Source organism: Micromesistius poutassou, assembly GCF_964030765.1.
Source record: "Micromesistius poutassou genome assembly, chromosome: 17".
Lineage (NCBI taxonomy): Eukaryota > Metazoa > Chordata > Actinopteri > Gadiformes > Gadidae > Micromesistius > Micromesistius poutassou.
The window spans coordinates 1693315-1835881 of NC_140287.1; the positions used below are offsets into that span (position 1 = coordinate 1693315).

The following is a 142567-nucleotide window of genomic DNA, read 5'->3' on the forward strand; positions in this document are numbered from 1 at the left end:
CACTTTTTTCATATGTTCAATCTCTTGAATATGTTAGTGTCAATAATAAAATAACTAAAAAATCAGATAATGTGTGAATGCAGTGCGACAGCAGAGCTGTGAAAAACCTTCTGAGCAAGAGAGCCTATCACAGCAGAAACACTACTGCCGCACCACACAAGACGGTGTTTTCACTGGATGAGGTGCTGCGCTATGCAATGCCTTACGGGCGTTCACCATTTAACACCGTCAGTATATTCAGTTGGCAAATGACAAAAAATAAAGTATATTTTATGCAGAAAAATAAACAGAATGTTCCAGTGAGACCTGGAGCGATTCCCCCTCCAACCGAATCAGCGTGGGTTCACACTAACAGAAGAGGGAGCACACGACGTGTGTGTGCTCCCTCTTCTACTTCTGTTAGTGTGACTGGAACCTGATGCAATAGTCCTTTCAAGCTTTGGGTAGATGATTGTGTTTAAATAACATATTGGAGCTGGTAACACTGTGACTCATGAACAGCTCCATGTGAGGCCGTGCGGAGGACGGAGCTGAAGGTTGAGCTGAGGAGTTCCCCCTGATGCGGGCCGACTCAGTAAAGGCAGAGCCAGCGACAACAGGGGGGGCAAACCAGTGTGGACAGCTCTCTCCCTCTGGCCACAGACTGGCTGTTACAAGGCTTATTCACCCCCCCCCCTGCACACACATACGACTGTGTGTATGTGTGAACGTGTGTGTGTGTGCATCTGCGCATGCGTATGTGTGTGTGTGTGTGGGTTGATGTAAACTGCACTGATAACTACAGCCATTGATATTAAGGGTCCCAAGAATAATGGCGGCCATAAAGATGTAAGAAAACCCAACCGTAGCAAAAAGTTATGATACCGTGGATTTGGACCGACTACTTACAGTTTTTCACAATCGTTTAAACCTGTTTTCTGAAACTATAGCTCAATTTCTCAAAACTCTTAACACAAACCTGAGAAGAGTTTTGTCAAAACTACACAAATTCTTCTCAAAACTTTTCACCAAAACGATGAACACAACAGCTATCATATCAATATCTCTTAGAGAGCATCAATGAAACACTGGTGTGATCAATTCAAAACACTTCCATCAAAATACTGTTTACATATGTTTTGGCTTCAAGAGGCCATGTTACATATTCCAATGTATACATTTTTTAGAAATTGCTTTCTTTTTTAAGGTTGCAATTAGGTGGTTCATAAAGTATAAAGACTGTTGCCATATTGTAATACAATACTGTGAATATATCATATAAATATTGACACAATCGTATCAGAATAGGATACAATGCATATTTGTCTATCCAATGATCTGCAAAGGGCTAAACTCACAACCCAGCTTCCCAGAGTCATACTGTAGACTTATAGTTGATACTGCAACATTGTTAGATTTCTGATTTCTGATGAAGACACAAATGTTACCTATTTTTGCAAAACTCACAGTACTGTAATTGCACTGATACAGTTAGTAAAAATGAAAAACACTACAGTAAGAAAATGTTTAGACTGTCTTTCGGGGGATGTAACGATGAAATCAGTGCTCAAATACAAAAAGGTAACAAAGCAAATAATTGACTGTATTTGTTATTGTAATACATAAAGTAAAATGTTCAGCTGAACTGACAGCAAAAAAAAAAGGTTTTCGTAGGCCCACAAAGAATTAAAATAAGAATATACAATTTGTTGAAACGGATCTAAATATAAATCAGACTGCACCCCACCTCCGAGCCTGATCAGGCCAGAGGACCTCATCGACATGCAGTGTTTCCCCCGACCGAGGGAATCCACCCCCGGATCCACCCGGAGTGAGTTTACTATTGAGTGCATCCAGGAAGGTGAGCAGACGGGCGGTGTTGTATGGACCACGTCGGGCATGGTGATGGATGACCCCATCTTGACCAATGGCTGCACACATGGTCACACTTCCCCCCCCTCCCTGACCACCCGCCCTCCCCTATGATGTATGTGTTTGTCATTTGAAAAGAAAATACCATTTAGTGAAGAGTTAACACTGTTTTGAGGGCAAAGTGTGCTTTTGAGATTTGTGTTTAGGGTTTTGAGAAAGTGGGGTAGTCTATCAGGAAATGTGTACAGTTTTTCACAATTGTTTAAACACATTAATTGGAACATCAGACACAATGTGCACAACCTGAAACTCATGTACCAACTGCCAAACCAATTCTGCTGAAACCTCTCTTGGTGTTCACACAGAACACACTGCCAATCACATTTCTAAACTCCAAAGGCTGTTGTGCAATTAGCAATCTGCAATTTGCTATAGAAGGGTCACAGAAGAAATGTATGACACTAAAATACAGACATTGAGTAGTATCACTCTATGAGAATGTTGATAATGGTGATGATGATGAACATTGTTATTCTCATTATGGTTATCATCATTATTTAGGATATTATCCATCTTATGGTGGAAACATACTGGATATAAGTATTGCCCCTTATGGGTATGTGTAGGGGCGTGTATGTATGTATGTATTTATGTAGGTAAGTGTATGTATGACATTTGTTTGTTACTAAAAATGTGAGAAGGGGGGGCTTGATATAAGCTGTAGCTTCTGCCCCTACCCTTTGGTTACGACCAATAAAAATGCATTAATTCATTCATTCAGATGTTTTGTTGTTTTGTTTACAGTATTGCCTATTTTCTGTTATCTCTTTCATTTCATCCCGTTTTCATCCTGTTTGGATTATAGTCAGGAAAGAAAGACATAAGGCTTATCTTACGCTGACCCTTTGTGTCGTCCAGGAATTTGTTGAGTCTGGTAATAGAGGTAATCTGTCTGGTAGGTAATAAATTCTGCTTACCCTTCCGAACAAACTTCCCCAGAACATCCACACTTTCCCCCTCTACAGGCTGCTGCACATTCTCCATGGTAACTTCCTGGTGTTCATTAAAGGTGCCATGACATGCCACCAGGTGTGGTGTGATTAGCCGTTACAAGCCATTTTGGAAATCTGCCCCTTAATAATAATAATAATACATTTTATTTAGAAGGCGCCTTTCTTGGCACTCAAGGACACCGTACAAGAGTACACAAAAGCAATAAAATATACAATAAAAAGGAACACTTAAAATTGGTTAAAATTGGTTGGACAGAGCAGTTGGCATCAGGTGGAATAAGCAGTTTGAAACAGATGTGTTTTGAGTTGTGACTTGAACTTGGGGAATGAATCAATGTTCCTGAGTTGGGGTGGTAGTGAATTCCACAGACGAGGAGCAGAGCGGCTGAATGCTCTGCTCCCCATGGTAGTGAGACGGGCGGAGGGGACAGACAGGTGTATGGAGGAAGAGGATCTGAGGGAGCGGGAGGGAGTGGGGACATGGAGGAGATCAGACAGATAAGGGGGGGCGAGGTTGTGGATGGCCTTGAATGCTACCAGGAGGACTTTGAACTGAATACGGAACTGAACCGGGAGCCAGTGGAGTTGTTGGAGGACAGGAGTGATATGGTGGATGGAGGGGGATCGTGTAATGATGCGGGCAGCTGAGTTCTGTACCAGTTGAAGTTTATGGAGCGATTTGAGGGGGAGGCCGAAGAGGAGAGAGTTACAGTAGTCCAGACGGGAAGTGACAAGACTGTGGACTAGGATGGCGGCAGTGTGGGGGGTAAGGGAGGGGCGGAGGCGGTTGATGGTTCGTAGGTGGAAGTAGGCAGACCGGGTGATGTTATTGATGTGGGATTGAAAGGATAGTGTGCTGTCAAGGATGACACCCAGACTCTTAACCTGGGGGGAGGGTGAAACGGAGGAGTTGTCAATGGTGAGGGAAAAGCTGCTGGTTTTGGATAGGGTGGATTTTGTGCCAATGAGGAGAACCTCTGTTTTGTTGCTGTTTAATTTTAGGAAGTTTAGTGTGAACCAGGTTTTTATTTCAGAGATGCAATCAGTGAGGGAGGTGGGTGGAAGAGAGGACAAAGGTTTAGTGGTGAGGTAGAGCTGGGTGTCATCAGCATAGCAGTGGAATTGAATGTTGAATTTGCGGAAGATATTGCCGAGGGGGAGAAGGTAGATGATGAAGAGGAGGGGCCCCAGGACAGAACCCTGGGGCACGCCTGAGGTGACAGAGGAGGGGATGGATCGAAGGGACTTAAGTTGAATGAACTGAGTGCGGCCAGAGAAGTAGGAAGTGAACCAGTCTAGGGGAGTGTGGGTGATGCCGATGGAAGATAGCCTATTGAGGAGGGTGGTGTGACAGATGGTATCGAAGGCTGCACTCAGGTCAAGGAGGATGAGGATGGTGAGGAGTCCAGAATCAGATGCCATAAGAAGGTCATTGGTGATTTTGATGAGTGCTGTTTCGGTGCTATGGAGTGGGCGGAAACCGGACTGGAACTGTTCATACAGGTTATTGTGGGATAGGTGGGAATGGAGTTGAGCGGCGACTGTTTTTTCTAGGATTTTCGAGATGAAGGGTAAGTTGGAGATGGGACGGAGGTTGTTGAAGTCGGAGGGATCAGCACCAGTTTTTTTCAGGATTGGGGTAATGGCAGCAGTTTTGAGGGATGTAGGGACAGTTCCAGTGGTGAGAGAGGAGTGGATGATGGCAGTAATAAGGGGGACCAGAGAGGGCAGGCAGGATTTAACCAGCTGTGTGGGGAGGGGGTCCAATTGACAAGTGGATGGCTTGGATTTCTGGATGAGTTCTGTGATTTCTGAGAGAGTGGGGAGCTGAAAGGAGGAGAGTGAGTGTGTGGGTGGGGTAAGGTCGGCTGAGATGCTAAGGTGAGGGGTTGGTCCAAGGTTCTGGTGGATGTTCTTGATTTTTTCGGTGAAAAAGGACATAATAGAGTTGCAGAAGGTGGTTGTGTATAAGTGAGGGGGGAGAGAGTCCTGGGGTTTGGTGATATTGTTGAGTAGGGAGAATAGTGACTTGGAATTTCCTTTGTTGGCAGTGATTATACTGGAGTAGTAGTGGGTTTTAGTGCTAATCACACCACACCTGGTGGCATGTCATGGGACCTTTAAAATCTATTTCAGATTAATCTTCAGAAACCGCCCCACTCCTCTCCAAAGAGCACGTTCTAAGCCCAGTTTTCGCCGCCGCCTGCACTAGAAGGACCGGGTGCGTAAGTTTTGCCACGTCCAGGTCCCGATGCTGTTCACTCAGAATCATGAATGTCTGCATCCTGAAGCTCTCCACATGAACACCTTTTTAAAGCCGACTAGGACCGGCCTTATGGGTGCCGTTTGTTTCCCCTATCGGGAGAGGATCCTCTCCAAAATTTAATTTTCAAAGTACGGGGGTACATTGGAGAGAACAACTCTTGGAAGGGGACGATAGAGGCAAAACTTGAACAAATGAGTCCATAATAACAAGCCCTTCCTTGATCAATGTATCCACCCTTGCGGTTTCATATAAGAAAACCACAATGGCTTTATTCAGGGGAGGCAGCTCTGATGTTCTTTCCACCACCAACGACTTCACACATCACCAGTAATACCTCCTCGCCGTCACCGAGGCGCCTGGCCACCCCAGCAGCCTGGGAGTGAGTCGGGGCTTGGTGGAATCACCTGGGAGTGAGTCGGGGCTTGGTGGAATCACCTGGGAGTGAGTCGGGGCTCGGTGGAATCACCTGGGAGTGAGTCGGGGCTCGGTGGAATCACCTGGGAGTGAGTCGGGGCTCGGTGGAATCACCTGGGAGTGAGTCGGGGCTCGGTGGAATCACCTGGGAGTGAGTCGGGGCTCGGTGGAATCACCTGGCGCGGCCATCCTGCCCCACCGCGAATGTTTGTTTGCAGCAAAATTGTCGCTGGCGATGCGCCAAGCCGGTCAAAATCGAGAGAGAGAGAGAGAGAGAGAGAGAGAGAGAGAGAGAGAGAGAGAGAGAGAGAGAGAAGCCATTTTTACACGGCCAAGCTGGTTCGGTGGCGGCTTGGCCCGCCGGCTGTCTGGTTCACTGGAGGAGGCGGGGCTACGCACGGAGACTAGACCTCTTCAGAATCATTAGCATACTACAAATGTATTTTTTTATGATTCATGAGACTCACATGCAAAAATGAGTATACATCTGAGTGTAGGCTACAAACGCCATTAACTATTTCCAAGTGCAAAAACGCCAACCTCTTCTTTATTTTGCTGACCACTTGTAAGGACAGTTCCTCTGCGTCTTTCTCGTAGATCGCACCATCTTTCCCCGTTTTTGTTAAATGCGACTGCACCACCTTCTCTCACTGATCAGCAACTCACAGATTTCACCGTCTCTCCAGTTAGAACTGCTCCTGCGTCTCCCTAGACCTTTCTACTCTGCCAAATATGTCCGTCTAATGCATGCCTTTTTCCCGGCATGGTCTGCGAGTTTGCACTGACCGAGGTAAATTGCCAGCTTGAGCCAGCACCCCAATTTACCCCCCCGGACCCTACACACATTGGCGGTTTCATTTTGATGTAAATGCGATTAGACGCTCCACGGTTCCAGGGGAGGGGGCTCTCTACAACAGAGACAACGCAGCGATATCAACATGAGGAGTTCTAACTGGAGAGACGGTGAAATCCACGAGCTGCTGACCATCACGGGAGAGAAGGTGATGCAGTCGCATTAAACAAAGACGGGGAAAGATGGTGTGAAAATAAAGTCTAATCTAATCTACGAGAAAGACGCAGAGGAACTGTCCTTACGAGGCTTTTGTCTGGAAGAAAAACAAGTGGTCAGCAAAATAAAGAATAGGTTGGCGTTTTTGCACTTGTAAATAGTTAATGGCGTTTGTAGCCTACACTCAGATGTATACTCATTCTTGCATGTGAGTCTCTTGAATCAAAAAAAAACAAAAAAACATTTGTAGTATGAAAATTATTCTAAAGAGGCCTAGTCTCCGTGCGTAGCCCCGCCTTCTCCAGTGAACCAAAAGCCGGCTCTGTGAAGACGGGGGATTCTCCTCCCTCGGTTTCACACAGGCAAGACGGTGAAATTGCTGGGCGTGCCAAACTGCGACCGAACCGGATTGGCCGTGTAAAAATGGCTTCTGTCTAGACAACGCAGCAACACCTCTACCCAAGTCCCGCCCCTGGAACCGCGGAGCGTCTAATTGCATTTACATCAGAATGAAATCGCCAATATAGGGTCTGGGGGGGTCAATTGGGGTGCTGGCTCAAGCCGGCAATTTACCTCGGTCAGTGTAAACGCGCGGACCATGCCGGGAAAAAGGCGTGCATAAGACGGGCATATTTGGCAGAGTAAAAACGTCTAGAGAGTAAGGAAGAAAGAAAGAAAGAAGGAAGAAAAGGAAGAGAGAAATAAAGGAGGAAACCTGGTGGAAGTAGAAACTGCAGTGCAGACATATGTAATATATATATATATATATTACATATGTCTGCACTGCACTGCAATGTATATATATATATATATATATATATATATATATATAAATATAAATATTTATATGAGTCGGTGCGGTTCACATGGGAATCAACTGCTTGTGTTGGACTGCGTCCACTTTTATGTCTGCGCTGCTCTTTCTCAAGACAACAACCCTCTATTGAGTGGACTCACTGGTGTGCTTAACCATTCCTCCTCTGAGCAGGCTCACCTGAACCACGGTGAACGTGTGTTTGCTGATGTAACGGGCGCATGAACTTCTTCATAAGACGACATTTGTTTATCCAAAATAAAGAAGAGTGTGAAGGGTTAAACAGACGGGATGAGCCAGATGCTGGTACAGTTTCCCAGCAGTGCTTAGTGTGTGTATATGTGGAACACCTTCTGGTGACCTTTTCTTGTGTGGTGCTCTTACAGTATATTGATTTAATGTATTTATGTTATGAACAGAAACATTTCGCCTTTAGAACATGACCTTGTTTAACTCAATAAGAATCCATCATTAATATTATCATATAATATAATTATTAATAGACCGACTAGTTACTAAAGATCATAACGACACCCTAAAAAGACACCAGAATACACACGTGTATTTTCTTATAGACAAATCGACCTACGTTTTTGATGTTATTCCAAGTCCCCCAAACGAGTCATCAGTGTTACACACTGCAGAACCTGCAGAACCTGAGCGCAGAGTCAGCGCTCTGCCCCCCCCCCCCCCCCCCCCCCCCCCCCCCCCCCTCACCCCCTCTCTCCGGGCGGATTGGAGGGTCTACCCTGTGCACGGAACATATTGAGATGCATGCATGGTTCAATAGCCACGAATCGCAGCATTTCGTTTCAATTGATAAACAGGCAAACCGATGCCAATACAGGTTTAGGTGAAGTGTAAACGGAGAGCGTGTCAGACGGGTCGTTTTGTAACGCGGTGCTTATTGCGTGGGGCTGTGAACATGAAACCGGTACTCGGCGTGTTTGTGGCCAAGGCTCTGCAGCAATATGTCAAAGGCAGAGCGATGGTTCCCTGGCTGGCGTTGGCTCTTGTAGGACTCTGGTGAGTACACACCGATCCGTGCGATGCTGCAGAATGTGTGAGGAGCTTTTGGTGGGGCTGCTTGGAGCCAGGACAGTCATCTAGTGGGGATGACAATGGAGAACGATTGCAGATGTTTTCCTCGGGTTGCGTTCATATAGCCTCGGATACATGAACGCAATTACATTCGTCAGCAATTAACATATGATATAATTAGGTATACAAAATACAGTTTTTTCAGGCATCATTTGGTGGTTACAGTTTGAGAGACAGTTCATGTTTTGTCAGTAGGCTAAATGGAATAGTGTATGCCTGTGTATGTGCCTGTGTGTGTGTGTGTGTGTGTGTGTGTGTGTGTGTGTGTGTGTGTGTGTGTGTGTGTGTGTGTGTGTGTGTGTGTGTGTGTGTGACCGTCAGCTGCTTTCCAGCGGGCAATGTCACCCAGTACAAATGAATAGCTGCTCAACACATTGAGCATCACCACAACCAAAGTACAGAGGTAGGCTGTTTGGTTCTGAAGGATCTTGCTTGCTTGCATCCAGTCATACTTAAGGACTTTAAGTTAGAGAGGCGTCACATTAGATACATTAGTGTAACAAAATAGATGAACATGACAAACTAGATGAAACTCAACTCTAAATATTCTTTCCCATTGTCATGGGATTTGTATTTCATTGTATTCATCGTGCAGTACACATGTCCAGCACGAAGGCTTAGAGGCATTGTTATTGTGATTCCTCCTCCTATCTTCCCTTGTATCGTCTTGAAGGCCATTCTGATGACACTCCAGTGAACAGTCTGTCAGATACATCTACCAACCAATACACTACAGAAATAATTTAAATGTTTCAGTTTTGACAAATTCACAATCATTTCACGTATTCCCGTATTCATTGACGGGTAGTGAACGTATTCTCACACGTGAGGTTATTGCAGATTGCACTGCTCATGAATAAGGTCTCATATTTGACTGACTGGTTTCTCTTGTAGGAATCGTGTTTGAGGGTTTGAGTTTCATTTAACTAAACTCGTAGATCATTCCCTGATCAGAAAGGTATTGCATCACAAAAATCTGCAATAATCCAAGGTAAATTTTGACCCTCTTAACAAGATATCAGATCTTCATTTACAGAATTATTATATACAGCAGTTGGGCTGTTATATATATATATATATAGCTCAGAACACTGAGGTGTCCTCAGCGTTCAGTGTTTAGTGTTCTTAGTGTTCAGTGTTCAGTGTTCTTAGTGTTCAGTGTTCAGTGTTCAGTGTTCTAAGGTGTTCTTAGTGTTCAGTGTTTAGTGTTCAGTGTTCTAAGGTGTTCTTAGTGTTCAGTGTTCTTAGTGTTCAGTGTTCAGTGTTCTTAGTGTTCAGTGTTCAGTGTTCTAAGGTGTTCTTAGTGTTCAGTGTTCTAAGGTGTTCTTAGTGTTCAGTGTTCTAAGGTGTTCTTAGTGTTCAGTGTTCAGTGTTCTAAGGTGTTCTTAGTGTTCAGTGTTCTAAGGTGTTCTTAGTGTTCAGTGTTCTTAGTGTTCAGTGTTCAGTGTTCTAAGGTGTTCTTAGTGTTCAGTGTTCAGTGTTCTAAGGTGTTCTTAGTGTTCAGTGTTCTTAGTGTTCTTAGTGTTCAGTGTTCAGTGTTCTAAGGTGTTCTCAGGTGTTCTGCTCTGGATCATACTAGTCGTGGCAGAAGCTCCCAGTTTGTGTCCATGGGGCTCTCCCCCAACATGTGATGTATCATGTTTGCATTGTTTGTGTATTTGTCTTTCTCTCCTCTCCATCAACAGCGGTGCTTTTGGACCCAGCAAACAAGACGAGGAGGACTACGAGGACGTGCCCATCAATAAGACCTGGGTGCTGTCGCCCAAGGTCTACGAGAGCGACGTCACCTTGATATTAAATAAACTCCTCCTAGGCTACGACAACAAACTACGACCTGATATTGGAGGTGAGTACAGAACAGGGGACGCTGAAAGGACAGACTGCTTCATTCGTCCTTGGGTGGTTAATTATCCTGACAGGGTGAAATTATTATTGCTAGATAATGAGTTAAGTTTTTAACGATTATTGTGTGATAACGGTTCACAATAGGCCCTAACGTCTCCTCTGATTCATTTGATGGAACAAGAAGTAAGGTGGCCACAGCTCAAATTAAAGTTTGTCGTGCCATTGGCCGTAGGTTCTTTTTGTAATGCAAGTAATGCAAATCCTTAAATTGATTATTAGAATAATAGAACAATATACAAACATTCTTCAAATCTAAAGGTCGGTCTGTGAGAAAATATTGCCAATTCAAAGAATTTAGAATTTAATGATTTACTTTACTACTTATGCGTGGAGTGATTTTTTGAACATTGATTAGATTTCTTGCCCCCAGTTATGGCTCCGCTCCCCCAACCACAAATCAGTCAATGTTCAATATTTTATTTGGGCCAAATGACCAATCACAGGCCTGCAACAGCCACAGACACCAGATCTGTTTCCTCCTCAGCTCAAATCGAGGTGGACGTGCGTTTCTCTTTCTTTTGCATCATGTTCGTTTCTCTCGACCAATCATGTTGCTGGAAGCGGGGATCTGGAAGAGAGTAATTGGCGAACACAAAATCAATACAATTACACACTTTACAATCAAACTGCAATAAACAGTCAAATCAACACCATGCAGCGCAGCCACTGTAGGACTACACACATTAAAACCCCCTCCTTCGGTAGATCATCTCCGTAACGGAACACGAAGCAACTCAACTTGGCCGCTTTGCCCCTTACAGCACGGCCGGACTGCTGCGTCTCAGATGATTTCCCCAGAGCCCTGACACAACATAAGGCCAAAGAGCTTCTCCAACATGAGAGCATTTCCACTGGTCACATGTTCAAGTTCACGATGATATAGAGCGCCTATTACTGCACGTCAGTCTGGAGGACGTGATCCTGGAGAGGAATATTGATTGCTCCATCATTAGCCCGGTCCTATTCTTAGAAAGCAGTCTCTCTGGCCTCCACTGTAGTGATTTAAGCTCAACCATTGAAATGATCATAAAACCTTAGAAGTGAACGTCAGGTTGTATTATTCCTTCATCAAAATTTCTGGAATAAATGCGAATCATCTAATAATAGTGTGTGTGTGTTTCAAGTGTTTAAAAATGGACAAGCGCTGATGAAGCGATGCTTGGATTAAAGAGAGCTTCACGACGTCTGTTTCAGTGCGACCGACGGTGATCGAGACGGCGGTGTACGTCAACAGCATCGGACCGGTGGACCCCATCAACATGGTGAGCAGAATCCTCCACATGCCCCCCGGGCCCACGTTCACACACAGCTTCACCGCACGCCTCCAGGCCCACGTTCACACACACAATTCCTCTCGGACTGACGTGCCTCCCCGCCGTCGCAGGAATACACCATCGACATCTTCTTCGCCCAGACCTGGTACGACAGCCGCCTCAAGTTCAACAGCTCCATGAAGCTGCTCATGCTCAACAGCAACATGGTGGGCAAGATCTGGATCCCGGACACCTTCTTCCGGAACTCCAGGAAATCAGACGCCCACTGGATCACCACGCCCAACCGTCTCCTGAGGCTGTGGAGCAATGGCAGAGTGATGTACACGCTGAGGTGCAGTAGACCCGTGTACAGTGTGTGTTGCATCAGAACACAATGTCCTCCCCAGAGCCGTTTCTTCAGTTTTGTAACGACTGTTAACAGTGTTGCTGTTATTGTTTGTGCTGCTGTATACATAGTTTTTCTGTTTTGTGTGTGTGTGTGTGTGTGTGTGTGTGTGTGTGTGTGTGTGTGTGTGTGTGTGTGTGTGGTTATCTTCTGCGATGTTTTCCATGAACTAGTTATGGCTGCCATTTGAGAACAATACAAAAGGGAGATAAATATGAGTTAGAAGGTAGCATAATCTGTCCATGTATGTATAGAATGTTACAAATGCTGAGGTATAGAGGTGCTTAAGGATAGGTAGACAAATACATTTTTAGGTTTTGCCATTATGCCAAAATGGTACATTTAGATGTATAGAGAATTTGTTATAAAGAGGTAAAGTGTTGAACCAAAATCAATGATATGAGGTGCGTATGCAGGTGGATGGGGCCAGAGGTGGCACAGGGCTGATGTTGATCTCAGAGTATCCTTTACGCTCCAATGACTAAGGAATGATTCTGAGACCTGCTTTCTTTTTGTCACCATTTCTGTTTTTGTCAGGTTGACTATTAATGCGGAGTGCTACCTTAAGCTGCATAACTTTCCCATGGATGAGCACTCCTGCCCACTGGAGTTTTCGAGCTGTAGGTGTCTCACATGCTCCCCTCCCCCCCGCCCCCCCCCCGCCCCCTGTTTTAATCCTTCATCTCAACTTCAGCTTCAAGTAGCTTGCAAGCGGCCACAGTGTGTGGACACGTGTTGACGGCTACAGCCCAAACACCCCCCCCCCCCCGCTCATTACCATGGCAGAGGTTTTGAAGGTGCCCTGTCATGACCTGTCACTGGTAAAGTACCTGGTACCTGATACCTGGTACCTGGGGCCTGTCCATAGAACCCTGCCACCTGTTCTGATTCATCTGTGCCGTCTGTAACTTATCATTTGTCTACATTGTGCTCTGGCTTTCCATGTCTTGCCATGTGCTGTCATTTTCCACATGCGCCGGTCCATGTGGAAAGTCCATCCCATGGCATTGTTGATGGAGATCTCCTCCGTCTGCAATGTCTTTTATTTCCTCCTTTTGCTTTAAAGAGGTGCCATTGACATCTGCCAGTGTGCTGATACCTCTGCGGTTGTATTGCTGTCCTTTGGCTGGAGTACAGGTGGCTCCAGTATGACACCTGGTCTCTGGTGGGCCTTTCTTTGTGTGTGTTTGCGCTGACGTTTCCAGACGGCTACCCAAAGAACGAGATCATGTACCGCTGGCAGAGGAGCTCGGTGGAGGTCGCTGACCAGCGTTACTGGAGACTCTACCAGTTTGCCTTCGTAGGGCTGAGGAACACGACCGAGGTGGCGCACACTCAGTCAGGTGAGACCACAACACGGGTCGGCGCGTGGACATCACAGTGTGATTGGACCAACGGTGTTGATCACCGGTCGGTGCGTGGACATCACAGTGTGATTGGACCAACGGTGTTGATCACCGGTCGGTGCGTGGACATCACAGTGTGATTGGACCAACGGTGTTGATCACCGGTCGGCGCGTGGACATCACAGTGTGATTGGACCAACGGTGTTGATCACCGGTCGGTGCGTGTGCATAAACATCGGAGTGTGATTGGACCAACAGTAGTGGTTGTTTCCACGTTTTCAGGGGAATACGTCATCATGACCATCTTCTTCGACCTGAGTCGCCGGATGGGGTACTTCACTATCCAGACGTACATACCCTGCAGTATGATTGTTGTCTTGTCTTGGGTGTCCTTCTGGATCAACAAAGATGCAGTACCAGCCCGCACATCTCTGGGTTTGTAGTTTTTTTTATTTTATTTCACACATATAACTGAACTCAAAGCTGTAAAGGAGCTTCATTTGATCAAATATGTAATATTTGCATGTTTCCCACAAAGGGATGGAGCTCTGTGGATTCTGTTTATCTGTGTATCCTTATCAGACATATTTAAAATAGTGTTGAAGTCAGTTTTTATAATAATAATATATAATATAATAATAATCATCATGTTTATTATTAATAAATTATTTCATACACATTATGCAATAAAAAAGTTATAAATAATGTATATTTCTTCTTATGATCATAAAATATTATTATTAACAATAATACAAATTGTAATAATGAACATATGAATAATAGTAATTTCATTTATTGATAGGTATTACCACAGTGCTCACCATGACAACCCTCAGCACTATCTCCAGGAAGTCCCTGCCCAAGGTGTCGTACGTCACGGCCATGGACCTGTTTGTCTCCGTCTGCTTCATCTTCACCTTCGCGGCCCTCATGGAGTACGGCACGCTGCACTACTTCACCAGCAACCGCACCAAGAAGACCAAGGTCAGCAACGCACAGGTACTGAAGACCAAGGTCCACAACACACAGGTACTGAAGACCAAGGTCCACAACACACAGGTACGGAAGACCAAGGTCCACAACGCACAGGTACTGTTGGATTAGAAGACCAAGGTCCACAACGCACAGGTACTGAAGACCAAGGTCCACAAAGCACAGGTACTGTTGGATTAGAAGACCAAGGTCCACAACGCACAGGTACTGAAGACCAAGGTCAGCAACGCACAGGTACTGAAGACCAAGGTCCACAACACACAGGTACTGAAGACCAAGGTCCACAACACACAGGTACGGAAGTCCAAGGTCCACAACGCACAGGTACTGTTGGATTAGAAGACCAAGGTCCACAACGCGCAGGTACTGAAGACCAAGGTCCACAAAGCACAGGTACTGTTGGATTAGAAGACCAAGGTCCACAACGCACAGGTACTGAAGACCAAGGTCCACAACGCACAGGTACTGAAGACCAAGGTCCACAACGCACAGGTACTGAAGACCAAGGTCCACAATGCACAGGTACTGCAAACCAAGGTCCACAACACACAGGTACTGAAGACCAAGGTCCACAACGCACAGGTACTGAGAACCAAGGTCCACAACACACAGGTACTGAGGACGAAGGTCCACAACACACAGGTACTGTTGGATTAGAAGACCAAGGTCCACAACGCACAGGTACTGAGGACCAAGGTCCACAACGCACAGGTACTGAGAACCAAGGTCCACAACGCACAGGTACTGAAGACCAAGGTCCACAACGCACAGGTACTGCTGGATTAGAAGACCAAGGTCCACAACGCACAGGTACTGCTGGATTAGAAGACCAAGGTCCACAACGCACAGGTACTGAGAACCAAGGTCCACAACACACAGGTACTGAGGACCAAGGTCCACAACACACAGGTACTGTTGGATTAGAAGACCAAGGTTCACAACGCACAGGTACTGAAGACCAAGGTCCACAACACACAGGTACTGTTGGATTAGAAGACCAAGGTCCACAATGCACAGGTACTGAGGACCAAGGTCCACAATGCACAGGTGCTGCTGGGATGTTGGAATAATCAGGAACAAGCAGCAAAGAAGACAGAGCTTTGGTTGCTTGAACATTTAAAGATGAACTAAACACACATTTTTCAGTAAAGAGACCAAATGTGTTTTTATTTAAATCATTTGTTAAATCAAACTAGTCATTTGTTTTGACGAGTAGCCATCTGAATTGTCTGTGTGGTTACGGAGTAGGTGACTATTTGATCCAGTGATTAATACGTTTGGAGGATATTTATGGTTAATGTGGTAAACCAATAATAATAAGATAAAGCCTGCTCCCACCCCTATACTCTCCAAACCCACCGACCGTCACAAAGTCAGGCTCGCAAAGAACTGAACTTGACAATCTCTACGCTGCTGCAGAAAACCAGAAGGCATTTGAGAGATAATTTTAAACTAAAAAAATTCCATAATCTATCTTTAACAATTTGTTAACTTAAATATCAACTTAATTAAGTTCACATTTACAGTGATCAAGAAGCAGACAATATGTTTGAACCAATTTTCTACCTTGCCAAAGTGTTATCGATTAAACCATGTAGGACAATAATGCCGCTTTTCCACCGACAGTACCAGCTCAACTCGACTCGACTCGCCTCGACTCGACTCGGTTTGGTTCCAGGCATGTTGCGTTTCCATCTAAAAAAGTACCTCTTCAATGTGGGCGGGTCGTAGAAAAGAACCTCTCCAACATGGGCGGGTCGTCATAAGGTTTTAATCACGGGAGACGCGATTCCCGGGAAATCTGAATCTGATCAAGACTATTTCCTGATTCCCAGTAAAGGTTATGATGGGAAATAAAATAAAAATAAAAAGCACAATGACTGCGCGTCTATTGTTGTCATACGGTAACGTTGATGGAGGCGAAACTCGAGCCCTGGGAAAGGAACGACACTAAAACGAAACAGCGAAACGCTGATCCTCGGGAGCGGGTCCGTGGACTCCAGCCACGGCGGACACACACAACCACGCCGGACACACACACAAACCCACACACAACTCTAGCCCCGGGAAAGGAGCGACACACACGGCGAAACGCTGATCAGTGTCCCCCTCAGGAGTGGGTCCGTGGACTCAACCACGCCGGACACAACTTAACTTTGAGCGATTATTCCCATTTACAGCCGCTGGCCAATCAGTTACCAGCAGCCTGTTTACGTCACACACAAAAGTACCTACTCCGCTCGCTTGGAACCTTGACGGAGGTAGTACTAAAAAAAGGTACCCGGTACTAGGTACCAGGTACTTTTTTTGCCAATGGAAATGCAAAAAAAGGCGGGGCGAGTCGAGTCGAGTCGAGCTGGTACTGTGGGTGGAAAAGAGGCATAAGTCAGTCACAAAACTATGTAACAACAATAACCATAACCATTTTGCGCGAGATGTGCACGTGTGAACTGTCGTGGCAATTTCCTTTTACAGATATTGCGTCTAGGACAGATGAGATTTCTCAATGCAAAAAAGCACGCAATACTTGGCAGACAGTTATCCTAGGTTTAATGCATGCATACATTAGACTCCTCTCTAGCAGAGTGAGTCCAGAATACAGTTTGACAGAGTTATTTATACCGTTTCAGATCCTCCCCATATTGCAGATGTCAATAATCAAATCAAGTAATGTTTTCCCAAGACACAGAGGTGCCTATGTTCTTATCAAGCAGAAGAGTGCCTAAGAGGATGTCTTCTCCCTTGTGACCCGTTTACCCAAGTACGAAGGTTACATTATTGGTTGACTCTAAGGAAGGTAGGCCAGGGTATTCACATTAAGATGAGAGTAGACGAGAGAAGAGAGTAGTCTCTTTTACAAATTAGCCCTGGCCAAGAAAGACAGCACCTAGCTAAAAGACACATAAAAACAGAGATACAGAGTTAGATGCCACTGAGGAAGCTGACCACAGCATAAGGGTAAACATTTTGATTGACTCTGAGGAGGAAGGTAGGACAGCTGACCACAGCACATGGGTTAACATTTTGATGACATCGTTCCTTGGGGAGGTGGCTGAACCAAGCACAAAGGTCAATAAACAGACGACTCTGGGGAAAGGCAGGATGGCAAGAAAATACGCAGAGTCAGAAAACAAGGCCTAAGTTATAAAATGAACAACATGTCGATTTTTCCATCACAGAACACATGATGACCTACAACAGATTTGAACTCTCCCCAAGGTCTGATTACGACATGATGGTGAAAAATACAATGAACAGAGATGGCATTTGACGTAAAACAAACTACCTATTGAACAGCAACAACTAATCCCTGTGCTGTCATCGCCTTACACACAAACATTGATGAATGTAACCTTGTGCATGCCAAGGCCCCGGCCAGGTCAAAGAAAAGCCGGCATTTGAAATGACGCCAGCATTATATTCTGTCAGCATTGACATCACAATGCATAAGACTGTCCATGACGCCAAATCGTGTTACCTAGTGGTTCATGCCGAGAAATTTGATCCGTGGTGTAGTAGAGGTGTAAAATACACAAACGGTACCATATATACACTACCAAACACATTAGGTAGCCTTTTACCCTATCAACACATGCTACCTTATGTGTTTGGTTTTGATCAGCAGACCATTGTCCTATCAGACGATGCTCCCACTACAGAATCACCTTATTTTACACCACGACTCACTCCAGGTACAAGAATATGGGGGGCATATTTTGATACTGTATTATAAGGTCTTTATTGGAGGTTTCAGGGGTACAGTATGTGTATTTTACACCACTACTACACCAAGGATCAATAGTGTCGGCATGCGCAGAACCACTAGGTAGCAGGGTTTGATCGACTGACATTTGATGTGCGTCATTGTCCATGACGCCGGCAAGCATTGACATCACACAGCGTCTGTATGTCCCCCTCAGCACCACAAGTCCACCAGCCTGCTGAACATCCGGCCAGGGACGTCGCTGCTGCACATGAACCACATCCTGCCGTACCACGAGGAGGACGACTACATGTACGAGTGTCTGGACGGTAAAGATTGCGCCAGCTTTTTCTGCTGCTTTGACGACTGCCGTACCGGGGCCTGGCGGGAAAACAGAATGCATGTGCGGGTTTCCAAGATCGACTCGTATTCAAGAGTATTTTTCCCCACAGCCTTTGGTCTTTTCAACCTGGTGTACTGGGTAGGATATCTGTATCTGTAAAATAAAAGAACGCAACAAATAGGATAATTGCCATGGACACCCTAATATAAAGTCATAGTTTCTTTACTCTCTGCCAACGTGCTACTTCAAAAGATTCTTAAGAACAGGAAGAGAGATATGAAATGCAGTATCATTGTGGTATGACGGTTGTCAGAAAAAGTTAAAAAGTATAAGTATTTAATATATTTAATATATTAAATATGAATATTTCCTTTTCGTTGTTATATGGGTAATCCCATCCCATTATTGTCTTTTGCATACCAACAAATTGTCTAAAATGTATTGATTACTACATTCAATTACTACTTATTATTATTACTATTATTATTGTCTTCAGCATCCCAGTCAAAAATCTTAAATGTATTGATTAGTATCTTGAATCCTTGAAATGTCTAATCAAGATAGATGCAGAATCTGCATCATAATGGTGTATATATTTGGACAAAAACCCACTAACTGTACATTTTCATCACATAATGTCTTTGCAGAATAGCAGCTGTTTTGATGGTGCAGTGTGTACATTTTTTTATGGAATATAATAATCAGACGGTTGTTTTAATTAGTATATAATCCCTGGAAAATTATAATCATTATTTTTCTTACCTTAGAATTAGCCCTTAACATCTACATGGGGGGGGAAGGTCCTATTCCACAGAGCCACCATGTTTATACAGTATCCCAGAAGGGACAAACAGCCCTTATTTTAATCATAATGGTTACTTGTCAGCTATGACCTATAGTTTTACAGACTAAATAACTCAATACAAATTATAAATTTTTCAAGGAACCTCATCCATTGACACTTGGTTCCTCGATGGTGTGTTAGGGCTCACCCACACTAGGCCGTCTGTACCGTTGCCCGAGTACGTCTGCCCCCTAAAGTCTAGACGGTTTGTCTAGTGTGAGCGCGCCGTCCGTACTCCAGTACAGTTCAGCTCCGTGGCCTCAGTACAGTTCAGAGAGGTGTGCTCAGGCCACGCTACAGACGCTAATGAGCCGACACACACAGATACGCAGCCTATATGTACAAGAGCCAACCGTACTCAGGCCCAGTGGAGATTGCCCAGTGTGAGCACAGGCCAGCGGCACAGTGGGGGGGGGGGGGGGGGGGCAATTGTACTGTACGGTACAGGGCAACTTTGCCTAGTGTGAGTGCGCCCTTAGACAATAAAACCATTTTGAATACCTACTGGTACCTCACAGGCCACCGTAGCTCCTCCTGGGGGATTCAATTGGTTGCACTGCACCACTTAGAACGTCTCGATGCATTCCAGCAGCAATAAGGAAACGCTAAACAAAAAATTTAATACAGCAGCATGAAAGAACTGCACTTTTTGCTTCACATTCATCTGAAATCATATTTCTTTCAAAACTTTAGAGTAGGTATAGTTAAATATAATATAGATGATACAGATATACAGACTGTATACTGCATGAGGTAATAGCAGCTCTACTTACAGGTAGGTGTACATGTACACACTGTTAGCAAATATCCATGTGAAACTCAAGATGTTTTTCCTGTGTGTAAAATGAAAAAATATGAACACGTACTTCTCATGATTTTTCAAATGTAGCTGTAGAAACGTGACCAGCATGATACCTGTAGACCACCAGAACGCGACTGCAGGCCTATCCGCCTACTTTCTCAGATGCCAAAGATACTGAACCATATGTTTATGTCAATATTTGGGATCAGATCTGACTGTGTCAAAGCTAAATGTGCATAAAGCATAGAGAAGTGCTATGAATCCTAATCAAAGTTATGTTAAGAATACATACCCTCCTCCCCCCAGAAAAAAAAAAAAAACAGCCAGTGAAATGTGCAACATTCATAATTATATATAGTGTAACTGTAAGTTGACATGTTATGGGAAAGCCCTGTACACAATATGAGAGCTAACAATGCTGCCTTACTGTAGCAGTCTGCTACAGCCTGTTTTAAACCTACTGTTGTTGAACACCTTTTCATATAGCATTTTAGCACTGCATATTGCTCCCTCTATTTTCTTATTCCATTTAATTTATAACGTTTCAAGGAATTAGCAATTAAAATGAATATGTGTGCTGTATTATAGTATCTTAGCAGTCTAATATATCCTTACAACTTTTTGTGTGTGTTAAGGAAGAAAACATGATTTGTGTGATATGCATGTTTTGATCCTTCTGTGATGTGGTCGCCTCAGCCAATGAGTTCATTCTTGCATTTCATGAATGAGTCCAGCTGTAATCATGTCCCAATTGTTTTGCTACGTACTTTCCCCACACATGTATTTAGTGGGGATGCCAACATGCTTGTTTAATGATGCTTTAATGAAGCTCTACACTAAAAGCTACACATGGCTGCAGCTACGCGGCCCAGGGAGCTGCAGTAGTGGTTCCAGTTATGCATAAAGGTGTTTCCTAAGGGAAGCAACCTTATCGGGGGTCAGAACTGGGGAGTGGGCTACTAGGTTCTTTTCTAGTCCTGTATTGTATGTCTCGTTGTGTATCTTGAACGGGGACGCCATGGAGGCAAAACAAATTTCAGTGTAAGCTGACAATAAAGTTGTATCTTATCTTATCTTATCTTATCTTATCTTAGTGTTGGCTTTTACGTTCAAAGTATTTTTGTAGCTTTTCCTGTGGTGTTCTGCATTATCCTGAATGAAGACAGGCAGTGACTGTCCAAAATCAAACCAGTGTACTTAGTTACCTGCGTTAGAGGTGAGTGGCAGACAAAAGTGAATGTCACGCGACTTGAAGATATTGTAGGCCTACTCATGAGGGCCAGGGAGCCTAAATAGAACAAACAAATATTGATTGTTTTGGGCTGCAAAGATGTGGTGATTGATTGGCGGTGAATCATTGTGTTGTGTTGCCCTTTAAACATGTCAAATTTTGCTGTTTAAAGGGCATGGTTATGTTCGTTTTTTTTTACGAGAAATATGAAATATGTAATTTTGACAAGGAAAGATCTTACTGCATACTTCTGAGAAACCACATGACTGTAGGCAGATGTAGTATGCTTTTTGCTGTAGAAAGTCTAGTCCACAACAATGGGATTACAAAGATATTGGGTAGTGCTTTGCGTAGTCTACTGTCCTTAACTTGGATTGTCTTTAACCCTACACATGGGAGATTATTTAACCCGTATGTTATTTTAAAATGGACAGACATTGTTTATGTCTGGGGTCCAATTGACCACAGCCATATAAATCGGAAAAAGGAAAAGAAAAAGGAATTTTGTATGCAAGCTTAGGACCCAGTTACTTTGCTTCTGTCGTCTGCCCTATCCTCGGGTACTGCCCTAAGCTCCAAAAGTAACATCTGAACAGTCTGGGGTGAGGCATGCAGCTGTATAGTCACATCTGGGTACATCTTTAACAGTCTGGGGTGAGGCATACAGCTGTTTAGTCACATCTGGGTACATCTTTAACAGTCTGGGGTGAGGCATACAGCTGTATAGTCACATCTGGGTACATCTTTAACAGTCTGGGGTGAGGCATACAGCTGTTTAGTCACATCTGGGTACATCTTTAACAGTCTGGGGTGAGGCATACAGCTGTATAGTCACATACATCTGGGTACATATTTTGGTGCACACAGACTTCATAGTTCCAGTTGTCACATGGCTGTACTGCATCGGGAAAGTATAAGGTCATTAAGATAATAATCTTCCACTGTTCAGTGCTGCCTGTCTATATTCAGTGTACTGCGGCCCTATAGATCCATGTGTCACCGTGATATCTTCTGCTACAAAAATGAACTGTGACTTTGAGCGCAAACGTGAGAATGACCATAATGGAAAATAAGGAAAGGTGTGTGTATATATATACACATATATACACACAGGCACACAGTAGCTCCATGTTGCAATGGATTATATTAATGGAACAATAGAAATGTTGTCTGCGCCATACATGATTGCTATTAATGACCCAAACATAACCCTCATGACCCTCTCCATATAATCCATTTAATATATGTGTTTCACTCAAGCCATATTGATTTTGTATACGTCTCAAATAATCTTCTGTCAATGTTCTTATTGCCAACTCAATACACTGTGAGAGAATAAAGCAGTGCCTATAGAGGTCTAAACCGTGTCCTTGTTATGCTTTACTGAAACATGCTTTAGTAATGAGAAAACACAGGGACCAAAGAAAGAATAAATATGAATTATTGTTCTTTTGTCTATTTCATAGAAAATATATGTAAAACGGGTTTGCATGCATGAAGACCCCTCAATTGGAGTATGACTTCATTCTAAATACTGAGCTTATGCAAGATAATATTTAACATTTGGTAGATGGATAGATAGATAGATAGATAGATAGATCTCGCTCCTTTTAAGGGAGAGGGATGGACAAGGTTGAAGCACATTCTTGTCATCTACCTTGGCCGCCACTTGTGTGCCCAGTGCCTCTTCTTCTGCTGGTCAGTCTGCAGTCATGCTGTGAGGGTTTAAAGCGTCTTTGAGTGAAGTGTATGATACATACGAGCAGAAGAGCTGCTTCAATCTTCAACTGTCCAGTGGGCTTGTCAAACGGCTTACAGAGACACTATCTGTAGGAGGACACATCTGAGCTAAGTGTCAGGGACTTCATGTGTCTAAAAAAGAGACGCTTACAGTAGATGCATTGAGTACCAGCCGAGTACCAACCGAGTTCTCACCAATGGTATTAATAATAACATTCATTAACATAACATTCACTTGGCCACGATGAGGGTGTATCATCAGATCTCCGTTCTAAAGAGGAACAAGCCTTGCTAATCAAGTCCTGCCTGTCAGCTTGGGAGAGCTTGAACTTCTCAAGTCAAGGACAGTTATCTACCAGATATAGTTTGGAGATGGATCAAACCATGTTGAACCTTTACTTTCAAGCGAGAAAAGTTCAATTGGACTCACTCAGGCAAGGCAGGCAGGTCTTTAAGCATGCTTGCAAAAAAGATGACAGACTAGGAAAGGTTTACGTGTTTCCATGGCAGCAGACCTACATTTAATGTAGGCCTGCATTCATAACGAATGGCCGCAAAGGAGGAAGAACCTCTGGCCAAGTCACCATGAATAACACTCCACCCTCATGTAGGCATACAGCATACAATGTACTTCAGATTCAAATGAGGCTCATAGTGGACTGCTTATGCCTGGATGGGTGATGAGTTCAAGACTTTCCAGCTTCAGTCTTGAGTCTGTATTATTTTATATTTATTATTTTTATAGTAGTAGTAGTATTAGTAGTAGTAGTAGTAGCAGTAGTAGTAGTAGTAGTAGCAGTAGTAGTAGTAGTAGTAGCAGTAGTAGTAGTAGTAGTAGTAGTAGTAGAAGTAGTATTGGTAATAGTAGTAGTAGCTGTAATAGCAGTAGTAGTGGTACTGGTATTGACTAAATACGCGTATAATTACAACTGTGAAAAGTATCAGAAATGTGTGAAAACAGGAAATGCATGAAAAAAGTGATTATTTCAGGCAAAGTCTAAGATCTGGGGGATGGGAACGTTCAATTCATCTTACATGTCAACATCAGACTGGTATTGATAGAGTAAACACATCATATCAATTGTGAAAGGTATAAGAAAGTTGTGAAAACATGAAATGCATGGGAAAGCGTGATTATTTTAGTCTACGATCTGGCCTGTCCTGGTGACCCCAGAAAGGATGTGAACATTTCAATTCAGCTTATATGTCAGCCTCAGACTGGTATCCATTGAATACACTCATAATTATAAATGCACTCATAATTATAAATACACTCATAATTACAACTGGGAAAGGTAACAGAAATGTGTGAAAACAGGAAATGCATGAAAAAGGGCTGTTAGTTGAGTGTGGTGCCCTAGTGTGTTATGTCATATATATATATATATATATATATATATATATATATATGATACTGTGAGACACATCTAACTGGAGGAAAGAATTGAAGTTTAGTTTAGTATTTTTGTAAGGAATATTGAATAAGAACTTCAGAAAATGTGTTCAGAAGATCACTGCTTGACCACAAATGCCATCAACAAAGAAAACAATATAGGGAAAAAACAAGGGTGCAAGCCACAACACAATATGCACTTCAGCCGCAAATAGGTGACAAACAGATGGACTCCAAATCCGACCAGATGGTCATTGAGGACTTGCATCACAAAATGGCTGAAGAACTTATTCTTGGCTCTGGTAATATCTTGAAATTAATTATCATTTAGAAAGCCCAAACATTTGGGAAGGACCTTGTTTGAGATGATCTTCCTTTGTGTTTGGCTTTGATTTATTTCAGACCCCCTAGCAGACATTTGTCGGATGTGTGGAAGGACTCCAAAGAAAACGAAAAGGGCACATTTATGATACCTTTCACAGTTGTAATTATCATGTATTTAGTCAATACCAGTCTGAGGTTGACATATAAACTGAATTTCAATGTTCACATCCTTTCTAGGGTCAACAGGACAGGCCAGATCTTAGACGTTCAATCGTTTTTTTTCACGGTTCTGATACCTTCACAGTTGTAATTATCAGCGTATTTAGTCAATACCAGTCGAATGTTGATATATAAGCTGAATTGAATTTGAATTTCTGGTGAATGTCTAATTTCAAGCTAAGTTATCTGTGGTGTGTAACCCATTTCAGGAACATCTAGCTATTTCAGGAAGCCATGTAAGACAATAAATTAGTAAAATGTAATGTTCACTTTTATTAAGCCCAACTTACTATGTAGTTGTATTTATCTATTTATATAAAATACATGTGACCACACCCTTCTGTGATCACGTGACCACACCGTTCTGTAATCACGTGACCATACCGCTCTATTATCACGTGATTTTTGTGAAGCGATCACGTGAGTCAGACTTAGTTGATCTGAGACACATTAACAGATACTGGGGTTTCTGCTGATTAACTGTGAATACATAATACAGAAGTATCACTTTATGTCCGTTGCTGCCGTGCACTTCATTCTTTCTTTATTCTTTCACTTTATTCTCCAGTAAGGATAACGTTCCTTGTTGAGAGTTTCGCGTTGTTTGGGGTGTGACCCGTCCTTTATCTGAGGTCTTTATCAACTGCTGTTGACCACCATGCGACTGGTGATCCTGGATGACTACGACCTGGCCAGTGAGTGGGCCGCCAAGTACATCCGGAACAGAATCATCACGTTCAGCCCCACAGCCCAAAGGTACTTCACCCTGGGCCTGCCCACAGGTGAGGGACACACGCACTGCTGCCATGCTATCTATATCTATATGTGTCTGTCTGTCTGTCTGGCACATCACTGATGATGTGTCCAGAGGCATCAGTAGATGTATGTACACTGTGTGTGTGTGTGTGTGTGTGTGTGTGTGTGTGTGTGTGTGTGTGTATATATATATATATATATATATATATATATATATATATATATATATATATATATATATATATATATATATATATATATATATATATATATACATAAACAAACAAGGCTTGGCACAGACCAGGCTGGTTAAAAGCCAACATGGTTATATATATATATATATATATACAAAACTGTATAAAAACATGTTGGTTTTATATAACGGAATTGCTGCCATCTTTCTTCATGAATGATGCAATGAAAGGAGGCATTGAATGACCAGCATGACACTTATAGTCTCTAGGCCTACTGCCTGCACATCATTTGACAAATTATATAAACGTGTCAATCATGTCATGTTTTTTTAATTCTTGCATCTTATTTTAGGAAGTACTCCATATGCCTGTTATAAAAAGTTAATTGAATATCACAAGAGTGGGGATCTTTCTTTTAAATATGTGAAAACCTTCAACATGGATGAATATGTGGGTGAGTAATTGCCTTCTTCTGTGTCATCCACATATAACATAAATATAACATTGCCTAAACATCAACATTTGCTGTTTAATTTCAATGTAACCTGTGTCCAGATGTTCCTTATGAATCAAACTGCAGTAAAATAAATGCATTTGTACTGCCATCTAGTGTGTAGCTGGTTAACATGCAGCCCTCCTCTGCAGGCCTGCCCCGAGCCCACCCTGAGAGCTACCACTCGTACATGTGGAACAACTTCTTCAAGCATGTTGACATTGACCCGGCTAACGCGCACATCTTGGACGGAAACGCACAAGACCTTGAAGCAGAATGTGCCGTCTTTGAGAAAGACATTGCAGACGCCGGAGGAATAGATTTATTTGTAGGAGGTTGGTAGCACGCTTTATTTGGTGGTGGGAGTTTATACGTACACAGCAGAGCTGGTTAAATGACGTTATCAGGTTAGAGATGGTGAAGTGTTGGTATTAGGTAAGAGATGGTCAGAAAATGGTTAAGTTTAGGTATTGGGTTAAAGATGGTTAAGTTAAGGTTTGAGGTGTTAAGGAAGGTTAAGTGAAGGTGTTGGAGATGGTTAAATTAAGTTATTATGCTAGAGATGAAGTATTGGTGTGGGGTAAGAGAATGGTTAAGTGAAGGTATTTGATTAGAGATGGTTAAGTTTAGGCAGAGATAGGTTTAACTTGGTGCTGCCCACCAAACTGTCAGTCATTTCATTTAGTCACACTATATTGTGTTGAACTGTGGTCTGAACTGAGGGTTTCTTAGTCTGTTAAACACTTTAACCATTCATGCATGTATCATGCATGCAATCATGGATATAGCACCTGCAGATTGACGAGTGGTTAGGATTTCCTTATTCTAGAAGTTATTGGATGTGCAATAATGTCTGCTATGAATGGATGTGCTAATGATCCTATTACTGTGTTATTATGCTAATAAAGGCCTTAGGTTTATTTTATGGTAAGAATCCGATTTCCCTCTTTCAGTGTATTCTAGAAATACCTTTTTTGAATACCTGTTATTTTGTCCAGGCATCGGCCCAGACGGCCACATAGCCTTCAATGAGCCGGGGTCAAGCCTTGTGTCGAGGACCAGAGTGAAGACGCTGGCCAAGGACACCATAGTGGCCAACGCTCGCTTCTTCGGGAATGACCTCTCCAAGGTGCCCACCATGGCACTAACCGTCGGGGTTGGGACTGTCATGGATGCCCGAGAGGTCAGTAGAGCTTTATTATTCATCCACCATCGAAATTTATCCAAATACCGAATTTAATCAAAATGCCATCTAAATATGGAGCTTGAATTTTCTATATCAGTTGTACGATGTGATTTTATGACCAGGAAATTAAGATAAGATGGTACATTATAAATCCCAGACGGGGAATTTGGTGTAACATAACGTGTCATTGTCATTTTAAGGTGCGAAGTGGTACTAGATGTCACATATGTACTTCCTTGTTGCTCAGGTGATGATTGTAATCACGGGGGCTCACAAAGCTTTTGCGCTGTACAAAGCCATCGAGGACGGGGTGAACCACATGTGGACGGTCTCAGCCTTCCAGCAGCATCCACGCACCATCTTTGTCTGTGACGAGGACGCCACACTGGAGCTGCGTGTCAAAACCGTCAAGTACTTTAAAGGTGAGACTGAAACATTACATTACCCTCACTACATTACATTACCCTCACTACATTACATTATCCTCACTACATTACATTATCCTCACTACATTACATTATCCTCACTACATTACATTACATTCATTACATTATCCTCACTACATTACATTACATTACATTCATTACATTACCCTCACTACATTACATTACCCGCATTACATTACCCGTGTTACATTATCCTCACTACATTACTTCATTAGATTACATTATCCTCACTACATTACATTATCCTCACTACATTACATTACCTTCATTTCATTACCCTCATTACATTACATTACCCTCACTACATTACATTACCTTCATTTCATTACCCTCACTACATTACATTATCCTCACTACATTACTCATTACATTACCCTCATTACATTACCCTCATTACATGACATTACCCGCATTACATTACCCGCGTTACAATACCCACATTACATTACCCTCATTACATCACATTGGTACAGGATATATTCCAAGTTTTATTTTTCATGTATTTGTAATAGTTTACTTCATACCGCAGCATTGGTGAATAATTGATTAGTCAATAAGGTTCCATGGGAGTGCATTATGTAAGGAGTAAACCACAGGAGGTCTCGTTATTGGACATCATGTACGACAGGGCTTGTGATGAGGCTGCCACAACCAAGCTACATTATATTCCAATAACAGGACACAACAGAGTATTTTATTTAGCTTATACCAACAATGACAACAATACCAGAATACCAACAATATTACTTTAATCTTTATTGTTCTTGTTTTATTTATTTACTTATTCAGCTGAATTAAAAATATTCTTCTGGGGCACTTTGAACATATTGGTTTGTGTTGTCTAGGAAACATCGTGTTAATTTGACCAAGCTGCTGCCATGACCAGCAGAGGATCTAATTGTAACTAGCTTTTGGATGGATGTTTTCACTTTAAATAATGATGAATTAAACTATTGGATCAATTCGTTTTTTGTATTTAGAGAAACATAATTGTACTTTGAGTTATTCATGATGTTTAAGGTTGTATCAGGCACTTTTGGTATGTGTCTGTTTCTGTGAAAGATGTTATTATATTCACCTTGTACATTTTCTCCTTGATTCTTACCAGGTTTAATGCATGTTCATAATAAACTTGTGGACCCAGTGCTTACCATGAAGAACGATTTGAAGTGAAAGTGATGAATGAATACCAACCAAAATGTTGAAAAGGACATTGGGAAGAAGCATATCCAGAAATTCTTCAAACAACCACAACTGTCCCCTTTACCTACAATAATGACTGTTTGGTTTATGCTAGTATCTGGCAATATGCATGAAAAGCATTTTAATGTTTACATAAAATGAAAATTGGTTAAAAAAAAGAAAAATGTGTTTGTACTTGTAAGTTTTAGTATTGCTTATTCAAGTCAAACGGTTTCAACAGTTGTTGATTGTACTTATGTTATTCTTCTATCAAGTACTATATTATTTTGTTTTTCAAAAGTTACAAGGTCCAAGGGCATTTGTCATCAAAACACTCTAGTGAATATTGCATAATAAAGATTTATTTTTTCTTTCTATAAAACATTGCATACAGTGATGATGTACTTGTTAAACAAATGTACTGATGGGGTGGAATCAAACATTATTTTTTGTTTTAATTTCCATATCTGAGCAGAACCAGAATGGCTTATGGCGTGCTTAAAAAATAAAACGTCAGGTTTTGCGTAGTGAGATTAAGATAGGCCTTCAATTATTTTTTGTTGCAAAATTCAAAATGGCTTGTTTTAAATATGGTATAAAAGGTAGGCTATTTTATATACCCGTTTTATAAATATATATATATGGCTAGGACAATGTCTGAAACCGGGATATACAGGTCCAGCATTATTGTCATTTGAATCCGACACTCCCTAACACTAGGAGGCGCTAGGTTCTTTATTTTTTTGTTGTTTGGCTGTGAGGAAACGGAACTGAAGAGATACGACCTCTAGTCGAGTCCGACGCCACACGCAACCCGTCTCTCCGACAGAACCGAACCATGTCTGGACTCATCAGGACCGCCGCGGCCCGTGTGGCCCCTGCCCTGCGGACCGCCACCGTCACCCAGCGGGCCTCCCTCTACACCCGGCCCGCCAAGGAGAAGCTCGGCACCGCCGTAAGTCACGCTGAGGAGCCGCTCCTCACACGGTGGCGTCTCCCAAGGGTCCGATGTTACGTCGGCTAGTGGACTACTTATAGACCTCTGGGTTTTAACCTCATCTATAATGTGTTTTAACCCCATCTATAATGCGTTTAAATCTACTCTATAATATGTTTGAACCATGTATGCAGTGCTCTTCCATGTAAAGTGAGGTAATCTGCTCGGGTTCCACCGCAGTGTCTCTGCTCGATATGACCGCGGAAGCGTTATGACATTCACGCGTTTGTCATCATGCTGTCATATAGTACCTGCAGATGGACTAATGGTTAGGATTGCCTTATTCTAGAAGGTGTTGGATATGCTATCGTTTCTGCTATGAATGTATGTGCTAATGGTCCTATTAGCGTTGTTATTTATACATGGTTAGATATGGATATTAGATATTTGGATATGGTTATTACATATTACCAGATATGGTGTGCATGGAGCTCCTTTATCATTAGGTTGTGGTACTATATAGATATCATATAGAAGATGATACATCACGTATCATCTTCTATATAATATCTTGAAGGTCAGGGATGTTCTTTTGAAATATGTTTTTGTTAAACTATGCAATAAACATACGTAATATGCTATAATTAATAACTTAAATTGCCGTTTCTATTTATTGTTCAGGAAACTGCCATCGGACTGGGCATGTTCGCCTTGGCCATCCTGGGACCATCTGGGTGGATTCTCGCCCACTTGGAGGAGTACAAGAAGAAAGAGTGAGGACATTTGAATGGTGCATACAACTTCTCAAACGCTCCTCAATGAGCCTCCTGGGACCATAAGCAGATACCTGAGGGAGAGGGCGCAGTCTAAACCTTCTCTCTTCTCCTACCTCGACGGCAGTTACATTCTTCTCGTTCCATTTTAATACCGTTGACTTGTTTATTTGACATGTGCCCTTATAAGGGCATTCTAACAATGTTAATAAATCATATTTAAAAACTGAAAATCAACATCTCTCGTCTGGCACGTTTTACATTAAGGTAATGAATAACCTTGAATAACCTTTAAATATGCTCGTCACCTATTGAAGTGTAGATTTTGAAGGCCCAATTTGACCACAATGCAACTTTGTCTCATCATTTACATTTAGGGCATTTAGCAGACGCTTTTATCCAAAGCGACTTACAATAAGTACTTTTGTCATAAGAAGTGAAACAATATATCGCCGTAGGTACAGTAAAGATGTTCATAGAACCAAGTGCAAGTACTAACAATCGCCAGGCCAACCCATTCCCCGTACACAGCAGTGATAGCTAGCTACTGCAGATGCTACACAATTAAGTACATGCTACACAATTAAGAACAATGAATGAATACAACCTGCATTAAGTGCCAGGACGTACGACAAACAATAGTGCAACAGACAAATAAGGGACTGAATGGCTTGTAGAGTCTAGGTGAACTCTGCCATGTCTCATGTGTAGTGATTGATATGCTGCAGTGGAGGCTTCTCCAGTGAGGAGAGGGAGGAAGATCCTCCTTAACATTGTTGAGAATAAAAAGTGTAGATTGCCCAGACTACTGTAATGAATTAATGCCCTTAAATATGACTACTTTAATGCCTTTGTATATGTAATGTTTGTTTCCCTGGGTAAAGGGACATTAGCACCCCCTAGCGCCTATTGGATATTACTTCGGGCAGGACGTTCCTCCCTCGGTCTCCATTGACTTCCATTCATTTCTCGGGCACTACTGGCGGCCGGTGAATAACATGGGGTTGAACGGGAGAGAGGAGGAAATTCCCATAGACATAATAAAGAGTAGAGGCCGCATTGGCTGCTGGGCGCAAGAAATGCGGAAGCCATCTTGGAGCGGTCATACTCCTAGTTGCGTAGCAGCAGAAGACACAAGATGCCAGAGCACTGCAGAATATTCCTGCTCAAATCGGCGGACCATCGCAAACAGGGCCAGGGGCATTGCTTTTCAGGAGGAGACACGGTTTGGCATCGACAACCATCATTCTGACTTGCTGTCATTGGTTGTGTCTGTGTTTCATAACCACATTGCCAAACTCGCCTCTCTTGAACTGCAGAAAGGGAGCACGAGAAAGAAGCTCTGCAAAACAGCCCTCTTTCAGGGGTTTTAGCTCATACAAAGTTGTGAAATTATGTTCTTGTTGTTCTTTTAATTGTTTGTTACTCTGACCGTTCTGTTTAATATTGTGGAAAGGATGTTAGTGAATGATTCAGAGCATGATGCATTTTAAATGCCATCACTTTTGGGCTTGTGTCTTCATTTTTCTTAAAACAATTGTAGCTGAAAATAAACATAGCCAAATTCCAACCAATAGCTTCAGTCATTGAGGGCAAAAATAGGCCCAATGATAGGTCCAGATTTCTTTATTTAGTTTTACAAATCAAGAGTAGGCCTGATTTGACTAATTGGCTTTGCATCCTTTCCTTCTGCCCCTGTAGTCCAAGACATGCTGCCCACCAGCTTTCAAAGTACAATGCTGCCACTGGTGGATTTGTATACATTTTATTCACATAATTATCCCTCCCTGCTTTTTGTAGTTCACCAAAACACCCTGAAACAACTTGAGTCTCACATACTTATGCCACCATACACCACTAACAGTGCAAGCAGGCCAATGGCAACCAAGCGTGCAGTCCTTCACTTTAAAAACCACCAGCCGCCACTGATATGCATGGTAGACTTTACATGACAGAGGCATAAACCAAGAGGAATAACACATAAATGCATACATTGTAATAATCCTGAAATGAAATGACCAGAGGCTCGGGTCCATTTGTTGCTGTGGAGAGGGGTCTTCCAACCAGTCAGAGACAGGCTTTGTTATTATATGGTGGCATTATAGTGGTAGTGGCATGTGCCAAAGAAAGGCAGAAATGTGGGTATGAAAACCTTAGTACTGTTAAGGGCCACAGAGACGGTTGTCAAGCCAAATGAAGAATGGTGGCCAATAAGGTAAAGAAACATGTTGTGAATTAAACTGCCACCCGTTTATTAGCAGGCCTATTGTGTACAACAAGGCTAGTGACGGAATAATGTAAGTGTTTGAGTCACTTCAAAAAGTGCTGTTTTAAATTAAATGGGATGATCACTTCTTCCTAACAGTTGATACTGTATACAGATAACGTGGTGAAAAGGGATTAATATTGATTAAAATCACTTCTACACTGCAGGAGATGTGTGACAAAATTAATTAAGCTGGCCACACACAGGCCGATAGAGGCCTGTGTGTGAGGGCAATATAGACTAATTATTAGCCTACCGTAAATTCACGACATCTCCAGAACTTACAAACGGTAATGTTAAGAAGGCCTTGACTCATTTCATTTGCCAACATATATACTTATTGCCATTATAAGCTATAACTAGTATGTGCATGTGTTTCAGTGTTTTTGGAGTCATTAAGTGGCACATGGCTGCAAGGGGTGGATGTGTCCGAGTGGGGGAGCGGTGGTTATGAATGTTATGCTAATGATATCCAACCTCCTTTATTCTGGATGTGTCCAGGTTAGGCAGCCCAAGTGGAAACTATTTCAACCAAAAATAAAAGTTGGGGCAACGCAAGATGTCTGATTGCAGCATGGTCTCAAGTTCCACGTCCCTAACGTGGCCACGGCTGTGAAGGGTCAAACCAAAACAGGCTGCGATAGATTCTCATCAAGTTGAGAATCTGCTTATTGTTGTCCCCGCTACTCTTTAGAAACTTGGAACACGATGGAGTGCAAACAAGCACACAAAAATACAAATATGTCGGATTTATTCATGAGCGAGTGTTGTATCATGATGTATAGCCTAATGAATGAATGAAAGAAAAACTTTTTTATTAGAAGGTAATGCAGGCCACTACTTAACATATTTGTGAAACCAAGACTCATGTGGGCAACGACCTAATCCCACGTGAGATGTAATCCTCTACTGCTGGAAACAAACAGGCGACTAAGGTTTGGTTATTAAGGGTGAGGGTTCTAATCCCTCACACAGCCCCTCCCAGGCTGAGACCCTCGAGTTCTGAGACAGGTTTTAGGGTGAAGTTGAGGATTTCTTTTTTTTGGTATTTTCTTTTGGTATTATCATTATTATTGAAACTCACAGCTAGCTAAGTGAGTTCCACTGAGTATAGTATTACTGGAAACGTTGTTATTTCATTCAATCGACAACAGCGATTCACCGTGTAGGTCTTTAAAATGGGACTGGATGCTTTGGTTAACGCTTCAGGTGAAGTCTTACCTTACGGGGGGAAGAGTGCTTTCACACAGCTGGAGCATAACATTGTGGCCAGCTACCTCATCACTGCAGGTAATGTTCTTATATTTTGTATTTTTTTTAATTTTTATTAGCCTAAATGGCCTAATACAAATAAATGTAATGGTAAGTAAATGCAATCAGACATTTTTTATTTGAATTCATTGATAATATTTTCCTGCAGGTGATGACTATAGAATCACAATGAACTTCTCAATCACAATAAGCAATCTCTGTTTAGTTTTGTGGGATGGCCTACAACACCACAAATATAGAGAGCTAAATTACTGAAATCAACAATTCACACATTATGGAGAGCTACGACCTGGGTATTGAACACTAGTACTGTTGAAAAGGTATAGTGGACATGGAATTCGTTCATCAATTCTAGTCGTTTATCATTCAGTTACACGGTCATATTGTCCAGGCAACCCGATTCTGCAGTTTATTGTTGTATATTCTCTCAAAACGCTATTCCAAGACCAGCTAAGACCTTTCCTGAGTGCTTAGAAAGCCTCTATTAGCCTTATGTAACGACTCAGGTATCACGGGATAGCTGTTGAGCTAGAAAATATAGGGAATGATTGTAAGAAAGAATAATAATAATATAATGTGTATACTTTGTCGCCATCAGGCATTGTGAGTTTGGCCAGCAACATTGTGGTGCTGCTCATGTTTGTGAAATGTAAGGAGCTGCGTACGGCCACCAACGCCATCATCATTAACCTGGCCTTCACCGATATCGGCGTGGCAGCCATCGGGTACCCTCTGTCGGCTGCCTCCGATCTCCATGGCAGCTGGAAGTTTGGATACGCTGGATGTCAAGTTGGTTGACTTAATTTTCTTTATTTGTTCAAATAATACCAAATCACCAACTTTTGTTAAGAATTATTGAGTCGAATTGAGACCCTGTCATTTCAGAATAGTCTGGTGACCAAAAGTACTTCCACTCCCCAAGTTCAGTGTGCTCTGATAACTTACCCTGTGTTATTAGTTCAGTGTGCTCTGATAACTTACCCTGTGTTACTAGTTCAGTGTGCTCTGATAACTTACCCTGTGTTATTAGTTCAGTGTGCTCTGATAACTTACCCTGTGTTATTAGTTCAGTGTGCTCTGATAACTTACCCTGTGTTATTAGTTCAGTGTGCTCTGATAACTTACCCTGTGTTACTAGTTCAGTGTGCTCTGATAACTTACCCTGTGTTATTAGTTCAGTGTGCTCTGATAACTTACCCTGTGTTACTAGTTCAGTGTGCTCTGATAACTTACCCTGTGTTATTAGTTCAGTGTGCTCTGATAACTTACCCTGTGTTATTAGTTCAGTGTGCTCTGATAACTTACCCTGTGTTATTAGTTCAGTGTGCTCTGATAACTTACCCTGTGTTATTAGTTCAGTGTGCTCTGATAACTTACCCTGTGTTACTAGTTCAGTGTGCTCTGATAACTTACCCTGTGTTACTAGTTCAGTGTGCTCTGATAACTTACCCTGTGTTACTAGTTCAGTGTGCTCTGATAACTTACCCTGTGTTACTAGTTCAGTGTGCTCTGATAACTTACCCTGTGTTATTAGTTCAGTGTGCTCTGATAACTTACCCTGTGTTACTCCTCATTCCAGATCTATGCAGCACTCAACATCTTCTTTGGCATGGCCAGTATTGGCCTGCTGACTGTGGTGGCCATTGACCGATATCTGAGCATATGTAGACCTGACATAGGTAGCACATCCACACCTTCATTCTGTATCCACCTTCTCCACGTGATAGTGCTGTCAATCAATGAAACCACACCACTATACCTGTGTCTTTTTCCCCTTCAAAGGCCAGAAAATGACTATTCGTTCGTACACGCTGTTGATTCTGGCGGCCTGGCTCAACGCGGTGTTCTGGTCGTCCATGCCGGTGGTCGGCTGGTCGGGCTATGCCCCTGACCCCACCGGAGCCACCTGCACCATCAACTGGAGGCAGAACGATGCGTAGGTTCCTAGTCCTATACAGCCGTTAATATAGACCATTCTGTGTGGCCCTATTCTCTATACTGAATCATTTTTGTCTCAGTCATATAGAGGTTCATAAAAAGATCTGTATTGAATGGTGCATTATCTTTATTTTCATCTCATCCGCAGCTCTTTTGTGTCTTACACGATGGCAGTGATAGCTGTAAACTTTGTGGCACCCCTGGGTGTCATGTTCTACTGCTACTACAACGTGTCCATCACTATGAAGAGGTTCAAAGCAAGCAACTGTCTGGAGAACCTAAACATTGACTGGTCGGACCAGATGGACGTCACTAGGGTGAAGGAACCTCTAGCTGAGCACATGTCCACATAGCTAGCTTAATAACACAATTCTTTCAATCAAGATTATTGAGTGTATCAACGTCCACCTTCTGATGAAACGTATCTCATATTTCATTATTGATTGCAGTATATGAGGTTAACAGGCAGGGTGAATTGGTTTGCCTGCTGGAATTTTCTATTTTTTATTTGAATGTTTTAACGAAGCTCCACATTTCTTTCTGTCCCCAGATGTCAGTGGTGATGATTGTCATGTTCCTGGTGGCTTGGTCTCCATACTCCATAGTCTGTCTGTGGGCGTCGTTTTCAGACCCAAAGAACATTCCTGCCGCGATGGCCATCATCGCTCCACTCTTTGCGAAATCATCCACCTTTTACAATCCCTGTATTTACGTTGCTGCCAACAAAAAGTGAGTTTCTCTCTTTCTTTATGTACATGTGATGTGTGTGGGAGCAAGTCTTGTTGTTTACAGTTATACTGTTCCCATTGAAAATGGACAGTGCTAATCTTTTTTTTGTATTGTCTGGGTGTGTGTCTGGGTGTATATAATTATATATATATATATATATATATATATATATAAATATATATATATGAGTTGATTCAATATTTTGGATCAACCCATCAATTGATCTGTTGTAAAATCTTCAATGATTTATATAGCTTTACATCTCAGGTTTTTGTTTAATATATTTGTCTCATTGAGATGGGAAAATATGATAGTAAAATGTATTTACAGTGTAGGCCTAACTCTGCTGTCTAAGGTTATGGCCTTGTGAGACCATCCAGATGTTCAAGATCTTTAAATTAGTCTGAATATCAGTCTGGCTCTGTCAGTGTTTGATTTCCGAACATGTCTTCAGCCTTAGGTTGTTTAAAACCCTCCGTGTACCGTGAGCACTGGCACGCTCATGTTCTGTTCTGTATCTCTTTCTGTCAAACCTAAGTTGTTTAGCCATTGTTAATAATTCCAGTTGATAACATACTTTTATCTAACATAGATAGAAGTTTGACAAGACATACATTCTAATTAAAAGTATATTACTACAGTCCATGTCGGAAATCAGACTTCCTAGTTCAAATGGAACGTACCAGCCCTAACCCTAACGCTTTCACGCTTTCACCTTCAGCCTCACACGCTGCCAAAACAATTCTCACGGCAAAACACTGTGACAGAGGCCAACGTATTATAGTCTAATCTTATTTTTTACCCAAGCAAACAACTTTGCCGAGCTGACTGAAGTAACAAAAAACAAACAAAGGGGTGATCCACACGGTGTCTCCATGGAGCTGTATCTTAAATGACACTCGGATTGGTGCGTGAACAGTATCTCCATGTTGGTTGGAGAGCTTTAAAGCAGGGAGCCAAGAAATCGTTCAAGCAAGATTTTAATATTGGAAGCATCATGTCTTTGACTTTCTTTAGTCGAAACTGTGTGCCCATATTGGGTTGGTGTGTCTAATATTGTGAAATTGTGAGTATTTCCCTGGGTGGAAGTATTCAGGGTATGGGCGTAGTCAGGCGATATCCTTTAATCTTAGACCTAAGCTCTCGCCACATGTGTAAGCTGCATACCTTTTAAAACCCTGATGGTGAATTGAGTCCAAACATGTGCACGTGATTAAATGCGCGTGCACGTACGCGGGATTAAGCCCATGGCATCAAAATGTCTCTTCAGTGATGCACTCCAGCAAGAAACAATACTGAGTGTCTTTGCTGCAACACTCCCAGCAGCACAGAGCCACCGGCGGCCCACAGGGCTCCGGTCCGGTCGGCTCTGGCTGAGGACGCAGCCCACTGGTGCGCCGTCTCTTCCTCTTAGTTCCTACTACCTGTCATTATCTGGGAGGTGTATTAAGTTTACAACATGGACTCGGGGTCAGCCTGCTAATGCTAACGGATACGCAGGGATCACTGAACCAATGTACAACAAAGCTGTCCCACTGCAACTGCACCACGTGTCAATCCCCGGGATCACAGTCCTGAACTGACCCTGTTTCTGACCACAGTGTTCAGCACATGCTCGGTTTGAAGGGCTCCAGTCGAGACTCTGACCGTGTGCACACAAGAGAAATATCTTGTTTATACAACTTTTTAAATCTAGATGAAATAGCCCACCTGTTTTTACCAAGGTCACAACGCCCACCTCCTCATCTCCTAGCAGCGTAGAGTTTGGCGAGTGATGACGAGTGTAAGCTTAGTGCTAGACAACGCTTCAGCAAGAGATTCAAGTAGCGCACACTACCTGTGGAGGTGGATTTGACAACGGTTGTCTACATCTCTCGTGCAACCATGCCTGCCTGTTAACACCAAGAAAACATTGGGTCACAATCTCACAGTTATTTTTTATTGGTGATTTGAAGTGAGATTCAGACGCCTATCTGGTGTCCTTAAACTTGACTGTTCCTGGTCTTTGTTCTGGCCTTATCTTTGGCTAGACTGAAGATAAGTAGATAGATAGAAGATAACCCTAGTGAAGATAAACCTAGTGTGTACATGATTCAGTTGCTAATGTACTCTTGGACTTTTCCTTTAGGTTCAGAAGAGCAATCATAGGAATGCTTCGATGTCAAACCAGGCAGCGAATGACCATCAATACTGAAGTTCCAATGACCTCCTCACAAGTACCATTGACCCAATAGTCGATGTAAAACGACATGGCATAGTTGGGTGTCTTGGTATCATCCGTTGGATATTTTAAACATTCTTTAATTATACACATGTTCTGCTGATTAGAAAAAAAAAAACTCATGTAACTCATGTAAACTCTGCATGTATAAATCATTTAAATGCCATGAATACGAAAAACGTAATGATGGTAGTTTATTTATCTGAGAGAATTAGATTTTTTTGTTTGTTCTGAAGACAGTTATTTTGTATTGTATAAAACATTCAATTAAAAATGGACTGACTGACAATGGCAATTCCCATTGGAATATAGTTTTGTAGTATGCATACAGAAAAACACTATAAAGATGGTATACGTAAACAATGGTGGTTCATGGAATGTTATTTAAAAACTACTGAATAAATCAATTGATCACTTAAGGTTGAAACATACAGATTTGTATAAATTGATTATAAATATGCAAAGTATAAAGAACAACGTATGGATAACAGAGCCCCAGATTTAAATCCTTTACATTTGATATCGGCTACGCAGCCACAAACAACGCATATAAAGTTGTGTAATGTGAGTGTTTGGAATGAGACACATACACTGAATTGAATGGTAGTGTATTGAGATAATGAACCAACAGGAACTCTACTCTGCTACGTTGTGCTCCAACCATGATCCAATGGCTGCCTCGTTCGTCCTGATCCACGCGATGTTGTTCCTCACGGTCTCCAGGGCTTGCTCTCTGGGCATTTCCCCAGCGCCAGCATTGGGTCTGAGCTTGAAAAAGTGCTCCATCTAAAATACAGATATGGCCACATTAAGTATTTCCTTCCCATACTGGTGTCAAGTGTGTTCCAAGTGTGTGTTCTCACCTTCCAGAGCTCAACCTCTGTGTTGTAAGTGGTCGTGATTCGGCTCAACAGGCGGCCCAGGTTTCTGTCATTAATGGTGTATCTGTTGAAAATGTACAGCTTTGATTTTAAAAACATTTCAATGCTCCATCTCCTAAAAATAGCTTGTCTAAAGCAACAACGTTACCAAATTGATGTTGCGCAGAAATTCGTTTAGATAATTTAATTAAAAAAATGTATTGAAATGTATTACTACTGTTGTTATTATTATAGTTATTTGTATTATTATAATTATTATTATCATTATATAGTATTGCTGGTACAGTCAATTTGACAAATTTCAGCGAAAATCCCTGCTTCTCCGTTCCACTTTGGCACTTGGACTGCACGTACCTGTTCACCAGGTAGTCCCAGTTGAGGGTGGTCCAGTCCCAGGCCATGCTCCTGCCCAGTGGATTCAAGGACACGTACCGCACCACCGTGAACAGGTCCTGGCTCCTCATCACACTCTCATCCTTAGTGGTCTCCAGCAGCCTGGGACACATCACACACACACACACACACACAATGTTTCCAAGAAATATACACAAATAGAGAGATAATGTGTTTTTATATTTTTTTATGTTTTAATTTAGTAGATTCTCCATTGTGAACATCCATCAATGAGCATTAATCTGATAGAAAAGTGATCCTTTAATGTTCTTGCCCCCTCTATTTTAAAGTTTTGTACAAAAAAATGGCCTCACTGCTCCAATTTTTACAACCGTTTTGTCATTTAATGGAAAGCTGCCTGAGAGTTCTAGTGATAGTATGTACAACATGGTTGTTTTCTGTGTACATGTGTGTCTGTCGTTGGCCTTGAATGTACACATTAGTCTTTTTTTTTTCCGGGAGATTAGACAATTGTTAATCTCTCTATCACTAAATATACACATACGAGTGTCCATCTTTTATACTTGAGCTTGATAAATAATAATAATAACAATATACAATTTCCATTTGTGCACATAAGAGGAGGAGGCTTTAAGTTACTTGTAGAGAAGATTCACATCCTTCACAGATGCCAGGCCATACAACAGCTTGTCCTTCTCCTGGGCCAAGGAAGAGTCTTTGTATCTCTGGAACATAACGTTCCATTTCTCCACTGTGCCAGAGTTCCTCATCCCATAGCGGTAGACCAGCAGCCTCAGGTTCACCGCTACACGACTAAAGAGGGACAACATGGGATTAGTCTATTTGGAGCGCACATTAATGTCTCTATCAGTGATGTCTTTTAATTGAATGTGTGGTGGCATGACAGTGGTAGGACTCAACAACTGCATTCTGCGCAGATACCTGATATCTCCAGCAATCCACTGATCAAAGATCTCTGATGCCTGAGCTGTTGCAAAAGGATCCTCCATCTGGCAAGCAATGCCTAAAACGGTCTCTCTCAGTAATCTGAGAGAATTTGCCCAAATGAGTTACAGTATAAAAATAATAAATAGACGCTGAAGTTAAATCTACAAGTAGGCCTACATGATTTACTTGTCAACAAATCAAGTGTATTGTTGAGATTAAAAAAATAGATAATTTAAGTGAATGAAGTAAGCAAACAAATGAAACAACTTAAGTTTGTTGTGATGTATTTGCTAATTTAGTTTAAAATAATGAGAAAACCATATCAGAACTGAAGAAAACAATGGGTAGTATAACAGACTTCTTTCATGCCCTACCTTTCTGTCTGTGTCTGTGTGCCTAGATCTTGCCAACCAAGTTGGGTTGATATTGGAAAAACAAGGTCACGAAATAATTTCTGAATCATAAAATAAATATGTTAATAAGTTACATACGTAAAATATAAAAAGGATATGTCAAGCACTGAATTGATCCAGACTTAAATCAATAATTTAGTAATTTAGTAATGCATTCAATCTTTTATTTTATTTTATTTTTTTAACTAGATGGGGAAAAATAAGGTAACTTCACCTGAAATGAAGGGTACAGTGTTGTGTCTGACAACATGTCCCGTACGTAGGCGATGGAGGACGCCAGGCGATCCCACACTATATAATCCCTCTCATTGACCAAGTACTTGGTCAAGTTAAACGCAGTCCCATAATCTACAAGGCCAGCCCTGATGAAGAGAGAGGGGAGAGTAAGGGCACAACATGCAGTGGGAGGGAAAGGCCCAATGTGACATGTTTACAATCAATGTATTATCTACCTGGCCAGTGAGAAGACATCATCAATGTAACCGGTCCGATCCGCTGCATCAAACACCTGTTGAAAAAAGGTTTTTACTCCTCACTTCACTGTCAGACGAATTAACATTGAGTCCTAAAATCTGCTGCCTTTAGGACATGTTTGCATCCATTATCTGTCCTTAATTGCAAGTCAGCTTTTCCACAACCAGTTGCATTCCACACAACCATATTAACATCTAAATGTTTCCAGCCTTAAGTTGTTGTCCCCTATTAATAAATTATGCTCTTGTGCAATTATGATTCACTAAAAGTGAATATGCAGATTTAGGATAGATTACCGAGTGGTAGGTTTGAAATTGTAGACTTATTTGCATCCACATGTCTTGGTCATGGTTGACTCTGTAGAATCCAATGTAATTGTTGTTCACTTTGATAAGTTCCCCTGGGAGAGAATTGGTCTTAATAACATGACCTGAAACATCAGAATATCATCATTTCAGACTGCTGGTCAAACAAACCACATAAATTGCTTCCAACGTTTGAATAATTCAAAAGGCAATAGTACTTGAGCTAGTTTTGTTGAACATTGAAGATATTATTTCATTGCTACTCAAAACCTTTGCTTTCACTGGAAATGTCCACTTGTAGCTGCAATGCAAACAGAAAACACAGGATGTGCTTGTCAACTGCGGTCCATGGATCAGCACATTAATGCTCGTCTATCAGATGAAAATATTTTCTGGCAACAGACGGTACTACAGACATTTTAGTTCGATTTTTATAGCCGGATATTTTGATTAACTTTCAAAGAACTAACTTTAATTAACTTTAAAGTCTCTGTTGGGGAAAACGCTACAGCAGAAGGTATTGTCTTATAAATCAGATAATGCTAGCGGTTTGAATGGACACATCCGTGATCATTAAGGAGTTCAGAAGGAAGAGGTTTCTGAACCCGTTCAGTATATCAGACCCAAGAGATGACGGAGGCTGGCTGGGGTTGGCTTTGGGATCCAGGAGAAAGCGCTTCTGAGTCAAAGTGGCGACGGAGCCTGGAATGGAAAGGTCTACAACGGGGTAGCCCATCTGCTTGGTCCATGTGTCCATCACCTCTGCAACGGGCAGCCCATTCACCTGTGGGAGGAATCCAACCAATACCAGTCTGAATATGTTCGCTAAAACAGTGGCCCAGTCCGGAGATATCTTCTACCAGTAAATTATAATGAATGATGCTGGCATGTAATCGAAAATAGAAGATGACCAAATACAAACATACACTAGCAAGCGATGCCCAGAAGTCCTCAGTCTTGGCATTCTTAAATTGGTTATCCTTCAAGTATTTCTATTGGGAGAAAAATAAAATTACAAACACAACCTCCTTTTTATGTGAGCGAAGTACACAGCAAAATAAAATAGCAACTAGTATTGGAATAAGTTGGAAATATTTGAGAGTTATGGTAATGTAGATATTGTTATATAATAGTTAATTATACTAAACGACTTCGATTTGTGAGCACTTCCAACGACTAAATGTCAAGTGTGTCTATGTCACGTACCCGACAGCCATCTCTGAAGTTGTCTTTTCCCATCCAGTCCTCCAGCATCCGCAGGATAGACGCGCCCTGACACCAAGAACAACTCATCACAACCTCAGAACAGACCCCCCTGACACCAAGAACAACTCAACATCACATGGAGTGTACTGTGGTCTTCACAACATCTGGCTCCATTACATTTTAATTTATAGTTGGTATTCAATCGCCACCAGGTTTAAACGTTTCAAAATCAGGTGCTTTGACTTGAGGTGCTTTCTTTTTACAAGTAGCAGACAGATAGGTGGAAAGACATTCAAGTACCAGATATTATATGAAGACATTTTATATGTATGACACAAACTATGACACAAAAAAAAAGACCAGAAAATCAACATGACCATAGATTGTTAGGTTGTCAAAATGAGGTCGTTCAACACTCAATAGCAGGTAAAGTCTCATGGGCCCAATGACAGATTGTCATGTAAAAAAAAACATGTCAGAAAATTACAAAAGATAATTGTATGTGATGGATTTCAATTAGAAAATAATTCTCCTAAATTGCAGTTTGAATGACTTAAATGTGTCATTTAAGTCAGTTTATCCAATGGGCTTAAGGGCATTGATATGTCACCTTGCTGTATGATATGCCATCGAACACGGAGGTGATCTCTGCAGGTGTGGATACGTCCACAATGATTGGATGAGAGGACAAGAGGGCGTCGTCTACCATGACGGGCAGCACATCACTAATGAGCATGATGTCCCGCTGTTGGAAATGGAAACAACATTTTAGGGTGTTGACAAACTATCTTTCATCTATATTTCATATCTTTCAAAGCACCTTATATGTTTTATCTGTTCACTTGCACCTTATATTTCTACTTTCTACTTTCCACTACAATTATACTGCTTATTTATACATTTTATATTGCTTCGTTTTTATATATATGTCAAGGTTGTTTCTCTTTATTCGTGTTGTTACTGTGTGCAATGATGCTGCTACACTGCAATTTACCAGCTTGGGATCAATAAAGTAAATCTATCTATCTATCTATGTGTAATAAATATGAATGCATCAAATCATACACACCACACCATATTCTCAGGCTGCGATAACGTCTCCAATGACCTTAGTGGATGAGTTCACAACAATAACCAGGGCAGGAAAGCTCACCATCCCCCAGGTAGGTTCAGCCTTCTCCACGCCGATGTACTCAAAGAAACTCGCAAAGCCCTCATTCAGCCACAGGTCATCCCACCAGTCCATGGTCACGATGTTTCCAAACCACTAGGGACCCACATATAGCAGACAGATATAGATGTAGATAGATAGGCAGACCGATATATTTGATGTGCATTAACGCAGTATATCTACTTGCACCTGTGATTAACAGTGTTGAGTTTCTGTTAAAAAACCCATTAGAGAGGTTAAAACTGGAAGAGAAGTTAGCCATCAAACAACAGGACAAGGGGATTTATAGACCACAAGTGTGAGGCCTAAATGTGAAGCCTATATATATATATATATAATAATATATAATACAATATTATATACGTATATAATATGTACATATTTAAAAAAACATGTCAATTGTGGGTGTGGTCATACGCCAGTAGTTTCTGCCCCACTGAAATGTAGGGTCACCGCACTCTACTGATCTGCTCCCACTGTCTTCTCAGTCCAGTCAGTTGTAGTTGTTAGTGACATTTCTCATGACTGCTTGCTGGCAAATGATATGAGATAAAACTATCTATTATCTTATCTTACATGGTGCAATGTTCACTATCACAGAAACCCATCTTTACAGTACCCTGTACAGTATCAGCCTTCAGCTCTTTAACGCAGTCATAACGACGTTCACCTTGTGTGTCATGTGCAGATTTATTTCCTTATTAATTTGATAGAAAATGGAAATAAAGAAGTTGTGGGTCAATGTTTGCTGTTTCCGCGCAATGTAATTCAAATCAAGTTCTTTGATCTAATCTAAATTAGTGAGCTAATTAAGTCAATTATTTGTCCCAATATCTTAATTAATTGTATCAATAAACACTGTCCACTATTCCACGTCACATAAGGTATTATTTAATCTGTCTGGTTTACGAGGCCCAACGCGACCCAGGGCCTCGTAAACCAGTAGCAGGAGGTGACAACTCCCCAACATAAAGGTCATGGTTAACCGTCTCTGGTTAAACATTGCTGCTTGTTATGGCCCTTTCCCCTAGAGGTTAGACATTGGTGCTTTAATATGTTTATTTATTTATTACATTATAAGATGAGTGCTGCATGCAGCGCTCAACTATTGTTCTAAGTTTTATTCTTTCTTTCTTTCTTCTTTATTATTCTCTACAAACGTGGGACCTATCTCCTTCCTCAAATTTAAAATGTTCAGATTAGCTTGAAATTGTGCGCTTCTTTTCAGATTTTTAAAATATTTTATACTTTTTAAGATATTCTACTTTTAAAATACAATTTTTTACAATGGAAGTCAATGGGAGGACATCCCAGAGCCGTCCTCAATACATTTTCTAGTTATTATTATTATTTATACAATTAAAAACATAATAAAATCTTAATCCTAGTAAGAATGGAACTATAGATCATTAAAATGGGGTTTAAAATAAGTTTTGCCCTTCCTGTAATATTTTTGTCTCAATATCAGCGTTTCGTAGACATCCACGCTTACAAGCTAAACTGACGGCAAGACGTACGTTGTTAAGTGCTAAAATGATGAATGGTTCAAAAACACTTAGATCGTGGCTCCAAGCGGTAAGGGTTAGTGCAGAAGTGGAGTGCAGACAGGAGGAGAATATTTCGAGCAGAACGGTAGAAAGCAGTGACAGCGAGCAGAGCGCAGGTGGTATGTGGTTCTTAGAAATGAATCCATGACACCATCGCATCTCAAACATCATTTTACAGCCGAACACGCAGCCTTGTCATTACTCTTATCTCTTGATGATAACGATTAGAGGACGTGACGTCACCTGATGGACCAGCTCGTGGGCGATGACGCTGGCCACCCTCTGCTTGTTGTTGGAGGACGACTCCAGCTCGTCGTACAGCAGGTTGTTCTCGCGGTACGTGATCAGGCCCCAGTTCTCCATGGCACCCGTCCCAAAGTCAGGGATGGCGATCTTATCTGAATCACGACAACAAAGTGTAGACAAAAGAAGAAAGCGCGAGTGATTTGTATCAGGTGTTGAGGTGTTAATGGCTTTTACACCATGAGTCGGCTACGTACGTTTCCCAGGATTTTCTGTCTGGTATTAATAAAGTATTAGGATTGATTCCCTCATAATAGGAAATATCAACCCAACACTCTTGGTTGGCAAGAATTGCAATTGTCCAACTCCAGATATCTAAATGTAGTATTTTAGTGCTCTGTCTACAGTTGCCAAACCAATAGAGGGTAGCTTTCTTGATCGTTTTTTAACCGTTAGGATATATTTGTGTTATGGTCTAAAGTTAGACAGGGAATACAATGCACACAATGAAATGCATTGATTGTTTTTTAATATGGCATCCATTAATTGTACTCATTCTTTATTCAATATATTATTTTCACATTTATTATTTAATTGTAAATAAAAAAACATTCTCTATACATGAGGGAGGAGTGCGTACTTATGCCAATAGCTGGTATGGTAATGAACATTTTTATAATTACCTAGTTTTTTTATGGAGTACGTCATGTTGAAATATTCCTCAAAGTAGTCAAAGATTATTTTGGTCATGTTGGCTGCGTACTCTGCTGTTTTGATCTGGCTCGGCTGGGCATAAATCCTTAGCTGTGGAAAAAAAAGAAACAGGACAAAAATGTGTGTATGTGTGCGTGTGTGTGTGTGTTAATGTGTGTGTGTTAATGTGTGTATGTGTGTGTGTGTGGGTGTAGGCCTTGTCCGATTATTGTCACTAATTACAAAAGGACAAAACTTATTACAAAATAAACATCGTCACCTCCAGTAGTCTTAAAGACCCCCAGACCATCGGCACGGGACCAGGTACTACCCTTAAAGACCCCCAGACCATCAGCACGGGACCAGGTACTACCCTTAAAGACCCCCAGACCATCAGCACGGGACCAGGTACTACCCTTAAAGACCCCCAGACCATCAGCACGGGACCAGGTACTACCCTTAGGCTCCCTCAGGTCAGCCCCTTAACGCCTCCCTCAAGTCTCCTCCAGCCCCTTAAGGCCTCTCTCAAGTCTCCTCCAGCCCTTAAGGCCTCCCTCAAGTCTCCTCCAGACCCTTAAGGTGCTCTGAGGTTTGCTCCAGACCCTTAAGGTGCTCTGAGGTCTGCTCCAGACCCTTAAGGTGCTCTGAGGTCTGCTCCAGACCCTTAAGGTGCTCTGAGGTCTGCTCCAGACCCTTAAGGTTCTCTGAGGTCTGCTCCAGACCCTTAAGGTGCTCTGAGGTCTGCTCCAGACCCTTAAGGTGCTCTGAGGTCTGCTCCAGACCCTTAAGGTGCTCTGAGGTCTGCTCCAGACCCTTAAGGTGCTCTGAGGTCTGCTCCAGGTTCCTACAGATCTTTCAGACCCAGGTGCCCCCTCCCCCCTCCCTTTAGTCATTGCTCCCATACCGTTCTGGGCCCTGGACCCAGCCAACATCACTAGAGGGGTCTCCACCCCCTCGACCGCCCCTCACAGGAACCACAGGTATCGCTCTCTCCTGGGTTCAGCCATGTTTCCCCACCCAGGTTTCTGTCCTCCCTGCCCCGGTCAAACAAGGCATGCCCCAAGGCTCTGTGCTTGGAGCTCTCCTCATAACCAAACACATGCTTCCTCTTGGTGAAATCATCAAATCAGCCGTTGTAACATGTCCTCAGTTACAACTGCTCCACAGATGACTTGGTACAGAACACCACCAGGCCTTCTCAGTTAACATCAACATGCATAATAGGTGAGCTTCTATTAGAGCTGGCTGTAGAAGCGCAAAAGCATTTTTTTTATCACCCTACATGGTGTAAACCTTTTATTATCTGTTCTCTGACACATTTCTTATCTGTTTCACGTCTATTATTGCAGGGTGTATGAAAAAACAAAGACAAACTCACTGGAACGCCATTTGCAGAAATTCTTTCCACGTGGCCAAATTGGTGCACAGCAAAACAAACTAGATAGGTACTCATTGGTACCGACTTCTCAAATGTGGTTTTCATTTTGTTGTGGGGCAGTGCTTCTGGTGTCCCCTGTAATATCAAGGACAAAGGGTTACTGGCAATTTAACATCCAATGAGCTTAATAAAAAGAGACGAACCAGACATTATTCCACCAATGGTGAAACCAATGGTGAGACTTCCTTTCATATGAATGAGCAGCAGACTGACGGATATCTTGGTGACCCAGACCTATTCTGTCTTTTAATGCTACACAACCATACCTCTATTGAGGTTATTAGGTACCAGATAGAAGTTTTTTATTGAAACATGCTGTTTTTATCGTGTAATGCAGGAGTGGATTGCCTTCTCCTGCATTACCCGGTACGTTGGCCCTCTAGGACCATAGGCTGTTTAATGAAACAGAAACAAGAAATGTATCAAATGTTGGTATCAAGAAATCAAACATCCAGGCCTCCAAAGCACACAACGCTGATCCCCTGATTGCATTTTTTCTGTTTTGAATTTTCTTTCAATATTGACATAAAAGTGCCTGAAACACACTGGGTAAGAGCAGACTGACACACTGGGTAAGGTGAGCAGACTGACACACTGGGTAAGGTGAGCAGACTGACACACTGGGTAAGGTGAGCAGACTGACACACTGGGTAAGGTGAGCAGACTGACACACTGGGTAAGGTGAGCAGACTGACAGCAGACTTTGAGGATAAAGGATCTCTTCTTAAAGGTGTGACCTCACAGGTGTACCTTTTGGGGCATGTTGGAGAGCGCTTCATAAGCCTGGTCGTGGGTAATGGAGATCTGATAAGTCGACTTTTTGTTGGGTTCATCGAAGCAAGGGAACGACTTGCGAGCGTCTGTGGGCTCGTGATCCGTCGCTGCAATCTTTCTGATACACAAAAGAAAAAATCCAAACGTCTTACTGGTTAGGCAATAAAATAGGGATCATGCCATTCTGGATAGTCACAAGATTCACAAGATTAACCAACACATCACATACGATAAACACAGCAGCATATGATTAGCACTTTAGTAGAATTGATTCAGTTCACCGCGTGTGTACCTGTTTCATTACCAGGTATGTAAAATAACCATATTTATATGTTTTGGTAGCATTCTCACAATCATATCTGATACTGCTTTGATGAATTACAGCCTATTGTGTTGCGTTGTCAAATGTATATCAATGAACTTACTTGACAATCCCGCCTTCCGTGTAGACGACCCTGTAGAACCCAACCACCGACCCGTTGAGCCAGCCACGAAAGTCCAGGCTGAGGACGTACAGCTGCCCTGGCCCAGTGGCCGCCAGCTCCTCGGTGGCCTCCACCACCACGTACTCCTGGGGCTTGTATTCAAAGCACTCCTTCACCCCCACGCTCTTCGGAGCTCCTCGGGTCACCAGCTGCAGCCTTGGGACCGCTGTGACGAACGTCTCCCGGATGTGGAGCCACAGGTGGCGGGTGGGCCGGCTGACCTCCAGGCTGATGGCCACGCTCCCCTGGTAGACGTCCGCGTCCAGGTCGGGCTGCAGGTGGAGGTCATAGTGCACAGGCTTCACGTAATCAGGGAGCCGGAAATCCCCCCAGCCCCCGCTGGAGTCGTTGGAGGGCGTGCAGGGCCCCCGTTGGACGGGTGGCGGTACGGGGCCGGGGGTGGGCTCCGGAGGCTCTGCGCTGGGGTCCACTACGGAGCACTGGGGCTGGCTGAGCCCCACCCCGAGACCCACGGCCACGGCGGAAGCCACGACAGCGAGGCAGATGAAGGCCACATGCTTACCACGAATACAGTGGCGCTTGGCCGGCCCGTCGCTGTCCATGCTCTCCATCGTTCAGTCTCAAACCGTAGGGGGACTTAGAGCTCTTCTAACAGGTGCATAGGCAGAGCAGATCCGTATGACCTGCACTCAGAAGGGCACTTTTTTTGGAGTGCATCTCATTTATTTATTGTACAAAATGTGCAAAGTTCAATGACGTCTCCTGTCTCCAGAGTACAGCCCCTCCAACACACACACACACACACACACACACACACACACACACACACACTAAAAACGAAACAATTAACATGCAATATGCATCTCTCTCTCACACACACACATACACATACATTCACAGGGACACAAAAGATCAAATATGCCAACCGCACAAGGCTGTTTTGGGCTATTGCCCTGTTTTATCTTTATTGTCGGCCTTGTTTTTTAAAAAGAGATAAGGTCACCTAGATTCCTCACCTAAAGATTCCGGCTCATGTAATAATTGTGGTGTCAAGAACATTGCAAAAATTGGTAACTTATGAAGTGGTACATATAAAAGGAATATAGCTCTATAACAGGGCTATTCATAAAAAGACATTTAATAAGTAATTCAAAGTTAATAATGAATTATAGATATGTGTCCCTCCCACGAAATTCCTTGATAAACAAATAAGGAACTTAACCCTGTCATGCATGGGAGGAGACTTGATGAGAACTACAAAAAATAAAAAGTCAGCTTAAAATGTAACTGTCCTGTTTTAAAAGAGCATGAACTTCCATGCACTACTATCATCCATTTTCCATGAGTAAGCAAGCGAGTAAGTAAATAAGTAAGTTCCTCACTTAACATAAATGAGATCAACCACTCGTACAAAATGAAGAACAAATACCTAAAAACAAAATAACATGAACCCAGAACTTCAATCAGTAACAAGTAAGGCCTTTCACTTTTGATGTGCTTTGTTGGAGCTCGCTTCAATTGTCGATGACAAGAAAAGAAGGAATGTTTCCTACTCACGATTCCCAACCAAACGGAAATCTCAAGAGAGAGGGATGTAGCTCAAGACTGAGATCAAACGGAGAACCGCACTTCAATTGAGTGAAAGATGAAGACTGAGATGTTGCCCAACCACCAGTTGCTGTCCCGAAGTCTGAAGGTTTCTCTCTCTCTCCGTGGTGACTTGCACAAGTAAGTACATAGCCAAGGTTCTTAGAATCATGCTCCACACACAGGAAGTCCTTCCAAACAAGGTCCCTTGGCCCATCACTTGAAATATGAGACAACACAGCTGCAGTCTGGAGTGTTTATAGCTTCACACACCGAGTCCAGGTTTGGCAGTCGAAACCCTCAATTATCAGAAGAGCAGAAGACTGAAGCAGAGACAAATCTCTGCTCATACTGTTGAGCAAGCAACATCTGCTGACAAATTTTCTTCTTTTGGGTTTGTGAGACTCTGTGTGAACTCCAGCTCTGATCTAGAGCTGGAGAATTTACAGTTATTAATACAGTTTCTGGAATCACCCAAACCTTAGTTACCATCTAACTGCAAGGCATTAGGCAAGTTTGGGACAGCAAATGCCAAGGGAGGCACTTCTGTGCCTCCCTTGAATTGGCTTTAGATGATCAAAAGCATTTTCACATCCAAATGGTAAAAGACAAAAACATCTTCATCCTCTTCTTCATTTGTTTTGTCTTTTCCTATCTTTGCTTTTGTTCCCGTTGTCCAGCAGTGAGGCCACCTTGTTATAGCAGCTTCAGTGAGTTATAATTACTGATTGAAATGTGAAATGTCTGTAACTACCACAAAAAAAGGTGGAAAGAGCAAAGACAATGAATGTTTTCAGGCACGACCATGTCTTAACAGCTTAGGTTTTTTTTAAAGCACTTTGAATAACCACTGTGTTTGATACTGTACTATACAAATAAATTTGACTTTGACTTTGACTTTTAGATTTGGTAGAAACGCCGTCTCCTGATACAACCGATACAACTCCTGATACAAAGTACAGCGGTTAGTTGTTGGACCTGCTTTTTGAAGAAAAAATATATAATATATAATATAAATATACAGTCCAGGTTGTTTGATACTGCTACAAAAGCAGTATTAAGTATGTCACACAATCTGGTCATCTAGTGAGGGGGGGGGCTGACCCTCTGGGGGACAGACGCTCTGACTGAGGGACAGACAGACGCTCTGAGGGACAGACGCTCTGACTGAGGGACAGACAGACGCTCTGAGGGACAGACAGACGCTCTGACTGAGGGACAGACAGACGCTCTGAGGGACAGACAGACGCTCTGAGGGACAGACACTCTGAGGGACAGACGCTCTGAGGGACAGACAGACGCTCTGAGGGACAGACGCTCTGAGGGACAGACAGACGCTCTGAGGGACAGACGCTCTGAGGGACAGACAGACGCTCTGAGGGACAGACAGACGCTCTGAGGGACAGACAGACGCTCTGAGGGACAGACGCTCTGAGGGACAGACAGACGCTCTGAGGGACAGACAGACGCTCTGAGGGACAGACAGACGCTCTGAGGGACAGACGCTCTGAGGGACAGACGCTCTGAGGGACAGACAGACGCTCTGAGGGACAGACGCTCTGAGGGACAGACAGACGCTCTGAGGGACAGACGCTCTGACCCGCTGACTGAGGGACACATAAGCTTCAGACTCCCAGGCTGTCTCTGTTAAGTCATCGAGATGCTTTCTAGGGTCTCCCACATCGCATCACGTATTTATTAAAGTGTGTATTTCATGTTTTAATAATGAGTAATTATGTGTTTATTCATTTTACATTTGAATGAATGAATGAAATTCATTAGTAATGTATTCATGATTGAGTGACGAAGGTCTTGATGTGTGGCAACACAAACATCACAGATTAAAGTGTTATTTTTGTTAAGCAATATTTCCATTTTATTGTGTATTCAGGACTGACATTAAATTACATTTATCATCATTTGTTTGCAGTCAAGCCATACGCTAACTGACTGCCAAGAACTGATTAAAACATTTAATATTAGTTGATATATATATTATTATATAAAATATACTTCTATATTATTATTATTATTATTCATATTAGTCATATAAAACAGTATACTTGAACATGCTCTTTCACTTCCAAAATAATATAATATATACACAAACTATAATGCATACTTCCATAAGTAGCCTAGTCCAAAACATACTTGAATTTAGTTCAACTTTAGTTTTTTTTTTTTTTAAATAAAGTCTTCAGTAGTGTGGAGAGTGATTCCGTCTATTTCCTCCATGCTGGTGACGGGTGGTAATGCAGTGTGCTGGTGACGGGTGGTAATGCAGTGTGCTGGTGACGGGTGGTAATGCAGTGTGCTGGTGACGGGTGGTAATGCAGTGTGCTGGTGGCGGGTGGTAATGCAGTGTGCTGGTGGCGGGTGGTAATGCAGTGTGCTGGTGGCGGGTGGTAATGCAGTGTGCTGGTGGCGGGTGGTAATGCAGTGTGCTGGTGGCGGGTGGTAATGCAGTGTGCTGGTGGCGGGTGGTAATGCAGTGTGCTGGTGGCGGGTGGTAATGCAGTGTGCTGGTGACCTTTCTCAAAGGTTAGATTGTATCCGGATGATACAACTTAACGGATGTTTTCCGCCGAGCTTTGACCAACTTAATGGTGGGAGGATGTGCGTCTCCGATCACCCCGACCACCTTCAGCCTGATGTCTGCCTCGGCGACCCCCGCCGCGCTGCGCGCCTGGCAGCGGTAGTCTCCGGCGTCGCTCAGCGACAGCCCGCTCAGACTGATGATGGACCAACGCAGGCCGGCTGCAGGGGACGCCTGCAGAGCTGAACACATTCAGGTCAACATCGGGACCTCTTGGAACGCAGCGAAACAAAAGCAACAAAGAACACAAACTTTATGATTAAGCAATAGATCACGACAGGCTGTGGTATACGCTCATTATACCACAGTTAAGGGGCGTTGTCCGTCCCGACGCGCAGCGGAGGGGCGGCGACCCCCTTCACTGTGGTATAATGACCGTATATCACTGACTGAAGTGATCTATTGCTTTTATAAAACGGTTACGTAAGTATGGCGAAATTAAAGTCATAGACACCCAAAATTTTGAAAAAGCTAGAAAGTCGGAAAAGCATTTTTTTTTAACAAATACAAAAAAGTAGTCCCTCCTGGCTGCCGGCAAAGTGTACGCCGGTTGCCATGCAACAAACTGTAGCGTCCTTCAGAGAGAAGGCTAGAGACGGTAGCTCGGTTCGCCGGCAATTTAGCCTACTATCGAGTTCACTCGAACTCGATAGTAGGCTAAATTGCCGACCGTGTGCCTATTGCTTTACAACATTTCCACCCTCTCCATCAATCAACATGTTTTTAGGCTTCAGTGAACTATGCTATTGCTTTTATATATACATAAACAACAGTTCAAGTTAGGCGCGGGGTGATACTGAACTCTGTAAACTGAACGGGCGTCATAGCTGTGTGTATACGCTCAATATACAACAGTTGGGAACCAATCGGATCGCTTGATTTAAGCCCCCCGTTTTATAAGGTTGTTTTAAGGATGATTGAAGTCTGAATGTAACAACCAACCGGCTGCGGGGGAAGCAGCTCCGTGCAGGCGGAGCTGTCTTCTACTTTTATTTGCATTCTACACTCAAATTTAGATCTCCCTTAGAGTAGCCATGAAAGTCAAGTCAACTTTGTCACTTGAGTGAAATGTTTGTTATTCTGAATATAAATATAAGTTATAAGTTAACTTTGTGGTTAGTGAAATGTACTACAAGATACATTGAGACAAATGGTGAAAGGTGTGGCTCCCCGTAGGCACCCTAGAGGCTTCTTTAGGCTGCTCAAAAACTGATCCAAACTAGCCACTTTAAGTTGCCTTGGGAAAAAAAAGTCAAACAATTGACTGAATTGCTCATAATCGACCGCCACACACACACTAATCCCCTCAGCCATCCAAATAATCAACAAAGCAAAACCTCACAGATAAATGAAATAAATGACTCAAATGTATGTGTCTATCCCCCCCCCCTCCAAATGAATGTATATGTGTTTTTCCATGCTGCATATGTCAAATGTGTTAAATGTCTGATGTCATGTGTGTAAATGTCTAGGTGTTCTGGATTAGGTGTGGCACAAATGTGTGGAATGTTTGTCTGTCAAAAAAAAAAAAAAGCCTGGCGAAAAATGTATGAACTTATGAATGACTGTGAAAAAGAATTTCCCCATGGGGACATAAAACATACTTACAACTCTTTAGATTCTTTGGTAATGGTTCAATCTTTTCAGGGGTGTCTGGTGGACAACATCCTGCAGTACACACATGAGGCACATGCTCTGTTGGTTGATCTGTTACATTATCTCTGCATAGATGACATTGATTTATTACCAGAGTAGGCTGACGTTTTGATCCAGGTCAGAGTTGGTGTGGGGAAGCCAGTGGCATCACAGCGGAGGATGACATTACTGCCTAGAGAGGAAACGACTGTTGTTGCTGCTGGCTTGACTGAGAGCCGTACACAGTGGGACGTCTCCTTGCCGGGTACCTCCACAGTGGGCCCGTCGATAGACCTGCTGCAGGTCAACATCTGGTCAATCAGAACCACAAGGCTTCCCAGAGACACGGAGAAGGACCTGACCATGGAAATCTCACAGTTACACAACCAAGGGTTGTCATGGAGACCTGGGGAGCAGGAGCATGTGAGGTTAGGATCCGATCGAGGTACGATGGACAGTAGGATATTTAAACACATGTTGTACCTAGAATCTTTATTTTCACAAGCCCACCCTCTCGACCCGCTAGTGGGAACCACAGGTTGACCAGCTCAGCGGGCAACATAGTCAATCTAAAGATAAAGAAAAAGAGAGAGGGAAAAGAGACAGCAGGAGGAAAGAGAGCAGAGAATATCCACGTTAGAACCTGATGATATAACAGACCAGAAGCACATTAACCTCAAGTATCTTGAGGTACCTTAACCTCTGTACAGTCCCTATCTTGTGGAAAACATCTACAATTGTACCTGTGCCAAAACTGCCCCACAGACCCACAGAGTCTAATAACTTCCGACCAATAGCGCTGACATCACTGGTCATGAAGTGCTTAGAGCGTCTGGTAAAGAGGTACATTGTATTCCAAACCCACCATCTTATGGACCCCCTGCAATTTGCTTATCAAGCCTCCAGGGGGGTGGATGATGCAATTTTGACATTAATGCACCTTTTGCACACTCATCTTGAGAAACCTAAGACTCATGCTAAGATTCTATTTGTGGACTTTTCATCTGCTTTTAATACCATGCAACCTAAGATTCTTGCAGACATTTTAGCTAGTGAATTTCATCTTAATGCAGGTATTATTTATTGGATCATGGACTTTCTTACTAGTAGAGTCCAGCGTGTCAAAGTGGGCTCATCTCTGTCTGATGCGATGACAACATCCACAGGCTCTCCACAAGGATGTGTTTTATCTCCTTTATTATTTATTTTATACACAAACTCATGCACTAGCACTTTACAAAACAGGCACTTTATCAAATATGCAGACAACACAGCTCTAGTGAGTCTGCTACAGGATGGGGAGGTAGATCATGGGCCAGTTTTAGACTCCTTTTTAGAATGGTGCACTAGGTCACACTTAATTTTAAATTCCAATAAGACCAAGGAAATGCTAATAGATTTTAGAAAGTCACAGCAATCCACTGACACTTTCATCAACGGGGAGGCTATCCAGGTTGTTACAAACTACAAATACCTTGGCATTGTATTAGACAACAAACTCAAATGGGACTCATGGACTGACCTTTTGCACACTAAGGCTCAGCAAAGAATGTACTTTTTAAAGAAACTGCTTGTTTTTAATGTCAATAACAAAATGCTTCAAATGTTTTACACTGCTTTTATTGAAAGTGTTTTAACTTGCTGTATAATTTGCTGGTTTAAAAATGCCACTGAGTCACAAAAAAAGGCCATCAGAAAAACAGTTACAACTGCTAGTAAGCTACTTGGGATGACACTGCCGAGCATTGAGGTCATTGATAAAGACAGACTGGTGAGAACGGCCAATAACATTGTACGTGACTATACACACCCCCTGTCATGTTATTTTAAACTACTCCCATCTAGGCGTCGTTTCTGCCCACCCCTTATGACTAAGAACAGATCCAAATTCTCTTTTGTACCACAAGCTATAAAAGCCTTAAATCAGTAAAATAAGCTATCTTATGTCCAGCTGGCCTGGCCATATCCAAGGGTATGCAGTGTATTGTAGTGTGTGTCGTATGTTCTCCATGTTATGTCTGTTGGTGTCTGATGTATGGACTACTTGCTGTCATATGTTTGTTGTCCTGTCATGAAGTGCCTGGCGACTGTACCGCAAACCCAACTGCCCCCCGGGGATAATAAAGTTATCTACTACTACTACATTGCCTCTGGTTCGGCCTCTCTCTTAACTCGATCACCCGTAGTCACACCTTGACGCCCGTGTTCCTGCTGCCCACTCACCTGTTGCTGGAGAGGTCCAGGTAGGTGACGTTGGGCAGGAAGAGCGCGGCCTGGGCCGGCAGGCTGGACAGACGGTTGTTGTGCAGGCCCAGGGTGCGGAGGCGCGGCGCGTCCCTCAGGCCCTCCCAGGGGAAGGCCGACAGCAGGTTCCCGTCCAGACGCAGCTCGCGGAGGGACCTCAGGTTGAGGAAGCTGCTGGGGTGGACTGACGTGATGCTGTTGTAGGTCAGCCCCAGGAAGCGCAGCTCCGAGAGGTTGTAGAAGGCCGCGCGGGGCACCCGGGAGACCAGGGTGTTCTCCAGGCGCAGACGCACCGTGTCGGCCGGGGCGTTGGCGGGGATGTAGCGCAGCCCGGGGCCTCTGCACTGGACCCATCTAGCAGAGTGGAACAAATAGAAGGTTCCATACACAACATGCATTAGACAGTCATGATCAGCTTGTACTGGTGACCACTACCGTAACCAGACTTTTCAGTTGTTTAAGGCAGTGGTTCTCAACCTTTTTTCAGTGATGTACCCCCTGTGAAATATCTTTTCAGCCAAGTACCCCCTAACCAGTACCCCCTAACCAGTACCCCCTAACCAGTGCCCCCTAACCAGTACCCCCTAACCAGTACCCCCTAACCAGTACCCCCTAACCAGTGCCCCCTAACCAGTACCCCCTAACCAGTACCCCCTAACCAGTACCCTCTAACCAGTGCCCCCTAACCAGTACCCCCTAACCAGTACCCTCTAACCAGTACCCTCTAACCAGTGCCCCCTAACCAGTACCCCCTAACCAGTACCCTCTAACCAGTACCCTCTAACCAGTGCCCCCTAACCAGTACCCCCTAACCAGTACCCCCTAACCAGTACCCCGTAACCAGTGCCCTCTAACCAGTGCCCCCTAACCAGTACCCTCTAACCAGTGCCCCCTAACCAGTACCCCCTAACCAGTACCCTCTAACCAGTGCCCCCTAACCAGTACCCCCTAACCAGTACCCCCTAACCAGTGCCCCCTAACCAGTGCCCCCTAACCAGTACCCTCTAACCAGTGCCCCCTAACCAGTACCCCCTAACCAGTACCCCCTAACCAGTACCCTCTAACCAGTGCCCCCTAACCAGTACCCCCTAACCAGTACCCCCTAACCAGTACCCTCTAACCAGTACCCCCTAACCAGTACCCCCTAACCAGTACCCCCTAACCAGTACCCCCTAACCAGCGCAAAGCTTTTTTGTTTTGGCCTCCTTTGCCACTTGTCCCTTTGTGTTTTCTAAAGAATCTCCTCTACGCTTCAACCACGGCGCCATCGTTGATCCAAGTGATTGACAGGTGATGCCAGGTGGCATGTGACAGGTCGGGTCGAACCATCCCGGTATGGGGGGGGGGAGACTCTGGGTCTTAAGGATAATGAAATTGAATAGCCTACTGAATATACATTTCATTTTATGAACTTATACTTATATTTTCCTGAAATATTTATTAAATAATTATTTTTAAAGGAGTTTTGCATGGATGCTACTTTTTTAAAATATGTATATTTTAAAATCTCCCGTACCCCCTGGAGTGCCTTCACCTACCCCCAGGGGTACGCGTACCCCCATTTGAGAACCACTGGTTTAAGGTATTATATTATTATATTATTATTATAACAGTCATTTTGCAATCAGGAAGGGGGAACAATTTCTAAAAACAATTCAGCTTGTGCAGCAAAGTGCATGGATGGGCATTCATGACAACTAAACGTAGACACTTTAAAAAACGATCGCCTTAACGTGTATTAAACGCTGCAGCAGACTTCTTCCAAGAACAACCATGTTGAATGCAAAACTAAAACAAATATTGACACAAGCCTTACCCAACCTGAGCTCCGGCGTGCCTTTAACTGCATCAGAGCAGGCGCACTTGGAGGGACAAGAACCAACGGCCAGGAGACAACTCTGGAGAACCAATAACATCAGAAACATCCTTCAGCGCGGAGCTCCGACCGGACCCAAGCTCTTCATGGCTTCATGCCCCCGGTCCAGGTCTGCTCACTCGGGGATCTGCTCCACAGCACCTAGTGAAACTAAAGATTAGCAGGGATTAAGCAGGGTGCAACAAATACATTAATCCTGAGTCTTACTGGGAGAGTCCAGAACGTCAGACAGCATTAGAGACATGTTAAATACACAGCGTTAGAATATGCTATTCAAGAGACATGTTTCTTCTATTCTTTCATCTTTCATGGAGGTATATCTGACCCTATAGGATGAGTGACAGGTTGAATCCACCAGGTTCTAGTGACGTCACTCCCACCATGACGATGACGATGGCCCCGCCCCACGTCATACCCCCACGTGGTGCGGAAGAAGTCGGCGGGTCGATCGCTTGTTTTGATATCGTGTTATGCAGACACACAGCGTGTCAATCAATCATGTCCACCGCACAACCGCCAGTAAATGACCATCATGTCAATCGCCACGAGTTTGAAGGACATATGAGTGACAGCAGGTACCACGATCCGTATAGAAGAGTCCCACAGCAGCAGACCTACCAGGTAAACAAGCCATCGAGTGATCTGAGGAGCAGAAGTTAATGATTCTACTTCTTTAAAGAGCTGACAGTGTGTTGCATCGCGTCCCATCGGGTTAACAAGGTCCCGTTAAGATACACTCAAGTTGTGGTACAGTTTGAAAGCATGACGGTGCTCCTCGGATGTGTGTGTGTGTGTGTGTGTGTGTGTGTGTGTGTGTGTGTGTGTGTGTGTGTGTGTGTGTGTGTGTGTGTGTGTGTGTGTGTGTGTGTGTCTGACTGTGTATTACTGCCAACTACTGGCGACCAAGGTGATGCACATTCCTCACTTATGGTCAAGAAAAAAATTAAAGATAATATGTTAGTTATATGCCCCAATTAAAGCCCAGCTTTGATTTCTTACTTTCAGAACTATTGAAAGACACTTTTATACACTTTTATGTCATTGCCAACCCCAATGTCTCCTCGAACATCTGCATCCCACTCAACAAGAGGTGCAGCAAGAGGGGACTGCATCATCCCACTCTAAGTCAGTTTGGTCAATCCACATTCTCACACAAAGCAGCACAAGAACGGAACACCATTCCAGCTCACATTAGGGAATTGGACTCACATCCGTCTTTTAAATTCCACCTGAAAAAATGGTTCCTACACAATCAGATGTGTGACCATTAAAACATTTAGGCTCAGTGATTAAATCACACTTAGTGCGTGACTTCCCTTGTTACCACCTGCTTCCATTTTGCCACCTTGCTGTGTGTGTGTGTGGGGGGGGAGGGAGAGAGAGAGAGAGAGAGTGTGTGAGTGTGTGTTTTAAGTCTTTGGGAGGGTCTCTCTCCTCCCCGTGGGGGTGTGGAGGGCCCCCGGGCTGGTGGGAGGGTCTCTCTCCCCCCTGTGGGGGTGTGGAGGGCCCCCGGGCTGGTGGGAGGGTCTCTCTCCCCCCTGTGGGGGTGTGGCGGGCCCCCGGGCTGGTGGAGGGTCTCTCTCCTCCCCGTGGGGGTGTGGAGGGCCCCCGGGCTGGTGGTGGAACGCGGGTGACCATGTGGAGGGCGGTTGGTACTGCGTTACGTATGTTGTGTTCCAGGTGGTTCTCACTTCTGAGGCGCTGTCAGGCAGTAGGCACACTGGGTTGTGTTATGTGGACTTAAGGGCCCCTAGGCAAACTAAGTGTGTTGTTACTAAGCCTAGTTATCCCTAACCATTCTCCAGAGAACTTCTACTCTGCGACTCTTGCTAATTGACCTCCATATAATTACACCCCACCTACCGCCATACTCCTTGCCCTTCCAAACACCACACATTTTGAATTCGATATAGTTAGATAGTAGTCAGTAATCGTTATACTGCCATATACTGCCACCTACTGCACTGAAGTGTGAGGTCACAAAATATATATTTTTAATTATTTGAATGAAGCACTACCACATTCATAACATTCCTAACTTTGTTTCAATATGTTTTTTCCAGATTGTCCTCTCATCAAACCATTAGTATTTCTAACACCATGCCTAGATGACCATATATAGTTAGCCCTACTCTCAGATCCAGCAGGCCTAGTATACTAGCAGAACTTGTGGAGATGAGAGACGGCACAGGGCCTTGGCCACAGTGTTCCTGTATGGCTGTGGTAATGACCAATCATCAACGACTTGGGCTATCTTTTCATGATCAAGTTCAACATTAACACCGGACCTCTATTCCTGACCTTCTGCATATATTTCAATTGAATCAATCATTAGAATGAATAACGCACAATAACACAACTACACTTGCCTGTGGGCGGGGTACCATGAACTACCTCAATAGGCTTTGACATTCTGTTCCCACCTTCAGCCAGATACCTCTGTCACACTTAAAGGCCATAACCTGGGTATGCCCATTGAATGTCATCTTATTAAAACGCCAAATTTTCAAAAAGCGCTACCACTGTTGTTTTCACCCCACTGGTATTTGCCCAGTCCTTGACACTTTGTTATGGTCTGGTAGGTTTTCTGTCAACCACACCTGTGTTCTGGTTGTATATTAACAGTTAGTATAGTTAGTATGCAAATCTTAACATAACTCCCTTTTTGCTCAATGCCTCTTTGTTAAAAAGAACAAAAATATAGTTATTTGATCTTTGAGTGTACAAATGGACCACACATAAATTACCATCAGCAAGTTGGTTTTTGAGTAGAAATATTTGTAGGGAAGAGATGCTCGGCTCGGTCAGACATAAGCGGGGAGCAGTTAACTTGTTAATGCATTGTCTGCTGGTTTCATTTTTACCTTTCAGAACACCGAACACATGTCAGTATCCCACTTAGTACTGTATTACTTTGAGTGAAGTGTCAATTACAATTAGAACACTTGTACCTTTTTAAGATACGTTTAAGATCAAAAACCAAAGAAGGTTAAAAACAACTCAATCTCTAATAAAATTGTGATTTGGGTGAGATTACCAGTAGGTTTGAGAATGATCGAGCAACGACAATAGTCAATAGTATTGGCGGCATTGAGGCAATAGGGGCATCAAATTCTTAGGGCTCCATAAAGTCTTGGGCCGGCCCTGATCCTGCCTTTTGATGTGCGTCCAAAGCACACTGAATGAATGGTTGAACAAACATTAATACACAGTTCTTCTTTTACAGGACCTTCCAGACAGGTTTGGACCACGCAGCCCATCACAACCCAGGGCCAGGCAGCTATCTTCCTCTAGTTCAACAGCCCAATGGACCCTTCTGGAAGACCCGACGACCAGGCCACAGAAGGACGACTGTGAACGCATGGGGACTTTGTTTGGGATGCTCAACAAGTGCCTTCGTAGGATGGGCTTCAGCCAGATGTACTTTGGTGAGAAGATTGTGGAGCCGGTAGTGATCGTCTTCTTCTGGCTGCTGCTGTGGTTCCTCGGTCTCCAAGCACTAGGACTAGTTGGAACTCTCTGCATTATCATCATCTATATCCAAAAGTAAAGAAAATGTCTTCTCATATCATACATCACAAAGACAGAAATGGACATTGAAACGGCTTCTTAGACTGGATACCATTTTAAAATGATATGAGACAGTGGTTGGGATTGTGGGCAAATAGTACCTCGTAGATTTGGGAATTTAGCTTTTGTCAGTCAGCGATGCCAGTATATCGTTCAACATTGTCACTTTTATATCTGTGGATATCTATTGAAGTGTGCTGCCATGGCCAGTGGGGGCAGAAGCGTTCTGTAGCTCCATCGGAGTAACAAAAGGAAAAGCCATTGCATTACTTGATTGCATGTTAAAGGATCAGTTAAATCAAGGTTCAAAGAGTTCAGGAAGTCCAATATCTTATCTTGTAAACTATTTATCAATTAATTATCAGACTTTGACTTTTGTCTTACAAACCACTGATCAATGTCAAAGTTGTATTAATTGTAATTAGTTGCACAGTATAATAAAACAATCAATAACACATGGGTCAACTGTGTAAAGAAAAAAAAGAGTTCAATAAAGATGAACACCAAATATACTCCATGCCGAATGTCATGTTTTGCATTCCCTTGCTTACCAACAGGATGACAACATTGATAACTTCAGGTGGCCATGAGGGACACACATTTACAGCATGGACAGAATCTGACTGTGAAGACTAGTTGTTCAGAATGTGGAGAAGTTCCCAATGTGTAGAATATGTATTTTCTCATTTAAATTGTATGTATTTAAGTCCCATGATGGGTATGGTCCCATGTACCCCTCTGGGGTAAAAAATAAAAGCTGTCTGTAGAGGTCTTATAATGGTGGAGTGGTATAATGGAGTTTATCACCATTAAGTACAATACTTATATTTCATAAATTTGGCACAATCATGAATCCGAGGGCATGGTTTACAAATGCATTATGACGGAGTTACACATAAAGATCATGTTTCTACCATAGAGACCTAAAGCGTAAGTTAGATATATCTGTGGTGGTAGTTGCTCTCCTGGTTACATTTAGTTACATGGTAAGTAATGTTAGGGTATGAGGGCTGTCATCTAAAGCAGTGTAAGTGCTACATTTTAGTAACAGGGTAGGTACAATATATATTCATTATGATTTGACAGCCCAGACTGAACTGCACTGTATTCACATAAGGCGCTCAAAGGCGCGAGCAGACATTAAACCCCATACCCCAGTGAACCACTGGTTTATGACCACTATACGCTCTGCTCTTGTGTCATGAGCCCAGCTCCCAGGGCCTGAGAGTTCCCAGGTTGTAAACCAAGCAAGGTGAAGCAGCTTTTCCTTTTTATGCACCACAGAGCTGCAATATACTGTAAGGTCGGCCTCAACACTTATTTAAAATCAGGGCTCAATACATTTCTGTTTACCACAGCTTTTAATTCAAAATGTATGTCTACACTACATTTATACCCTTTTAATAAAAATACGTTATTTGTAAAACAGTTTACAGCGACCAATTCCCTTGATCAGGGATTTTTTCCCTTGATCAGGGATTTCTTTCATGGCGTTAATAGTTGCAGAGGGAAATTTAAACAGTGCAGGTTCAACTACACTTTATTAACCTGCTAATGTGCTATGAGATTATTATATTTGTGACTTTTAACAATTTGCAATTCATCAAATACTTAAAGCTCTACCATCTCAGCAGTAAGGCTAACTTTCACTCTAGCATGCACAAGAGAATGATCAATTTATGAACTTATTGATCAACTTAATTTGAGAAAGAGCCACGGTGCAGGTGGAAAAGTTGCAGAAAATTTCTTTCCAGCTTTGAGTTCCGGGAAAAGGACGAAGGGAGCGTCTTGTGAGGGTGGTTGGCGTATTTTCCTTTAGTTTTACCTGAGACTTCGGAACGAAGAGTACATTTCTGTGAGAGGATGTAGGAGGGAGCTAGCCATGCCTGGGGTTAAAGGTGGGTTGAATTATTTTAAATCAATCCAAAAAGAGACCTGTGTTCTGTTAGTATATTAACAGTCAGTTAGTATAGTTATTATACAATTCTTGCCATAACTCCCTTTTTGCTCAATGCCTCTTTGTTAAAAAGAACAACAATACAAGGACCTCCGAAGCCTTTGACCTTCTGTTCCCACCTTCAGCCAGATACCTCTGACACACTTAAAGGCCATAACCTGGGTAAACACACTCCTAGGCCCATTGAATGTAAATTATTAAAACGCCCAATTTTCAAACAGCGGTACCACTGTTGTTTTCACCCCACTGGTATTTGCCCAGTCGAGTTTGACACTTTGTTATGGTCTGATAGGTTTTCTGTCAACCACACCTGTGTTCTGTTAAGCAGGATAAAACAAAAGCATGAATACGTTAAAGGTCACTGGTTAAAATAAAGCTTGTGACTAGCCTGTGAGCCTGTTTCTATTTCAACATTGCGGTCAAAGATGACCCCTAAGGTTCTAGATGGTAGGCCAAAGACGAAAACCTCTGATATGGGTACTTTTTTAACAAAAGACCGTTGTGGAGGGTTGGGTGACTTGGGTCTTCAACCTCTGCTATAGCCAGACTCCTGGGGAGTCTGAACAGCACCTGGGCCAGGACCAGGAAGTGTGAGGGACGGAGTTACGCAGTGATTTCGGTCTTGTTATGGATATATTCTTCCGAAGAAACAAGAATCTGCGAATGTCAGGAAGGAGGTTTCAGAAGATAAGTTTAGTATGCCAGGGTTGGCTTTGTGTTTCTGATGGCCAAGGAGGGATACCGACGATGGGAAGATGATGCTATCATTTCTGTTAGCAGTCCTCTTCCGTCAGGTTCTTCCCAGTAAACCCACTCCATGTAGGAATGATTTGAAGAAACATTTTAAACATTTGAAGAAAAATTTAATGAAACTCCCCATTCACACAGGTTTAAGCTAGTCTGCCACCAGGCTTTAGATGTTAGTCTAAAGTCTGATTTGTGAGACTAGGTATAAAGCCTAACCTCCGGGGACCATCCAGATATTTAAGTTTGTATTTTGCAATGAAAATCAGTCTGGCCTTGGCTGAACAATAATTTATTTACACATTTGGGTACGGCTTACAGTGTTAAAGAAAACAAATCCTTCAGTCTATCTTAGATAAAACTGTTTTGATTGCTCCGTCGACTTCTACACCATCCTTGGGCGATGCCATTGTTGCAAATTCCATGGACAGTGGCAATGTAAATTAGACGTGAATATCAGGATTATGAAAATTAATGTTGAAATTCAACTTTGCGGGGATTACAGAAGCTGATTACAGAAGCCCATTTCACAGCAATTTGCATTTTTAAAAACAACTCAATCTCTAATAAAATTGTGATTTGGGTGAGATTACCAGTAGTTTTGAGAATGATCGAGCAACGACAATAGTCAATAGTATTGGCGGCATTGAGGCAATAGGGGCATCAAATTCTTAGGGCTCCATAAAGTCTTGGGCCGGCCCTGATCCTGCCTTTTGATGTGCGTCCAAAGCACACTGAATGAATGTGGTTGAACAAACATTAATACACAGTACTTCTTTTACAGGACCTTCCAGACAGGTTTGGACCACGCGGCCCATCACAACCCAGGGCCAGGCAGCTATCTTCCTCTAGTTCAACAGCCCAATGGACCCTTCTGGAAGACCCGACGACCAGGCCACAGAAGGACGACTGTGAACGCATGGGGACTTTGTTTGGGATGCTCAACAAGTGCCTTCGTAGGATGGGCTTCAGCCAGATGTACTTTGGTGAGAAGATTGTGGAGCCGGTAGTGATCGTCTTCTTCTGGCTGCTGCTGTGGTTCCTCGGTCTCCAAGCACTAGGACTAGTTGGAACTCTCTGCATTATCATCATCTATATCCAAAAGTAAAGAAAATATCTTCTCATATCATACATCACAAAGACAGAAATGGACATTGAAACGGCTTCTTAGACTGGATACCATTTTAAAATGATATGAGACAGTGGTTGGGATTGTGGGCAAATAGTACCTCGTAGATTTGGGAATTTAGCTTTTGTCAGTCAGCGATGCCAGTATATCGTTCAACATTGTCACTTTTATATCTGTGGATATCTATTGAAGTGTGCTGCCATGGCCAGTGGGGGAGTTGGAAGTGGAAAAGTGGAGTTGGAGTGGAAAAGTTGCAGAAAATTTCTTTCCAGCTTTGAGTTCCGGGAAAAGGACGAAGGGAGCGTCTTGTGAGGGTGGTTGGCGTATTTTCCGTTAGTTTTACCTTAGACTTCGGAACGAAGAGTAAATTTCTGTGAGAGGATGTAGGAGGGAGCTAGCCATGCCTGGGGTTAAAGGTGTGTTGAATTATTTTAAATCAATCCAAAAAGAGACCTGTGTTCTGTTAGTATATTAACAGTCAGTTAGTATAGTTACTATACAATTCTTGCCATAACTCCCTTTTTGCTCAATGCCTCTTTGTTAAAAAGAACAACAATACAAGGACCTCCGAAGCCTTTGACATTCTGTTCCCACCTTCAGCCAGATACCTCTGACACACTTAAAGGCCATAACCTGGGTAAACACACTCCTATACCCATTGAATGTAAATTATTAAAACGCCCAATTTTCAAACAGCGGTACCACTGTTGTTTTCACCCCACTGGTATTTGCCCAGTCGAGTTTGACACTTTGTTATGGTCTGATAGGTTTTCTGTCAACCACACCTGTGTTCTGTTAAGCAGGATAAAACAAAAGCATGAATACGTTAAAGGTCACTGGTTAAAATAAAGCTTGTGACTAGCCTGTGAGCCTGTTTCTATTTCAACATTGCGGTCAAAGATGACCCCTAAGGTTCTAGATGGTAGGCCAAAGAAGAAAACCTCTGATATGGGTACTTTTTTAACAAAAGACCGTTGTGGAGGGTTGGGTGACTTGGGTCTTCAACCTCTGCTATAGCCAGACTCCTGGGGAGTCTGAACAGCACCTGGGCCAGGACCAGGAAGTGTGAGGGACGGAGTTACGCAGTGATTTCGGTCTTGTTATGGATATATTCTTCCGAAGAAACAAGAATCTGCGAATGTCAGGAAGGAGGTTTCAGAAGATAAGTTTAGTATGCCAGGGTTGGCTTTGTGTTTCTGATGGCCAAGGATGGATACCGACAATGGGAAGATGATGCTATCATTTCTGTTAGCAGTCCTCTTCCGTCAGGTTCTTCCCAGTAAACCCACTCCATGTAGGAATGATTTGAAGAAACATTTTAAACATTTGAAGAAAAATTTAATGAAACTCCCCATTCACACAGGTTTAAGCTAGTCTGCCACCAGGCTTTAGATGTTAGTCTAAAGTCTGATTTGTGAGACTAGGTATAAAGCCTAACCTCCGGGGACCATCCAGATATTTAAGTTTGTATTTTGCAGTGAAAATCAGTTTGCAATGAAAGTCAGTAATTTATTTACACATTTGGGTACGGCTTACAGTGTTAAAGAAAACAAATCCTTCAGTCTATCTTAGATAAAACTGTTTTGATTGCTCCGTCGACTTCTACACCACCCTTGGGCGATGCCATTGTTGCAAATTCCATGGACAGTGGCAATGTAAATTAGACGTGAATATCAGGATTATGAAAATTAATGTTGAAATTCAACTTTGCAGGGATTACAGAAGCTGATTACAGAAGCCCATTTCACAGCAATTTGCATTTTAGCAAATTTATAAATTAAGCAAATAATATCGGATTCATATTGTAATTAACTTTTAATTAACTTGTTATTAACTATTAACACCCTAGGGGTATGCCCCACATTTTATCAGCACAGTGTGTTGAAACATTTTCCTGCTGCTATGAAAAAGGGGCATTCCTCCTTCTAGGAATGTTTAGTGCAATGGGGGCCATAATTGACATGCATACATAATGGTATAGAAATAGAAGCAACAGGTGATGATAAAGTCAGATCAAAAAAGACATGCACAAACTCCAAACAAAGTGTTCCAGGGTGCCGAGGCTATTCGGTGCAGATCCACAAAATGCAGGACCAAGGAATAGCCAAGGAGCGCGATCCAAGATGACTCTACAGAGCGTTAAAGACTGAATGCAGAGAAGAGAACACACTAAAACCACTATCCAATGTCCAAAAGAACATAAGGATTATAGACCCATAGCCCTCACTTCAGTGACTATGAAATCACTTGAAAGAATACTGTTACAACATCTTGTTAGTATAACCAAAGACAAAGTCGATTCCTGTCAGTTTGCTTATAAAAAAGTGGTACGGAAGATGCGGTTGTCACACTGGTACACTTAATCACTAAACACCTAGATCTGTCTAATGAAAATTATGCAAGGGTGCTGTTCTTAGACTTTTCTTCAGCTTTCAATACAATTCAGTCTGATATACTGGTGTCAAAGATGGTACAGTTGGAACTGAATCCATATTTAATTCACTGGTATGCTTCTTTTCTTACCAATAGAGTACAGAGGGTGAAAGTGAACAGAACCCTCTCCTCAGCATTAACTACTAATGTTGGGGCTCCTCAGGGTTGTGTTGTATAGAGAATACAGGTTGCTACCTTCAGGAAGAAGATACAGTGTTCCAACACACAATAAGGTTAGACTAAAGAAGTCCTTCGTCCATCAGTCAACCTTAAGGCTGAATCAGGAGCTTAGCCATAGGTAAGCTCAGCGGTGGACATTTGCTCTCATCTGCGTGTGTCTATATATGTATTTGTGTTTTGTTTCCACTGTGTTATGTCATGTGTAATGTGTATATGTGCTCTATGCATACAATGGCTGCTGGGTCGCAAGACAAATTTCAGCCAAGCTGACAATAAAGTTATATATCATATCATATATCATAAAGGGAGGCCTATGGACGAAAAGCACAAGATTAACCATTTTGCAGCAAAATGTCTGCCAAGGCGTCAAAAATCTGTAAGCAGTATTGCAGAAGAGTCAGTTTCAGAAAGTGGATTATACTGTATGTGGACATGGTGAACTCAGATGAAGCAGAGGACTGGGAAATTAAACTGAAGCTGAAAGGACGTAATATGATTAAAGACATATTGTTAATAGTTAACAACTCTCTCCAATCAGGCAATTTCCTAAAAGCCTTAAAAACTGCAGTTATTAAACCCCTTTTTAAAAAGCGGAGCCTAGATGCCTCTATTATTAACAACTACAGACCAATATCAAATCTAACCTTCATAAGTAAAATCATTGAGAAACTTGTCCTCCAGCAACTTAGTGACTTCCTGGCATCAACTAGATCTACTAGACCTCAGTGCTGCATTCGACACTGTAGACCATACAATACTTTTGGACAGATTAGAAAACTGTGTGGGGCTTTCAGGCACAGTCTTAAATTGGTTTTGGTCCTACCTACAAAATAGGAACTACTTTGTTTCCATTGGCGACTTTGTATCAGAATCAGCAAACGTGACATGTGGAGTCCCACAAGGTTCGATCTTAGGACCCTCTCTATTCAACATCTACATGCTCCCACTAGGGCAAATCATGCAAAATAACAATATTGACCATCATTGCTATGCTCCGACCTCTCGGTCGTATGCCGACTCCTCTAGCTGCTCTGCCGGCGGAGGAGTCCCCATACGACCGAGAGGTCGGAACAATGGAGTGTCAGAGAAATTATATGGACCGAAGTTAACTGACAGCTGTCTACTGAAACATCGCTTTCTCCAATGATAAATAACACACTGGCTCACGTGGAAATGAGGTCCAAAATTCCAAACTACCCCTTAAATGCTTTTTTAAACTTTGCCTTAATTTCCATTTTTACCAGAGAGATACATGATCTGATACCAGAGAGACTGTTGTTCTGGATTAGAGTCCTAGAATCCTGGTTGGAGTCCCAGAGAAAGGACCTTTACGTCGGGTTGGAGTCCTGACGTGGGTATCAGAGAGATACATGATCTGATAGAGACTGTTGATCTGATACATGAACTTTGAAGGGTTTGAGACCCGAGTTCTGTCTGGGTTAAGGTCCTAGAATCCGGGTTGGAGTCCCAGAATCCGGGTTGGAGTCCCAGAGAAAGGACCAAGTTCCTTTAGGTCGTTGAAGTCCCAACGTGGGTATACCAGAGAGACTGTTGATCTGATCTTAAATACATTGCACTTTCTAAAATGCTTTTTTAACTTTGCCTTCATTTTCTACTCATTTTGTGTTTATATGTGAAGCACTTTGAGTCTGCCTTGTGTATGAAAAGTGCTATATAAATAAAGTTGCCTTGCCTTGAATTCTTAAATAAAGATTTATTTAACCAGGGCTATTTTTTCCCTCAGAAACATGTTTGCTAACGTTCAAATCCCTCCCACAACATCTGATGCATTAGTATTTAAACTCAAGCCAAGTAGGCCTATCTCATTATCTCCTCCTGTTCTGGAGCAGCAGCAGCCGCTTCACTCTGGTATTCTTCCTGTATCGTCAAAAAAAAACATCTGCTAAAAGTATGACAACTGTAGGAAAGGTAAGTTCAGCACTTTACAGCGACAACAAATTGAGTTTGTGTTTTAAAAAAAAAATGTTATTTATGCAATAAAATATGATTTTCAACCGATGTATTTTCTGTACCACATTTGTAGAAACACTGATAGCCATTTCATTCCTTATTTTTAGAAATGTTTTTATGTGTAAAGTCTTATTTCAGATTGAAAAGATACATTTATTGTAGCCTTGGAAACTTGTGAGACAGACGGTCCACGAGGTTCCATCTCTTGTGTGTGTGGAAAAATAGCTATTTCCGCTTGATATACTATGCCAGTGCTGTCTTGAATGAGTCAGTATTATTTCTTACATATTATTAAACTAATAGTTTCCCAAATATTTAAAGTTAAATCGTTGATCCCAGTGATATCAATTTGGGAGAAAATGCAGTTATAGCTCAAAGCTCCAACTTCACCACACCCTCCAAAGTTCCCCATTCCAATTTATTTTAGAGTTACATGCAGGCTAAAAACTAATTATTTCTCTGTACTTGTAATGCACTGAATAGTCTGAATATATTTTTACAGCCAAACAACAGCCAACAACATGTTAACAGTACACCAACTGGTCCCTCTCTCATTCTGTGTTCCGTTGAGGGTCTGTTTCTGTTTTATGTAATGTTGGCTTATCCAAACACCATGTGGAAAAATGTATTGACATTGGAAGGGTGTGTATTTAATTTGGGCAGAGACGGAGACGATAAACAGAGTAGATAAAGTCTGGAAACAGTTAACTATTAAATTAAGTTAAAGTTTAAAAGCTGCAAAGAGCAGCTTTAACAGCATTCAAAGTCCATAGTATTTTGTAGTTATCAAAAATCCTTCCCTCTGTGAGATGCAGTTTGTTTGTTTGTTTTTAAAATAATGGAACCCCTCCAAATTCTCTTTCCAAAGTATTTGTACTGGCAAAGTCATTGCTATTATCTGAACCTTTACGAGGATACTGAATAACAGATTGAAACTCTCTGAAATAGTAAGTATTCCAGATGTTCCAGGTGAGGCCTCTGGACGGTATAATGTGAAAAACTAAACCATTGGCAACTGTTATGCATGTAACAAATATAGAACAACATTTAAGACACATTTTAATGTCAAAGTGTTTATATTTGTCATATGCACAGTATTACACTGTAAAATCCCTTGTGACCTGGGAAGCAACACAAATGTGGAAGTCATTAGCAAGAAGATACCATAATATTGAATCATTAAGTCCCCAATCCACAGTTCTGTAAATCATTTTCTACAGATTGGTATTCATTTTGATATGCTCTAGATTTTGATCTGTAGTTTAATGAATGTTTGTCTCTTCTAGGTCATTAAGTGTAAGGCTGCTGTGGCCTGGGAGGCTAACAAGCCTCTGGTGATCGAAGAGATAGAAGTCGATGTTCCCCATGCCAATGAAATACGCATCAAGGTAGACCTACCTTCCTTTGAAAGAACAGAATGCGTTCTTCTAAAAAATTCTGTGCTTTCACACACATGCATGAACGCACGCACACACCCATGAACGCACGCACGTGCACACACAGTACAACAGTTCTGATTGTACCTCTTCATAGGAATAATAAAGGAACAGTAGCCTCTGCAGTAGCGTGTGTGCAACTCACAAGTAAAGAAGTATTCAACATATCCCTTAAATGAAAACATAATTACACGGTGGGCTTGGATGCAGATCATTGCCACAGGAGTGTGCCACACGGACCTCTACCACCTCTTTGAGGGGAAACACAAAGACGGCTTTCCTGTAGTCCTTGGACATGAGGGCGCTGGCATTGTGGAGAGCGTTGGACCCGGGGTCACTGAGTTTCAACCAGGTGTGGAAGCTGTAATGGAAGTGTGATGAGTATGGATCAAATTATTCTGGGATGTTGGCATGTATTTAAATTATGTGTACCTTAGAAGTTGTTTGTGTTTAAATGAAAGTCATTTCACCCTTTAATTTGTATTATATACTACATATTACAACAGATCAAGGTCTACACAACAGAGTCCATCTCTGAAACAGATAAATCCCCTCAGGCAATAAGTGGACTAAAGAGCGTTTTAGAGTGCATTGAAGTAAACTAACTGGAAAAATAGGGACTCTGTTTTAATAAACGTAATTATCATCTACATGTTAGGAGACAAGGTGATACCTCTCTTCATATCCCAATGCGGGAAGTGCCGTTTTTGCCAAAGCCCGAAAACCAACGAATGTGAGAAGGGATGGTGAGCATGCTGACAATCTACTCATAGTCTCTCCTTTCCCACTTTATCTGGAGAATGTTGTCAATGTTTATATTCAATTAATCTCCGTTGTTGAAAACTGAATTAGTTCATTGGCTTAGTTTTAACCTCTGCTCTTTGTCAAAAACATTGTAAGTAACAGAAAAACAATGGAAGCATGTTTTTTCTTGTAGTTTACTTGGCCGGCCTGCCTGTACTATGAAATGATTTTGTCAACGACAGTTCTGACTGTAAATAACTTTCCTATTGTAGGGCCAATGGCAGTCATGATGTAATGTCAACTAAAGACACCAGGTTCACCTGTAAAGGTCGAAAGGTTCTGCAGTTCATGGGGACCAGTACCTTCTCCCAGTACACTGTGGTCAACCAGATAGCTGTGGCCAAGATAGACCCTTCAGCACCGCTGGACCCCGTCTGTCTTCTGGGCTGTGGGGTGTGTACTGGGTTTGGAGCCGCCGTCAACACTGCTAAGGTATCCAAACACTTGGGTTATGGGTTCTCTTTTATCCAAAGATAAATAATTGTATTGATACTTTTGTTTAAGGTTTTTTTTTTTTTTAAGTAGCAAATCCTATTTTTTAAACCATAGGGCATTTATTGGGGATATGGAAAGTAAAGACTTGGATGTGGTCGTGACAATCGGTCTTTCAGTTTTTTCTATCTTCACGTGTACATTTGTGCTTATATAAAAACATCAATGTGTGGTCCACAGGTGGAGCCAGGATCCACTTGTGCCGTCTTCGGCCTTGGGGCCGTCGGCCTGGCTGCTGTGATGGGCTGTCACTCTGCTGGGGCCAAGAGGATCATCGCTGTTGACTTGAACCCGGACAAGTTTGAGAAGGCCAAGGTGTTTGGGGCGACCGACTTTGTGAACCCTAATGACCACAGTGAGCCCATCAGCCAAGTGCTGTCAAAGATGACCAATGGAGGCGTGGACTTCTCTCTGGAGTGTGTGGGGAACGTCGGAGTCATGGTGAGATACGTGGACCAACGCGCTTCTGCAAACATTTCGTATTTTGGCATACCTAATGTTTATATAAAAGCTGAATTGAAACACACCATGCTCACGCCCTAATCAAGATCCACACTTCTACACACATATCTCAAATAGTGTGTACAATATTAAGATTAACTGTTGTGACACAATAACTGGTATACACTGTGCATCTTTTGTAATGTCACCTACAGAGGAATGCACTGGAGTCCTGTCTGAAAGGCTGGGGTGTGAGTGTGCTGGTGGGCTGGACAGACCTGCATGACGTCGCTACCAGACCCATCCAGCTCATAGCCGGGCGCACATGGAAGGGCTCCCTGTTCGGAGGTGAGTTGTGTGAAAAGTTCCAATCTGACCTCATATTTAAAGTTTTTATCCAAACATGTATTTGACCCCAAATTCCATTTTCTTCTGTAGAACAAAACCATAGACATGTCGGAAAGGTTTCAGCTTGTAGGGTAATACATGTTGAGAGATGTCAAGGGGCTGTGTGTAGGGTTTGTACTGCTAATAGATGAACATGATTTAAAGGATCACTCATTTAAAGGAACTCCAGGTTTACAACTCGGGGAGATAACAGATTCTTTGAGCTCAAAGGTTCATTACGACTATGTGTGCATTGTTTCCCATGATTAACAACGCTTTTTTTAGGTTAGCCCAAAAGACACAATAGCAATAAAGAAATCACCTAGATCACAAGTGCAAATCAGTTTAGATGCAAAACTAAATTAATCAATGTACATTGATTACAATGATTGTACATTTTTACATAACATAGCTTGAACATTAAGTGTCACACTGTAAAATAAACAAATAATGGTTAACAGTGTGGTGGGAATTTGGACCACGTCAATAATTTCTGTGTAAACAGTTTAAGAATAAATAGTCATCCTAACTTATAACAATTAGGGTAATATACTTAAGTAATAAACATACAATAGCATACAAAAAACATACATACAACATACAATAATCATAAAACAAACAATACAATAAAAATACAATAATCCGAGGCCTCAGATGGGAGTTCTGGGAGAAGTCGCTCTGTAAGGACTCTGACACGCTGAACAGCTCTGCTCCACACATGACGTGTGATGGAAAACCCCATCATGTTGTTTCCCCTTCATCATGTAGGCTCTGTCTCCTATTCCTTGCACTGTCTAGCCACCCTACCTGTTCCTAGTGTTATCTAACGTTAACCTTTGTTCCTGGGGTAAACCGGTCACGAGGGAGCAGAGGTCCCCTTATGCATTCTTCTACTTGACGAGAACACAGGAAACTCTGTCCTTTAAGCAAACATTGTTATTATAATGTGGGGTCTCATAGTGGTGACTACTCAGTTGGACCCTTTGACCCTTGACCACCCTAAGGGTGTCTCAGCAAAAAGGCATAATCAACAGTCATCAGTTAGAGAGACAGAATGTGAAAATATAATTGTTCCCATAACAAACACCTTGCAGAAGTTTACAGGCAATGCATGATTCTGTCAAAATGGATACGCCCCTCATAATATTTTTCTAACTGAATAATTATTTCCTACAGCATCACATGGCATAGATAAGAACAAGGAAAGTGAAAAGGCAGATTAAATTTGAAACTGAATAAATGTGGGGGGAAAAAATCCCATCTGAGGAAACATATTTTGTTTACGCAAAATGGTTGTTTTTCCAATCAGGCTTCAAGAGTAAAGATGGTGTGCCAAAGATGGTAAAGGCCTACCTGGATAAGAAGGTGAAGCTGGATGAGTTCGTAACCCACAGAATGCCCCTGGAGTCGGTCAATGATTCCATTGACCTTATGAAACACGGAAAATGGTAAGTAACTGAACTATTAATTTCTAATTGAACCGGTTGTCTGGGTGGATTGTTAGTTCTAGCACTAAATGTTATTCACTTCTGTTTTTCCATACAGTATCCGCACCATCTTGAGTCTTGAGTGAAATCAAGGACCAAATCAATCGAGGACCTAATTGGAGAAGAACAACTTTTCTATATTGGTTGCCATAAAATACATTTTCAAGAAAATAAAACAATGTGAAATCAATCAAATAAACCATAAAATAAACCAGATATACATTTTTCCACATATTACAAAATGATGAATGATGAATGAAAACAAAGAAATTCTTGCTTAAATTACAAGTTTGCTCAAACATCTGATAAATCAAAAGAATTAATTATTGTCTTAATGAAGATTAAGACGATGAAATGCACATTTCTCGCTAGAATTGTTATCAAAACCATTTAATGCCAAATAAATATCAAACTATAGCATCTCCCAGTGAGAAAATAAATGTCAGCCATCTTAGTTTGTTTTGGCCGACAGAAACTTGACAGTCATGTGACGTGGACGCAGGCCTATAGAAAATAATAGGACAAAAAAAATCGCACAATTTTAGAGCCGTTATTGTGAAACTTCTACCTTTTCCACTGTGGACAAATGTAGCTATACTAAATTTTGGTGTGAGACTGGGTTGCAGTATAACACATGGTCATTCTAAACAGTGGAATTGATTGTGAACGAGAGCTACATATATGAAGAAGACAATGGCAAGAAGATAAAAGACCATCTTGAACAAAAACATTTTGGCAAGGAAATGCATGGAATGATTGTAGGCAACTAGGCAAGCATATACCATTTTCAAACTCAATCATTTCTAATGTGGGGCATTTTACTATGAGCTAAATAACATCACTATTGTCTACATTAAAGGAGGTTACAAATTACACATTATCTTGTACTTTGTTTTCCTTTATTTGACCAGTCCCACTTTGATAAGCCTTCAAATCCCTCCCACTTTTAGTATTTGCTCATCACAACCCCTGGCATAAATACTTATGCCAGGGGTTGTGTGAACAAATACTCAAAGAATCAACTCTCTTCCGCTCCTGTCCTGCAAAACCAGCTGCCCAACACTTTCAACAGTACTATGGTACTGTTGAGTTGATCTTTATAAAAGCTCAACTATGGCAACTGTAGGAAAGGTAAGTTCACCACTTAACATCATCTGTTATATGATGCAATAAAATGTGTGTGTAGTTGATGGCTGGTTTAAGCAGCCTCACCTGGAACTCGGGGCCAGGAGAGGCTGCTTAAACCAGCCATCCACGACACACACAGTCCACAGTGTGCATGAAATGCATTTAGTTTCATGTTTTTCAGAAATATATTCTATGTGTAATAATATAGCTAATTTCAGGTCAAAAAGATACATTCCTGTGTGAGAAATATCTTTAGGGTTTGTATATTGTGATGTAAAATCTTTACAACTGCCCCATTTTCGAAGTATAGGGGCATTGGAACGTTATTAGTAATGCAATTTTGGTCATTGTTGAGTAATTAATCATGAAATATTTGTCATTATGTTGTTTTTGAAAATGCCACAGTTTTTCTCATGCGAGATGTGCAAAACAAACATTTTATTCGCCTAGGTTGGGTATATTTGCATTTATTTAGAATTTTACAGTACTACAGTACTACAACTGTCAAGCCATCACAAAATGAAAGTGTCACTGAACAAACAATACACAAACAAAAAACTATTGCTTTATGAATGTTTGCCTATTCTAGGTCATTAAGTGTAAGGCTGCTGTGGCCTGGGAGGCTGACAAGCCTCTGGTGATCGAAGAGATAGAAGTCGATGTTCCCCATGCCAATGAAATACGCATCAAGGTGGGATCTACAAAATGTGTTCGAACACACACACACACACACACACACACGATCTGCCGCTATGGGGGTTGATTTGTCTCAATATTTCCGTGAACAGAATGACATCTGTGTGAACAGATATTTGTCATCTGTATGCACTCCGTGTCTACTTTAGTTTTTCTGTAAACATTAAATTATTCATCAAGCACTAAAAAAATCACAAAAAGATATTTGGCAAATACAGGAAAAGCATAAGTGTATCTAATTTCTATGCATAACAGTGACATACAAATAGTTCTGAGACAACTCTTCAGTCATTTTTCGGATGCTGACTCTTATTTTCTGTTGTGTTCCTTTTTTTTTTTTTAAATATGTTTTTGTTATTTGATAACAGAGCTAGTTAGGTAGGGCTACTCAAAGTGTGAAGGAAAAAATATGTAATGTTGGACTTTACTGCTTTACTGCTTTCTACTGGTCACCTCTCTGTCGACCAGATGATAAAGTGGTTTATTGCCTCACTGGGTATTTGTAAGATTAAAAGGAGGAGTGGTTGCGATAGCTCCCACAGCATATTCTTGTCCGTCTGCTGAATATAAATTTATATACCTATATATAGGTATATAATATATATTATATTATATTATATATGGTATTTCTGGATTCTGTACAGAGGATTTAAATACCAAAGGATACTAGGTCATACGTCAACTAATAAAGAATGCAGTCATATCGTATTCAACTAAAATTAATGCAAAAACTAAAATAACCTGTAAGCGTAATTTGGATTGCATTATTACAATTTGTTTGTAAAATGCAATCAGTAGGTGTAGCATTTTATCAAATTGAGATCCATACATGCATTCCATTTGTTGTACTTTCTGTTGTACTATTTTTGCGTTTGTGAAAGGGTTTTCTATTTACAGAGAAACCAAAAACTAATTTCCGATACATTCAGCGATTACAAATATGCACACAGACTTATAATAGATGAACAGATTTTCAATCACAAATAATATTGAGACATAAGCCTCTTTCTCTGAAACACACAAACACACACACACACACACACACACACACACACACACACACACACACACACACACACAAACATACAATTATCCACCCCCATAGACTCTAGACTCTGGACCCTAGACTCACTCTGACCAACTTATAAATAGCAGATGGGAATATAATCAGTGTCAATTCATTAACATCCAACCTACTTTGATAGAGACAAGAAATTTGCATCTGTTAAAAATAGAACAACAATGTCTTTCCTTTTTTTAAACAGAAGCAAATTTGGATCCGCTGCAGTGTCCATAATATAAAATAACCTAAATATATACGCATTCAATACAGATGTAAACATGTTCAACAATATGCCATCTAATTAGGAACAATGGAGGAAAAGCAGCCTCTGCAGTAGAGTGTTTGTGCAACACACAAGCATAGAACACAAGTATACCACGACACTGAATGAAAACTTCATTATTATTATTATAATTATTATTGGATGCAGATCATTGCCACAGGAGTGTGCCACACGGACCTCTACCACCTCTTTGAGGGGAAACACAAAGACGGCTTTCCTGTAGTCCTTGGACATGAGGGCGCTGGCATTGTGGAGAGCGTTGGACCCGGGGTCACTGAATTTCAACCAGGTGTGGAAGCTGTAATGGAAGTGTGATGAGTATGGATCTAATTATTCTGGGATGTTGGCATCTGTCTTAAAAATGTGTTCATGTTAAAGTTGTTTGTGTTTTTTATTAAGGTCACTAGAAGAGCAACATTTTACAGTGAATCGCAGTTAACGATAGGGACTGTCGTTAAGGACCTGTTTTTAACAAACTTAAGTCTACATTTTAGGGGACAAGGTGATACCCCTCTTCGTCTCCCAGTGCGGCGAGTGCCGTTTTTGCCTAAGTCTGAAGACCAACCAATGTTTGAAGGGATGGTGAGCATGCTGATTATCTACTCATTCGTCTTCCTTAATCTGGAAATATTTTGTCAATCTGTATTTTCTCAATCTCAAGCATCTATAAAGCAGTTTTTCATCAATGATTTCCATGATTTTTCAGTTGTACTTCACATGGATCCAGGCCTGCCTGCCTGTACTATGAATCATTCTCTCAAAGTAAATTCTGAGATTGTTAGTCCTCCATCTCTTCCCTACTGAAGGTCCAGCGGCGGCCATGAGACGATGTCGCCTCCACAGACCAGGTTTACCTGTAGAGGCCAGAAGGTGCTGCAGTTCACGGGGATCAGCACCTTCTCCCAGTACACTGTGGTCAACCAGATAGCTGTGGCCAAGATAGACCCTTCAGCACCGCTGGACCCCGTCTGTCTTCTGGGCTGTGGGGTGTGTACTGGGTTTGGAGCCGCCGTCAACACTGCTAAGGTATCCACACACTTCATGTTTCAACAGATGATTGCTTGAATACCTTAAATAATATATGTTTATGGGAACCACAGGTTATTTGTACATTTCTTACTTTTGTACAGGCATTATGTGAGAAAAAAAATCCATCTTTAAATTACCAAAGAATAATTGCCTACCTTTTTCTGAATGGAAATAAAATAATACAAACGATATCTACCTCTCTGTATATAGATATGTCTTTGTATACATTTGTGTTTGTATATACTGTATCTCCCTCACTCACTCTCACACACACGCGTCTATATATAAAAACATCAATGTGTGGTCCACAGGTGGAGCCAGGCTCCACTTGTGCCGTCTTCGGCCTTGGGGCCGTCGGCCTGGCTGCTGTGATGGGCTGTCACTCTGCTGGGGCCAAGAGGATCATCGCTGTTGACTTGAACCCGGACAAGTTTGAGAAGGCCAAGGTGTTTGGGGCGACCGACTTTGTGAACCCTAATGACCACAGTGAGCCCATCAGCCAAGTGCTGTCAAAGATGACCAATGGAGGCGTGGACTTCTCTCTGGAGTGTGTGGGGAACGTCGGAGTCATGGTGAGATAAGTTCAAGTGACACTCAAAGTGACACAAAACACATATTGTATTTTGACTGTGTGCTGAATTTAAACACATATTTACAAGAAGATCCAACAAGATTCACTTGACACTTGTACACTTCGTATTGTAAATATTGTGGTCAGCATTAAGATTGCTTCTGACTTTTATTTTAATAATCGTATATATCGCCTATGACAGATTTTTGCTATTGTTGCCCATAGAGGAACGCACTGGAGTCCTCCGTACTGGGCTGGGGGGTGAGCGTTGTGGTCGGCTGGACAGACCTGCATGACGTCGCTACCAGACCCATCCAGCTCATTGGTGGACGCACATGGAAGGGGTCCTACTTTGGAGGTAAGGCCCATATAAGGTGTAATGGTACAATGGACCAACAAAGTTAAAATCTAACCTCATATTTACAAACTTTAATTTGTGGTTGATCCATTACATCCTCCATGGAGGAGCCCAAATGACTTCATTAATACATGTTGGAAAGGTCTCAACCTGTAGGAAAACAGTTGAGAGATGTCAGTGGACCCTTAAAGGTGCACCATGTAAGATTATTAGTTAAATCATAAAGAAGATTAACGACAATTATCCACAGAATGTGACCAAATAAAAGCTTTTTACATACAGGTGGATCTCAATTCATTTTTATGTTGTGGAAAAGTTAATTAATATCAATAATTCAATTAAAAAACATGATACTCATATATTATATAGATTCATTACACCAAAAGTGAAATATTTCAAGCCGTTTTTTCTAATAATCTTGATGATTATGGCCTGCAGCTCATGAAAACCCAAAATTCAGTTTCTCAGAAAATTGTAATATTGTGAAAAAGTTCAATATTGGAGCCTCAAGGTGTCACACTCTAATCAGCTAATTACCTCAAAATACCTGCTAAGGTTTCCTCAGTCTTTTAGTGGTCTCTCAGTCTGGTTCAGTAGGCTTCACAATCATGGAGAAGACTGCTGACTTGACCGTTGTGCGAAAGACATTGACACCCTCCACAAGGAGGCGAAGCACTAAAGGTCACCGCTAATGAAGCTGGCTGTTCAGAGTGCTGTATCCAAGCATATTCATAGAAAGTTGAGTGGAAGGAGGAAGTGTGGTAGAAAAAGGTAAAGCAAAGGCCATTCAAAAATGTGTGGGAGCTTCACAAGGAGTGGACTGAGGCAGTGCATCACGAGCCACCACTCACAGACCTATCCAGGACATGGGCTACCAAAACGGTGGCATTATGGAGATTTTTTACAGCAGGACTTGGCACCTGCCCACACGGCCAAAAGTACCAATACCTGGTTTAATGACCATAGGATTACTGTGCTTGATTGGCCAGACTCACCAGATCTGAACCCCATAGAAAATGTATTGGGTATTATATATATGTATAGGGAAGATGAGAGACACGAGACCCAACAATGCAGACAAGCTTAAGGCCGCCATCGAAGCAACCTGGGCTTCATAAAACCTCAGCAGGGCCACAGGCCGGTCCACTCCGTGACACTCAGCATTGATGCAGTAATTCATGCAAAAGTAGCCCCATCCAAGTACTGAGTGCATATAACAGATCATACTTTTCAGAAGGCTGACATTTCCGCACTAAAAATCTTTTTTTTACTGGTCTTTTGTAAAATTTGAATTTTCTGAGATACTGAATTTTGGGTCATTCAAGATTATGTCTTGCATGAGCTGCAAGCCATAATCATCAAGATGAATACAAATAAAGGCTTGAAATATTTCACTTTTGGTTGAATTAATCTATATAATAATAATATATAATAAAAATATATAATAATATAATAATAATCATAATAATAAACACATAATAATCTATATAAGAGTTTCACTTTTTAAATATAATTATTTAAATTAATTACCTTTTCACACAATATTCTAATTGATTGAGATGCACCTGTATTGTGTTGCAGAGATATTTAGTGAAATTAGCAGCTAGTCCAGCTAGCATCCGCCTGTAGCGTTTCGTATTACCACTTTGAACCTCAAGCTGTTACTGCAGCCCTTAGTCCAACATTAGGATAAGGAAGAAGTGGAGCTAACCCTAACCATGTTGAAAGTAAACAGAAAATTGTAATTCTGGTTTTATTGAGGATCACTAGAAGCAAAAAAACTGCAGATTGACTGTAAATAATAAGCATTGCGCTATATTCAGTGGGGAGATGGATTTGGGAGGGAGGGAGGAGGGACCAAAGACCTTTGGTAGGGACTAGTAATGCACTGGTCGATCGACTTCAAAGACATGTAGTCATAGTCCATCATGTACCTAAAAACCTATTGTGGACAAGAGGCTCCCTCCGCAGCATCTGTCACTGTGACAATTAATGATTGGTTTGCATTTATCGTCATTTCTCTTCATTAAATGGTGTTTTGGGGAATTTTTTTTATCAGGTTTCAAAGGTAAACATGATGTGCCACAAATGGTAAAGGCCTACCTGGATAAGAAGGTGAAGCTGGATGAGTTCGTAACCCACAGAATGCCCCTGGAGTCGGTCAATGATGCCATCGACCTTATGAAGCACGGAAAATGGTAAGTTTAAGCAAGCACTCCGATTGGTCAATTCCAATTCTCGAGCGTGTTTAAATGCCTGGTGAAAGAACAGACAAAAAGAGCGTGCCTAATTACAGAAAGTATCGCTACGCTAACTAGCCGAAACTACTTTCATGAGCCTAGTTTCCATAACAACGTTCAACTGACCAAGAGTCGGCGCTCGTTACTATAGGAACTATTTTCTGATGGAGATGAACTCGGGCAGAAAGCTTGAATTTGAGGGCAAATTAACCCACAATATGAACATATTTTACAATATTGTTGATAATGAAGATGGTTTGTGTTATTGAATCGAAATCTTACACTCGATGGCTTTCTTGAATGTCATTATTGGTACGCGAAGCACAGCCGTAGGAACGAGGCGCTTGCGCCGAGTTCCGAAATCCTGTGCTTCAAGTATGATGATGACATTCAAGAACGCCATCGAGTGTAAGACTGCTTAAATCCACAGCTTGTCTTAACAGATTGCTTGTGCTGACCAGTGTCATTCATTTCTATTTTTCTGAACAGTATCCGAACCATCTTGAGTCTTGAGTGAAATCAAGGACCAAATCGGAGGACATATTGGAACAACTACTGAATGTTGGTTTTCCTGGGGATAAAATCAAATGACTTGAAATCCATAAAATAAACCATAAATATAATAAAACAAATATAAGAATGGTACATACTGTAAACAAATGTGAATGTTGCATTTTTCTCCCAAATAAATAGTTGCCTGAGTTTACATGCTTGTTCAGCAATGTTTTTAAAGGAAAAGCATTGAGCATCTGCTTTTCATCTTAACACTAATCACAAGTCAAAATTATTAAAATAAAGGAAATTCTCACCATTAGAATACATTGTATTTGTTGCATGTAAGTTGCATGTAAGGGATTGTTGCCGGTGCGGACTTCCAGACACCCGCCGGCCCCCGTAGCGAGGCTCCTGCTGGACTCCGGCTCCGGCAGGACTCCGGGAGTCCAGTCCACAAACGGCATCAATCCCTTTGTCCTCCATGTCGCGGTTCAGTCTGGACTCCAGATTGAAGTGGAAGTACCAACACCAGCGTACTCGGTTGCTAAGCGACGTCAACGTCTTTTGAACTATTTCTCTGCTGATCAACACTACGAATGGTAACAAATAAATTGTAAAAAGACACACCGTGTGAAGTTATTTTTTCGTTTTAGCAAGTAGCCGTGTAATAAGCGGGATAATGTATAGAACGTCGTTATCGAATATAAGCCCCTTCAGGGCGAAGCAAGACACCTCCGCTTCACGTCGGTGTCCGGTTCGCCCTGTCGGGGCTTATTTTTGCCGATAATGACCGGCATTCTATACATTATCCCTTACATATTATTAAGATATAGAGCTCCAGGATGCCCGCCGGAGCTCCCGGAGTGTTCTACATTAGAATATTTTATAGAACACGGCCAAAAGCTGTGTGCGCCTCCGGATGATTATGAATCCTAAATGGCCGCGTTGGTTTCTCTGACGTCTCTGGTACTTCCACAACAACTAGAGACTGGCCACGGCTGACAATGAATTAGCAGAACAGAAACATGGCGGTCACAAGGGGAAGCCTCTCTCAAACTCAGGCGAACACGCAGAACAGAATCGCCTGAATTTCCAGCGACTGTGGACACAACTTACGAAGGCCCACATAGCTCTACCCAATCAAAATGAAGCGTAGAATATTAAAAACAAACACAAAGAGCATTTCTGTAAATATTTGTAACATAATGATACGTAACTCTTCCCCTCACTGCAGTACAGACAGTCAGCTCTTCCCCTCACTGCAGTACAGACAGGGAGCTCTACCCCTCACTGCAGTACAGACAGTCAGCTCTTCCCCTCACTGCAGTACAGACAGTCAGCTCTACCCCTCACTGCAGTACAGACAGTCAGCTCTACCCCTCACTGCAATACAGACAGTGAGCTCTTCCCCTCACTGCAGTACAGACAGTCAGCTCTACCACTCACTGCAGTACAGACAGTCAGCTCTACCCCTCACTGCAATACAGACAGTGAGCTCTTCCCCTCACTGCAGTACAGACAGTCAGCTCTTCCCCTCACTGCAGTACAGACAGTCAGCTCTTCCCCTCACTGCAGTACAGACAGTCAGCTCTTCCCCTCACTGCAGTACAGACAGTCAGCTCTACCCCTCACTGCAGTACAGACAGTCAGCTCTTCCCCTCACTGCAGTACAGACAGGGAGCTCTTCCCCTCACTGCAGTACAGACAGTGAGCTCTTCTCCTCACTGCAGTACAGACAGTCAGCTCTTCCCCTCACTGCAGTACAGACAGTCAGCTCTTCCCCTCACTGCAGTACAGACAGTCAGCTCTCTCCTCACTGCAGTACAGACAGTCAGCTCTGGGTCTGTCTTCGGACCTTTAACATGTCTGCTGTTTAGCCGAACACAACGTAAAGCCATTAAGCGTTGCAAATGTTTGTATATTGTATCCATTACAATTCGTTGTTTTAATGTATTAATTGTTTTAATGTATTAATCACTATTCTGTTATGCCATAATAAGTAGTACTAGGTTAACCGCACATACACCATTCAGCTACCCCTGGAGAAAGCTGAGCCTTCTATGTATAAAAATAAAAGAATGGAATAAAATATGATTTCAATAATAATGTGGCGAGCAGCACAGGAATGACCAGACGGGAGCCAGGTAATATGAGTTTGCAACTCTCGTGTAACATACACCTCATGACCCTGAGAGATGCCTTTAGCCTATTTATTTTTTTGCCTTTATCTTCACACACACACACACACACACACACACACACACACACACACACACACACACGCACACGCGCACACACACACACACACACACACACACACACACACACACACACACACACACACACACACAACCACGGCAGCGGTCCGCTTCTGCCAACCCTCCCTCCCTGCGTAAGTGACGATGACCATTGACCGTTGGTGCTTGTTGTGTGATCAAATCAACCATTTGATTGGTTGATTTGTACCATATTATAGCGTGTAGTATTATTACTATATTATTTTTTTTATTATCATGGCCTGACTTAGTAGTGATTTTCACCCCTTTTGACACTTGTCCTCATCTCAAAAAAACCTGCATCATGTTAGAAAGTGAAATCCTGGTTGCTCTGTGGTAAACCAGTTCGACGGTCCATGTTTCCATGGTGACAGCGAGCTCCTCCAATCAACAGCGTCGTGTTACAGTAGCATTATGGGTAGTGTAGTAGCAGGTGGTCTCAAATGACATCGTGAATAAAACGTTTTTTTTTCTTAACACTTACTTTAACTCGTGCCTTTCAAAGGAGAAAATACCATCGTTTCACAATATAGTTACGACATGGTTACTTACGACATTATGGATTTTAATCAAAACCTCTATGCAGAACATGAAGGTGATTCTCACTTCCAGAACCACACTGTTGCGCACGCATGTCGACCGTTTCCTGGGCCGTGGTGGTCAGCTGACATGTGGGTGTGGCGCCACACGACACGACGACTATAAATTGGATCTCACTTCGGATCTTTTACTGGTCCAAGTTTTTGCGTCGTACAAAAATGGCAACTGTCGGGAAGGTAAGAGTTGTTATTTTTTAATAAAACCAGAAAACGTAACAAACAGCGATTGGTCCATAACTTCATGTAGAATGGTTGAGTTTATTTTAATCAAAGCATCTGCTTGACGAGTGATGTGATCCAATAAGTTAGTATTTATAGTTTCTCTGCCGAAAAACTATTAAACGGAACTAACACATAGGTTCAATGCCTTGGATGTGAATGTGGACTGTGAAGGAAACTCTTTTAAGAAGTCCACTGCTGCACATGATCACCAACATGGATACGATGCATCAATAATGAATAGGAAACTCACATAAACATCTCTTTTATGAAGTCAATAATAAGATAAGATGCATAAATAAATGCACATTATCAATGCATAGATAAGATGCATTCATAAATGCCTGCTTTGGGATGTTTGTTTAAATTGCTTCTCATCTGCAGACAGAGCGACGCATCAGATTATCATTTTTATTCTCGTAATGTGAGAACCATATTTTCTAAATGTGATGGTTTAAAATAACACATTTAACGTGGGACATTAAAACGGGCAACTTTTGAATGCATTGGTGAAAGTAAAAACATCTTGTAACATTGCACAACTGCAACTGCAAATCACATCGGCTTGCTTCACTGGGTTTCAACATGCTTACAACTCTGGACGATAAGATCCCAGGATAAGACTATTGGCACCATAATGTCCACCATAATGTCCACCATAATGTCCACCAATCCTTGAAGCTCAAGTTTGAGCTTCTCATAAAATATCCCCCAAAAAGTCTACTTTACATCATCCTATATGTTGTGTTATACAGCCTATATGTTGTGTTATACAGCCTATATGTTGTGTTATACAGCCTATATGTTGTGTTATATCCTATATGTTGTGTGTTATACAGCCTATATGTTGTGTTATATCCTATATGTTGTGTGTTATACAGCCTATATACTTTACATCCTCCGCCCCATGTCGTTTTTTACTAATATTGCAGTATCAATGGCTTCATGAACTGTTAAAACATTGAGCGAGTAAAAAGCTGCAACAAGTGAGGCTAAACTGATTAGATAGAAAGTAATTTAAATTTGAATAGACATTGAAACATTAGTTTATTCATGGTCTTCTTCTAAGGTTTGTGCTCTGCCACCCACAGTTTGTGGCCCAATAATGCAAGGTCAAAAAATAAGTGTATAACTTTTTAAATAACTAGAATTGTGTCTCCTCTACCAGCCTGGAAACCATTGTTTTAATATATGACCATGCCTGTTTTGACCTGCCAAATGATCAAACCTCTCAGCCGTTGCCTGGTGGCAGGTTCTCATTCTGGACCCTGAACACATGAAGAGCACTAGTGTGTGTGTTCAATGTCATCCTCTGTGTGTTCTGAAGACAATACGATGCAGAGCTGCCGTTGCGTGGGAGGCTGGCAAACCTCTCTCCATGGAGGAGGTGGAGGTGGCCCCCCCGCAGGCTGGAGAAGTCCGCGTGAAGGTGAACACATTATTACACGGTGCTACTCTATTCATTTACTAGATTAAAGTTTCGGTATGAAACTAAAGCATGAAGTAGCCATCACAAATAAATCATTGTGTGACTAATACTGACTCACTAATGTACCCATTGTAACATTAGTGAGCCACACCTTGTGTGGCTCACTAATGTTAGTCAGTAGTCAGTGTGTGTGTGAGTGAGTGAGTGAGTGAGTGAGTGAGTGAGTGAGTGAGTGAGTGAGTGAGTGGGTGTGTCACAGAGCCACCTGTAACAGCAGAGGCTACTGTATATCACACCGAGGCACCTCACACACTGCAGAACACAACGGCAAGGAGAGTCAGGGTGCAGGGAATGCCGGGAAAGCTAGCATGCCTGGACTTTGCCGACCACTCTGCTTCACACTCCATGTAAACAAACACTGCTGTTGGGGAGGACATCCTCCCCAAAAGTAAATAAAAGAACACACATGGAGGGAGAGGGGCTGGGGTGAAGGGAAGTGGAAGTGAATAAAGAACAAAAAGCATCCAATAACAGTCTAGAATATTCCACAGCTTGTATCCTTTCACTGTCAAAGCCAGACTGCAGGTCAACCTACCAAATACAATGTGTCATTATGCTACCCTGCACACCACCGTCCACACTGTATAATGCACTCAGTGTGGTTAGATAGTTAGTTAGTTAGTTAATGCACCGTCAACTCCAATCAGTTGCCAATATTGTAGGTGGCTGTACTATGTACAAAGGACTTTATATTGCACGCCATGACCAAATTGTCAATCTTATTGGTAGCAATGTTAAGGAAGTATTTCCAGAAAATGTGATTGTGTACAAACATTCACGTATTGAGTGGTTTAGCAGCTCTATTGATGTGTAACATCCCTAACACCCCTGATGTTGTGTTTATACAGAGACAGAAGGGAAGTGCTGTTACTTGAAATAGGCTGTATGTATGATCTCTACCTGGAAATGGTCTTTAACCATAAAACCATGAAGGACCAGCCCATTCTGGAAAAACTAAGGGACAGAGGCTTTCAATGCAAGCGAGTGGTGTTGATGTTTGTCAGCTGGGGGCATGTCCACAGTCTGGGGTCAGTGGGTTAAGGTTAAGGCAGGTCCACAGTCTGGGGTCAGTGGGTTAAGGTTAAGGCAGGTCCACAGTCTGGGGTCAGTGGGTTAAGGTTAAGGCAGGTCCACAGTCTGGTGTCAGTGGGTTAAGGTTAAGGCAGGTCCACAGTCTGGTGCCAGTGGGTTAAGGTTAAGGCAGGTCCACAGTCTGGTGCCAGTGGGTTAAGGTTAAGGCAGGTCCACAGTCTGGTGCCAGTGGGTTAAGGTTAAGGCAGGTCCACAGTCTGGTGCCAGTGGGTTAAGGTTAAGGCAGGTCCACAGTCTGGTGCCAGTGGGTTAAGGTTAAGGCAGGTCACAGTCTGGTGCCAGTGGGTTAAGGTTAAGGCAGGTCCACAGTCTGGGGTCAGTGGGTTAAGGTTAAGGCAGGTCACCGTCTGGTGCCAGTGGGTTAAGGTTAAGGCAGGTCCACAGTCTGGTGCCAGTGGGTTAAGGTTAAGGCAGGTCCACAGTCTGGGGTCAGTGGGTTAAGGTTAAGGCAGGTCACAGTCTGGGGTCAGTGGGTTAAGGTTAAGGCAGGTCACCGTCTGGTGTCAGTGGGTTAAGGTTAAGGCAGGTCCACAGTCTGGTGCCAGTGGGTTAAGGTTAAGGCAGGTCCACAGTCTGGGGTCAGTGGGTTAAGGTTAAGGCAGGTCCACAGTCTGGGGTCAGTGGGTTAAGGTTAAGGCAGGTCCACAGTCTGGTGCCAGTGGGTTAAGGTTAAGGCAGGTCCACCGTCTGGTGCCAGTGGGTTAAGGTTAAGGCAGGTCCACAGTCTGGTGCCAGTGGGTTAAGGTTAAGGCAGGTCCACCGTCTGGTGCCAGTGGGTTAAGGTTAAGGCAGGTCCACAGTCTGGGGTCAGTGGGTTAAGGTTAAGGCAGGTCCACAGTCTGGTGCCAGTGGGTTAAGGTTAAGGCAGGTCCACAGTCTGGTGCCAGTGGGTTAAGGTTAAGGCAGGTCCACAGTCTGGTGCCAGTGGGTTAAGGTTAAGGCAGGTCCACAGTCTGGGGTCAGTGGGTTAAGGTTAAGGCAGGTCCACAGTCTGGGGTCAGTGGGTTAAGGTTAAGGCAGGTCACCGTCTGGTGTCAGTGGGTTAAGGTTAAGGCAGGTCACAGTCTGGTGCCAGTGGGTTAAGGTTAAGGCAGGTCCACAGTCTGGGGTCAGTGGGTTAAGGCTGGGCTCTCCAGCACAACGTCTAAACCACTAGCAAAGGTCTGCCCCACACCAGCAGTGAGAGGCAGCCTCAGGTGTGGCGCAGGACATGTTGAATCCTGTCTGTAATGTGATTGGTGGATTGAAATGAAGAGTTCAAATGTGTGTGTAGATTGTGGCCACGGGGATCTGCCACACCGACGCCTACACCCTGAGCGGCGCCGACCCCGAGGGCGCGTTCCCCGCCGTGCTGGGACACGAGGGGGCGGGCGTCGTCGAGAGCGTTGGCCAGGGAGTGACCAAGTTCAAAGCAGGTATTCTACCCTCACGTCCAGCCAACAGCACATACAACAACACGAAGGCATTCGTTATTGTAAAAGGACTGAATTGATGTGGGTTTTTTTTAAGATGACATAAGATTAAACTTTTTTTATGCTGTGGGAAAGTCAGGGTGTTAAAGCACTAAAGTAAAGGAATAGAAACAGTGCACGTCAATGCAGAAGAACAATAAGGCACTACATGAATACCGCTGTATACAGCTACTGGGGTACGGAGCAGGTTAAGAATAGAATCAAATAATAGAGGTATATATGTATATAAAATGGATTAGATATCTAGAATGAGCTGTTGCCTGGTGTCATTGATGGTTGATCCACACCTATATGATACATGCAAGGATGGGGAGGATTTAACTACAGATGTATCTTTAAGGTGATTTAACTCCAGATGTATCTTTAAGGTGATTTAACTACAGATGTATCTTTAAGGTGATTTAACTCCAGATGTATCTTTAAGGTGATTTAACTACAGATGTATCTTTAAGGTGATTTAACTCCAGATGTATCTTTAAGGTGGTTTAACTACAGATGTATCTTTAAGGTGATTTAACTACAGATGTATCTTTAAGGTGATTTAACTACAGATGTATCTTTAAGGTGATTTAACTCCAGATGTATCTCTAAGGTGATTTAACTCCAGATGTATCTTTAAGGTGATTTAACTCCAGATGTATCTTTAAGGTGATTTAACTCCAGATGTATCTTTAAGGTGATTTAACTCCAGATGTGTCTTTAAGGTGATTTAACTCCAGATGTATCTTTAAGGTGATTTAACTCCAGATGTATCTTTAAGGTGATTTAACTCCAGATGTATCTTTAAGGTGGTTTAACTCCAGATGTATCTTTAAGGTGGTTTAACTCCAGATGTATCTTTAAGGTGGTTTAACTCCAGATGTATCTTTAAGGTGGTTTAACTCCAGATGTATCTTTAAGGTGGTTTAACTCCAGATGTATCTTTAAGGTGATGCTGGGAGGATTTAACTCCAGATGTATCTTTAAGGTGATTTAACTCCAGATGTGTCTTTAAGGTGATGCTGTGATCCCCCTGTACGTCCCGCAGTGTGGAGAGTGCAAGTTCTGCAAGAATCCCAAAACCAACTTGTGTCAAAAGATCAGGTCTGTGCACTGGTGTAGAAATGTCATAACATTTATTTTGTAATCATGTTCCCCGATAGCTTATAAACTTATCTATCTGCACTGCCAACGTTTATTCTTGGAGGCTGACACAAGGCAAAGGCCTGATGCCGGACGGGACCTCGCGCTTCTCATGCAACGGCCAGAGCCTGTTCCACTTCATGGGCTGCAGCACCTTCTCAGAGTACACGGTCGTGGCTGACATCTCTCTGGCCAAAGTGAACGAGCAGGCCCCTCTGGAGAAGGTCTGCCTGCTGGGCTGTGCCATCTCTACCGGCTACGGAGCCGTTCTCAACACTGCCAAGGTCCGTTTGGAAAGTCTGGGATCTAAAGTATATTTCCATTGTGTACCGTTGTCATTTAAACAAATGGGAACTTTAAAGGAGAATAACATTACCTAGAAATGGTCTGAGCTGTTTTTTTCCCCAAATTCAAGTGAATAATTGTGTATGCAGTTAAATGATAAGCGCTCTTTTCTTTCTTTTCTTCTGGTATTGAGTTGAAGAAAGCCTTTCTTTGCTGCAGAAGAAGTTATTTTGAAAAACAGAAACTTTCAAATCCCCGTCACGGCAACAGGACTGTGCTGGTGGTGGTTCAGGTGGAGGCGGGCTCCACCTGAACCACCACCAACAGGACTGTGCTGGTGGTGGTTCAGGTGGAGGCGGGCTCCACCTGAACCACCACCAACAGGACTGTGCTGGTGGTGGTTCAGGTGGAGGCGGGCTCCAGCTGAACCACCACCAACAGGACTGTGCTGGTGGTGGTTCAGGTGGAGGCGGGCTCCAGCTGTGCAGTGTTCGGGCTGGGCGCGCTGGGCCTGGCCGTCATCATGGGCTGCCGCGCTGCCGGGGCGGCCCGCATCATCGCCATCGATGTCAACCCTGATAAATTTGGAATCGCTAAAGAGTTTGGTGCCACGGAGCTGGTGAACCCCAAGGATCACAGCCAGCCCATCGAGCAGGTCCTGGTGGAGATGACCGACGGAGGGGTGGACTACTCTTTTGAGTGTGTAGGAAACACTACGATCATGGCAAGTACAAGCATTGACGTGTGTAAATCAGACTAAACATGGTATGTTTAGTGTACATGCCTCATACTTGGCCTACATACTTTAGAATTTAGTTTCTTTATAATATGTGTTAATATTAGGTTTTAATTCTTCTGGTTCAATATTTTGTTCTTTTTTATTTGCTGTCTTTTATTTTACTTTCCTCGTATTTTCAAATATACCCGGCAAAGTCTCAATTCTGATATTACAAACCTAAATTCCAAAACGATTGACAGTATAAAATGTAGATAAAATGGAAATGGGCAAATCCTGCATTCAATTGAAATTGAATTCTTTGAACAAATGTCGTTTTTTTACCTATGTTTGAAAAGCGTACCGTCTTGTTTCCATGGTTCTCCAGAGAGCAGCCCTGGAGGCGTGTCATAAAGGCTGGGGCACCAGTGTGATCATCGGGGTGGCGGCGGCAGGGCAGGAGATCTCTACACGGCCCTTCCAGCTGGTCACCGGACGCACATGGAAAGGCACGGCGTTTGGAGGTACCCAGTTGGGAGTAGGGTTGCCAGTACTGTACCTAACTTTGTACGCCAATGTTTGCATTTCAGGAGCAGTGTTTCTTCACGTGGAGGTTGTCTATGATCCGATTGTCTGTATCTGTGGGAATTTGCAGAAATAACATTTCAGAAAATTCCTGAATTTCCAAATATATAGAACGGTGGCTAAATATTCCACCAGTGCACATTGAAATGAATGGGATATATCTCGCTATGGGTCGAGTTGAAAGCACCGTTATAATGAAATGTATGAACACTATTCATCCTGGGAGGGAAATTCAGGACTTCCACTTCAGTGTCCCGTCGATCAACTCATGTCTCTTCTTTTCAAGGGTACAAGAGTGTTGAAAGCGTCCCAAAACTCGTCGATGAATATATGAACAAAAAGTTGAAGGTGGATGAATTTGTGACCCACACTCTGCCCTTTGAGAAGATCCACGAGGGATTTGATCTAATGGGCGCTGGGAAATGGTAAGTTGTTTCTTTAGAAGTGTGAAAACAAACTGCCTTCAATACGTTAAGTTCACCACTCAGCAGCACTTGATACATGACGTTATACACTTCTATTTGAAGACGCAGCGGTCTAACCGTCTGACTGACCCCTTAAGACCACGTATACTTTCTGAGCCACTTGCTCACCCGGTCGAATCTTGTTTTATCTTCCAGTATTCGTGTCGTACTCAACTACTAGACCCACCGAAGGCCTCACCTCCAGATCACCTAATGATGGAAGGAACATATGAAACTCAACTACTAGACCCACCGAAGGCCTCACCTCCAGATCACCTAATGATGGAAGGAACATATGAAACTCAACTACTAGACCCACCGAAGGCCTCACCTCCAGATCACCTAATGATGGAAGGAACATATGAAACTCAACTACTAGACCCACCGAAGGCCTCACCTCCAGATCACCTAATGATGGAAGGAACATATGAAACTCCTGTAGAGGATTTGGAGACAATTAAAATAGGAATTCAAATGGAATGTTATACCGATGGTGGTTACTTGATTTGAACCGTACTCCATGCGTTAATATAAAATTGTATCACCATCATTTCCTATATCTTCATTGTCTTGATTTTACTTTGAAGCAGTCTCCATCAGTGCAACTGGAAAATGAACTCTTTGAAATGGTTACCTGAAGCAGACCAGTAGCTTCAGTCTGGTTACCTGAAGCAGACCAGTAGCTTTAAGCAGACCAGTAGCTTTAGTCTGGTTACCTGAAGCAGACCAGTAGCTTCAGTCTGGTTACCTGAAGCAGACCAGTAGCTTTAGTCTGGTTACCTGAAGCAGACCAGTAGCTTTAGTCTGGTAACCAGTAGCCTAAGTCTAACTGGAAATATTGGATGTTGCATCACATTTTAAGGACTGGACTGAGAAACAAAGTTTTTATCATCCAGCAAATATCTTTTAATGTTAAGGCTTGATTTGCTACACAAGGAATCCGACTCATGAAGCACCAAACGGGCACTACACAAAGAATATTAAAAATCTCAGCACTTGAAAGACTAAATGTTATTCAATTACATTTCTGACATTATTTCAAAAGCCAAAATTTAATCAAGTAAATGGGGGTTTAGGGAAGGTTTGTGGTCAGTATTTCTGAGTTTCAGGAGTCTGCTCGGTGACACTGGCTGCTAGAAACTAAGATTGATCGTTTAATTGTCCAATTGTCACGACAGCCGTAAGAGAACTGGATTTAAAAGTACCACTTTTAGAACACACAAACTCATCACTAAATGTCAGATTTATAGAATAATCCCCAATGGTGAAACAACGGATCCACACTTGGTACTAAAACACATTCAAGAACTTCCATTACATTGGAGTGACCAAGATATCAATTTAAGATTGAGGACAGCCACAGATGAAGGAGCCACTTATTGAGAGGTGTGTATCAACTTCTATCTCTCTGAACTAGAGATGTATCATCCAATCAGAGTCCTTAAGTCTGGCTGATGAAGTGGGCGTCGCCCTTGTCGTCCAATCGGCAGGTCAGGATCTCACAGCCGGTCTCGGTGACCAGCAGGGTGTGTTCAAACTGGGCCGAGCGCTTCCCGTCGCGCGTCACCGCCGTCCAGCCGTCGGGCCACGTCTCGTCCTGCCAGCCGCCTGCAACACACGTACAAGTACAAGTACAGCTCAGTACTAGGACACCAGGTATTAGTACACATTAGGACACCAAGTACAGCTCAGTACTAGGACACCAGGTATCAGTACACATTAGGACACCAGGTATTAGTACACATTAGGACACCAGGTATCAGTACACATTAGGACACCAAGTACAGCTCAGTACTAGGACACCAGGTATTAGTACACATTAGGACACCAGGTATTAGTACACATTAGGACACCAGGTATCAGTACACATTAGGACACCAAGTACAGCTCAGTACTAGGACACCAGGTATTAGTACACATTAGGATACCAAATATAAGTATATAAGGATACCAAGAAGAGCTTAGTATACATTAGTATACCAAGTATTAGTACACATTAGGATACCAAATATAAGTATATATAAGGATACCAAGTATAAGTATATATAAGGATACCACGTAGAGCTTAGTATATATTAGTATACCAAGTATAAGTATATATAAGGATACCAAGTAGAGCTTAGTATATATTAGTATACCAAGTATTAGTACACATTAGTATACCAAGTATAAGTATAAGGATACCAAGTAGAGCTTAGTATATATTAGGGCTGTCACATTTTATTAGGTATTTGAATATGCATTTGAATATGACGTGACATATCCGTATGCTAATATATGTAATACATTTGTGATTGAATCTCTGTTACGGTCTCTTGATTTTTCTCAAAAGTGACAGCCCTAGTATATATTAGTATACCTTCACAGATCATGGGTATATTTAAGCAATAGATCACGACAGGCTGTGGTATACGGTCATTATACCAGTTAAGGGGCGTTGGCCGTCCCGACGCGCAGCGGAGGGGCGGCGACCCCCTTAACTGGTATAATGACCGTATATCACTGACTGAAGTGATCTATTGCTTTTATAAAACGGTTACGTAAGTATGGCGAAATGAAAGTCATAGACACCCTCAATTTTGAAAAAGCTAGAAAGTCGGAAAAGCATTTTTTTTAACGTTGCCTACATATAATATATATAACCTACCTTCACAGATCATGGGTATATATTAGTGTATAAATTTAAGCAATAGATCACGACAGGCTGTGATATACGGTCATTATACCAGTTAAGGGGCGTTGTCCGTCCCGACGCGCAGTGGAGGGGCGGCGACCCCCTTAACTGGTATAATGACCGTATATCACTGACTGAAGTGATCTATTGCTTTTATAAAACGGTTACGTAAGTATGGCGAAATGAAAGTCATAGACACCCTCAATTTTGAAAAAGCTAGAAAGTCGGAAAAGCATTTTTTTTAACAAACACAAAAAAGTAGTCCCTCCTGGCTGCCGGCAAAGTGTACGGCGGTTGCTATGCAACACACTGTAGCGTCCTTCAGAGAGAAGGCTAGAGACGGTAGCTCGGTTCGCCGGCAATTTTGCCTACTATCGAGTTCACTCACTGTGTGCCTATTGCTTTACAATATTTCCACCCTCTCCAGCAATCAACATGTTTTTAGGCTTCAGTGAACTATGCTATTGCTTTTATATATAAATAAACAACAGTTCGGCGCGGAGTGATACTGAACTCTGTAAACTGAACGGGCGTCATAGCTGTGTGTATACGCTCATTATACAACAGTTGGGAACCAATCAGATCGCTTGATTTAAGCCACCCGTTTTATAATAGTGTATAACCTACCTTCACAGATCATGGGTTCGATAGTGAACACGTGTCCAGGCTTCATAACCCCAACCGCTTTGTTTTCTGAAAAGAAGAGAAACTAATCAAGCTTGGTGTACAAATACATGCTTCAAAGGTGTGTGTGTGTGTGTGTGTGTGTGTGTGTGTGTGTGTGTGTGTGTGTGTGTGTGTGTGTGTGTGTGTGTGTGTGTGTGTGTGTGTGTGTGTGTGTGTGTGTGCGCACACACTGTAACGCAAGTATTGTTCACTTCTTTGTTATTTGGATAACCGTTCTGCTGTTGGTGTTATGGCACATAACACACAACACAATAAGGCAAGCTCCCATTTGGTGTAAAGACCAGACTGCGTCGGGTTCTCTGACGTCTCTGGTACTTCCACAACGAGACTCGTAGTGGGAGTTATCTCAGCCATGGTTGAGAAGGAATTGGGGGAAAGGAACTTTGGCTCACTTTGGTGTGTGTGTGTCTCACTGGCGTAGTGTGGTACGTTGGGCGGTGTGTGTGTGTGTGTGTGTGTGTGTGTGTGTGTGTGTGTGTGTGTGTGTGTGTGTGTGTCTCACTGGCGTAGTGTGGTACGTTGGGCGCGGTGTGGAACAGACGGTGGATGCCGTGGCCACAGTAGCTGCGCACCACGGAGAAGCAGTTGGCCTGGGCGTGCTTCTGGATGATGTTCCCCAGCTCTCTGTAGCGAATCCCAGGCTTCACTGTAACGGAAGAGAGAGGTACAATCAGAGATGCTCCAATTGATCGGACGTCGATCGTGATCGGAGAACCCGATTATGATTTATTAATATCGGAACTTGCCAGTGGCAGCATGAGTTCTCCCGTCTACAACACTGTGCTACACTGCCAGGCTTTCATGGGTCACTGTAATGATGGCAAAGGAGGCAGTTTAACGTTCAGTTTAGTTTACTGAGAACTTGCATAACTAGCACGTATGTGGCAGGCACATTTCAGCACCGTATAGGACAGACACATTCTGACGCATTGAGCGACATGTTTCAGTCACAGGGGATCCAAAGAGAAGAAATAAAGAGTCTGTTGGAACAGAAACTGGTGCTTGCCTGCTATCCAGATTATATATAAAAGATATGGAATCTTCCATATATATTTATATATTATAGATATATTATAGATTACCATTCCCCTGACATTCTGTGATCGGCAATCGGCAGATCATGATTTTTGCGATGGGAGAATCTCTAAATACAATCATTTATTAATACTTTATGAAACTGGTGGTGGGGATTTGTTTTCTTATCTTCCCATTTGGCCAATGTCTCCCTTTCCAATTTGTTGCCCGGTAACACTGGAGTCATAGTAACGGCTGGGCTCTGTCCATCACTGCAGGTACCGACGGGATGTCCACCACGCAACAGGCTCAACACTAAGCCCCGCCTTCTGCACTGATACCCTTGTTTAGAACCAACCGGCATGTGGAGCGTATGACGGCTGGACCAGTACCAGCCCACCACTGGGACGTCACCACATGGTGGGCTGCTCGGCCCACCTTCATCTGGACGCACACTAGAGGGCAGGTTCTGAGATGTTGTGGGACTGCTAATCCCGGGTGGTCACTTAAGCAATAGATCACGACGGGCTGTGGAATGTGCTCATTATACCACAGTGAAGGGGGTCGCCGTCCCTCCGCTGCGTGTCGGGACGGACAACGCCCCTTAACTGTGAGCACATTCCACTGACTCAAGTGATCTATTGCTTAATTATAAAACGGTTACGTAAGTATGGAGAAATGAAAGTCATAGACGCCCTCAATTTTGAAGAAGTGAGAAAGTCGGAAAAGCATTTTTTTTTACGAATACAAAAAAGTAGTCCCTCCGGCGGTTGCTATGCAACACACTGTAGCGTCCTTCAGAGAGAAGGCTAGAGACGGTAGCTCGGTTCACCGGCAATTTAGCCTACTATCGAGTTCACTCACCGTGTGCCTATTGCTTTACAACATTTCCACCCTCTCCAGCAATCAACATATTTTTAGGCTTCAGTGAACTATGCTATTGCTTTTATATATAAATAAACAACAGTTCACGTTAGGCGCGGAGTGATACTGAACTCTGTAAACTGAACGGGCGTCATAGCTGTGTGTATACGCTCAATATACAACAGTTGGGAACCAATCAGATCGCTTGATTTAAGCCACCCGTTTTATAATTGCCGTTAGAACCTTACCTGAATCAATAGCTTGCATAAGGCATTCATAGGTGGTTTGAACTAGTTTCCTGGCCCCTTCATCCACCTCCCCGACATAGAAGGTCTCATTAAGGTCGCCATGGAAGCCGTTGTGGTAGACGGTGATGTCCACTGCAGAACAGTCAGGGGATCAGACCAACATATCAACATCACAGCCACCTCCGCTTCGGAATGTTTGATGCAACTGATGCACGTCAATCTTTAAAACTGGATCAAGAAGTCCAAACTTATAGTAGAAATGTATGTCATCTTGTTTTGACATAAGGTCAAGGTCAAGGTCACACACTAAATGCTCCTCCACCACTTGGGACCGACCGTTGAGGATATCACCGTCCTGCAGAGGTCTCCGGTCAGGAATGCCGTGGCAGATCACTTCATTGACCGATGTGCAGCAGGACTTCGGAAAGTTGTAATAGTTTAGAGGGGAAGGATAACATTTCCTTGCTGTGCAAGCCTGGACAGACAGAAATGTACAATTAATACAGTTATGAAAAACAGCTTGTATCTCACCTGAGAAAAGGCAACTTGGAATTGGTAAAAAAAGAGTCATTAGTGACAGGGAATATAAATGGAAACACAAATGGAAGAAGTTAAATGTGCATTACCCCATCTACCCAGATTCAACATGACTTTTTGTTTTAAATCTCTTGATAGTGTAGCTCTGGAACATCTGGATACATTCTAGATGTTAAATAAGTGCAGTTATTGCATTTCATTTGTTCATAATGTTGCCTCCTTCATTTCCATGGTTAACTCAGGTTGCTCTATTTGGTCTTTTAACCCAAAGGACGATCTCATCATTGCTACATAGGATATTTAATGCTTAGCACATTTGGTATGAATAGCACCTTATGATATGGAATGTCTTTGGTGTAGGGCTGTTTGAGATAACTACATACATATACATATATATATATATATATCGGGGGAGGAGAGTGATGTTTGAGTGACATCACAAGCGGAGTGTCCAACTAGATGTATGACGGATAGATCAGCAACTGTTGCTGGTCCACTGGGTGGGCTGGCAGACTGGTCTCTCCAGCACCCCCGATGGCCTGATATCCCCCCGATGGCCTGATATCCCCCCGATGGCCTGATATCCCCCCGATGGCCTGATATCCCCCCGATGGCCTGATATCCCCCCGATGGCCTGATATCCCCCCGATGGCCTGATATCCCCCCGATGGCCTGATATCCCCCCGATGGCCTGATATCCCCCTGATGGCCTGATATCCCCCCGATGGCCTGATATCCCCCCGATGGCCTGATATCCCCCCGATGGCCTGATATCCCCCCGATGGCCTGATATCCCCCCGATGGCCTGATATCCCCCTGATGGCCTGATATCCCCCCGATGGCCTGATATCCCCCTGATGGCCTGATATCCCCCCGATGGCCTGATATCCCCCTGATCCCGTCTGATTCAGGTGGGCGACGGAGCAGAATGCTTCAGTGGACGTGTGTGTCTGAGCAGCTGAAGTGGGGGTCTGTCATAACCCCACGGTGGGTGATGTGTTTCACATACAACATTGCATTAGCTCATACGCAACCACTAAAAAAAGTATCACCAAGCTCTCCTCTTCCACCGCTGCATGGACCCTCTGTATATATTATGTATTTGTGTTGTTGTATTCTTATTTTCATTCTAGGTTGCGGTGGTTGGTACAGCGCCCCCTACTGGTTTTCAGGGGAAGCGCCGCTGTGCAACAGGACAGTGAAGGGTCGCCGGGCGCCCACAAGCGCCTCGCCAGGATAACAGTGGCGGCTGTTTTGTGTATTTGGGGCTTAAGACAGGAAGGACTGGGGAGGGAGGGGGGAGGACCAGAGGACCAGGAGTCGAACCCGGGTCGCTGCGGTCAGGACTGAATGGTACACACTCCGGTCAGCCACGGGGCGCGGCCTTTTACAGGTTAAAGATCCTTTTTTAATTTTTTTATTTCTTTGCTTTCTTTTAATTTTCTTATTTTGAGGTGACGTTAAAGAGAATCACGAGGCATGGGGTGATTTTGGGTAGACATTGTTTTCATAGAATTGACAGAACACATAGTGTATGGGGATGTATCATGATGTACATGGCTACAGAGATATGAACCCTTCAGGGGGTCAATATTACCAGATGCACTGTGTGGTCGATCTCCTCAGTAGTGATGCCAGGTTTAACCATCAGGGCGGCGATGTCCAGGACTTCTCGTGCCAGCTAGAGTCCACATCAAAGAGAACAATGCAGTCACTAATTGAAGAATGAAAGTGAAGAATATACAGTAGATAGTTCATTGACTTAAGGATTATGTTGATGTTTACAAGGGCTGTTATGTTGCCAAAGTAACGGTGAGTGTGGACACTCTGATCAGATCTATAGTATAATATATATTTATTATGTCAGTAACACAACAGTCTGCAGTCTAACACAAGCAAGTCTGGTCGTCGTATAATACCTTGCATACTACTCTCATGCCTTCAATGTCTTCAGGAGGCAATATCTTTATCTGCGATGTCCCCTTTAAAGTCTGTTCAGACTCGGACATACCTGTTAACGACAAACACAAACATGGTGACGAAGAAGCTTTTGTCAATGAGTTGAACGTCGACATTTCCTGGCTGGAGTCTTCAGCACCAATAATCAACCATTTGTTAATGTTGTCATCCTTCATCGTTCATTCAATTAGATAAAATACATTTTTGATTATTTCAAAGATTGCAATTGTTGCTGCATTCATTAGTAACCTGATGGGCTAAGATGGTTATTAGTGGCGGTGGGACCTATGGGCGCCTAGAGACCACCATGATTAAAGGATAAGGCTCAAATACTTTGAGATCGCTACTAAACATCCAACATAGAAATGCTTTTCTCACGTCACGCCTGATCAAGAATAAAGTCTACATGCAATGTGCAGCATATTCATAATCGGTGAAAAAACCTATGGAATCCTGAGCCTAATGGAGACGCTGGTGCTCCGTCCTTCCACCAACAGGTCCTGTGTATTCAGAGTTTGACCTTTTCACCCAGGTGTTAAACTGTGAGAATTAATGCTCAATTTGAGCATTACAATTAAAATATAATATACAATATTAAAAATAATAAAGAATGCAATTGGAAGGGGATTATAGAGGAAGATTGACAGCTCTACTGTGTTCATGATGTGCTATGTTTAAATGCAGTTGATCCAGGTCATCCTCTCCTTGTATTATCACTTGGTGAGGAAACATTATTCTATGTTATATTTCTCATTAGGCGCTAATATAAACGGCAGGGCGCCTGCTGGCCGTCGGACCCATCAAAGCGCTCTGATGTCCCGCGCGCCTTCAGGGGTTTGTAGCTCCAGGCCTGAAGAGTACTTTAGGTGAACCACTGACGAGGATTCACTTACCCGGCTCACACTGATAAGCTGTGATGTCACCAGTGATTTCTCACACAGAATAACCACAATCACAATCAACCATGTTTGAAATTGTTATCTAGCGGCTGTCAACTGTTTCAAAATAAGGTCGGCCTGAGCCCCGCAACGGTTAATGGTGTCACTGTCCTCTGAGTTTACCCTGACTATTAAAATAGGACTTGGCTAATGTTGTGTGGCTATTTATAATTTGGCTAATGCTGCATTTTACGCTGTGGATAATTTAGAGTGACTTAAATGAAAACAATAAACACAATGATGAATGAATGAATGAATCAGAATGATACATTTGGTTTTAAAAGCAGGCAGAGACCTGAAGCTGCTCACCTACTCAAAAGGATTTAACCTTTAACCCTATACTGGCTATGTTTAATCCCCCAATTTAAATAAATGTATTTTTAGCATGTTTTAAACCTTAAAAAACGGAAGCAAAGTCTCTGTGTTCCCATAGGCTGTGGAACAATACAGCCACTGCTGCTCGTTGAATGATGTTAATCAACGTGAGACAAGACGTAGTCATTCACACGGTGGATGCAATTACATATTCCAGTAGAATATACTTATATATTCTAAGCCTCCAATGCTTCAATACGTCTAGCTGGCCAATGCTTACTAACACTTTAATAGCGCCGGTCAGAAACATTTACGGAGGCCAGAGAAATAAAAAAAATCAGTATTCTACCCACCTAATCAAATAGCCTTGCATGCATACTCACATTAGTAGAGTATACATTAAGTATTACATCTCAATCTTAAAACATAATATGCATAGAGGCAGGCTCTTACAGATACCTTTCAATGGTATTGGCACTAACGCCATGTGTAAGTCAGGCTGCTTGATAATAACAACCCTTTTTCAAATAGCACCCAACATTATGTGTGAGAGTATTGTTCAGATTACCTCTTGAATGATCAGCATAGTCTGGTCTCTGGATGTCCCCCGGCACGAGCCTCAACGGAGTCTACCCCAGGAGCACCGTCACAACATTAGAATTCATTCAGCTGGCAGCTCAAGACTCAACTTAATTCACATCATTTTTGGAAAGGCACACTATACTTTGTTCATTTGATACAGGTTAAGATAACATGCAGCAATTATTACATTTTCTTAATTTGGTAAAGGTCAAAACACGGTAAGCTACAAATCGGTCCTGGGACTTTCATCCCCATATCTTCAAAACGTCCCCTTGATCAGGGTACGGGTTAGGGTTATGATATCACCTTAGGTTTTAGACGTTAAGATGGACTAGTAACAACATCAGTTTTGGGAGGATCTTGTCCTGATCTAGGAGCTTGTTCTTCTGATCCCAGGAGGCTTCTTACCAGTGGGTAGTGAGGCCGTAGTTTCCCAGTGAAGCGGTAGCCCGGCCACGGGTCTGTGTTAACATCCTTTGTGCAGTCGTTGGCTTCGTCGTTGGTCTGCTCCTCTACAGTAACACAGACAGCAGTGATCAGCAACAAGCCGTTTCTCTCTAACTGAACTGAGAGTTGTGCTCATGAGAATGAATTGATAAATACATACTTGCTTTTTTGTGCAGCAACTTGTGAGTCGCCCAATTCTTCTTAAAGCATTCCTGAGGACGCAAACAACACTTAAAGTGGACACTCTTGGGGTTCTTTATGCTTTAAGACATTTCATGCAGAGGATGCAACACAATGTGGTGTACATTCAACTGTCCCACCACTCTAGTGGCCAACATAACCATCAGTGAAAGTGATCTCATCCAGGCTCACATTTAATTTAGGACTGATATATCATCTATTTTAAGTAGGCCTGCCACCAATGACTAAGTTTCCATTTATTAATCCGTCGACTTTATCAATTATGCTAAACGATTAATTTTCAATTAAAAACACACCTGTGCTATAATTAGTTTGACTTTCGGCGGACTATGAGAATGCATATAATTCAGTACAGCCTGCCCTGTATACAAGTGTATGAAACAGTTATTGTGCATACATCCTTCAGCAACAGTCAAGTCCCTTCACTGATATTGAGGGTCCATTTAATAAAATGATGCTAAAAATGGGCTTTGTGCAAAGATAAACGTGAGGACCACAGAGAGGATGAGGAGTTTGAGTCGCTGTGTTACGTATGTATTATGATGTTATCTATTATGATGATGATGTATTAATAAGGCTGTAAACATCCATATTAGGCTGGCTGCTCTCTAACCTAGACTCGGACCCCATGGGGGCATGTGGCTCAGGAGGTACAGCGGGTTGGCCGGTAACCGGAAAGTTGCTAGTTCGATCCCCGGCGCCTCCTGTGTTGAGGTGTCCCCGAGTAAGACGCCCAACCCTCAGTGCGCCTGACGAGCTGGACGTCTGAGTGTGTGCATGACTGGGTGAACGTGTGCTTGAATGGGTGAACGTGTGCTTGAATGGGTGAACGTGAGACAGTTTCGTGAAGCGCTTCGAGTGGCCACTGGTTAGAGACACGCAGTCCATTTACCATGGGCTCTTCATCGGCAAATACATTGAATGAACCCTCTAGCCTAACCGTAGTCGCTGTCTGGATGTTATGCTCCATTGAGCAGAGCATGACACTCATAAATAAGACACACACACACACACACATGGTTGGTGACACCGAGCTAGCTAGGCTAGCCCGAGGCCTCCGGGCACCGACCGCCGCCGTCCGAGCGCCCCGACAACATCCCCACGCCGCGGTACCTGAGAGCAGAAGTAGGAGCCCTGGATCCCGAGGGTGATGCACCGCGGACACTGGAGCTTCGCCTCCTGGCAGCAGCCGTCAGCCTCGCACTCCTTCGCCTGTAGGCTCGCCATGCCGTCGGTTGAGAGGGTGGAGTCGGAGAGAGAGAGAGGAGGGGGAGAGAGGACGGAGGGAGGAGGACCAGGACGGAGCGCTGGGGGGGTGGTCTGCGCATGCGTGACAGAGGACCCCAGCGCTAGGGGCGGTCTGCGCATGCCCACAGAGGAGAACTGTCATGGTGTGTTCCCGATGCCTCGGACACCTGGGGCCTCTACCAATAGTCAAACCTCCTTACCTTTATGCCTCCTTTCCTTAACCCTTGTGGAAAACGTCATCGGGTCAAGGAGAGATGAAAAGGTGCTTCCTTTCGAACATAGGAAAAGACCGCACTGTTTAAAATGAATTCGACTCCACTTTCCTAACCGACGTCATTGCGCGACGGCGGGTTTTGCTGACCTCTAGCGGCTCTAGTGTGAAACTACAATTGTCCGAAGATGGGACTACAACAAGCGCTCTTTGATCCATGCGTTCTTCTCGTATTGATTTTATCAGGTTATCGCCAACAGTGAGAATCACTTAGGTCGGACTTGGCCAACGGGAATATTTTAGGCCACTTGAATCCCAATTCACATGTGGAAAAAAAGAGACTAAACTTATGTTGATGTTGAAATTAACTGCCCCCAGTAGTCTTTCTTAAAGATCCCATGCTACTTTATGAATGCTTTTATATAGCTGTTAGTGGGCCCCTAATACAGTACTTGAAGACGTTTAAGAAATTCAGCCTTGGTGCAGAGTTACAGCCACTACGAGCCAGTCCCACAATGAGCTCTCCACAAACGCGCCGTTTTTAGAGGCGGGTCCAGGTGGCGGGTGGGGGTGTGGCCCTGAGCAGCTTGCGGCCACGGTATCATGCACTAGTGTTTACAGTGGATGTATCGCAATGGCGAGGCGCACACAGCTTTTGGCCGTGTTCTGTAAATAAATAATATCATATTATACATAGATATCTATATCATATAATATATATTATCCCGGCCAAAATCGGTGTGCACCTCCAGACGATATTATGAAGCTAAAACGACTGCGTCGGGTTCTCCGACGTCTCTGGTTCTTCCACTTCCATATCAATCTGAAGTAGACTGAACTATGGAGCTATTACTGTTGCAATATTATTTGCAAATGCGTATCTCAATCTGTGTGTGTGTATTCAGATCTGTGTGTGTGTATTCAGATCTGTGTGTGCGTATTCAGATCTGTGTGTGTGTAATATGATCTGTGTGTGTGTATTCAGATCTGTGTGTGCGTATTCAGATCTGTGTGTGTGTATTCAGACCTGTGTGTGTGTAAAAAAAATCTGTGTCTGTATTCAGATTTGCAAGTGAAGACAAATCTGCAAGAGCATGCAAAGATCTGTGAATGTGAACACAGATCTGTAAGTGTACATAGATCTGTAAATGTGTAAACCGATCTGTAAATGCGTACATAGATCTGTAAATGTCTGTCATCACTTACAACTCAGGCAGGAGCTCTCCATTGGCTGTGTTTTTACACGTGAATTTTGCAACACTTCTGCCGCGGCAGATCTGTGATCTGCAAATGTGTAGAAATGAGATTTGTCTGTGACCTCAGTGTTCCTTTGCCCTGAGCTCAGGCTCACAGGCTCACGCTGCCTGGCTGCAGTAGCAGTACCGCCTACACACCACCAGTCGGCGCGTAGCACCCAGTGATGATAAGCGTGTCACTTGGGGTCATTTCATTGCGCTCACGGTTGGCGTTGTGTCGAGTGTATGGTCGGGAGGCAATACCATGAATTCAAGAGTGTTCGCTGTAAGTACAAGGAAATGACCCCAAGTGACACGCTTATCATCACTGGGTGCTACGCGCCGACTGGTGGTGTGTAGGCGGTACTGCTACTGCAGCCAGGCAGCGTGAGCCTGTGAGCCTGAGCTCAGGGCAAAGGAACACTGAGGTCACAGACAAATCTCATTTCTACACATTTGCAGATCACAGATCTGCCGCGGCAGAAGTGTTGCAAAATTCACGTGTAAAAACACAGCCAATGGAGAGCTCCTGCCTGAGTTGTAAGTGATGACAGACATTTACAGATCTATGTACGCATTTACAGATCGGTTTACACATTTACAGATCTATGTACACTTACAGATCTGTGTTCACATTCACAGATCTTTGCATGCACTTGCAGATTTGTCTTCACTTGCAAATCTGAATACAGACACAGATTTTTTTTACACACACACAGGTCTGAATACACACACACAGATCTGAATACGCACACACAGATCTGAATACACACACACAGATCATATTACACACACACAGATCTGAATACGCACACACAGATCTGAATACACACACACAGATTGAGATACGCATTTGCAAATAATATTGCAACAGTAATAGCTCCATACTGAACCGCGACATGGAGGAGAAGGGGATTGGGCGGTGGTGCCTCGGCAGCGGACAATCGCGGGCAACAATCCCTTTCTCCTCCATGTCGCGGTTCATGTACTTCAGGGAGTCAAAGCCAAAGTTCCTTTCCCCCAATTCCTTCTCAACCATGGCTGAGATAACTCCCACTACGAGTCTCGTTGTGGAAGTACCAGAGACGTAAGAGAACCCGACGCAGTCTAGTCTTTTCACCAAATGGGAGCTTGCCTTATTGTGTTGCGTGTTATGTGCCATAACACCAACAGCAGAACGGTTATCCAAATAACAAAGAAGTGAACAATACTTGCGTTACAGTCCGCATCTCACTGATTGGCACCAATGCGCTCTCTGCCGCCATCTGGTGGGAATGAGTGGTAGACCGCCTCTACCACAGCGCCCCTGGGCTACCAGGGGCGCTGTGCCAGAGTTGGGTTTCCACAACACACACACACACACACACACACACACACACACACACACACACACACACACACACACACACACACACACACACACACACACACACACACACAGGCCTGCCTTTACCTGCCAGTAGGCCCTGGGGCTGAGAGGTCTCGTAGGCCCCCTGAGAGGAGGTCTTACAATTAAAATGTGTAAATGTCATGTGTCTAGAGCAGTGGTTCCCAAACTCTTCTGGCTCACGGCACCCCTAAACATATTTCTCTCCATCCACGGCACCCCTATTTTTTTTAATTTTTACTCTCAACCTCCTTTGTGCCATATTTGTACTTCATGCCATTTAATTTAACCTTTGTGATATGATGGACAGACCATAACTGCTTTTATTATAGGCACTAAGGTGAGGTTTATCTCATTTTCGTTTTATTGTATCTTAGTTTATCAACATTATTTTACAATGTTGCGTTGTGATAATGAAGTGTATTGTAAATGTTAACAACAAGCCTTTGAACCTGGCTCTAACTTTAAATTTGGTTTGTCATTAAAGTCAGATCGTGTTTTATTGTGTTGTGTACTAAAAGTCAGGTTGTTGTGTTGTGTTGTGTACAGAGCAATCCGGTGAAAAGTTGGCATTTTCAAAGTGGAGATATAAGCACTAATTCAAATTCATTGACATATAGCAACTTTTTTTTTTTTTTACAGTAACGCAAATAGTTCTTTCCCTGATAACTAGTTACTTTTATTATAAAGTAATTCAGTTACTAACTCAGTTATGGACTTTTTGGAACAAGTAGTGAGTAACTATAACTAATTACTTTTTTAGTAGTAGCGTTCCCAACACTGTTTGACAGTATATTGTACGATCATGTCGCCGTGTTATGGGGTGACGTCACATAGGCGACATGTAGTCTTTCTCGTTATGTCTTTTCCACAACTGCTAGACGAAGAATCATACAATATAGAGTTTTAACTTAATTAAGCAAATTAATATTATTGAAATTTATTTTGAAATTTATATTATGATTTTTTTTTATTTCATACTGCGGCTCATGTTAGGCCCCTGATCGTCGTAGGCCCTGGGGCTTCAGCCCAGGTAAGCCCGTGCATAAAGGCAGCCGTGCACACACACACACACACACACACACACACACACACACACACACAATCATGAATACACACACACACACACACACCCATAAAACACACACACACACACACACACACACACACACACACACACACACACACACACACACACACACACACACACACACACACACACACACACACAGGTCGTTCATGGGCACACATCAGGTCTGTGGCGGTGAGAAGCAGCAGGTAACATGAGTGTCTCTCTGTGGTTCATCTCTCAGCCCTCTCTGTGTTCAGCTGCTGAGGGTCAGATCAGAGGGGGCCGCTTGGGTGTGGGGGGGTCCTCACAGTCCTGACGTTGTTGAGGACCAGCTGTTAGGGGGACGTTTGAATACATGTGGACCCTGGACGTACCTGTAGCGCGTGGGGTTGTTGAACAGCAGCTGGTGGTGCTCTGAGGGGTCCACTTGTTCAGTGGAAATACAACTCTTTGTGTTTGGTTTAAATACTCACTGAACTCCTGATGCTGCATTTTATTGGGCTTCTGAAAGGTTCAGCATAAACCATGAAAGGACTTTTAAGATCCTCCTTTGGGTTAAGGTTGTACAAAGATTTACTTTCTAGTGTCAAATGTGTTTTAAATGTCGATTGATGGCACGTTATTTTACTAATATTTTACATATTTTCTACAGTCTCAAAGGAATCCAACATCAGTTTTTATTTTTCCATGGCTGACATGGAACCTGATTTAAAGCAGATTCAACAATATAATCATAAATGACTACCATTTTATTTTTCCGTGCTCATTTTTCTGTACTATTCCATCAACCTGCCCGGGGACTACAGGTGGAAAATAGCAATCTGCTAGAACCTGGCACAATGCATATTCTCTGGTTGTACAAGAGTAATGTCTTATTGTGCACTGTCCCCCCCTGAAATAAATGAATGACAATTATAATTATATTTACAATAAATGATGATAAGTGTTCTATGGGAAAGGGTAAAGATGTTGTGAATGAGTTTAAAGATAGATTCTTTGTGTTCTGTTGGGAACAACAAGTCAACATGTAAGGGATAATCACCTCAAGGCAGGGCAATAAACAGTTTGATATGCCCGGCTAGTGGACGGTTTACCGGTAACCTTCCACGAGCCGGGCATATCAAACTGTTTATTGCCCTGCCTTGAGGTGATTATCCCGTTTATTCTACTTCTTGCTTGCCAACATAATAAAACAATTCAAATACTTTAATAATTCTGCTTTTTCTTATTCGTATTGCATGCTTAATAAATGTATACTCTGTTTGAGTTCATCTCCCTCAAAAAGTAGTCCCCTTTAGAACTACGGTGAATAACGTTAGCGAATTTTTCGTAGGTGGAATCCGGAAGAATCATGAATATTATGGTTACGGTTATGGTGAGGGTTACGGTTACGGTTATGGTGAGGGTGAGGGTTACGGTTATGGTGAGGGTGAGGGTTACGGTTACGGTTATAGTTAGGTTTAGGGTTAGGGTTAGGAGTCAGCGTGTGAGTTTGCCTGTCCAATCCTAGTGCTTGAGGCGGAACTTTTCCCGGATTCCGCCTACGAAAAACAACCAACCCGGGACCCGGGGAACATAGGTGCGCTCCCCGTTAGCTCAGCTGTAGCTTATTAGTTTCTATAGCAACCACACAAAGCTGCATCTGATCACTAGTTTAATAACGTAGTTGCTACATTGTATCTCGCTTGCGAAACATGTATCGACTGACCCTCCGATAGATTTCCGACACATTTTAGAAACTTTTTTAAACAAGGTTTATTTTTACAATGGACCTCATGTTTGACTTTTCTGTGATAGAAAAAAAATACAAGCGGCGTATTGATCTACTATTTGATGACTGTGCTTAGTCAGCGGGCAACCTGCCGGGTTAATGCCCTCCTCCCAGCCAATCAGAATCAAGCATTCTTAAACGAAGCAGAATAAGTTCAGTTAGGCCTATTTAAGATACCTGTTTATGATTTGTAATTGTTCATAAAGCATAATGTCAATAAACAACTCAGTGGATCAACTGAACGTTCTCGTGTGTTCAGATGATTCTTCCCGTTTGTTCAGTTGAAATCCTCCAAGTCTTCTGGAGACGTTTCCTCCAACACAACAGCTCCATTCACCCCTTCATCAGTGTGGAGGGAGGATATTACCACACACACAACAGTGGAGTCTCCATTCACCCCTTCATCAGTGTGGAGGGAGGATATTACCACACACACAACAGTGGAGTCTCCATTCACCCCTTCATCAGTGTGGAGGGAGGATATTACCACACACACAACAGTGGAGTCTCCATTCACCCCTTCATCAGTGTGGAGGGAGGATGTTACCACACACACAACAGTGGAGTCTCCATTCACCCCCATTTTAAGCACATACATATACAAAAACAAAAAATAAGTAATCTGGTGAACTATATACACACACACACTCACGTACACACATAAACATACCCACACATTACAGTTACAATTGTTTATTTATTTAATCTAGAAATCTCTGACGTTCCTTCCTTGATGAAACATAGATAATATAACTGGCATCAGAGTCAGTGAGAAGCTTCTACTGCTAACCCTCCAACGTGTTTCAGCACATGGCTTTAACTTATCTACATCATATACAGTTCAAGTTATCCATCAGTGAGGATTGATTCAACACCAGTGAGACACCAGTAAGACACCAGTGGGACACCAGTGAGACACCAGTGAGACACCAGTAAGACACCAGTGGGACACCAGTGGGACACCAGTGAGACACCAGTGGGACACCAGTGGGACACCAGTGAGACACCAGTAAGACACCAGTGAGACACCAGTGAGACACCAGTAAGACACCAGTGAGACACCAGTGAGACACCAGTGAGACATTCTGCCATTCTTCCCGAACAAACAAAGGACTGAGGCCTCTCACTAATGTTTTTGTTGGGTTGTTGTTGTTGTTGTCTTTTATGTCTCCTAACTCAGAAAAGTGTTCAAAGTAAAAGTGTTTCCTTTTGTAGTTATTATATAGTTATTATGTAGTATTTTGATACTCTGAGAGTCACAGGATTGCACCACAGACGATACAAAGAGCAGCATTACTTTAAATACCCTTGAAGTCTTAAGCCGCGTTCACACCAATAGCGAAGTCAACGTATAGACACAGGCGCCTGGAACGCGTCTATACGTTGACGTTGTGTGGAGTCGCGCCGCCCCGTCGCTTTTTGTGTGAATGCGCCATTACTTTAGTTTCACTATTCAGCCCTCAGCGTGGGGCAGGGCGTCAGCACTGGGACCTGGTCGTTACTTCCTTCAACTGTTGCTCTGGCGTATCGTATGTCTTAAGGCTGCCCCACACTACACGATTTTTTTATCTTATGCGATTTTTGAGTCGGAGTACACCCCACACTTAACGAGAATCGCAGCCGATTTTTGCTCTCCGATCCGACATAAGATTAGAACACAAGACGGAACACCCCACACTACAGGATAATCTTGGCCGATTTTCGTCCCGATTCGGCTGCCATGGGAACGCCACCCCGATTCTCGTAAGGGGCAAATCGGCCCCGATATCGGGACATTTATCTTGTAGTGTGGGGTCAGCTTAAGGAACATAACCGATGTGACGTAGTAGTGTGTAATAGTAATGTAGTGTTAATGTTCTGTCTCGCTTCTCAACACTTCTCTGTGATTTTGGTGAACACCTAAATCTCTTTATTCCCTCCTTTCCTTGCTTTTGTGCTTCTATATTTCCACACGGACAGCACACGTTTCATCACGGAGAAGATAAGGTACCGTTTTCTGAATTCATGTTTTCTTCAGATGACTGGTGATGTGTTCTTACTATATGAATGTATTCTTACTAAATGAATTAGTTTCCAGTCCAAGTTCAGTGTTTCCAGGTGTGTGGTGTAAAAGAGGTGCTGTGTTTAAATGAAGGAGTATGGGTCAGAACATAAATAACTAGTTTCACCGTGTCGTTATATACGGATCCTCTGGGACGGGAACGGACACAACTGTTTGTTTGTATTGTGGACTTTCATTCTGTAGGGACGTCAGTTTGGTCGCTTGTGGACTTTTATTGGTAACGTTAGTTAATTATTGATGGTTTATAACTTGTCGGATCTAAAGGGAAATAAATAATTGTCCATTTGTGTCCTGTTCCGCTCTTACTTTGGTGCTCCTGACCGGCCTGTTTTAACTGCTCTTACATTAACACACAAAAACTATTGATCACAGAGCCATTTAGTGTCACTTAGCTGTGTCAAATCCTGTCCTTTTGACTCCATGAACTCTTATTTCCTTCCTCAAGCTAAAAAAAACGCTTCAATGTGGCACCTCTACTCAGCCACCTGACAGCAGAGAAGTATATAACGTCACCAAAATCTGCCTCCGATTGCTCCAAAAAAGTCTTGAATTGGCGATGATTCAGACCTCTGGACTTAAGAAAATGAACTGTCTTCACAACAATGACAGCGTGTGTAGCTCTAGACAGAGAGAGTCAGTACGTTTACATGACAGTCACACACTGATAGTGTGTGATCTATGGCGCATTTCCACCGCAGGGTGCTCCTTCTCTTTAGTCCTGGGGGGGCCCTCCCTCACAGCAGAGGGCTCCTAAACACTGGGCCTTCTCTTTAGTCCTGGGGGGCCCCTCCCTCACAGCAGAGGGCTCCTAAACACTGGGCCTTCTCTTTAGTCCTGGGGGGCCCTCCCTCCCACTCTCCCCCCCCCACTGCTCCTTCAAGGGCCCCTAACTGGGCTCCTAATGGCTGCTCTTGATTCTGCTACTAAACACCTCTAACGTTGGGAATCATTAATTGGATGAAGACGGCAGGAGGAATGAAGGAAACAATTAAATGAATCCAACTTAGATACGTCTGTAAATAAACAGATCAGGGAATCAGAGTATTGTTGCTCCTCTCCAGCAAGGTGTGTCCACTAGGGGGCGCAGCGCCACCCTCAGGGCTCAGTGAACAGGAGGTCCCCACAGGAGGTCTCCAGCAAGGTGTGTGTCCACTAGGGGGTCCCCTTCAGGGCTCAGTGAACAGGAGGTCCCCACAGGAGCTCTCCAGCAAGGTGTGTGTCCACTGTGATCTCCTCAGACCGTTGCTATTTCTCATCTTATCACTGAAAACAGTTATGGTTTAGGAGCTCAGATCAATCATTACTCTCAACCCCTTTAGAACCGGTTTAATGTTCTGTCTCCGTTCTAAACACTCGTGTTTTAGAGCTCGTGTTTTTATTAATTCAATCTTCCTTGCATTTGTACTTTTATGTTTTCATACACGAGGCAGCACACAATCTCACGACTAGGACCCCCTTAGGAAAGTCACTTACAGTTTTAGAAACACAGGTTTTGACTGAGAGTGTGACCTCTAATCTGACCAGACGGGTGGGGGTGTGTTGGAAAAGGTTCCCTGTGTGTATTTGCTCCGTGTTTGTTTGCACATCACATGCAAGTTGGTACCGGCCCCAGGGTCTTATCAAGCAAAATGTGAGTTGAGTAGCAACTAACCTTGAATTAGCCTTAGAGGTAATAACTTTCCAGTTGTATTTTGATACTTTGAGAGACCACCACAGACGATACAAAGTACAGCATTACTTTATACCCTGGGAGTCTTACTTTAGTTTCTCTATTCAGCCCTGAGTGTGGGCGTCACCACTGGGACCTGGTGGTTTCTTTACCGTTGCTGTCTTATCGATCACTTTATCAGTTTTGGTTCTGTGCCCTGGCGGAGGCCATAGGAACATAAAGCATGTAGCCGTAGTAAGCTGTGGTTCAAAGCTTCATCAGTTGATCTGTCTGCACTGAGGAGTCCAGCAGCTCAGTCTTTACTCTCAGAACCTTTAGAACCGGTTTAATGTTCTGTCTCGTTTCAAAACACTTATTTTTTGGTGAACACCTAAATCTCTTTATTCCCTCCTTTCCTTGCTTTTGTGCTTCTATATTTCCACACGGACAGTACATGATTCATCACGGAGAAGATAAGGTACTGTTTCCTGAATTCATGCTTTCTTCAGATGACTGGTGATGTGTTCTTACTATAATAATATATTCTTACTAAATTAATCTGTTTCCGGTCCTAGTTTGGTGTTTCCAAGTTTGTTTTGTTAAAGAGATGCTGATCTAAGTGAGATGACCTGTTTTAATGAAGGAATATGGGACATAACATCAATAACTAGTTTCACTGTCTTGAGGGCGTTTATATACGGATCCTCTGGTACAGGAACCGGACAGAACAACTTTTTGTTTAAATGGAAAACGATTTGGACTCAAACATAAAGGGTTTTTAATTGTATTGGAAGGATGAGTTTTAACCATCTTCTTATGGACAGTATGAGTCTGTACTGTAGTGAGTCAGTTTGGTTCTGTTGTGGACTTTTATTGTGGAGTTTAGTCTGTACTGTAGTGAGTCAGTTTGGTTCTGTTGTAGACTTTTATTGTGGAGTTTCAGTCTGTACTGTAGTGAGTCAGTTTGGTTCTGTTGTGGACTTTTATTGTGGAGTTTCATTGGGAACATTAGTTAATTATTGATGGTTCATGACTGTCGTGATAACGGTTAAATACACTGATCTGTAAACTCTTTCAACCGAGAAATTTCATTTGTCCTGGAAAAGTTCAAAAGGAAAATAAATAATTGATTCTGTTAATGAATAATCAACAGGATAAAGACATAGAGAGTGACAGTGTGTAGATCTAGACATAGATAGTGATTGTGTGTGTGTGTGTGTGTGTGTGTGTGTGTGTGTGTGTGTGTGTGTGTGTGTGTGTGTGTGTGTGTGTGTGTGTGTGTGTGTGTGTGTGTGTGTGTGTGATCTAGACATAGAGAGTGTTGAGTGTGTGTGACAGGAGGAGGATAGGAAGTCTTCACTGCAGTAATTTCACGTTTGGTACTCAAACAGAATGCACAGAAACAACATGTAGTTGTGTTTGTGTCCAGGTCTCCAGTCTACTATGGATGAGGAGAGAGAGGAGGGGGGTCCTTCCTCTAAAACCACTCTGTCTGGGGAACATGGTCACCAGAGCAAATCTAAGAGGTAAGAAGAGGATCTCTCTGTCTGTGACTGTTGTCCATCTCAGAGCTCAGCAGTGAAATCATGACTCCATCATTAGTCTGAGTAAAAGCTGTGTGTGTGTTGAAGCCCAGAGCAGCAGGAGAGACCAGACTCCCCTGGACCCAGCTGTGTCTCCATGAAGAGTGACCGCTCTATGAAACATCCTTTAAACTTTAGAGATGGAAATCAGTCTATTGAGAAGAGGTAATGATTTGTCAGAGATTATAAAATGACAGAATATCTCAGACATCCATGGTATTCTGGTTAATCCTGGTTCTTGTTTTTCTAGAAGAGTCCAGCAGGAGAGAGCAGACTCCCCTGGACCCAGCTGTGTCTCCATGAAGAGTGACCGATCTATGGGTCATGGTCCTAACTTCAGTAAAGATAGACGCCCCTCCAGAGAGGAGAGGTAGGAGGTTTAAACAGGCAAACAAGTAGACCAGTTGCTTGTTGTAGACTAATATTTACAAGTCAGGAAATATTTAGTTTAAAATTGTGTGTGTGTGTGTGTGTGTGTGTGTGTGTGTGTGTGTGTGTGTTCTCCACAGGCGACCCCAGGAGAGGTCAAAGGTTACCAGTGCTCAGTCTGTACAGCAGCATCAAGCAGAGCTGATCAAAGTGTGTAAATGAAACAAGACATTTGACTTCAGCTCTACAGGTTTTTATTTATTCACCTTTGGTGAATAAATAGAGCTACCTAGTGAATCATAGAATCTTATATCAATTAAATAGTTCAAACATGAAATTCATGTATTTATATATATAAAAATAAATAAAAAAATAAAAAAATAAAAAAGTAAATATATATATATATATGAATCAATAAATGAGGGAGACAAGTGGATGAACCGGGAAGTCTGTTTACTGAGGTTTGCAGCAGCAAGGCCTACGCTCACTTCCTTCTACTTATCTACTATACAGCCAGGGAAGGTCTGTGAATACTGACCCCTAGTGGTGAAAATTAATAGCAGGGTATGAAGCGGTCTGTGCCTTTTCTGTCACATTTTACTGAGGTGTTCAGAGCCAGTGGGGTATTACTGGTGTCTGACAAACTTATTTTGAGGAAAGTCTTTTTTACCAGAAACAACAGTAAATTGAGATGCTACTCATGTACCTCTGACATTCATACATCAATGGTCAATGACAGTAGGCTATTGGTAAAATAAATAAAGTATTGGGTAATTAGCACTAGGCTACACTAGAGCTACCAGTCTATCAATCTATGGGTGGTCAAATGGGTTTTCTAGGCTGGTGGGTGGTCTAGGTTGGAGGCCCAATATATTCTTTCATAGTGCCCACAATCTCTAGCGGTACCCCTGGCTCTACATGGGCAATAAAAGCATCTGTGGAGCTAATAGTCTCCAGCCTTCCCTCTTTAGACCAGCGAGACGTTAATCTAGGACAGATGCTTATATCCTCAGTCGTTTCAGATTAAAGTTCTCCTTGATGTTTGTTCTGTTCCAGAGGGCTGAGGAGAACGCACACGCCTTTCTGGACAAAGAGCTGAAGAAGCTCTGGAGGGATCTCTTCTCAGATTACCCACAATGCTCAGAGAGTCAGAGGGAGGAGGAGGAGGAGGATGGTAAGAACGAGGAGCAGAGGAGGCGCGCCATAGAGGGAGTGGTGGACATCACAAAGCTCTGCCTGATGGAGATGAACCAGGAGGAACTGGCCGACTCACTGTGGAGTGGTAAGAGACTCTTATTGACTCCCTTGATTTTTATTTTTATTTTGAAAAGAGAAAAAACTGTTAAGAACACAGATGAAATACTTTTATTTTGAAGAGCTGCAGAGGACTCTTAGTTTGTTCATACTGGAGTATACCAAGGTAGATAATTTCTAAACGTCCATCTTTTGCATGTGGAGTTATTCCCTTCCGGAGGGTAATGGTTTGATCCAGATATATAGGGTAATTGTGGGGGTATCAGTATAAATGGTTTGATCCAGATATGTAGGGTTATTGTGGGGTATCAGGTTCAATGGTTTGATCCAGATGTGTAGGGTTATTGTGGGGGTATCATATTAAAGAATATTAAACAGTAAAATGCAGATCAACAGCAGTATAACTCAGTGGAAGAGATGCACCACTTTCTTATTATATCAGGTTAGCAAGTCACTGATACCACTGATACTCAACAACGACAGCACTGCTAACAGTTATAAGATCCATATAAAGTAGAATTCATAATTTACTTATTTCTTTACACCAGTCATATTGGTTTGTGATTTAGGAGCTGTTGCTGTCCAGTGCCAACATAAACTCAAGTCTCATCTGATGAAGAAGTTCCAGTGTGTGCTTGAGGGAATCGCTAGAGCAGGAGAGAAAAGACCTCTGAATGAGATCTACACAGAGATCTTCATCACAGAGAGAGGCAGTGGAGAGGTCAACAAGGAACATGAGGTCAGACTGATTGAAAAGGCTTCCAGGAAGCCACCCAATGAGGAAACACCAATCAGATGTGAAGACATCTTTAAACCCTTACCTGGACAAGATAACCCAATCAGAACAATAATGACAACCGGAGTGGCTGGCATTGGTAAAACAGTCTTAACACACAAGTTCACTCTGGACTGGGCTGAAGGCAAAACCAACCACGACATAGACTTCACATTTCTTCTCACTTTCAGAGAGCTGAATTTACTGAAAGGGAAAGAGTTTAGCTTAGTGGAACTTCTTCATCAGTTTTCTGTTGAAACCAAAGAATCAGGAAGCTATAGATATGACTATGACCAAGTAGTCTTCATCTTGGATGGTCTGGATGAGTGTCGACTTCCTCTGGACTTCCAGAACAACCCGACCTGGACTGATGTCACAGAGCCGACCTCAGTGGATGTGCTGCTGACAAACATCATCAGGGGAGTCCTGCTTCCCTCTGCCCGCATCTGGATAACCACACGCCCTGCGGCAGCCAATCAGATCCCTGCTGACTGTGTTGACATGGTGACAGAGGTGAGAGGGTTCAACAACTCACAGAAGGAGGAGTACTTCAGGAAGAGATTCAGAGAGGGGACACTGGCCAGCACAATCATCTCTCACGTCAAGAAATCTAGAAGCCTCCACATCATGTGTCACATCCCAGTCTTCTGTTGGATCACTGCTACAGTTCTGGAGGACTTCTTCAAAACATCCCAGAGAGGAGAAGAGGTGCCCAAGACCGTGACTCAGATGTACAGCCACTTCCTGAGGGTTCAGTCCATACAGGGGGACAGGAAGTATCATGGGAGAGCTGAAACTGATCCACACTGGAGTTCGGAGAGCAGGGAGATCATTGTTTCTCTGGGGAAACTGGCTTTTAACCAGCTGGAGAAAGGCCAGCTGATCTTCTACGAGGCAGACTTGGCAGAGTGTGGCATCGATATCAGAGCAGCTTCAGTGTACTCAGGAGTGTTCACCCAGATCTTTAAAGAGGAGTGTGGGCTGTACCAGGACAAGGTGTTCTGCTTTGTCCATCTGAGCATTCAGGAGTTTCTGGCTGCCCTTTATGTCTTTCTGTCCTACATCAACACTGGTGTCAACCTGCTCTCAGGAGAACAGCCAACCTCCAGGGAAGATGAACTCCTCCTCCTCTACCAGAGTGCTGTGGACAAGGCCTTACAGAGTAAGAATGGACACCTGGACTTGTTCCTCCGCTTCCTCCTGGGCCTCTCTCTAGAGACCAATCAGATGCTCCTACAAGGTCTGCTGGGACCAAGAGGAAGTACATTACTGGGCAATATAACTAAAAAAGTTATGCCAGGACAGACAGGAAGAAGGTCACAGATCAATTCCCAAATAGTCCATTACATCAAGGAGAAGATAGGTGGAGATCTCTCTCAAGAGGGAAGACTCAATCTGTTCCACTGTCTGAATGAGCTGAATGACCATTCTCTAGTGGAGGAGATCCAACAGTACCTGACATCAGGAAGTATCTACACAGAATCTCTCTCCTCTGCTCAGTGGTCAGCTCTGGTCTTCATCTTACTGACATCAGAAGAGCAGTTGGATGTGTTTTACCTGAAGAAATACTCTGCTTCTGAGGAGGGTCTTCTGGGGCTGCTGCCAGTGATCAAAGCCTCCAAAACATCTCTGTAGGTTCACTTATAACATGTATTACAATACGCACAACACTATACATAATACTAGAATATAAAAGTAATAGTAATATACAAAACATCTCTGAGGATGCACTAAGAACATGTATTACAATGCAAACAACACAATATTTATAATACTAGAATATAAAAGTTACAATAACATGCAAAATGTATCTGTAGCCATGTTTTAAGATACACACAACACAATATACATACTTCTATAAAAGTAATATTATGATACAGTTTTCAGAACTACAAAACAACTGTTATAGTATTGTTGTTAGTATCAACATTTTACACCTAATATATAGATACAATTTGAAGATCCAATGTATAATAATTTGTTAAACTATCCGAAAAGTCTAATAAAACATTTAATTGCGGTTCCTAACATGTTCTGTTTATTTTGTGTGAAGGCTGAATGGCTGTAAGCTGTCAGAGAGATGCTGTGAAGCTCTGGCCTCAGTTCTCAGCTCCATCTCCTCTAATCTGAGAGAGCTGGACTTGAGTAACAATAAACTGAAGGATTCAGGAGTGAAGCTGCTCTCTGCTGGACTGGGGAGTCCACACTGTGCACTGGAAACTCTCAGGTCAGTTTTACTCAATGTGCAAACAGTTAAATCACAAGGTTCTGTGTCAGAAGACATTTAGAACAACTTCTGCCCCCTGGTTGGAGAATTCCTTCTAAATTATGCCTAACTATATCAGCTAATAATTCAGTACCTTTGATGATCACTTTATTAGAGTGGTGCCATTGGGCATATTGTTGACGCCTTGTTGTTTACATGGGATGTGAAAATTAAAAGTTGAAAAGTAATCCAAAAGTTGCTATTTCAATGCAACTTTTCAATTATAAACACAAAATATAATAATAGTGCCTTCCCACAATCCCCTGTTAACGGGACAGTGATAGTTAAACAAATGAAGCCACAGTATTTACATCCATCAAAGGTTATAAGTCTAAATAAAAATGAAAGGTATAATTTTCATAGAAACAACTCAACAATTTATATTTTTTGCTGCCATGACTGTATAAGGTCTTGTTATGTTATAATTTTTTTACATATATTCTTTATATATACTTTATCAACATAGAATGATTGAATATGTAGAAATAGAGAGCAACATAATTGAATATGTAGAAATACAGAACATAAAACGATTATATATGTAGGAAATTCCTACATTTAATGTTTTATGTTCTGTATTTCTACATATTCAACCGTTTTATGTTCTGTATTTCTACATTTTCAATTGTTTTATGTTCTGTATTTCTACATATTCATCATTTTATGTTCTGTATTACAGATACAGAATATATATACTGAACATGAAACGATTGAATATGTAGGAATACAGAACATAAAACAATTGAATATGTAGGAATACAGAGCAACATAAAATGATTGAATATGGAGGGATGCAGAACCCCAGAGAGATTTCATAGTCGTCCTTGATTTTGAAACACGGTAAAAGTGTCTGAAGACAGGAAGGGCAAGTGCCCTTAGTGTTTTAGGTTTTTGTTAATGTGCTTAAGCAATATATAAAAATATATAGATGGGATTTAAAATTCAAAATAAAAGATGAATTAAGGATTCAATAGTCTTAAAGAAGGAAGCATTGGAACTGATGGAGATAAAGAAATGTAGGGAGGGAAACCATTTTAATTGCATTTACACGCCCAATCAGTCAGTGAAGCATTCAGCGAGTTCGAGGCCCAACTTGGCTCCGCAGCCCTCTGCTTCGTTAGGTCTGACTCTGTTCACACTGAGTTCAGGATCCCTACAAGGCCTTCAGGCGGCTGCTGAAGGAAGTTTGAATGTCCACAGTCATCTCCTTGAGCTCACTTCCCTGATAGCAGCGAGGAGAGCCGAGGCGCTAGCATCACTGGACGTCCTCCCCTTCCTGTGTTGGCCCAATGACGGCCCTGTGCTGTTCGTCAGCTACACCATGTTTCTCCTGTGAGCTAGTTGGAACTTTTAAGCACTTTTAATCTCAATTCCTAACATGTTCTGTTTATTGTGTGTGAAGGCTGAATGGCTGTGATCTGTCAGTGAGATGCTGTGTAGCTCTGGCCATTGTTCTCATCTACAACTGTAGTCTGAGAGAGCTGGACCTGAGTTCCAATGAACTGAAGGATTCAGGAGTGAAGATGCTCTCTGTTGGACTGGGGAGTCCACACTGTACACTGGAAACTCTCAGGTCAGTTTTACTTAATGTACAAACAGTTATACCACAATGCTCTACATTATAAGACTTTTAAAACAACTACTGCCCCCTGGTTTGAGAATTACTCCCAAATGACGTCAAACTATATCATCCACTAACTCAGTACCCTTGATGACCACGTTTATTAGAGTGGTACCATTGGACATATTATACCTTCTTGTTTGTGTGGGATGCGAAAATTAAAAGTTGAAAAGTAATCCTAAAAGTCTCGTGCCCCATACACCGCACAACCTCGAGAGTTGCCTTTATTTGCACACAACGTCCGAAACACAAACCATGTCCCCCACACCCACGACTCCTTTGGTGGCGGTGCCGCTTCCCCCGAGCCTCCCAGGATCCTTTGCGGCACACGGACACGGCGACCACGGCCGTGATCAACACAATATATTTTTCTATGGAACTTTTTTTTTTTTTTTTACTATGACTGTATAAGGTCTTTGTTATGTTATAATATTTTTCATATACTTGAACATAATTGAATATGTAGGAATACAGAGTAACAAAAAATTATTAATTTTTAACAAAATAAAACATGTTTTACAATATACACAACACAATATACATACTACTATAAAAGTCATATTATGATACCGTTTTCAGAAATATAGAACTGTTATTAGTATTGTTGTTAGAGTCAACATTTTACAGCTAATTTCATTAATAAAAGAGGTTCAGATGTTATAATCCCTTGTCCCAAATCCAAGGAAATCACATATTCAGAAGCCCCTGCCCAAACCAACCTTATAAGCACGCTGGCCACTAAGCTACCAACCAATGGTGAAAAGCACAAGACAAATGGCCCAACTAACAGCAGTATGCAGTATATAAATAATATATGCAGTATATATATATAACTAACATTTTAAGATCAAATGTATAATCATTTGTAAAACCTTCAGAAATGTTAAAGAAAACATTTAATCACGGTTCCTAACATGTTCTGTTTATTTGCTGTGAAGGCTGAATGGCTGTCATCTGTCAGTGAGATGCTGTGAAGCTCTGGCCTCAGTTTTCACCTCCAACTCCTCTAGTCTGAGAGAGCTGGACCTGAGTAACAATGATCTGCAGGATTCAGGAGTGAAGCTGCTCTCTGCTGGACTGGGGAGTCCACACTGTACACTGGAAACTCTCAGGTCAGTTTTACTCAATGTGCAAACCTTTACAGCACAAGGATCTATATTAGAGTACAAAACAAACTACAATAAAGACATTTAATGTACAGATTTACAGGCATAAAAGAAACAACATAGACTCATAAATAATACATTTTTACAATAATAACTCAACATATTTATATTGTTGTTTTCATGACAGTATAAGTCATATGTTATATTAGTACAGTTTACTATTTGTTATTATTCTTATTCTACTCATTCACATGTAGTCAGGCTTTTTAAGCCTATTATTATCATTTAAATATAAAAACTTCTCTTTCAATTCTGGAAAATGTTAAAGACATAAACACAGTAACATGTTCTGTTTATTCTGTGTGTGAAGGCTGAATGGCTGTCATCTGTCAGAGAGATGCTGTGAAGCTCTGGCCTCAGTTCTCAGCTCCAACTCCTCTAGTCTGAAAGAGCTGGACCTGAGTAACAATGATCTGCAGGATTCAGGAGTGAAGCTGCTCTCTGCTGGACTGGGGAGTCCACACTGTACACTGGAAACTCTCAGGTCAGGGTTAGGGCTAAATGTGTCTTTGGGTTTGTTTAATATGTAGGGAGGATCCAGAGGGGTATTCCATCAACCGAGCTAAACGCAAAGCAGGGCTTATTTTGCTTAGCCTAGCTTCTTTCAGCTATCGTTCCATTAATGTGGCTTAAGGGAATCTCCACTAAGTAACCATGGCAACTTATCCGACCAAAATAACCTGGTCGGGAGCAGGTTAACTGTCAGGCTAACTTGAGCGGTGTTTCAGAGAAATCCATCTGTCAGCAACAATTGTACCATCAGAAGGTTCTGCCAAACCTAGTCCTCACAATTTTGTCATAAATGCACATATATGAAGTACAAACAGCGTATATTTTCACTAAGGGTCTAAGATTAAATGATGCAAATGAAATAATTCAATGAATTGCTATCTATTATTACTGTGGCTATTTTTTCAACACATTTTTACACAAATCGATGTATTATCGCGTAATCAGTAATCAGCGGCTGGGTGAATAGTCTAGCACTTACCCTGTGATACGTGTGACCCGAGTTTGCGTCCAGACTTATTGTATTGTGTAGTATTCTTGGCGTTGGCTTCATTTTGTAATTCCCTTTATTAATTTTATTAATTCCCTAATTAAGAATATTCAAAGAAATGGAAAATAAATGGCATGAAAAGTTATTTGATTTCTCTAGTAATCCTCCCTATATTACTATTACTTGCGTGGGGATAGAACCCCGGACGACCGGGTGCAAGTCCGACACGTTAACTCAAGACTATCTCCCTGCTTTTAAATCCATGGTCAATATTAAATTAAAATATGTTACGCTTAATACTACTTATGCATTCAACAGATCGCAGATGTTTGTGCCAGGCAGCCTCCCTGTTTCTATTAATGGTTACGGTGTTCCCTTTTTGAGTTATTATATGCTTGTATGGAATTAAACTCCTGGCTGATTCAGGGTTCCGTTGTTAACAAGTTAAAAATATGTAAAGACCTTGGTTATTCTACTTACTCTCAACTGTATGATGCATATGTTTCTCCCATTGTGAATTATGCTGCTGGGGTATGGGGATTTAAAGAAAGAAGGATTTCAGATGCAGTACAAAACAGAGCTATATGCTGTTTTCTGGGTATTCATAAATATGTTCCCTCTTTGGCTGCTCAGGGTGACATGGGCTGGATTCCTGGTATAATAAGGAGAAAGTGTGATATGATTAGACTGTGGAATCGTTTTATTAATATGTCAGATGACAGGATCAATAAGAAAGTTTTCCTTTGGAGTAAAGTCCAGAACTCTCCATGGGCCACAGAGATTCATGCTGTCTTTGAAGAAGCAGATTTTCAGTATATCTATAGAAATAATTTATCATGCAGCATAACCAAAATTGGAAAAAAGTTACTTGTTGGGTTAAATGAAAAATGGGTAAATGATATAATGTTAAAACCGAAATTACGGACATATATCCAAATCAAGCATAATTATGAAACAGAATTATATGTTAAAACAAATTTACCAAGAAATCAGAGATCCTTGATTGCCCAATTAAGAATGGGAATCCTTCCCCTGGCACTTGAGGTCGGCAGATTTAAAAATATCCCAGAGGAACAGAGACTCTGTGAACTTTGTGATTTACGAGAAGTGGAGAATGAATCTCATTTTCTTTTATACTGTCCCTTCTATGATGAACTAAGAGTACCTGTTGTAAATGAACTGTTTGCTCAAAACCCTGAAATATTTTGGGGTAATGATGATGCCAGGATGGAATGTTTGTTTACCTTTAATGTTTATAAGTTAGCCTCTTTTGTTACTAAAGCCTGGATGAAACGTCAGGATGGTTTATATCGTCAATGTTAGTATTGTTTAGCATCTACTTTTGGTTTTTGGTATGTCTGTTTTATAATGGTGTCTTGTAAGTCCTTGTGGGCTGGGCATGCTAATGCATGACACAATAATAATAAAAAACTAAACTCAACTAAACTGTACTCCTCATAGACCTGGCTTGAACTAACCTAAGCAAGGCACGGCTGAACTGCGTTGATGGAACGGCTTCAGCCTCAAGTGGAAGTTGGCGCTAGTTCTAACCAGGCTTAATCAACTAATCGCCGCTTTCGTTAGCGACTTTGATGGAATACCCCTCAGGAATAGGTGGGCTGTTATCTAACAGAACAGACGACACGTGTCTAAGATCCCGGACAGATTCAGCATCATTATTCATTTGTAGGCTGGGGTCAGCGTGTCAGTGGACCACAGATGGGAGGATGAGAGGAGGAGCAGAACTTCAGAGGACGAGGATTTCAGGAAGATTTAAAAACGTTGTTAGTTTGAAAGGGAGTTGTTTATTTTTGCTGTCTTGTTAACTGCTAGTCTGTTATGAGTTAAAAGGTTATTCTAGCTGACAGAACGCTGGCCAGCCGATGTGAGGGTTAGGGTTAGGGGTTGCTGTCTGTATGTTATATGTTATGTAACACTGGCCAGATGATGTGAAGGTTAGGGTTAGGGGTTGCTGTCTGTATGTTATATGTTATGTAACACTGGCCAGATGATGTGAAGGTTAGGGTTAGGGGTTGCTGTCTGTATGTTATGGATGTTATATGTTATGTAACTCTGAGGGGTTGTCATTAGTGTAGACATGGTGATGAGGCTTTAGCCGGGCTGTGATCTGAATATAATCATAAAGCTTTTAGTTGACCTTCTATGGAGTTCATGCTTTATTAACCTGTTTACTTAAGTATGAACTATTCTCATCCAGGTAGAATAAATAAAGTGTGTGTGTGTGTGTGTGTGTGTGTGTGTGTGTGTGTGTGTGTGTGTGTGTGTGTGTGTGTGTGTGTGTGTAGGTTATCTGGCTGCCTGGTCACACAGGAAGGCTGTGCTTCTCTGGCCTCAGCTCTGAACTCCAACCCCTCCCATCTGAGAGAGCTGGACCTGAGCTACAATCACCCAGGAGACTCTGGAGCTGCGCTGCTCTCTGCTGGACTGGAGGATCCACGCTGGAGACTGGACACTCTCAGGTAGAGAGAGGACAGCTCACCACTCAGGGACAAAGTCTCCTACAAGGATTTATCCTGCTGCTAGATGAAGTGGTTTGAAAAGGCAGCTGTAACTTATGTTGTGTAGAAAGTGATGAGACAGCAGATGATGAAGGGGAATGTTTCAACATGCGGCTTCCACTTTGTTTCCCCCCAGTGTGGAGCACGGTGGAGTGTGGAGGCTGAAACCAACTCTAAACAAGTGTAAGTGTCTGTTTGATTCATCACAACATACACTAACTATTGAGATGGAAAGTCCATTCACACAGCAGGAGGTGACGTCTGTTCATTCAGATCCTTCTGGGAATGAAGATGATGGTTGACATCATGTTACGTGTGTAAAAATGTACACAATCATAATCACAATTAATCCTACTTGTATCAAATCAAATAGGTTTTATGATTGTTATTTATTTATTATGATGAATATTGGTAGTATTGATATTATTATTATTGGACATGATCATATCATAATAATAATGATAATAGGGTTAGGGTTAGTAATTAGTAATTATGTGTTTATTGTATGTTCTATTAGAAAAACTAGTGTGTTATTATTGTTATGATAATTATATATATATATATATATATATATATAATAATATATATAACTTCGATTTTTAACCGTTAACCTTCGTTCAAACGAAACAAATCTACACACTTGTCGTCACGGAGCCTTAACAAGGTTAATATTAAACCTACCATTTTCTGCAGGAAATGCATTTTCTAGTTTCATTCATTACTATCATTAGAACATTAGACATTACACCATAATAATCAGGATACTATTAATCATAATTATGTGTATATTATATTCAAAAACGGACATGATAAATAATACTATTATCTTGTTGCTATTGTAATTCTTATTTTTATAATTATTATAATTAATTTTAGCATTAGACGTAGCACATCATATTCATAATAACATGTTTATAATGATACATGTATTTCATCTACGATTTCAGCTAGAATACTATTATTATCTTTAGGGGTGATGCTGTTATAATAATAATAATGATGATGATTATGATGATTAAGTAAGGGATAATGTGTAGAACATTATCGGGAGAATAAGCCCCGCCAGGGCGAACAGGCCGCCGACGTGAAGCGCAGCTGTCTTTCTTCACCCTGAAGTGGCTTATTTTAGATAATGACCGGCGACGTTCTATACATTATCCCGCTTATTACGCAGCTATTTGACAAAACGAAAAAAATACTTCACACGGTTTGTCTTTTTACAATTGATGTGTTACCATTGTTATGAACTTGACCCCTAAGGGTAGTTCTAACCTTGAGTCTTACATAAGAGAGGTAAGAGAGCAGCAAGAGAGAATACAGGAGACTGAACTATGGGCTCTGGGGTCCACAGTGAGATGTATTCTCACGGGGGGTTCTCTTACCCGTGGGTTGTTGTGGAACTCCTGGGGCCAGCTCGCTCTGTCTCTGTGAGCGGTGTGTCCTCTGGGAGTTGGTTAGTTCAGGTTTTGATTAAGGTCATCCCATTAAACAGAAAGAGGTAATGACTGGGGTCGGTGTAGCTGGTTTCTAGGGTTACCCAGTCACTGGAGGTGTCAAACGGGGTCCGTGGCGTCGCTGGTCGCGCTCTCGTGACGACATGCGCCCCCCGGGGTCCATGGCATCCCCTAATCCTTTTATAGCCACACACCACTCATATGGCAGCATATACACACACCCTCCATTGAGTAACCCTCCCATATAACTCACATGGAACCCAGACCCAAACATAACAGAACTAAAGTAAGGACAATTAAATATAAAGCTATACATTTCTTCCATAACCTAACACCATTCATAGTGTTGATCAGCAGAGAAATAGTCCGCCAAAGACGTTGACGTCGCTTAGCAACCAAATACGCTGGGGTTGATAAGTTACTACTCCGGACTACTTGCGGAGTGATACCAAAGACCTGATTCAGAGGCAAAAAATACACTTTCCTTGAGAGCAGTCATTATATGCTTAGCAACAGTCAATTATCAAAAGATAATTGACCGCCGGAAGTCGGGAAGGCCCATGCAAGTGAATGGAGCATTCTACAGCAGTGAGAAGAGCTGTGTAATAATTAATAATAATGGTTTAGCAGCCTAAACATGTCTGTTTCTCCCATCAGACGCCTGTGAACTCACGCTGGATCCAAACACAGCCAACAAACGACTCTCTCTGACTGAGGACAACAGAAAGGTGACACGGGTTGAAGAGGACCAGTCGTATCCTGATCACCCAGAGAGATTTGAGCACTGGGGCCAGGTGTTGTGTAGAGAGGGTCTGACTGGCCGCTGTTACTGGGAGGTAGAGTGGGAAGGAGAGGGTCATATAGGAGTGGCATACAGAGGAATCACAAGGAGAGGAGCGGGTGATGACAGCTGGCTTGGATGGAACAACAAGTCCTGGGTTCTTCTTTGTGATGAAGATCATTACGGTGTCCGGTACAACGGTAGTCTCACAGTCATACCTCTCTCCCCCGCTGGCTCTAACAGAGTAGGAGTGTATCTGGACCGGCCTGCTGGCACTCTGTCCTTCTACAGAGTGTCCCCAGGTGTAGGAGGGTCCTCAGACACACTGACACACCTCCACACCTTCAGGACCACCTTCTCCCAGGAGGACCTCCTCCCTGTGTTCGCGTTACGTAAGCCTGGTGCCTCAGTGTCTCTGGGAGTGTCCATTGTAGTTAAACACACACAAACACACACACACACACAAACACACACACAGACCCATAGAAACACAGACAAACACACATGTTCACTGTCATAAACACACCCAAATCAACAAACACTATGTGTTTGTTGGTATGAACACAAACATTAACACACACACACACACACATCGTTCATGAATCCACACACACACACACACACACACACACACACACACACACGTGCCCCGCCTCCCCCAATCAGCACACGTCTCTCTGCGTTAAGCCGTAAAAGGCGCGTTTATTAAACACAAGCGATGCGACGGGTCGGGTGTCTCCCACCGGGAAAGAAGAACAAACTAAAGTCTGGGCTCCGTGAGCCACGGCGGGTTCTCCGGCGCTCTCCGCGGTCGCGCCGGTCGCCTCCGAGACAAGTGGGTCCGTTGGTCTCCAGCTCCCTCTATCCGTCTCTGTGCGAGGCATGTATTCCGGGTATAACGTCCTTCCCGGCTTCCGGTTCGTCGGGGGTGAGATCTGTTATGTTGTTTTCAGTCCAGGAAAGGCCGCCGAGACAGGATCGCTTTTAACTCACTTTATTTGGTAAAGGTTTTGGTCTATTGTCTATCGTCTATGAAACAAAAGGAGAGGAATGGTATATAACACGCGCGGAGCGTCTCTAAGCTTTATATCTAGGATACGCCGCCCAAGAGATTCTGTCTCCTCCCAGTTATGTTGCTCCTTATATAGAGAGGTAAAGGTAGGCTTCTTCTACAACGTTTAAACCTGCTCACTACATCTGTGTGCTCGTTGTTGCCCCCTATGTTCAAATGTTGCAGCTTTACTGTATGTGCTCGGTGCTGCTCCCTGTGGCTAGATATTATGGCTGAAATATGTCACAGATCTCAGTCCTCCAGAGTCCCCTTCTCTCTAACCACACGTGTCCCTCTGGGGGGAACCACGTCACCCACGAAGAGGTCTCTCCCCCTGGTGGATCCCTCACCACGAGCACCGGGAGAGCCCTGAGAGAGCCTTGAAGCAGGCTGTTTAAGCCCTGCTTCTCCACCGGCTCCTCAGGTGAGCCGCAGTCCGCCTCGCACTGACTGGCACCAATGCGCTCTCTGCCGCCATCTGGTGGGAATGGGTGGTAGACCGCCTCTACCGCCTGGCCCCTGGGCTACCAGGGGCGCTGTGCCGGAGTTGGGTTTCCACAACACACACATTCACGTAAACACACATACACACACACACACACGTAAACACACACACACACACACACGCAAACACACACACACACACACACACACACACACACACACACACACACACACTCTCACACACACACACACACACACACACTCAGTCAGTCAGTCAGTCAGTCAGTCAGTCAGTCAGTCAGTCAGTTCATGGACACACATCAGGTCTGTGGCGGTGAGAAGCAGCAGGTAACATGAGTGTCTCTCTGTGGTTCATCTCTCAGCCCTCTCTGTGTTCAGCTGCTGAGGGTCAGATCAGAGGGGGCCGCTTGGGTGTGGGGGGGTCCTCACAGTCCTGACGTTGTTGAGGACCAGCTGTTAGGGGGACGTTTGAATACATGTGGACCCTGGACGTACCTGTAGCGCGTGGGGTTGTTGAACAGCAGCTGGTGGTGCTCTGAGGGGTCCACTTGTTCAGTGGAAATACAACTCTTTGTGTTTGGTTTAAATACTGAACTCCTGATGCTGCATTTTATTGGGCTTCTGAAAGGTTCAGCATAAACCATGAAAGGACTTTTAAGATCCTCCTTTGGGTTAAGGTTGTACAAAGATTTACTTTCTAGTGTCAAATGTGTTTTAAATGTCGATTGATGGCACGTTATTTTACTACAATATTTTATATATTTTCAACATCGTATTAAAGGAATCCAATATCAGTTTTTATTTTGCTATGCCTGACATGGAACGTGACTTAAAGCAGATTTAACAATATAATCATAGATGATGATAAGTGTTCTATGGGAAAGGGTAACGATGTTATGAATTACTTTAAACTGAAGATAGATTATTTGTGTTCTGTTGGGAACAACAAGTTAACATGTTCAGTTATTTAAGATACCTGTTTATGATTTGTAATTGTTCATAAAGCATAATGTCAATAAACAACTCAGTGGATCAACTGAACGTTCTCGTGTGTTCAGATGATTCTTCCCGTTTGTTCAGTTGAAATCCTCCAAGTCTAACCGTACTATATACACACACACGCACATACACACATAAACATATGCACACACACATACAGAGTTACAATTATGTTTATTTATTTAATCTAGAAATCTCTGACGTTCCTTTCTTGATGAAACATAGATAATATGACTGGCATCAGAGTCAGTGAGAAGCTTCTACTGCTAACCCTCCAACGTGTTTCAGCACATGGCTTTAACTTATCTACATCATATACAGTTCAAGTTATGCATCAGTGAGGATTGATTCAACAGCAGTAAGACACCAGTGAGACACCAGTGAGACACCAGTGGGACACCAGTGGGACACCAGTGAGACACCAGTGAGACACCAGTGGGACATTCTACCATTCTTCCAGAACAAACAAAGGAATGAGGCCTCCTCAGTGCTGCCCCTGCTGGCCGGACCTCCACACTGCAGTCGTGTCCAGCAGAGAGATGATAGCCCAGAGCAGCGGGCCGCGCCCTCACTCTCACCACTGATCCTCACCCCCGGAGAGGACTCCTAAACACTGGGCCTTCTCTTTAGTCCTGGGGGGCCCCTCCCTCACAGCAGAGGGCTCCTAAACGCTGGGCCTTCTCTTTAGTCCTGGGGGGCCCCTCCCTCACAGCAGAGGGCTCCTAAACGCTGGGCCTCCTCTTTAGTCCTGGGGGGCCCCTCCCTCACAGCAGAGGGCTCCTAAACGCTGGGCCTCCTCTTTAGTCCTGGGGGGCCCCTCCCTCACAGCAGTAGGGCTCCTAAACGCTGGGCCTCCTCTTTAGTCCTGGGGGGCCCCTCCCTCACAGCAGAGGGCTCCTAAACGCTGGGCCTCCTCTTTAGTCCTGGGGGGCCCCTCCCTCACAGCAGAGGGCTCCTAAACGCTGGGCCTCCTCTTTAGTCCTGGGGGGCCCCTCCCTCACAGCAGAGGGCTCCTAAACGCTGGGCCTCCTCTTTAGTCCTGGGGGGCCCCTCCCTCACAGCAGTAGGGCTGCTTCAGACTGCGGGGGCTGGCTGACCTCTGTACAGGATGGTGAGAGCCGCCAAAAGGTCACTCACTAATGTTTTTGTTGGGTTGTTGTTGTTGTCTTTTATGTCTCCTAACTCAGAAAAGTGTTCAAAGTAAAAGTGTTTCCTTTTGTAGTTGTATTTTGATACTCGAGGGCCTCGTTGTGGAGTGTTGCTGTCACTTTCCTTAAGGTAGTTATACAATTTAAGCACTCGCTTCAGAATTTTAATAGCATGTTACTGCACAATGTGTTAGGATTTAGGGGGTTAGAGGTAGGAATAGGCAAAAAGGCTAGGCATAGGGTTAAGGAATTGTTAAAAAAGTTAGGAAAGGTTAGGAAAATGGGAAGAAGCGAGCCATTAATTGAGATTCCCAACCATTAATCCCAACCACACCGTGCCATTATAGGCGGTTCCATTACGTTATAGCATATGAAGTACACATTTACATTTAGGCCATTTTGCAAACGCTTTTATCCAAAGCAACTTATAACGGTTCATACACCGACGGCGGAGTCAATCATGCAAGGCGACAGCTAGGCCGTCGCCCGTCGGGCCCAGTTAGGGTTAGGTGGGTGTCTTGCTCAGGGACACCTCGACACTGGAGGAGCCGGGGATTGAACTAGCAAGCTGGGTCCTAGGCCCACCCATCACAATAATATAGGCCGATGTGCTCGACTCGGCTTGGGCACGCCTAAACTGAATAAAGCATGCTCACCTCGGACTCAACTGCTGATTTTTATACAGTTACAGTTAGTTTGTAAAAAAATAAAAATAAAAAAATACGGAAGTTGGTGCATAACTGATTCCAGGCATGGTTTGATGTATCATGTTTGTGGCCAGTCTGTGTCTCGTCTCTCTTTTTCTGAATAGGTGTGTTTCTCTCACGCTAACTATGCTTTATAGACTTGGAATGGTCCCAAGTGAAGGGTGTACCACATGTTTTACCATCTGTCAGCGGTTTTCCTTACAAAGTGAAAGTGAAAAGGCATAAGGCAGATAAGCAAATCACTCCTCATGTGCTGTTGATTCAGCGCCACACGTTTTTTCCACTTTGGACGATACACAATCTAAATATGGGAGCAGGTTAGTGAACAATGTAAATAAAAACAAAAAGTTTTGGTTATAGTCATGCTGAACATATTAACTTCTAAAAATACTTTTGGTTGTGTTATCAGGTGGTTCAAAGGAGCAAGCAGGTTAGGCCTATATATAACTTTATATCACAGTGAATGTATAACTAAATTACAATAGCAATGAGGAAACTTTTATGTTTAATATTTGAAAGTTTTCAAATCCATATGTTTGATTTGTGTAATTATTATTTTCCAGATGATATGCTGACAGAACCTTGGAGAATGCTGGATTGGGGGTAAGTAGCATTTCTGCATTACGAACAAAACAAACTGATGGTTTGTTTCTCCATTTTTAGTAAAATGATTACTATAGCACAGTCGTCATTGTATAGGCCTACAATCTTCCAGTCGGTGCGTTAAAGTGAAAATGTTAAAGTGTCCTGCAATACATAAATCTTCTTTGCGGCATGGATCAACTTTTTCAAAACTAGGACTGTCAATATAATCCTTTAAATGTAATCTCATTCTTACGGAACGCCACAAATACAATGAGCACTCTACTTTGGACAATAACACGACAACCAAAAACATGTCATCAAAATATGTGTGAGAGGCCGGAGCAGTTGTCTCTAAATAATGGTTTAAGTCTCTAAATAATGGTTTAAGTCTCTAAACAGCCCCCCTCACATAGCTTAGATAAACGAGAGATAAGACAGCCTAACAGCCAAGCACAAAACTAGAGAGGGAGCGACGGTCGCCTTTATATGGCGGTCAAAGGTAACCCATTAGCAGGATAAGAGGCACTTTGCCCCTGCTGGCACCTAACAACTACACAACTATGTGACTATGACTTATTTGTGATTTGATTTATTTAAACTCGAAAATTCATTGAGGGCAAATAAAACAGATTTAAGATAACAGAGGATAAAATGTTAAGAGCAGAAAGAAAAACAGAGACAAATAAAACATAAATAACCACAAACACAATTCATTAAAACAATTACATAAATGAGACAGGTGGCCTTTGAGCAATGTCTTAAAAAGGTTAAATGGAACCAAGGTGTTAATACCTAGCTCATGCTGCAGGGTAATCCAGGCTGATATAAAAACTAAAAGCAGTGTTCCCTAGCTCAGTACGGACTTGAGGGATCTTTAAAGCCAACCTGCCAGTCTAGTTTGAGCTTATCAAGCTCAAACTAGAACTCTAGTCGTTTTAGATATTTGACGCGGGAATGTTACATTGCATACATTTGAAAGTCAAACAAAACCAATATTAAATAGGGTCCTGAAACTGCAGCCTCCGATATTGCAGGTTTAATATTGATATTACTATTGTACCTCCTGAGGAACCAAAATAAGTACACACGATGAAGAACATTTGGAATAGATGGACGTTGTCTATTGTCTGTTCATGTCTGAAGTCAGAGACACTATTGAAATTCCTGTGTGTTCAAGCCTAAGTAAACATTGAAATTGAGCCTAGACTAGTGGTCCCCAAACATTTCTAGGGGGGAACTTCTTCATCTTCTTACATCTTTAGTTTTACCAATAAACTGTCTTTTAAACTGATCTTTTGCGGACCACCTCATATGCAAACAGAAGAATATTGATAAATAAAAATGCAGTGGATGAGCCATGAATGCCAGTTCCTTTAAAGACAAGTTTTACTGCAAGAAGGCCATGGCCAATGGGAAATGGTGGAAAGACACTGCTTATGCTTCATGTGTGTTTATTTTTCAGCTAACACACTTGAACACACATCAATGGCAAACACAACGGAAAACATATCAGCCTCTTGTCTCCTCTCCTGTCCCAGCCCCGTTGTCCTCCTGCCCTGTCCCTACCTACTCCAGTTCACTCTCTCTTCTTCTCTCCTCCTCCTGTACTCTTCTCATTCCCTTGAGAGGCCTAATGTCCATCCGTCACAATCAAATAATTACTGATCTAATAAAAAACTTGAAAAAAATGATCACGATGCGATGATCAATCATGACATCATCCCACAGACCACCTGAAATATTCAAATTGAATATTGACTTGAATCATTGCAGATGGCATGAGTTTGTCTTTGTAAGGTTTAGATATTGTTTCTCATTCATGTTTTCATTTCTTTAAAACAGCAAGAAAGAGGAAGAGCTAGAGTGGCTGAGGTCATTCCGTCTTCAAAGTGGCAACGTCAAGCATCTTAGAGTCCTCCTGTGTGGCCCTGCTGGAAGTGGAAAATCCAGCTTCTTCAATTCTGTTGACAGTATTTGTCAAGACAGGATAACCGGCCCTGCAGATGCCAATAACGCTCAAGGAACTGAGCCAGGACTGGCCAAAATCGCCGGACAGTCTTACACCCTCAAAGTAAGATCATTGAGGAAGAAGTCCTCACATTAACACCTTGATGAGTAACTACTGATCCTCCTTTTCTGTTGTAGTAGTAGTAGTAAGTAGTTAAAGCTAGCTGTAGGATGCTTGGAAACACAGTCACATGCTCACATGTCTTTGGTCCAGAAGAAATCAGCTGTACCAATGTCAACCTCAATTACTGCATCTGAAATACACAAATGCATATTTTACATTGGAAATTCCTTTGGCCTTTAATAGTACAAAACACATAAAATCCAAAGAGAGAAGCCAGGACAATATTACCCTTTTGTCATCAACGACGTCATGGGCTTGGACCCGTCCAGAGGAATCTTATTGGAGGACATTAAACTGGCCATGGAGGGACACGTGGCCGAGGATTACAAGGTATGGTTGTTTATAGTGTTAACTTTTATTTTACCACGGCCAGTGAAAGTTTGTTGATATGTGCTCATATAACTGCACAACTGTTCACCGTTCTAAACTAATGCGCAACATTTCATCCAACTGGCCAATGTTTCATTTGCAAAAGTTACCCTTGTAACTATAGATGCCAATTAAGTCAATATTAAATAAATAAATACAATTAAATGTGGATATGAAATAAATCCTTAAATAAATAAATGAGGCAATAAGTCTATAAATGAATATATTGTATATTTAAGTACATAATTTCAGTCAAAATAGTTTAATAAATAGAAAAAAAAATAATTCATTCATTTTCCAAGCGGTTTGATATTATCTTGCCTCTCTGTCTGACCCTATCCATATTTTTTGTATACAGGGAATGGGTTAACCTAGCAATTGTAGGTGCTTGGCACCCTTACTGAACATCCTTACTGTACAGACAGCTATATACTGTTGTTTCTCTTTCTTCTGACAAATGTACTTATTTTAAATCGCTTTGAATAAAATCGCTCCTAAATGTGAATGTAATACAGCGTTATTTAGCTGGGAAGAAAAAGTCCAATTCGCGGTTCAGGGTCATATGGTGTAAACTGATAAACTGGCCAATAACATTGAATATGGATCGCCAAACCGAACTACAGGCTTTTGTTTTAACATGGATGTAAAGAAACGTAGTTAATAGGTCAGTGGTCACCTGGTTATAATCCAATAATCCATATCAATATATCAATACTAATATATCAATACTACTATCAATACTTATTGAATACTATCAATACTACAACATTCACAAGTATGTCAAGAAAATGTCAAAGTTTTCATAATGCAATTGGAGAACATACAATGTCAGTTAGACCTGTTATCGTTTTTGATCTTTTCTCTCTCTCAGTTCGATCCTGAGACAGCTTTGGATGACTCAAATGGTTTCTACAGACACAACCCCACTTCAAATGACAAAGCACACGTGTTGGTCTTTGTTGTTGCTGTCGACATCAATGATGTGGCAGTCGACCAAAGGATGTTCAAGAAAATGACTGAGATCAGACTAGCAGCCAGAGACCTTGGTAAGATGAAATGTTCTTTGGTGGTCCAGCAAAGTTCCGTTGACTGTGTCCTGGGAGTAGTGATGGGCAATATAAATGTATTCTAGCTGTAATCCACTTGCTTAACAAACAAAGATATTTGATAATTGACCGGCCCTTCTAGGCAGTAACATTAAATTACTGTTTAAAAGTTTGATTTGGGGCTATGGGTTTGATTTCGGCTATAACGAAAAAGGTGACTTGTCTTTGTGTTCTCTCTCTATTAAGGGATTCCACAAATAGCCATTCTAACGAAAATCGATGAGAAATCTTCCCCTCTCGTTAAAGAAGACCTTAGAAATGTCTACAGATGCACGTACATCAAGAATGCGGTGAGTTCTTAATCAATACTGATTTCCATCAACAATATTTGGCACTATTAACTTAGTATGTTCATGTAAACAGACTAGTATTCGTTAGTTTGTACCTTGTGTCACTGCCCGGCTCAAGGGAATGACAAGGAGGAGACCGCACATGGCTTTAAGTTGAACAATAATCGTTTATTTAACCAACTCAAAGTAAAGCGAGTTAAAGTGATGCATGTAAATCAGTAATGAATGCTGTGTGTGGATGAGTGGAGAATGTGGTGTATGTGTAAAGCAAAGCCAAGCCAAGCTGAGGAGCTCTGCATGGGTGTTAACCATTACACTGATCACTCAACCAGGAAGTGCCAGAGGGCTGTCACCATAGACATACGCCGTTTCTCAATTCGCGTTCTCGTGTGTACTCGTGTACTTGCGTTCTCGTGAAACGTCATCAGTGGTAGCCCAAGTACTGTTCCAATTCCAAGTACGCGAGTACTGTCGTAAAACCTGTGTGTGTTCTCGATGCGCTCTCGATGAGGCCGTTCCACCGAGGACGCATCGGAGGTGACTCGTGTGGACTTGGGACCGTTAAATGTCCCAGGATGCATTCCCATGTTTTAAAATATTAGTATGTAAGCTATAATAATAGGCTATATAGGAACATTTTACATATATAACAAAAATGTAGGCCTATTCCTTCAAAAGATTGACATACTATTTTAAAATTAAAGAGGCTGGTGTTTTGTTTTATATAATTTGTTTATATTGTATACGTCGCTGATAGAGGAAACCCATCGCAACGGCAACGAAAATCCCGGTCCATCCGATCGTGTGTGTGTGTGTGTGTGTGTGTGTGTGTGTGTGTGTGTGTGTGTGTGTGGTGTGTGTGTGTTTTTCTATTCTAATCTGTGTAATTTCTCGCTCATTCGTTATTATTATTATTCGTTATAATAGCCACGCGCATCTGTACCCTACATATAAAAAGTCGTGTGTATATAAATACACACGACAAGCATATCTTTTCATTTATATTCATTCAAAATATTAACATACTATTTTAAAATGAAAGAGGCGGGGGTTTAGTTTTATATAATTAGTTTATATTGTTCAGTAGTATGAGGCCGTAAAGCAGTTAACAGAGCTGAGGTGGTGACGTCATCCAGTCCGCTGCTGTTCCAATTGCAGGTGCGTACTCGCGTTCTCGGAAGTCTGTACTTCGAAGTCCGGACTTGCCAAGTACGTACTTCCAAGTCCGCGAGTACGTAGTCCGCGTACTTGGTATTGAGAAACGGCTTTAATAAAGAGTAGACGCCACATCGACCACTAGTGGCACTGACGAGCCGTGGGGCCGCCATCTTGGACCGGTCTGGCTGTCACACTGGACATGTTTGACTACTTCCTTCAGAAGCGTCAGCTGTTGCTGTGAGGCGCGTTGTGTCAGCTGATGTTATCCTCTTTAACTGCAGGAAGTAGTCGAAACACGTCAAGGTACAAACTAACGAATACTAATCTGTTTACGTGAACATACAAGTTAATCTAACAAGTTAGACTAAATGAACCTTTTTGAGTCAGCATTTGGCACCATTTTTTTCTAATGAAACATGAGCCTTAAAGCCTTTATCCAGAGAGGGATCAAATTATAATTAATATATATGTATACATAAATGTCTATGAATGGCCCCTAACAACCAACTACAATGGCACAACTTTAATTTGAGATCATTTCTGGATCTTACTCTCCAATGCGTTTCATGTAATTTTCTATATTTATCTAAAATCTCTTACAAGGAAAAAAGCTTGTATCTTTCATCATGTGTAACTCATTGTGGGGGATGGGTGACTGGTCCCAAAAAGCTTAAATTGTTTATTTTCTCAAGGAAATGAACAGTGCTAATGATTCTTTCTTTTTGCAAATACCTTTTAAATGGAACAACAAACTAATACATTTTAACAATAGTGACAAATCACCCAAAAGATAAGACCTCATCTCAAGTACTGATTTTCTTTTCGCAGGCGGAGAGCCTCAGTAATAGAGTGGGATTCCCCCTGAACTGCATCTTTCCCCTGAAGAACTACCATGCAGAAATCGACTTGAAGGATGAAGTGGATATTCTGATTCTATCTGCACTGAGAAAGATCCTTAATCTTGCAAATGACCGTGTAATTGCTACCGGTGTTGCAGCCGCTAACCAAAGCGCCAACAATGTCAATAGAACCTAATAAGTTGAAAGGGACAGTGTGCAAAAAATGCTGCTTTGGCTCGCTTTTTGTCTCACTGATCTGATCTGATTGATTTGAATCCTAAATATCTAAATATGCCAATACATTTTTTACTTATTCTACAGCGTTAAAATAACTCTACAAATAGTCAAATCTCCTCCTTTCCTCAACCTTTGTGGAAAACATCATCGGATCAAGGAGAGATGAAAAGGTGATTCCTTTCGAACAT

General features: G+C 42.5%; 13 protein-coding genes across 13 annotated transcripts in view; 10 read left to right on the forward strand and 3 right to left on the reverse strand.

Moving 5' to 3' along the window:
- Positions 1–8292: 8292 nt before the first annotated feature.
- gabrg1 (gamma-aminobutyric acid type A receptor subunit gamma1) lies at positions 8293–18576 on the forward strand (the record flags this gene model as incomplete). The annotated part of the gene is made up of 9 exons (XM_084481664.1): positions 8293–8393; positions 10154–10314; positions 11568–11635; positions 11758–11978; positions 12570–12652; positions 13238–13375; positions 13661–13813; positions 14181–14377; positions 18292–18576. The coding sequence occupies 9 exons, from the start codon at positions 8293–8295 to the stop codon at positions 18574–18576; spliced, it is 1407 nt and encodes a 468-aa protein (XP_084337790.1).
- Positions 18577–25424: 6848 nt separating this feature from the next.
- LOC311362596 (glucosamine-6-phosphate deaminase 2) lies at positions 25425–29592 on the forward strand. The gene is made up of 6 exons (XM_084482476.1): positions 25425–25752; positions 26273–26374; positions 26566–26748; positions 27412–27596; positions 27847–28021; positions 29154–29592. Exons 1-6 carry the CDS (start codon positions 25629–25631, stop codon positions 29216–29218), a joined length of 834 nt encoding a protein of 277 aa, XP_084338602.1. The 5' UTR covers positions 25425–25628; the 3' UTR covers positions 29219–29592.
- Positions 29593–29998: 406 nt separating this feature from the next.
- Positions 29999–31170, forward strand: LOC311362601 (cytochrome c oxidase subunit 8A, mitochondrial-like). The gene is made up of 2 exons (XM_084482479.1): positions 29999–30182; positions 30846–31170. Exons 1-2 carry the CDS (start codon positions 30066–30068, stop codon positions 30939–30941), a joined length of 213 nt encoding a protein of 70 aa, XP_084338605.1. The 5' UTR covers positions 29999–30065; the 3' UTR covers positions 30942–31170.
- A 3211-nt stretch (positions 31171–34381) lies between these two features.
- Positions 34382–39376, forward strand: rrh (retinal pigment epithelium-derived rhodopsin homolog; the record flags this gene model as incomplete). Its single annotated transcript, XM_084482475.1, has 7 exons — positions 34382–34493; positions 35074–35264; positions 36055–36154; positions 36258–36411; positions 36562–36730; positions 36964–37142; positions 39271–39376. The coding sequence occupies 7 exons, from the start codon at positions 34382–34384 to the stop codon at positions 39374–39376; spliced, it is 1011 nt and encodes a 336-aa protein (XP_084338601.1).
- Positions 39377–39625: 249 nt separating this feature from the next.
- Positions 39626–51891, reverse strand: enpep (glutamyl aminopeptidase). Its single transcript, XM_084482467.1, has 21 exons — positions 51814–51891; positions 50236–50939; positions 49787–49928; positions 48977–49111; positions 47589–47709; positions 46906–47060; positions 45098–45211; positions 44555–44689; positions 43945–44010; positions 43665–43730; positions 43362–43522; positions 42957–43039; positions 42730–42863; positions 42412–42467; positions 42174–42321; positions 41921–42000; positions 41541–41645; positions 41238–41411; positions 40599–40739; positions 40227–40308; positions 39626–40149 (listed from the first exon to the last, which is right to left on the reverse strand). Exons 2-21 carry the CDS (start codon positions 50865–50867, stop codon positions 40000–40002), a joined length of 2880 nt encoding a protein of 959 aa, XP_084338593.1. The 5' UTR covers positions 50868–50939; positions 51814–51891; the 3' UTR covers positions 39626–39999.
- Positions 51892–54103: 2212 nt separating this feature from the next.
- lrit3b (leucine-rich repeat, immunoglobulin-like and transmembrane domains 3b) lies at positions 54104–60293 on the reverse strand. Its single transcript, XM_084481665.1, has 5 exons — positions 60140–60293; positions 58298–58672; positions 56558–56643; positions 56187–56480; positions 54104–54621 (listed from the first exon to the last, which is right to left on the reverse strand). Exons 1-5 carry the CDS (start codon positions 60241–60243, stop codon positions 54386–54388), a joined length of 1095 nt encoding a protein of 364 aa, XP_084337791.1. The 5' UTR covers positions 60244–60293; the 3' UTR covers positions 54104–54385.
- A 12-nt stretch (positions 60294–60305) lies between these two features.
- fam241a (family with sequence similarity 241 member A) lies at positions 60306–64306 on the forward strand. The gene is made up of 2 exons (XM_084482477.1): positions 60306–60815; positions 63421–64306. The coding sequence occupies exons 1-2, from the start codon at positions 60528–60530 to the stop codon at positions 63742–63744; spliced, it is 612 nt and encodes a 203-aa protein (XP_084338603.1). The 5' UTR covers positions 60306–60527; the 3' UTR covers positions 63745–64306.
- Positions 64307–72032: 7726 nt separating this feature from the next.
- LOC311362591 (alcohol dehydrogenase 1) lies at positions 72033–77441 on the forward strand. The gene is made up of 9 exons (XM_084482472.1): positions 72033–72136; positions 73465–73566; positions 73825–73966; positions 74273–74360; positions 74631–74850; positions 75091–75351; positions 75567–75699; positions 77048–77186; positions 77284–77441. The coding sequence occupies exons 1-9, from the start codon at positions 72119–72121 to the stop codon at positions 77309–77311; spliced, it is 1131 nt and encodes a 376-aa protein (XP_084338598.1). The 5' UTR covers positions 72033–72118; the 3' UTR covers positions 77312–77441.
- Positions 77442–78221: 780 nt separating this feature from the next.
- LOC311362593 (alcohol dehydrogenase 1-like) lies at positions 78222–85299 on the forward strand. The gene is made up of 9 exons (XM_084482473.1): positions 78222–78356; positions 78943–79044; positions 80543–80684; positions 80890–80977; positions 81202–81421; positions 81736–81996; positions 82221–82353; positions 84413–84551; positions 85083–85299. Exons 1-9 carry the CDS (start codon positions 78339–78341, stop codon positions 85108–85110), a joined length of 1131 nt encoding a protein of 376 aa, XP_084338599.1. The 5' UTR covers positions 78222–78338; the 3' UTR covers positions 85111–85299.
- A 2723-nt stretch (positions 85300–88022) lies between these two features.
- LOC311362603 (alcohol dehydrogenase class-3 chain L) lies at positions 88023–95956 on the forward strand. The gene is made up of 9 exons (XM_084482481.1): positions 88023–88140; positions 89510–89611; positions 92037–92178; positions 93231–93318; positions 93422–93641; positions 94106–94366; positions 94746–94881; positions 95229–95367; positions 95563–95956. The coding sequence occupies exons 1-9, from the start codon at positions 88123–88125 to the stop codon at positions 95585–95587; spliced, it is 1131 nt and encodes a 376-aa protein (XP_084338607.1). The 5' UTR covers positions 88023–88122; the 3' UTR covers positions 95588–95956.
- Positions 95957–96631: 675 nt separating this feature from the next.
- metap1 (methionyl aminopeptidase 1) lies at positions 96632–107144 on the reverse strand. The gene is made up of 11 exons (XM_084482471.1): positions 106986–107144; positions 105832–105883; positions 105633–105736; positions 105211–105271; positions 103350–103441; positions 103028–103111; positions 101230–101368; positions 100894–101025; positions 99270–99413; positions 98708–98773; positions 96632–97014 (listed from the first exon to the last, which is right to left on the reverse strand). Exons 1-11 carry the CDS (start codon positions 107097–107099, stop codon positions 96848–96850), a joined length of 1155 nt encoding a protein of 384 aa, XP_084338597.1. The 5' UTR covers positions 107100–107144; the 3' UTR covers positions 96632–96847.
- Positions 107145–117401: 10257 nt separating this feature from the next.
- On the forward strand, positions 117402–131874 carry LOC311362602 (NACHT, LRR and PYD domains-containing protein 3-like). Its single transcript, XM_084482480.1, has 12 exons — positions 117402–118032; positions 118138–118254; positions 118343–118459; positions 118599–118668; positions 119515–119740; positions 120282–122118; positions 122541–122714; positions 125313–125486; positions 125851–126024; positions 128847–129020; positions 129196–129242; positions 131171–131874. Exons 1-12 carry the CDS (start codon positions 117950–117952, stop codon positions 131812–131814), a joined length of 3837 nt encoding a protein of 1278 aa, XP_084338606.1. The 5' UTR covers positions 117402–117949; the 3' UTR covers positions 131815–131874.
- A 3884-nt stretch (positions 131875–135758) lies between these two features.
- Positions 135759–142567, forward strand: part of LOC311362594 (interferon-induced protein 44-like) — a 7557-nt gene continuing 748 nt past the window's right edge. Inside the window, exons 1-8 of the mRNA XM_084482474.1 lie at positions 135759–135981; positions 136074–136094; positions 136228–136267; positions 138092–138320; positions 138564–138710; positions 139621–139795; positions 140042–140145; positions 142132–142567. The exon at positions 142132–142567 is cut by the window's right edge and continues 748 nt beyond it. Of these exons, the coding sequence (XP_084338600.1) occupies positions 135972–135981; positions 136074–136094; positions 136228–136267; positions 138092–138320; positions 138564–138710; positions 139621–139795; positions 140042–140145; positions 142132–142338 (933 nt within the window). The 5' untranslated portion in view covers positions 135759–135971 and the 3' untranslated portion in view covers positions 142339–142567. The remainder of the gene's footprint in view (positions 135982–136073; positions 136095–136227; positions 136268–138091; positions 138321–138563; positions 138711–139620; positions 139796–140041; positions 140146–142131) is intronic.

Excerpts from the sequence above, each read along its gene's own strand:
- LOC311362596 (XM_084482476.1), top strand. The coding sequence starts at position 25,629 with ATGCGACTGGTGATCCTGGATGACTACGACCTGGCCAGTGAGTGGGCC. Across the intron at positions 25,753-26,272 it reads CACCCTGGGCCTGCCCACAG|GAAGTACTCCATATGCCTGT; the intron begins GTGAGGGACACA and ends ATCTTATTTTAG. Across the intron at positions 27,597-27,846 it reads CTGTCATGGATGCCCGAGAG|GTGATGATTGTAATCACGGG; the intron begins GTCAGTAGAGCT and ends CTTGTTGCTCAG.
- LOC311362601 (XM_084482479.1), top strand. The coding sequence starts at position 30,066 with ATGTCTGGACTCATCAGGACCGCCGCGGCCCGTGTGGCCCCTGCCCTG. Across the intron at positions 30,183-30,845 it reads AGGAGAAGCTCGGCACCGCC|GAAACTGCCATCGGACTGGG; the intron begins GTAAGTCACGCT and ends TTTATTGTTCAG.
- enpep (XM_084482467.1), bottom strand. The coding sequence starts at position 50,867 with ATGGAGAGCATGGACAGCGACGGGCCGGCCAAGCGCCACTGTATTCGT. Across the intron at positions 42,322-42,411 it reads GATGTCTTCTCACTGGCCAG|GGCTGGCCTTGTAGATTATG; the intron begins GTAGATAATACA and ends TCTCTTCATCAG. Across the intron at positions 40,309-40,598 it reads TGGGACTACCTGGTGAACAG|ATACACCATTAATGACAGAA; the intron begins GTACGTGCAGTC and ends CATTTTCAACAG.
- lrit3b (XM_084481665.1), bottom strand. The coding sequence starts at position 60,243 with ATGTTTCTGATGTTATTGGTTCTCCAGAGTTGTCTCCTGGCCGTTGGT. Across the intron at positions 58,673-60,139 it reads AAAGGCACGCCGGAGCTCAG|ATGGGTCCAGTGCAGAGGCC; the intron begins GTTGGGTAAGGC and ends CCACTCTGCTAG. Across the intron at positions 56,644-58,297 it reads CTGGACCTCTCCAGCAACAG|ATTGACTATGTTGCCCGCTG; the intron begins GTGAGTGGGCAG and ends CTTTATCTTTAG.
- fam241a (XM_084482477.1), top strand. The coding sequence starts at position 60,528 with ATGAGTGACAGGTTGAATCCACCAGGTTCTAGTGACGTCACTCCCACC. Across the intron at positions 60,816-63,420 it reads CACAGCAGCAGACCTACCAG|GACCTTCCAGACAGGTTTGG; the intron begins GTAAACAAGCCA and ends CTTCTTTTACAG.
- LOC311362591 (XM_084482472.1), top strand. Across the intron at positions 74,361-74,630 it reads AACGAATGTGAGAAGGGATG|GGCCAATGGCAGTCATGATG; the intron begins GTGAGCATGCTG and ends TTCCTATTGTAG. Across the intron at positions 75,352-75,566 it reads TGGGGAACGTCGGAGTCATG|AGGAATGCACTGGAGTCCTG; the intron begins GTGAGATACGTG and ends TGTCACCTACAG.
- LOC311362593 (XM_084482473.1), top strand. Across the intron at positions 79,045-80,542 it reads CCAATGAAATACGCATCAAG|ATCATTGCCACAGGAGTGTG; the intron begins GTGGGATCTACA and ends TATTGGATGCAG. Across the intron at positions 84,552-85,082 it reads CTTATGAAGCACGGAAAATG|TATCCGAACCATCTTGAGTC; the intron begins GTAAGTTTAAGC and ends TTTTCTGAACAG.
- LOC311362603 (XM_084482481.1), top strand. Across the intron at positions 89,612-92,036 it reads CTGGAGAAGTCCGCGTGAAG|ATTGTGGCCACGGGGATCTG; the intron begins GTGAACACATTA and ends ATGTGTGTGTAG. Across the intron at positions 93,642-94,105 it reads CCGTTCTCAACACTGCCAAG|GTGGAGGCGGGCTCCAGCTG; the intron begins GTCCGTTTGGAA and ends GTGGTGGTTCAG.
- metap1 (XM_084482471.1), bottom strand. The coding sequence starts at position 107,099 with ATGGCGAGCCTACAGGCGAAGGAGTGCGAGGCTGACGGCTGCTGCCAG. Across the intron at positions 101,369-103,027 it reads TCGACCACACAGTGCATCTG|GCTTGCACAGCAAGGAAATG; the intron begins GTAATATTGACC and ends CTGTCTGTCCAG. Across the intron at positions 97,015-98,707 it reads CGAACCCATGATCTGTGAAG|GCGGCTGGCAGGACGAGACG; the intron begins GTAGGTTATACA and ends CGTGTGTTGCAG.
- LOC311362602 (XM_084482480.1), top strand. The coding sequence starts at position 117,950 with ATGGATGAGGAGAGAGAGGAGGGGGGTCCTTCCTCTAAAACCACTCTG. Across the intron at positions 122,715-125,312 it reads TGTGCACTGGAAACTCTCAG|GCTGAATGGCTGTCATCTGT; the intron begins GTCAGTTTTACT and ends TTTGCTGTGAAG. Across the intron at positions 126,025-128,846 it reads TGTACACTGGAAACTCTCAG|GTTATCTGGCTGCCTGGTCA; the intron begins GTCAGGGTTAGG and ends GTGTGTGTGTAG.